The sequence below is a fragment of the Zeugodacus cucurbitae genome, chromosome X (assembly GCF_028554725.1).
Source record: "Zeugodacus cucurbitae isolate PBARC_wt_2022May chromosome X, idZeuCucr1.2, whole genome shotgun sequence".
Taxonomy (NCBI): domain Eukaryota; kingdom Metazoa; phylum Arthropoda; class Insecta; order Diptera; family Tephritidae; genus Zeugodacus; species Zeugodacus cucurbitae.
The window spans coordinates 33041246-33185424 of NC_071672.1; the positions used below are offsets into that span (position 1 = coordinate 33041246).

At 36.3% G+C, this 144179-nt stretch overlaps 1 protein-coding gene and 1 long non-coding RNA gene across 8 annotated transcripts; both read left to right on the forward strand.

Moving 5' to 3' along the window:
• Positions 1-8818: 8818 nt before the first annotated feature.
• On the forward strand, positions 8819-11654 carry LOC114805176 (uncharacterized). Its single transcript, XR_008472171.1, has 5 exons — positions 8819-9027; positions 9153-9209; positions 9260-9325; positions 10743-11260; positions 11335-11654. It is a non-coding gene; the product is annotated as an uncharacterized LOC114805176 (long non-coding RNA).
• A 9831-nt stretch (positions 11655-21485) lies between these two features.
• LOC105219951 (putative uncharacterized protein DDB_G0282133) lies at positions 21486-106729 on the forward strand. 7 transcript variants are annotated; one of them, XM_054235656.1, is made up of 13 exons: positions 21486-21640; positions 30775-30936; positions 58307-59130; positions 60859-61986; positions 62125-62971; positions 75077-75254; positions 75352-75595; positions 83600-83644; positions 83735-83811; positions 84868-84969; positions 97712-98694; positions 103012-103192; positions 106329-106729. In XM_054235656.1, the coding sequence occupies exons 3-12, from the start codon at positions 58332-58334 to the stop codon at positions 103022-103024; spliced, it is 4416 nt and encodes a 1471-aa protein (XP_054091631.1). In that variant the 5' UTR covers positions 21486-21640; positions 30775-30936; positions 58307-58331; the 3' UTR covers positions 103025-103192; positions 106329-106729. The 7 variants fall into 7 exon arrangements, with proteins under 7 accessions (XP_054091631.1, XP_054091628.1, XP_054091629.1 ...); XM_054235653.1 differs by lacking the exon at positions 21486-21640 and adding an exon at positions 21738-22371; XM_054235654.1 differs by lacking the exon at positions 21486-21640 and adding an exon at positions 21738-22254.
• Positions 106730-144179: the final 37450 nt, after the last annotated feature.

A 144179-nucleotide genomic window follows, 5' to 3' on the forward strand; every position in this document is an offset into this window, starting at 1 on the left:
GAACGGAGAAATTCAACATCGTGAGTGGTTAATTTATTCAGAAAGTAAAGGATCAGTATTTTATGCTCTATGTTTACTATTTGGTAGGAGTGGCGAAGTAAACGCTTTTACTGGAGAAGGGTTTAGAGATTGGAAAAACTCAAAAGCGCGCATTGAAGCTCATGAAAATTCTGATTTTCACAAAACTAACTTTAGTCACTTCAAAGCTTGAGCTGTCATTTAAGGCCGTGTTGATCAACGTTTAATGGAGCAACTCGATGAAGAAATTTTATACTGGGAAAAAGATTTGCATTGAGTAATTGTGATAATTAAATATCTCGCAATAAGAGCGCTGTCATTTAGAGGACATTCAGAACGAATTGGAGATCCCCATAATGGAAATTGTTTAGGTTCAGTCGAGCTTCTTGCTAAATTTGATACGTTTTTATCAGAACATTTAAAATTATATGCGCACCCTGACCGTGGAAATACTTCGTATTTATCTAAGACAATCTACGAAGAAATTATATTATTAATTCAAAATAAAGTATTGCAACATATTTCGAAAGAAGTGCAATCTGCTAAGTATTTTGGTGTAATTGTGGATTCCATGCCCGATATTGCTCATGTTGATCAACTCACGATAATTATTAGATATGTACGTATCAATGGTAAAATTGTCGAAAGATTTCTGGAATTCGTTTCAAATACTGGCCATAAGGCTAAAGATATTGAAGATGCTTTGTTAAAATCTCTTGAGGATAATGGTTTAAATATAATGAATTGTCGTGGCCAATCTTACGATACTGCAAGCAATATGTCAGGTTTTTATTCAGGAGTGCAAGCACGAATCAAAACAACTAATCTATTTGCTGAATATGTTCATTGTGCTGGTCACTCTTTAAATTTAGTGGGAACTTGTGCAGCGGAATCTGTTACCGAAGCAGTTGACTTTTTTTCTACTTTGCAAGAATTATATAATTTTTTTACCGTTTCGACACATCGTTGGGAAATTTTAAGACAGCATACATGTTTAAGATTCTCAAGTTTAAGATTCAGGATTCTCAAGCTGATTTATCATCTGTGATAAGAATATATAGTTCTTTGGCATTATTTCTCCAAGATATGAGAGATAAACAATTTTCTGATTATGAAAAAAAGCCAAAGCACTATCTGGAGTTCAAAATTATTACCACTATGACACCCGTCGTAAAAAACCCGAATACTTCAGGCTGACGAGTCACGGGAAAATGAAAGAACAGCTTTATCTGGAGAAGAAAATTATCGAACCAACGTTTACTATCTAATTTTAGATACTTTAAGTGTACAATCGACAGGACGTAAAAGTGCTCATGATTATGTGAAATAGATACCAATGAATTAAAAATTCGCGAAGATAAATTAGTTACTAAGAATCCTGATGATTTGGAAGATACTTTCGCGAATGAATGTATTCATTTGCACTGTCAACTCAAAGATTCTCTAATAAACACAAAAGATATTCGTTCCGCGCAAGGAATATACATTTTTTTGCATTCTCAAAATCTTCAAGATATTTATCCAAATGTAGATTGCTCTACGTATTTTTTTGAGTATTCCGGCTACGAACTGTTCAGGAGAAAGATCTTTTTCCACCTTGCAAAGAGTCAAAACGTATTTACGCGCAGGTATGGGCCAAGAGAGACTCAAATTTAGCACTACTGTCAATTGAAGCCGAACTAGTTCAAGAAAATGATTACAACGACATAATTGATGATTTTGCTTAGACGAAAGCCAGAAAGAAGATACTTAAAAACAAGTAAGGAAGGGCTAAGTTCGGGTATAACCGAACATTTTATACTCTCGCAATTTCTTTATTTAACTTTATTTATATTAATAATACACAATTTGACCCACATATTCGTCATATATAGTGCATAAAGTCCAATGAAAGTTGGAAACCATAATATTAGGTTAGAAGCACCGAGGCCCTCGTGTTCGATATATGGGGGCGATTTTTAGAATGGGGCTGACACACTATAAACATAGTATTTGTGCAAAGCTCTACACCGATATCTTCACTAGTGCTTACTTTTTATATTGTAAAGTAAGCGATTCAGATAGTCTTCAAAGTTCTGGTATATAGGAAGTAGGCGCGGTTGTCAAGCGATTTGGCCTATTTTCACAACATATCATTGGGCTGTAAGGAAACTATTACAAACCAAGTTTCATTGAAATCGGTCGAGTAGTTCCTGAGATATGGTTTTTGGCCCACAAGTGGGCGACGCCACGCCCATTTTCCATTTTGTAAAAAAATCTGAGTGTAGCTTCCATCTGCCATTTCTTATGTGAAATTTAGTGTTTCTGACGTTTTTGGTTAGTGAGTTAACCCACCTTTAGTAATTTTCAACCTAACCTTTGTATGGGAGGGGGGCGTGGTTATTATCCCATTTCTGTCATTTTTGGACTGTATAAGGGAATGGCTAAAAAAAACGACTGCACAAAGTTTGGTTTATATAGCTCTATTGGTTTGCGAAATATATACAAAAAACCGATATGCCCCTTCGTAGTGCGATCCTTCATACCAAATTTTATTTCCATAGCTTTATTTATGGCTTAGTTATGGCACTTTATGTGTTTTCGGTTTTCGCCATTTTGTGGGCGTGGCAGTGCTCCGATTTTGCTCATTTTCGAAAGCAACCTTCCTATGGTGCCAAGTTTCATCAAGATATCTTACTTTTTACTCAAGTTACAGCTTGCACAGACGGACGGACGGACAGACAGACATTCGGATTTGAACTCCACTCTTCACCCTGATCACTTTGGTATATATAACCCTATATCTAACTCGTTTAGTTTTGGGTGTTACAAACAACCGTTATGTGAACAAAACTATAATACTCTCTTAGCAACTTTGTTGCGAGAGTATAAAAATGTATAAGAACATATGGTCGATTTATGCAGCGGTTCGCAATCGTTGATCCAACAACATCAAAAAACATTATTTCAATTAGCTCAAGCTTCGCTGCAATTCTTGTTGTAGTAACACTGGGCCTCATGCATAAAAACGAGTACGAACGAACGAGTAAAAGAGAGTTGAGGCATGTGAGCAATTGCTCGTAAGTCGAGTTCGATCAAACAGCAACAGCTTTTGCTCAATTTCGTATGCATAAAAATGAGTTCAAACCAATTGCAATTACTTGAGCAAAAGGAGATCAAACATCTAATTGTTATTGAAGTTGTTGCGTCAAGCGAAATCTTCCTTCAAAACTTCCTGTTCGCATACTCCTCCTAGACGGCTTACCCGATTTCAATGAAATTTTCAGGGGTGATTGGGGTCTGTGTGGAGGGTGCACATAAGAAATTTAATGCGTGTATCATTGCACGTTTTGCAAAAAAAAAAAAAAAATATTTGCAAGAACATTGCTATATTCCGAAATACCACAATATTTCACTTGGAATCCATCATCGAAAACATTTTAACGACGAAAGCAAGGGTTAGCGTGTTGACGGTTATCCAAATGTCCGTAAAACCGATGCCATAGGACGAATTTAAACCATCCATCCGAACAACGCCGAATGTTTCTATTTGCGTCTGCTATTAGTCAACGTGCGCGAACCAAGATCATTTGATGATTTGAAAACTGTTGACGGTCAGTTGTGGGCGACTTTATGATGCATCCCTCACATCTCATCCAAAACAAATACACGTACCATTCGCCATAATAATATCTACAAGCCTTCCGTCAAATCCGCAAGAACTGTGGAATAAGTACAAAGACTGCATGACCGAGGACTTATTAATTTTGGCGCGTAATCGAGCATTCGACGCAAACTTGCTATATACATTACAAATGTATAATGATGCTTTGATATTGGTTGAAGATCTGTGCCTTACAATTGCGAATAAGGCATTAGCGCAACTTGGCATAACCGCGCCCAATCGTTCAGCGATTGATATGCTTGACCATGAGCTTCAACGTGAACAACAATACGATTGCAATTAATTGCGTGCTTTCATACAAGCTAACATTACCAAATTGAATATTCAGCAGAAAAATGCTGATGATAAGATTATACGAGCGGTTGACAATAACGCCGGTGGATTCTACTTTCTGGATGCGCGCGGTGGTACAGGGAAAACGTTTCTGATCTCTTTGATTCTTGCTATTATACGGTCACAGCAGAAAATTGCGCTGGCAATTGCTTCGTCAGGCATCGCTGCTATTCTACTTGATGGCGGCCGAACAGCACATTCTGCGTTGAAATTACCGTTGAACATCCAAGTCGTTGAAACACCAACGTGCAACATATCGAGGAATTCAGCAATGGCAAAAGTTTTGCGAGGAGCTGGAATAGTTCTATGGGATGAGTGCCCAATGGCTAACAAAAAGTCATTAGAAGCTTTCAATAGAACAATGCAAGATTTACACCAAAAGCAACAACTTTTTGGCGGAGCATTAGTCTTATTATCTGGCGATTCTCGGCAAACTTTGCCAGTCATTCATCGATCAATTCCTGCCGACGAAATAAACGCATGTTTAAAATCGTCAGTTTTGTGGAGACATGTTCAAAGGCTGACTCTTACCATCAACATGCGAGTCCAATTGCAAAACGATCGATCCGCAGCGGCGTTTTCGAAGCAGTTGTTGGACATTGGCGAAGGCAAAATACCAATCGATGATACCGGTTTGAACACATTGCCGAACAACTTTTGTACACTTTTACAATCGAAAGAAGAATTGATTGAAAGTGTATTTCCGAATATTGTTCAACACTATCAATGCCACGATTATTTAAGTGAACGCGCAACCGAAAAATGTACACGTCAACGAAATTAATTTTGCCATTCAAGAAAAACTGCCAGGAGAAGCTACAACATATACATCGATTGATAGCGTTTTAAATCAAGATGAAATAGTCAATTATCCAACTGAATTCTTGAATTATTTGGATCCCCCCGGTCTGGCAGCGCATAGTTTGGTCCTGAAAGTCGGTTCACCCATTATACTTCTACGAAATCTGAAGCCACCGACTTTGTGTAATGGCACAAGACTTTCAGTCAAAAAATTGTGGCCAAATTTGATTGAAGCAACAATACTAAATAGCAAGGCAGCAGGTGAAGTTGTACTCTTACCACGCATTCCCATGATTCCAACGGACATGCCGTTTGACTTTAAGCGCTTGCAGTTCCCAGTACGTCTTGCCTTTGCAATGACCATCAATAAATCGCAAGTGCAAACGTTTCAAGTGTGCGGCGTCAATTTGGAAGAACCGTGCTTCTCCCACGGCCAATTGTTCGTCGCATGCTCGAGAGCGAGAACACCAAGGTGCTTATTCATTTACGCGCCAGGTGGAAAAACCAAAAATGTTGTATACCAATATGTTTTATAAATAAGTAACAGTTTTACAACAATAAATAAAACACAAAGTAAAAACCCTTAAGAGTTTTAATCGATTTAGGTGTAGCGAAGCGCACAGGGTAACAGCTAGTATGTGTATATTTTTAAACCTAAAACTAAATAAATAATAAATAACAAAATGTATTGTATAAGAAATATTAGAAAAGGAATTTATAAACATTGAATTATAAAACTTTACATATATATACTTACTCTAATAATATATTTATATTGCCTTAATACCTTACAAGAAAAATTTGTGGAATTTTAAAATTTATTAATATGTAATTAATTAATATTTAATGCCTAAAAGTGAATTGCATTTATATTATTTTCGTATAAGAAAGTGAATTGTATTTACGTTTATTATTTTTATAAACAAAAAAAAATTAAAAATTTTCTATTTCCTATAAACTAATTTGATAACAAATTTGCGATCATTATCCTTTTGTTTTTTTCCAGCTTCTGAATTTCTGGCTGTTTGTTGTTCGATAACATTTTCTAATTGCCATACATCTTATAATCGTCTTTTAAAAATGTAGCTAAGTTATGCAAAATGAAACAACTGGCTATTACATGGGGTGCTAATTCTGTCTATATACGAATTTTGTATTGAAGTATCGAAAATCTTTGCTTCAATTACCCAATACACCGTTCTATAATGACACGTTCCCTTGTAAACACTTTGTTGAATTTTTTTCTATAGCAGTAGTTGGGTTTCGGAATGGTGTCGTTAGCCAGAGACATATTCCATAGCCCTCATCACCGATTTTTCGTCAAGCTCTTGAATAATTCACTGTATTGTTGCAAGGACAAACCACTAAACAAAAAAAGCAAGATATTATTCTTATTTTTGTTAAAAAAAAAGTACAAAAAACACCCCAAAATGTCAAGAAAATCACATGAAACACGAATAAAAAACCAGTACCCTAGGCAACCCGCGGTAACGCCTTAGGTATATGTAAAAAAATATTTTTTTTTACAAAATTTAAGTCACAATTTTACAATACTTTTCGCTTAATTGCACATCAAAATTGGCACAAATTTTCGTTCAATTACAAGAATCCAAACCGTTTGTACAATTAAAGGAATCACGCTTAATTGGACCACATGGTTAATTAAGGGATTACGTTTTTTAGTCTTATTAAATAGTAAAATATTATCCAAAATTATCAAATCAATCTGAGTAAAATTTCAAGACACTTTGGAAGATCCGCCCATCAGGTCACGTGAGTTTGAGTGTAAAACTTTAAATTCAAAACTCAAATTTTAAAGTCAATGGACACGATTTGTCGAAAAGTTCAAAACCTGTCAAAAAATCAAATTTTAATATTTTCTTTGTCCTTCGTTCATTAACAAGAGTTATCCATGCACTATCGAAATATTTTTGGTTTGTTGATTTGGATGAACCAATAATAAGTTATGCTGTCCACGGCAATAACCTGTTTTTGGACATGCCATGGGAGATGAGGCACCAACAGCTGAGCTTTCAGAATTTGTAATAGCCTAGACAGACGGTAGCGTTAATTTGCATTAGCGGCGTTGATTTGCTTTAACTCGCGCATTTATCCATTTCAAAGCAAATTAGTAATGCACACAAATTCCGTGCATTTAGCTGAATTTACCAAATTTGAGTTCGCAACGCTGCCCAAAATGGCCGATTTTTTCTATTGTGAATGCTAATTGATACAAAGAAGAAGAAAAAACGTAAACAAATGATTTATGTTTTTATTTTGCCAATTAAATTATTGGCAAATTTATTAACAATAACTAATTTTAATGTTTTCAGATGGTAGAAAGCAAACAGCGAGCAGTTTCAAAAACAACAACGACAAACAGCGATGAAAATGTTCTGATACATTTGTTTACTTTGTTTAATGAATAGGCAAATTTCTCAATCAGCTGTCTAAATGCACAAAATTTGTCATCTGTCACCATAAAATTTCAATGCGCATTAGCATTTCTTAAGGCGCATTAATTTTGCTCATCTGTCACTGCTTTAAATATGTATATTTGATATGTTGAATAGTTTAAATGAAATACATGATTGTATATATTGAAAAAAAATTGAAAAATACTCATGTTTTCAACCTCTGAAACTCCCCGAACCTCTTAAAGGTTTTTTCAAATATTTGAATATTGTTTTTCTATCTATTTATGTTCATATGTATTTATTTTTAAAATTTATTATTAAAACAGGTAAGAAAGTGCTAAGTTTTCAGAACTTTTTATACTCTCGCAATTTATTGAAGAAATTTTATCAAGAAAACATACAAATTTACCCATAACTTCGGCATAAAGTTTAATAGAATAACGAAAATCGTCATATATAGTCATATTCCTGGACCGATTTCATCCGTTTTCACCAGCAAGATGCCCTATATCCAAGACTATACGCTCACTATATTCTATCACAACCTATGATTAGGTACATATATGAGAGCTAGGAGATGTTAGACCCGATTTTAAAAATTTTTTGGAACAGAACACTATTAGAAGAAAACAATTTCCTCTGAATTACATTACATTAGGCGCTGAGTTCAACATGTTCGATATCTGGGGCCTTGGGGCTATCTTCATTGGTTCTTTATGTATTTATTATAAAGTGAAGGAATAAGATGGTGTCCAAAATTGAATTATAAGGAAAGTAGTCGTGGTTGTGAACCAATTTCGTCCATTTTTTGTCCGTGTTATCAGGGTGTCAAGAAAATATTATATATCGTATAAGAAACGACTGCAGAAGGTTTGGTTTATATAGCTTTGTTGGTTTGCGAAATATATACAAATAACCGATTTGGGGGAGGGGCCACGCCCACTTACCCAAAAAAACTACATCAAAATATGCCCCTTGCAAGTGCGATCCTTTATTCCAAATTTTACTGTTATAACTTAATTTATGGCTTAGTTATGACACTTTATGTGTTTTTGGTTTTCGCCATTTTGTGGGCGTGGCAATGGTCTGATTTTGCCCGAAAGCCACCCTCTCACGGTCCCAAGGAACATGTGTCACAATGTTACAAAAAAGAACAATTAAGATTACTTTTTTTCAACAATAGTATTTGGTGGAATTTACCCGGGAAAATAAAAGGAAAATTATTTTTGATGACATACGTATATTGAACCAACTAACAGGAAAAATCAATTAACAAGATTCAATTTTTCGTGGAAATTTACTTGTGCTTTCATATGCTATATCTTTTTGCCCGATCACACGGTTATTAAGCGGGGAAACCATTTAACCATAGGGCCAATTAAACGAAAAGTACTGTAATTAATTTTGAAATCAATCGAAAATTATGCATTATATATAAGTACTTACCGACATGCCATATCGAAAAACGTTTCACCTTTGTTTTTGACAGCTTATTTTCAGTTGCAATAATTTCTCGAATTGAACTCAAAATAATTCAAGATTTAAAATTCTGGAAAGTTACTACCCTACAAGACGGAGCTAACTTATACACCACTACACATGCAAAATTTTTCAGCTTTTAGCAATACATACACATTGCTAACATTTTGTAGTTAAATGGCAATCTCGGTAGTTAGAGTAGCAAAATTCATTAAACCTAATTTTTGTATGTGTAAGAGAGAGATACAATGAACCGTTCAAAAATCGCCGCCATGGCCGCTGTTCATTTGAAAATAAAATTTTAAGTGAATGGATGTAAGTGCGTTTTAAATATTTCTTTTATTTTGTTAAGTGTTTATGGATATTTTTAGAATTTATAAATGAATTTATTTGTGTCGCTTTTGTTATTAGTTTTTATAATTAAAATAATTTCATTCCAGTTATACGTGTGTGCACAGGAAAGGAAGAGCAAGGAGGTGACGGTGGAATTGGTAGAGGTATGTTTCATATAATTTTAATACATAATACAAAATAGTAATAATTTCAGGTTTTTGGATTTAACACTGGTGCAATATAGTATAACAACAACGCAGAAACAATGGAAAATAACATGGTAAATATAAATGCGTATATGTGCATGTTGAGTTAGTGCGTATTAAGATGTGCATACATATGTACATATGTATGTATGTACAAGAATGCATCTGTTGCATTGTGTCCAAAATATTTATTTAGAATAATTTTTATTTTGATGTTAAAAAGTTGTTTATTTTTTGTTTAGTTATTACAAGCATTAAGCTCTGTAGATAAATATACATATATATATATATATATATATATATATGTATGTGATTGGCGTTGCAACCGTTTAGCCGGTTATAGCCGAATCGACGATAGTGCGCCACCTCTCTCTCTCCTTCGCAGTTCGGCGCCAGTTGGAGATCCCAAGTGTAACCAGGTCGCTCTCCACCTGGTCCCTCCAACGGAGTGGAGGCCTTCCCCTTCCTCGGCTTCCTCCGGCGGGTACTGCATCGAACACTTTCAGGGCTGGAGTGTTTTCGTCCATTCGGACAACATGATCTAGCCAGCGTAGCCGCTGTCTTTTTATTCGCTGAACTATGTCAATGTCGTCGTATAACTCGTACAGCTCATCGTTCCATCGTCTGCGGTATTCGCCGTTGCCAATGTTCTGTGGATCATAAATCTTACGCAAAATTTTCCTCTCGAAAACTCCTAGTGTCGTCTCATCTGATGTTGACATCCTCTAAGCTTCTGCACCGTAAAGCAGGACGGGAATGATAAGCGACTTGTAGAGCTTGATTTTGGTTCGTCGAGAGAGGACTTTACTGTTCAATTGCCTACTCAGTCCAAAGTAGCACCTGTTGGCAAGAGTTATTCTGCGCTGGATTTTGAGGCTGACATTGTTCGTGTTGTTGATGCTGGTTCCCAGGTATACGAAATTATCTACGACCTCGAAGTTATGACTGTCAACAGTGAGGTGGGAGCCAAGACGCGAATGCGCCGACTGTTTGTTTGATGACAGGAGATATTTCGTCTTGTCCTCATTCACCTCCAGACCCATTCGCTTCGCCTCCTTATCCATGCGGGAAAAAGCAGAACAAACGGCGCGGTTGTTGCTTCCGATGATATCAATATCATCGGCGTACGCCAGCAGCTGTACACTCTTGTAGAAGATTGTACCTTCTCGGTTTAGCTCTGCAGCTCTTATAATTTTTTCCAGCATCAGGTTAAAGAAGTCCCACGATAGTGAGTCACCTTGTCTGAAACCTCGTTTGGTATCGAACGGCTCGAAGAGGTCCTTCCCAATCATGACGGAGCTTTTGGTGTTGCTCAACGTCAATTTACACAGCCGTATTAGTTTTGCGGGGATACCAAATTCAGACATCGCGGCGTAAAGGCAACTCCTTTTCGTGCTGTCGAAAGCAGCTTTAAAATCGACATATCGTATAATCGTATATATATATACGTTTGTTTTTTATCATTACTTATATTTTCATTATCCATTTCAGATATTGAAGACACAAAGGCGTTAGGCGTCAATTGGTAATACCAAGTGAAGACAGGTCCTTCTCCACCTGGTCCTTCCATCGGAGTGGAGGTCTCCCTCTTCCTCGGCTTCCACCGGCGGGTACAGCATCGAAAACTTTCAGAGCTGAGGCACTTTCGTCCATTCGAACAACATGACCAAGCCCGCGTAGCCGCTTTCTTTTTATTAGCTGGACTATGCCTATGTCGTCGAACAACACATACAGCTCATCATTTCATCTTATGCGGTATTCGCCGTTGCCAATGTTTAAGGAACCATAAATCCGCAAAACCTTTCTCTCGAAAACTCCTAGTGCTGTCTCATCGGATGTTGACACCGTCTACGCTTCTGCACCATAAAGTAGGACGAGAATGATGAGGGACTTGTAGAGTTTAGCTTTTGCTCATCGAGAGAGGACTTTACTTTTCAATTGCCTACTCAGACCATAAACACAAATACTTTAAACAAATGGAGGATTACAATAGCTACAACTTTTCTTAGGTTTGTACTACGAATACAAATATATTCATATTTTCTAATCGTTAATAACAATTTCTATTTCTAATATTTTTTAGGCATGATATACAAGACAACAACAAATCCCATCGGAAATTTAGATTAGCAGTTGCACAACCTCTTTCCGACGAGCTGAACCTTTTTATGATGTACATATGGGATAGGAGTATGTGGAATTGACATCAAACCATATTGGTTCATTAGTTTGGTTGGATCCTTACAGGATAGTCATAAGGAAATCGTTCGCGTTTAGTATTAATTTATTCATTTGCTAATTCATAATTTATATGTAAAATATTATTAAATTATACAAATGAATGTTCGAATACTAATAACATTCGTAATAGTAATGGGATTTTATTTGAATTGTATAACAACAACTACAAAAAATAAAAATGTAAAAATTTAATAATTAATACTAACTTTATTTTTAAAATATATAAATTTTGTCAATGTATAAATATAAATGTATAAAAAATCAATGTACTTTGTACTGAAATGCTAATATTTAAAAATTAATCTATAATGATTATTAAAAATTTAAAATATTATACAATACTAATTTATAAATGTGAATACACCATACAATTATAATAAATAAATAAAAATAAAAATAAAACAATTTCAATTTTTCATTTTTAAACGGAAAAGTAGGTCACCTATAGAATGAAGACCAATGGAGACCAATGAACCAAATTTAAGTAACGAAACGGTGACCCAACAAATGAAAAATACCTGTGATTAAAGGGTTACCCTGAAAATGATAAATAGAACAGTCTCCACTGATAGCTGGCTGATTAAAACAAAAACTACTACAGGGGGCTCTGCTAACCACAGAGTGACATATGCCTTTCCAAAACAAAGAAAAATTAGAAGAAAGACATATGCAGCATTGGCACCAAAATCAATGAGAGAGAGCGAGCAAGATAATCACACCGACATGCCGTAAAAGAAGAGAAATGGTAACTTTTTTCCTGCTGCTAGAACAAAAGAGACCAAAATAATAATACGAGCTTTCTTTACCGGTAACCAATATTCCATAAGATAAGTAACTCTACTCGTCTTGCAGGGTAGTTTTCCACATAAGAAACTGGTGTATAGTTTGTATTTTTGTTCTGTAGTTTTTAAGTTATTTATGGAAATAAAGCGTTATATTTTGCGTTACCATTTGATAATCGTGGGTTATTTCGGGTTAACGCATTATTTCACGACGTTAGCAGAGTCTTCTCCACAACTCTTGCCGGCCGGGACATGTCTTTTATGTCAGTTTGTTCCTAACATATTCTAAAAATTTTTTTAATTGAAATAAAACTTATAAAATTTTGAAACAATTTTTCAAGCATGCCAGTTTTAACGGTTTTCTTAGTTTAAGTGCAAAAAGTGAGTCGCGTCCGATTTGGGTTTCGGGCAAAACGTGGCACTGTAAAACAAGAAAACAGTGCTACGAACGAATTTAAAAAATTATTCAAGCACAGCTATTAATATTTCTAGTTATTTTACTAACCCGTAACAAATGCCTTCAAAGTATCAAGAGTAAGAAGAGCACTTAAATTTTGTCGCAAATGTCAGCTTAAGTCGTTTAAAATGTAATGATCAAAGTGCAAAGACGTTAGAATTTCACTAAGACTAAAAATATGTCTGCAATTAATATTAGAAATACCTTAGTATCCTAATGGAATTTACCTGGATAGAAAGCTCCCGTGAGGAAAACATATATAACGATAAGAGCATCACATAAAAACTGACATCTAAGTAAAAATTGAAGAACTCAGCTTTGCCTTACTGCAATTCAGTAGTCATATCTTTTAAAAAGAATATCAGCATAACCTTCAGCTTGGCTAGATTTTAAATAGAATTAAGATTTATATATATATATTATATATTATATTTTTATATTGTGGGACTTTAAACAAACAGATTCTATAAATAAAATACAATTTTAAGTCCTCATGCCTCACCTCAAACAATCACGACTTCCGGTATGTACCCTTATTTCCGGAATCTCCATCCTACTAATTCGACATTTGAACACAATGCTGTTGCATTGACCAGAAGTCGTGAGCTGCTTGAGTCATATGCAAAAGAATCGTGCCTGGCCACTTCCAAGTGAATGGAAGTCAGGAACTTTCCTCACTTACGTGAACTTCTACACTTGACCCTATCCCCTACGTAAAGCCAGGTCAGGATCGGGAAGGTCCTCTTCGAGCTGTTCAATACCAAAAGATATTTCAGATGGGCTGACTCACTATAGTGTGACTTCTTCAACCTGATGCTGAAAAAAATAATACGAGAGAGAAGGTACTATCTTCTATAAAAGTGTACAGTTGCGGGCGTACGCTGATGATATCGATATCAGCATTAACATCACTAACAATGATTTACGCTTGCCAATAGGTGCTACCTTGAACTGGGCAGACAATTGAAAAATAAAGTCCTCTCTCGACGAACAAATACCAAACTCTACAAGTCTCTAACCATCCCCTTCCTGTATTATGGTGCAGAAGCATTGACGATGACAGTATCAGACGACACTACGAGTTTTCGAGAGGAAATTTTGCGGAAGATTTATGGTCCCCATAAAATTGGCAACGGCGAATACCGCAGACGATTGAACGATGACTTCGCCGTACGAGTTATACGACGACAGGCATGCAGGAAGAGGAAGACCTCCACTCTGTTGGGAAGACCAGGTGGAGAAGGACCTGGTGCACTTGGTATCATCAATTGGCACTAAACAGCCTAGGGGAAAAATAATGGCGCGCTGTTGTTAACTGGGCTATAACCGCATAAAATAAAGTATAAAGTATAGAAATATACCAACATATCTTTTAATTTCAGGCACATGATATTTTAGTTCCGTTCCATTTGTGTGTACTGCATATACATACATTTATTTTATCACAAAGAACTGGGTGAAATATTCGATTGGTTGCTTCATCTCATTGCTGTGCACTTCATATTGCCTGTAGGCAATAGTATTCCCCTGTAGAATTTCCGAAAAAATACGATTTTGATGTCGACATCAAATTTGCTAAATTCTAAATAAATGTGCATTCCACAAGTAGCCTTGTTTACTTCAAACTAAAACATGATTGTTTCATTTCTCTCATTCATCGTGCAATACGAAGGCAGAGTTAGGGCAATGAAATTTCTTTGTCTGAATATATCGTTCACACTGAAATTCAATGCAGCAGATCGTTTCGCTTTGTATTTTTCACTCTGCCTCAACTCACTCAAGCTTCGTATCGCTTCTCGTTTCCACTCTGAAATCAACCTTATACTTTATTGGCTGTATTGTATGGAGAAGATTAACTTTAGCATCTTTTAGGTGGTTGTGATTAATGTCCGACAGATGCCGACTAATCGGCCAGTTGGCAAAGAACCGGCCGCTCCCGATGCTGTCAGCTGTAAAGCGTTTCTTCTTTAAGTGCAAATAAGAGCCGTGCAATTTACCGCCTTTAGACTATTTCCAGTGGGGCTACGTCAAGACTATGGTCAGCGACGTTTGATGAACTTCGTACGCATATCGAAAGTGAAATTGCAGCAGTATCGGCCGATTTATGCTTGAAAAGGGTCGAAAATTGGGTTCAACGAATGGATTTCTGCAAGCGTGCCCGTGGTGGCCATGCAAAAGAAATCGAGTTCCATACATAATGTCATCGAATTATTCACATGAATAAAGAATTCATTGATATCCCAAACCGTTTTTGTCGCATTCTTATTGAAAAACCATGTAAGATAAGGAGAACAAAAGAATTAAAATTTTTAAACAAAACATTTCTTTAACCATCTCATGCCCGAATTAAAATGGGCGGAGCTAAAATTTTTTTTAGGACAGACATATATTAGTCTTAACTCAAATATGAATTGATAAAAATTTCAAAGTCCTATGTATATGGGTTCATTAGTTACAGGATGTTGCTTATAGGCACAAATTAAATTAAATAAACTAAACACTTTTCTCATGAAATTTTTTTTTAATAACGCTTTTATCTTTACTTATTTATATAGTTCACTTTGTTTTAAAATAAAACAATTGTTTTTATGTTTCTGAACACTTTTTGTGTGGTTATAACTTTTTTTGCGAAACCTATTTTGACAATTCCACTCAGCGGAGAACGACTAACACAGCTTATAACAAGAAATGTTACTGTAAGCTTGCACTACACATATGTAAGTCTACATAATTAAAAAACAACATATAGGCGACATTGGGCATGAATGGGTTAAGCGACAATCTAAAGAAGTACAAAGAATCGGTCATAACGTATTAATCAATATTAATGTAGATGCGTATGCGTTGGAGAAATCGAAAAATCAATCAAACTATGTCCACTGACAGAAGCATAATAGTTTTGAGTTAATTTCCTTTGTTTCTTTTGTTAATCCCTCATTAGAGCGGTGTTCTTGCCTTAAGTTTTCTTTTATCTTTGTGTTGTGTTTCTATTTGAATTACATTTAATTTAAAGTTTGAAATATTTAAAATTAATTTTTGTATTGCACTTTTTTGACAATAATTTGTACTTAGAGTTATTTTTACCATTGTGAATGGTAGCACTCACGCAAGCGGCGATAGAATTTTCAATGAGATAACTGCATTCTCTTTTGTACGAATTCAACTGGACAATTTTGTTGCTGCTTTCACAAGTCAAATTTTTCGACAAGCTAACAGCGTCCCAAGATAGGGAGCAGAGAAGTGACCAATCACATACAGCTACAATATACACGTACATATGTACATATATTGCTTTGTTATTGATGTTGGTGTTGTTGTTGCTTTTAAAACTTCGACGCCAGCAAAGAGAGTGGGAGAGTTACTTTTGTTTATATTCGAAAGCGAATGCCTGTGTGCACGCTGAAATAATACCAGAAGGGAAATGAATTTACACAAAAATATTAAAAAGTAAAATTACACTGGTCGCCACAAGAAATGATTCAAAGATCAGACAATGATATTCTTATAGGACTTTCATCGCTGAACACGAATATGACCTCCAAAAGTGCCCATCACGTCGAGATTTTGAGCAAAATGGACTCAAAGTCTCAAAAAACCCTGTTTTTGGCCTTTTTTGATCACGTGTAGGGAATTATTTTTGCCTGATTCAGAACTTTTTCGATTTGATTCTTATAGTTGACAGTTTAAGCTTTAATTTAAGCCTAATTAGAGACTTCCACGTCAGCATAATTCTCTACACGTGATCAAAAAAGGCCAAAAACAGGGTTTTTTGAGACTTTGAGTCCATTTTGCTCGACCTGATGTGCACTTTTGGAGGTCATATTCGTGTTCTGCGATGAAAATCCTATAAGAATATCATTGTCTGATCATTGAATCAGAGAAAAAGTTACTTTTTGTCAACCAGTGTTATTAGTTCGCGTACATTAAAAAAAATGTTCAACTAGTTTTGTTTTTTTTTCAGTAGTTTAGAATGTCGACGAAATGTAAATATTAAATAAACAAGTAAGGAAATGCTAAGTTCGGGTGTGCCCGAACAATATCTACACTGACAATTCATTTATTTCATTTTATTAAGATAAAACAACTAATTTGAACTCTATAATCGGTTCCGATATGTACGGTATAAGGCTCACTGAATGTTCGAAAACTAATAATAAGTACATATAATGAAGATAGGGTAATGATTTATTTATTTTTGGCACAGACGCTTATTATGAAATGAAAAAGATTCCCTTTTAATTTCTTTTGTATATCTGCGAGATTTACCAATATTAAAAATTGGCCACAAGCCAGTGTATCTGGGCCCTTGGAAACGTATAGTATTTACGCTAAGTTTTGTTCCGATACCTTCACTGGTGCTTAACTATTATTATAAAGTTATAGTATAGTATAGTACGATTTCGAAAATGTTTAAATCCAATTCAGTATAAAGTTCAAAGTTTACTTGTGCTCGATTTATCTACTATATTGCTAAATAAACGATTCAGATTGAATGCAAATTTGAGTTATGTGGAAAGTTGGCGTGGTTATGTACTGATTTCGCCTATTTTCAATCGGTAATATCAGCGTGTAATAACAATATTATTTACCAAATTTGGCTAAATTTTGTCGAGTAGTGCTTGAGATATGGTTTTTATATTGTAGTAGGTGTAGCGCTCCCCTATTATCGCTTCTATAAAATTTAGAGTTTCTTACGGTTTTCGTTAGTGAGTCAATGTGGTTTTAGTAGTTTTCCACATAACCTTGGTATGGGGGGTAGGTGTATTTATACTCCGATTTCATCCATTTTCATGATGAATAATGAAGGTTTTCCACATAACCTTGGTATGGGGGGTAGGTGTATTTATACTCCGATTTCATCCATTTTCATGATGAATAATGAAGGACCTAAAGAGAATGACTCCAGACATCTTGGTTGATATAGCTTTAGTCGTTTTTGAGATACATATGTACAATAAACATATTGGGTGACGGGACCACGCCCTCTTTTACAAAACAATTTCGGCTAAATATTCTACTCCTTGTAATGATCTCCTGTACTCCATTTAATTTTAAAATTAATTTTTATAGCTTTATTTATGGCTTAGTTACAGTACTCTCTGTTAACGCGCGCGGCAATTGTGATACTTCGCCCTCTCATCGTGCTAAGGAATATGTGTACCAAGCTTTATCAAGTTATCTTAGTTTTTACTCAAGTTATCTGTTGCACATTTTAACTCGTTTCGACATCCCAATCAATTTGCTATATATAACTCTATATCTTACTAAATTATGGTGATTCGAGTTAGGGAAGTTCAAATGTATATTTTTCCATAGTTCCTAGATGGAACATATGCCTATATCTTTTATATATCTCAACATTAATTTTATTCATCCAAGCGTCGATGCGGTTCCAAATACACACAATATCAAATTGTATTTTCTAATCTCATATTTGGTACGTGCGGCTCACGTGTGGCTGTAGCGATTTTTTTAGATTGTATTACGTTTTTATAAATCAAAATTAACAGACAGTAAGGGGTTATGTGATTTTCAAAATTCAAAATATAAATTTATATTGAAAAGTACCATCGGTTTAAAATATTATCCAAAAATATCAAATCAATCCGAATAAAATTCTAGGAGATATACCCTTTGAAAGTACCGCCCATCAGGCCATGTTAGTTTGAACGCAAACGCGTTTATCGCAAAATTCAATTTTTCAAGTCGATGTATAAATTATGAAGCTATTTTGTTCATATTTGAAATAACATTATCTAGTTAATGAACGACAATTTCTTTTTATTATTAGGAGTGTTTTATTTGACCATCAGAAGCTAATAGCTAAATCATGGAGAAATAAACCGTATTTAGCTTATTTTATATATACGCTTGAACATGAATTTGGTTGGCAATGCGGGCGCGAACTCTCAGCTGATTTTTAATATATTTGAAAAAAAGGTTGAATTTGTAAATCAAATTTCCCCCTTGTTTACCGCTTTTCCATAATATTCTGACCTTTTAAGGAATCTACGATTATTATTATATCCGGGATGGTCAAAATAAATATGGATAAAGTTTTTATTTCCCATTTGGCACATAGAATAGAATTAAAATTTTGGTGTGTTTAGAGTTTTATCTGTCAAAATGAGGTTTCTCGCTATTGCCAACTACTTTTTTTTGGAAAAACCAACTATTGTGAGTGAAAAAAGTGATGAACTGGCAATGCCTCTAGTTCAATATACAAGCTATGATAGCTTATGGCAAGCCAACATAATTATGTTGACTATGTCTTCCATACAAAATAAGTTAATAACTTAATTTGCTGGTCAAATAAAACACGCCTATTATTACAACTACTTTTTTCGACCCAATATAATTACATATGTGTTGTGAGATTTTTTGTTGAAAATCTGTGAAAAATACGGAATTTTTAAAAAATGATTTCACAAAATACAATTTAAATATGTATGTTTGATATGCCGAATTGTTTAAATAAATTCTATGATTGCATATATTTAAAAAAATTTAAACAAGTAAGGAAGGGCTAAGTTCGGGTGTAACCAAACATTTTATACTCTCGCAATTTATTTATTTAACTTTATTTATATTATATAATACACAATTTGACCCACATATTCGTCATATATATGGTATAAAGTCCATTGAAAGTTGGAAACCATAATAATAGGTTAGAAGCACCGAGGTCCTCGTATTTGATATATGGGGCCTTAAAAACCTATGGTCCGATTTCGGCGATTTTTAGAATGGGGCTGCCACACTATTAACATAGTATTTGTGCAAAGTGCTGCACCGATATCTTCACTAGTACTTACTTTATATATTGTAAAGTAAACAATTCATATCGTCTTCAAAGTTCTGGTATGTAGGAAGTATGCGTGGTTGTGAAGCGATTTGGCCTATTTTCACAACATATCAATGGGATGTAAGGAAACTACTACAAACCAAGTTTTATTGAAATCGGTCGAGTAGTTCCTGAGATATGGTTTTTGATCCATAAGTGGGCGATGCCACGCCCATTTTCCATTTTGTAAAAAAATATGAGTGCAGCTTTCATCTGCCATTTCTTATGTGAAATCTAGTGTTTCTGACGTTTTTCGTTAATGAGTTAACCCTCTTTTAGTAATTTTCAACCTAACTTTTGTATGGGAGGTGGGCGTGGTTATGATCCGATTTCTTTCATTTTTGGACTGTATTAGGGAGTGGCTAAAAAAAAACGACTGCAGAAAGTTTGGTTCATATAGCTCTATTGGTTTGCGAGATATGTACAAAAAACTTAGTAGGGGGCGGGGCAACACCCACTTCCCCAAAAATATTACATCCAAATATGCCCCTTCATAGTGCGATCCTTTATATCAAATTTTATTTCCATAGCTTTATTTATTGCTTAGTTATGGCACTTTATGTGTTTTCGGTTTTCGCCATTTTGTGGGCGTGGCAGTGGTCCGATTTTGCTCGAAAGCAACCTTCCTATGGTGCCAAGTTTCATCAAGATATCTTAATTTTTACTCAAGTTACAGCTTACAGACATTCCACTCTTCACCCCGATCACTTTGGTATATATAACCCTATATCTAACTCGTTTAGTTTTGGGTGTTACAAACAACCGTTATGTGAACAAAACTATAATACTCTCTTTAGCAACATTTGTTGCGAGAGTATAAAAATACACTACACAGCTGCTGCCTGTATAACCCATCTAGCCCCTTAACGTGTATTTTTATACTCTCGCAACAAATGTTGCTAAAGAGAGTATTATATGCTCGAAAATGAGCAAAATCTGACCACTGCCACGCCCACAAAATGGCGAAAACCGAAAACACAAATAAAATTTGGTATGAAGGATCGCACTATGAAGGGGCATATTTGGATGTAATATTTTTGGGGAAATGGGTGTGGCTCCGCCTCCAAATCGGTTTTTTGTATATATTTCGCAAACCAATAGAGCTATATAAACCAAACTTTCTGCAGTCGTTTTTTTAGCCGATTCCTAATGCAGTCCAAAAATGAAAGAAATCGGATCATAACCACGCCCACCTCCCATACAAAAGTTAGGTTGAAAATTACTAAAAGTGGGTAAACTCATTAACGAAAAACGTCAGAAACACTAAATTTCACATAAGAAATGGCAGATAAAAGCTGCACTCAGGTTTTTTTTTACAAAATGGAAAATGGGCATGGCGTCGCCCACTTATGGGTCAAAAACCATATCTCAGGAACTACTCGACCGATTTCAATGAAACTTGATTTGTAATAGTTTCCTTACATCCCAATGATATATTGTGAAAATAGGCCAAATCGCTTCACAACCACGCCTACTTCCTATATACCAGAACTTTGAAGTCAATCTGAATCGTTTACTTTACAATATATAAAGTAAGTACTACTGAAGATATCGGTGCAGCACTTTGCACAAATACTATGTTAATAGTGTGGCAGCCCCATTCTAAAAATCGCCGAAATCGGACCATAGGTTTTTAAGGCCCCATATATCAAACACGAGGACCTCGGTGCTTCTAACCTAATATTATGGTTTCCAACTTTCAATGGACTTAATACAATATATATGACGAATATGTGGGTCAAATTGTGTATTATATAATATTAATGAAGTTAAATAAATAAATTGCGAGAGTATAAAATGTTCGGTTACACCCGAACTTAGCCCTTCCTTACTTGTTGCAGTATATTTTAGGCAGTGTCTATCTAATGTAAAAGCTTCTTATGACCGTTTCGCATTTCCATGCAGGGCGTGTGTGTTAAGTTTGCTTGTGTTGCTGCATGCGGGGATAACAGTTTGTTGTACATGTCATTGATGTTATTATTGCTGTTTCTGTTGCTGTTTTGTAGCTGCTGTTTTGCTGCTACTGGTGTTGTTGCTAAGAATTCGGCTGCTTGCCTACAAATACGTATGTATATATATTGTTTTTGCTGGAATATTTGTTTTTGCCTTGGGTATGGCTTGTATTCCCGTCTGCCGCTTATATTTCCTGCTTTTTGCCTTTATACGGTACATTTTGTGCAGAATAACTGTTGTGACTGTTGCTGTGGCTATGGCTGGTATAGCCGTTAATAGGGGTTACGTATACGTAATAGTGGCTGCTCTCTATATTACTTTTATACTTTAGCAGTGTCGCCGCCGTCGCTACTGCTGCTTGCAATATTGTGTTCTGTTGTGTTACTAACTTGTGTAGTAAATGGTTGATCGCTTGATTGCTAACAACAACACTTACCAGTAAAAATTAAATAATGTACGAAGATGGAAGAAAAATTTTGTTACGCTTAAAGGACATCAGTGCAATTTATTTGTTGACAAAAAATAATTTATTATTACAAATAACAAATAATACAAATAACAATAATAAACAAATAAAAGCGTTAAATGCAATTAAAATGAAAACAATGAAAAATCTTCGAATGTCTAGTGTATACCATACAAAAATGCTGTTCGACGTGTAGTGGCGGCACAAGCAAACGCACAGTATTGAAGTATAGTGTTTCCATACTGAAAAAAAACTGCATGGTATTTTAAATCATAATTTGCATATTGGTGTTTAATATCAATGAATACGCTCCCATGTTAAACATTTTATAAATACATATCCGACGACATAAATAATAGTAAATAGTGCAAGTGTGGGTTTGTAAGCAAAAGCATTGTGCAGATATGCCAAACAGCTAATACATTTATTATTTATTTTTAAATATGAAAACTGTGCTTCCAGCTTTATTAGTTGCACTCATATTGATTTAATGTGAAAACCAGATAGGCGCATGCTTGATAAATGGTATCTATTGAAATCTCAAATAATACACACCTATTTCTTGGGGATGCAATACAATATTATTTGTATACACTCACACATACATATATACATGCAGCGGTAGTACGTATACATACAGTTTGAATGCAGCCGCAAGAAATACAAAACCCAAGTAAACAATGAGAATTTGTAATTTCATATAATACATGAAAAGTGGTGCCTGAAAAAGTATATTCCGCACATGTGTATGCATTGCAGATAACTTATTTTTGAATGATATAATTATATTTTTACCCCTAGTTCCTGGCTGAATATAGGGATATAATTACTTACCAAATAAATACTTATTTACCGAGAAAATCTTAACCGGTTTCCATAATTCATTTTCATTTCATTCAAATCAGATAGGCTTAATTTCTAAATTAGTTTACTGAATTTGTTGCTAATGTCTACTATTGAGCGTATTTAGTGTCAAGAAGCTTAGCTAATTTTGTTCAATCAGTTTATTATATAACAGTATCCTAAAGGATGACTACTCCTCATTGACTACGTAACGGCATTCAATTTGGTATCGCAAAGGACCATAACTAGTCTATGTGTGGCTTTCTGACCTACCAAACCAACCTAATCTATTCTAAATAACAGTGTGAACTGCTTTTTCCAAATGCATTCATTTTTAATTAAGGCCTCCTAACTTCATAATTAGTTTATTATCATTGTAGCTCAGTTTTTATTACCTACATGCACATTTCGTTATAAATACATACAGTAGTTTTCCGAAATAACGAACACATTAATTGTCAGGCCTATTCATTACATTGAATTTTTCGTTAATTCGAGTACTCACTTAGAAGTATGTTTTTCAATAAAAATGAGTTAAATATCCGTAAATTGCACTTTATTGAATTAATTAATTAATTATTTGTTAGAAAATGAAAAACCATAACAAAACAATTAAAATCCAATAAATTCTTCCAAAATGGACCAATTCTGACACTTATACTTCAATTTGGTGCTGACCAATAATTTTAAGCTTATTTTTATAAAATTAAACATTTTTTCAATTTCCACATTTCTTTTGAATTTTTTCAAGTTTTATTTTTAATTCTGGTTCGTTGTTATTTGATTTTTTTTCTCTTCCTCCATATGTCTTCTTCATTTTGTTCGTTAAACCGAGTACTTACAAATCACCGATGTTCGTTATTTAAGGTACTCAATTTTCTTGTTCGTTATAAACGGTTTTCGTTAAAACGAATATTCGTTATTTCGGAATACTACTGTATATGTATATAAGTATATATATTCTTGATAGTTAGAAAAGCCAGTATTCTCTGTGCGTCAGATTACAGCAGTGCTTCCCTAACTCCAATCAACACAATCCACCAAAAAAATTCCAGTTAGAGAGACTTCAAGTTTTCATTAAAACATAAAATTGTTCAAAAAGCTATTTAGACTTATACTCAGTTTTATTTCTTTTATTTGCATACAGTTTTTTACTTATGTACATAAGTTAAAACTTGTATTCTGTAATTTTTGGCTGAACATATATTTTATGCTTTTTCAGTTAAATGAGATTCTAATCTGTTTAGTGCTTTGTAGTGATCGTCAGTTGTATTAATATTCGTATTTAAATAGGAATTTACAATTGCCGACAAACATTTTTGGATGACGGTTAAATATTTTTTTCTTCAGAACCCTCAACGTTTTCCATATGTCTGAAATATTCGGTTCTAACGATCGGTTTTTCTCTGTTAATAATAATAATCTTAATCTACTATATCATCATCTCCACATTAATATAATCGATAATAGTAACATTTGAAGGCATATTTGTACTACAATTTCTAAACCACAATTCGAAATCACTTTCCATAATTTTTTGATTATCGTCAATGTTTTGCAAAAAAATTTATGGTATGGTATTTTCGTTCGTTCGATTTATGGAAGGAAATATGTATGAAATTTGACTACTAAACGCTGTTGCCAATTCAAAAGTTCGAGTTATAGAAGATCGAGTTATGGAAGTACATATGTACTACATATCTTATTGAGTTGCACTTTTGTAAAATGCATGTAATATCAACAATCTAATGCGGGGAAACATAAACATAAATACTAGTAATGAGTAGCGCCTGAAATTGTTCACCTTTAATCTATCTCTTATTTCTTATATATATTTGTTGCTGTTACTCCCACAAGGAGCATAGGGCCACAGTGAAACAGTTGCAACCATTTCTGTTACATGCGATACCCTTTATTTCGCCCCAACTTTTTCCTGCTGATCTGAGGTCAACGTCCAACTGCCTTCTCCAGTGTAAGCGGGTCTGTCAACGCGTCTCTTTCCAGGCGGATACATACAGCAAAACAAAAAAATATGTTAGAAACGTATTTTTGTTCTAATGGAAAAATGTTGAGACTGCCATATGCTTTTCAGCATTCCAAATGTTTGTCTTGCATTTCCTAATCGCATAGGAACATACATATGTATATCCTCAGATGAATCTGCAGAAAAGCGGTTATCGCGCGGCCAAGATATATGGATGATTCAACATATTCTACATATTTTCCAAGTATATGCAGTTGATTCTTGTTGTCAGTGTTCAAACACATAATTTTTGGCCTGCTTTTGAGGATGCTTCGGCTATATTGTCCTGTTTAGCTTTGTGATAAAACGTATATGCCCTCCGCATAATCTAAGTCATCAAGCCGGTCAAACAGCCCCCACCTTATTACTCTCTCTTCGCGCGTTGCGTTCCTCATCACAATATCCAGAACTGTGTTAAAAAGTAAAGGTGACAAAGCAATCCCTTGTCGCACACCTCTTTCTACAGGAATACTGCTACCAAGTCCGCTATAGTGTACCACGCGATAACTGATACAACTGATACAAGTGTAATGAGGGTATCCGGGACTCATTCACATTTCAGAGCGTCCCAAATTGCATGGCGACATAACGTGTCGATCGCTTTCTCATAGTCTATGAAAGTGACATATAATGGGGAGCGCCATTCCGCCGATTTTTCTACGATTATTCGAAGCGTGTTCATATGGTCAACACACTACCTTCTGGGACGGAAGCCGTCCTGTTCATCTCTTAAGCCTTCTTCCAGTTGCGATGATTTTTCTTTACTTTTCCTCTTTCGCTATCATGTACGAACTTCGAAAACGAAATATATTTCTGGTATTCAATTTTGGGTATACTTGCCGAACGGTAAAATTTATTGAGTTTTATTTATGAAATTGCGATATGTTTTTTCCTCCATAAATGTGTGCGTTTTATGATATATAATATGATCCCGACTATATTGGCTTAACTTACTTATTTCGGAATATTAATAATTTAAATAAACTTAAAAGATCTTGGCTTATTTTAAGCGAGTCAATACTAATACTAGTAATATTTTTAATCGCAGCATAAGAGTTTATTATAAATATCCCTTTTTATACTCTCTCAACAGAAGTTGCATTGTTCACATAACGGTTCTTTGTAAGTCATAAAACTAAACGAGTTAGATATAGGGTTATACATATCAAAATGATCAGGGTGACGAGACGAGTCAAAATCCAAATGTCTGTCTGTCCGTCCGACCGTGCAACGTATAACTTGAGTAAAAATTCTTAGCCAAATTAAGTGAGAATATAATCTAAGATATAATGTATGTTGGTGGTGAAAATGACCACCAAGGATTTTCGTTAATAAAAATATAGCAATAATTTGCGAGAGTATAAAATGTTCGGTTGCACCCTTACCGGTTGCCTTTCCTTACTTGTTATGAATAATATTATTCAATATATGTACATACATGTATTAATGGAAGTGAAGAATATTTTTACAAAATATATTATGAAAAATTTAATAAGACGATTGACAATTTTTATTTGGATTTCTTTAAAACTTGAGTAACGTCTATTTCAGCCATAGCTATTCACTCTTTCCTTTCAAGTTCAAGAATACTTTGCTAGACTTTATAAAATTTTTTCCTTAAGCTTAAATCTTTTTCTTTCAAATCTAACTCTTGTTCCCCTAAACTCTGTTTTCAATCTTTGGCGGCACAATCTGTATTTAACTTTTGTTTTTGAACTCTAATAACTTTAGTTTGCAGTTTTTATATCTCCCTCAACATCAATAGCTCTGCCGTCATTGTATCTGCTATTATGATACAATCCATGGATTCCTTCCAAATATATAATACTGGCTGCACATTTTTAATAAGGTACCTGGGATTATTAAAAAGTTGTTAAAGTAAATGGACAATTAAAGTCGCCCTAAGACTTACCTTTAATAGTATCGCCAAATTGCGGATTTTCAGATAGAAAATCTAAAAGTGCCTTTTCTTCTGGCACTGTTCACCTCCTTGCTGAACTGCAGTAGTACCTTATTCAACCTTTAATTTGAGTTTTCCGCTCAAGTTGTACAAAGAATGTACAGATACTTACTCGAGTGATAGTTGAGCTTAGTATTACGCAGACATTTAGTCTTATTGACTATTTGTCTATATTTTAATTAATGAGTCTAATCATTGAATCCGCATCGAATAAAATACTTTTCCATGAAGTGATACCGTAAAACTGTTTTATCGATCTTTTTCGACAAATGCTACCAATTTGTTAAATCAAATTGTCTGGTTTTTGCTTCGTTTAACTGACCTCAAGATATGTAACTGTTTCAGATATGCGTTGTACGATTTTATACTCGCGTAACAAAAGTTGCTAAGAGAGTATTATAATTTTGTTCACATAACGGTTGTTTGTAAGTCATAAAACTAAACGATTTAGATATAGGGTTATATATATCAAAATGATCAGGATGACGAGACGAGTTGAAATCCGGATGTCTGTCTGTCCGTCCGTCTGTCCGTGCAACTGATAACTTGAGTAAAAATTGAGATATCTTAGCGAAACTTGGAACACGTATTCCTTGGCATCCTGAGGAGTTGCTTTCGAAGATGGTCAAAATCGGACCATTGCCACGTCCACAAAATGGCGAAAACCTATAAAGAGTCATAACCACGCTGTAAATAAAGTTATAAAATTATAATTTGGAATAAAGGATCGCACTAGGAAGGGGCTTATTTGGATGTATTTTTTTTTGGGGAAGTGGGCGCCCCCAAATCGGTTATTTTAATATATCTCGCAAACCAATGAAGCTGTACCTATAAACCAAACTTTTTGCAGTCGGTTCTATTATGCACCCCACCACACACCATAAAAATAGTTAAAATCGGAACTCACTAACAAAAAACGTCAGAAACACTAAATTTTACAGAAGAAATAGCAGAAGGAAGCTGCGCGCAGATTTTTTTACAAAATGGAAAATGGGTGTGGCATCGCCCACTTATGGGTCAAAAACCATATCTCAGGAACTACTCCACATATGAAATTCGGTACATAATATTTTCTTGACACCCTTATAACATGAATAAAAAATGTGCGAAATCGGTTCAAACCATATACTTTCCTTATAACTTAATTTTTAATTCCATCTTTATAATATATACATAAGGAACCAATGAAGATAGCGGAATAAAACTTTACACTAATAGTGCATATCATCTCTGGCTTCACTTGTCGAAAACAGACTATAACTTTTGAAGGCCCCAGATATCGAACATGTTGAACTCAGCGCCTAAGGGTAAATTTTAGCCGAAAATATGGAAAAATCTCTCAGATAATTCAGAAGAAATTGTTTTCTTCTAATATTGTGTCTCTGTACCAAAAATTATTGAAATAGGGTCATAACATCTCCTAGCTCCCATATACTTAGTTATAGGTTTTCAAAAAAATATCATCTCCTACCTAATTACAGGTTTTTCAAAAATTACCTCAGCCCTCACATCTATATATGACGATTTTCATTATTCTATTAAACTTTATGCCGAATTTATGATTAAATTTGTGTGTTATCTTAATAAAATTTCTACAATAATTTGCGTGAGTATAAAATGTTCGGTTGCACCCGAACTTCCTTACTTGTTGTAATTATTTTGGTTACAAACTTAAAGTCAGTTTCAAACTATAAATAAATTCTTTATCAACCCAAGATGTCTTTACACTTTTTCATTTATCTAGCTTTGTCCTGGATTGGAGAGCCTACACTGTTTAACTCTTGTAAAATTTCTTCCTAAAAAGTATTTAATTCCCCTGAGGGTCTTTGCTAAAATTCTTGCGCTATTTCGGTGGGCAACTTTATATCGTATTTAAACGCCTCAAATTAAGTTTCGTTAAAGTGTTTTTGTCTTTTGTCTATAAGATACCCATATAAATCATAATTTAGTCCGTCTTCAGTAATTATTTACATACATAAAAACTTCCAAATGCTTTATTTCTTTTATAGTTCCGCAACTCATTCACCAACGGATAGATTTCGACCAACATTTTCGATTTTGTGGATTCAATGATTTCGTAATTAGCGACATCTATTAGCTGCGGAATGAATTTTTTCGAGTCGGTAAACGAGGTCCATTTGATCGTAAATTTTATTTTCGATACGGTTTCAATGATTCCGACGTAAAATTTTTCGATCGAATCGAACCATTTATCGATCGAAACGGATTCAATGATTAGGCCCAATAGTAGAACATAGTAGTTTTTGTTAACGCACTACATGATGTAATACGCATATGCTGGAGTTCGTTACATAAAGCTTGGCTTTGTTGCTTACCGCTTTCTACAACCCAATCTAATGTAACGGAATATAGTTTAACTTAAGTAATGGAAATTGCAGTAATAATTACTATACTCTTAATGAGTTCAGATAAATCTTCAATTTGAAAATTAACAAAATGCTGTAGGTTCAATTGAAATATGTATTTGAATACAAAATATATTTTTAATGCTAACCCATAAACGTGCTGTGAACGTAAGATCTGATTGATATTTTAAATAAACATATTTAAATATACTATAATACCCTCTTCCCACAGAAAAAGTTTTATTTTTTTCTCCTTCATTATTTTGAAATACACTGGAACTTCTCTAACTCGAATCACCATAATCCACAAAAAAACTTCGAGTTAGAGAGACTTCGAGTTATAGAATTTTCATTAAAAAATAAAATTTTTCCAAAAGCTGGAAAATATAGATTTATACATAGTTTTATTAATTTACAGCGCATAGATTTATGTACACATACGTTAAAACATGTATTCTGTAATTTTGTTGGTTGCACTTTGCTATTGTTTGGCTCTTAAGGGGTTATATACAGTTAGAATTTTCAAAAAATCGATTTTTTTATTAATGTACATATATTTAAGAATACACACAGAAAATTTCATATCGTTCCGGTGAATATTTTCAAAGTTACAAGCAAATTTGAAAAGGCGTTTCAGAGTGCTTGGAAGTACAAGGTCCAAACTTTAAACGCGTTTTTCTCAAAATGGTGTTTTCAAAGTCGGTGACCAACATTACTCGAAAACGGCTAGACCGATTAGTATCAAATTTTAACACGACCTTCTTAAATATATTTTTTAGTAATTAATCGAAGATTTTTTCTCTCCGATAAATATTTTTTTTTTATAAACAATTTAAGGCCAAATTTCGGTGAAGAATCGATTTTTTTTTTTGAGAAACCGCCATTTTGTCAAACAATTTTATTTTGCTTCGAAGGAATGATTAATTACAAGATTTAACATTATTTTAACGAAATCTGTTTGGTTTTTTAATTTCATATGATCCAGTTCCGAGATATAGTGGTCACCGCAAAACGTCTTTTTTGAGAGGAGCTCCTGGAGATCAGCTGTAGCTCTTTTTCAAATAAATATTTTTACTAGTACTAAGTCTTAAAATACAGTTAAAGATACCATAATATGTGTATACATTTTTGGATCAATAAATTAAAAAGTTTTCTCAGAAAAAATTCTGGAAAATTCACCTTTTTTCGGCCGTCTAACTGTATATAACCCCTTAACGTCTGTATCCCTTGCCTTGTATTACATGATTTATCCAATCCATAAGTGTAATATTATATTTTTTGTTCGCCTCCGTACGATGTTGAGGGACTCTTTTAAAATTCTTCTTCGATAGTACAATTTTAAATTTTGTATTATCCCCTGGTCGAAAAGTTCGATTTATGAGAGGAAATTTGTATGGAATTTTCCTTTCAATACCACTTCAAGAGTTCGAGTTATGGAAGCTCCACTGTATCTGCGTACTTAACGTTCTTTATAATCTTAAAATTCTGTGACTGCATCTGCTAGTCTATTTCTATTGTTTAGATATTAATTAATATTATTTCGTAATACTGACAAATAGCTCCCGAATTTTTGTTCCATATATTGCAGGTGCTGTTATTGGATTTAGTAACAATTTCCACTTCAGCTAATCTACAATTTTGGCAAAAATACATGTTAATAAATTAGATGCACAGATGCGTACACCCATCAAAAACGAATTCATAGAATTTGTGCTAGCCTGAATATCTTATTTCATTTCGTATATTTGAGGTAAGTGAAATTATGTTATGCCATTATATGTACAGTTATACCAAAGGTGAAAGTGGAGTCATCTTCTTCTTGACTGGCGTAGACACCGCTTACGCGGTTATAACCGAGTCCAAAACAGCGCGCAACGTATCCCTCCTTCTGGCAGTTTGGCGCCAATTGGTTATACCAAGCGAAGCCAGGTCCCTCTCCACCTGGTCCTTCCATCGAAGTGGAGGTCTCCCTCGTCCTCCGCTTCCACCAGCGGGTACTGCATCGAAAACTTTCAGAGCTGGGACACTTTCGTCCATTCGAACAACATGACATAGCCAGCGTAGACGCTGTCTTTTTATTCGCTAGACTATGTCTACGTCATCGAACAACACATACAGCTCATCATTCCATCTTCTGCGGTATTCGCCGTTGCCAATGTTTAAGGGACCATAAATCTTCCGCAAAACCTTTCTCTCGAAAACTCCTAGTGCCGTCTCATCGGATGTTGACACCGACCACGCTTCTGCACCATAAAGTAGGACGCGAATGATGAGGGACGTGTAGAGTTTAGTTTTTGTTCGTCGAGAGAGGACTTTACTTTTCAATTGCCTAATCAGTCCATAGTAGCACCTGTTGGCAAGAGTGATTCTGCGTTGGATTTCAAGGCTGACATTATTATCGGTGTTGATGCTGGTTCCTAGGTATACGAAATTGTCCACAACTTCAAAGTTATGACTGTCAACAATGACGTGGAAGCCAAGACGCGAATGCGCTGACTATTTGTTTGATGACAGGAGATATTTCGTCTTATCCTCGTTCACCACCAGACCCATTCGCTTCGCTTCCTTATCCAGGCGGGGAAAAAGCAGAACTAACGGCGCGGGTGTTGTTTCCAATGATATCGATATCATTGGCGTACGCCAATAGCTGTACACTTTTATAAAAAATTGTACCTTCTCTATTTAGCTCTGCGGCTCGAACTATTTTTTCCAGCATCAGGTTAAAGAAGTCACGCGATAGCGAGTCACCTTGTCTAAAACCTCGTTTGGTATCGAACGGCTCGGAGAGGTCCTTCCCGATCCTGACGGAGCTTTTGGTGTTGCTCAACGTCAACTTACACAGCCGTATTAGTTTTGCGGGGATACCAAATTCAGACATCGCGGCATAAAGGAGCTCCTTTTCGTGCTGTCGAAAGCAGCTTTAAAATCGACAAAAAGATGATTTGTGTCGATCGTCTTTTCACTAGCCTTTTCCAAAATTTGGCGCATGGTGAATAATTGGTCAATTGTAGATTTTCCAGGTCGAAAGTCACACTGATAAGGTCCAATCACTTTGTTGACTGTGGGCTTTAGTCTTTTACACAGTACGCTCGATAGAGCCTTGTATCCGATATTTAGGAGGCTTATCCCACGGTAATTGGCACAGTTTGTGGAATCTCCCTTTCTATGGATTGGGCAGATCACACTGAGATTCCAATCGTCGGGCATGGTTTCTTCCGACCATATTCTGCAAAGAAGCTGATGCATGTACCATACCAGTTCTTCGCCGCCTTATTTGAATAGCTCAGCCGGTAATCTATCGGCCCCTGCCGCTTTGTTGTTCTTCAGGCGGGTAATTGCTATTCGAATTTCTTCATGGTCGGGTAATGGAATATCTATTCCATCGTCATCGATTGGGGAATCGGGTTCGCCATCCCCTGGTGTTGTACTTTCACTGCCATTCAGCAGGTCGGAGAAGTGTTCCCTCCATAATCCCAGTATGCCCTGGACATCGGTTACCAGATTACCATCTTGGTCTCTACATGAGGATGCTCCGGTCTTGAAACCTTCGTTAAGTCGCTTCCTTTTTTCGTAAAATTTTCGAGCATAACCTCTGTCTGCCAGCTTCTCAAGCTCTTCGTACTCACGCATTTCGGTCTCTTTCTTTTTTTGTCTGCAGATGCGTCTCGCTTCCCTCTTCAGCTCTCGGTATCTATCCCATCCTGCACGTGTTGTGGTTGTTTGCAACGTTGCGAGGTAGGCAGTCTATTTTCTCTCCGCTGCGAGACGGCATTCCTCATCGTACCAGCTTGTTCTTTGTCGTCGCCGAAATCCAATTGTTTCGGCTGCAGCGGTACGCAGTGAGTTTGAGATGCCGTTCCACAGTTCCCTTATACGGAGATGCTGATGAGTGCTCTCAGAGAGCAGGAGTGCAAGTCGAGTAGAGTATTTCGTGGCTGTCTGTTGCGATTGCAGCTTTTCGACGTCGAACCTTCCTTGTGTTAGTTGACGGGCATTCTTTGCTGCACAGAGGCGGGTGCGTATCTTCGCTGCAACCAGATAATGGTCCGAGTCTATATTTGGTTATCGGAGCGTACGCACGTCTAAAACAGAGGAGACATGTCTTCCGTCTATCACAGCGTGCTCGATTTGGTTACGCGTGTTTCGATCAGGAGACAGTCAAGTAGCTTGATGTATTTTCTTATGCTGGAATCTGGTACTACAGACGACCATATTTCGGGCCCCAGCGAAGTCGATCAGCCTCAGGCCGTTTGGCGATGCTTCGTCATGGAGGCTGAATTTTTCGACTGTTGTGCCAAAGACACCCTCTTTACCCACCCTAGCGTTGAAATCGCCAAACACGATTTTGACATCGTGGCGGGGACAGCGCTCATAGGTACGTTCTAGGCGCTCATAGAAGGTATCTTTGATCACTTCGTCCTTCTCTTCCGTCGGGGCGTGGGCGCAAATCAGCGATATGCTGAAAATCTCGCTTTGATGCGGATTGTGGCTAGACGTTCATCCACCGGAGTGAATGCCAGGACTCGACGACGGAGTCTCTCTCCCACCACGAATCCTACACCGAATTTGCGCTCCTTTATATGGCCGCTGTGGTAGATGTCACAAGGACCCATCTTCTTCCGTCCTTGTCCCGTCCATCGCATTTCTTGGATGGCGGTGATGTCAGCCTTTAGTCGTATGAGGTCATCAACCAGCTGGGCAGAGGCACTTTCCCAATTAAGGGTCTGGTCATTCCAAGTGCATGCCCATAAATCAATATCCTTAAAACGTTTTCAGGGATCGTCATCAAAAACGGGGTGTCTCATCCGAGGCTTTCGTCGATTCTTCATCGGTACTTCACTTTTATGTGGTGAGTCCCAAACCCTACGCACAACCGCATAAGCGGGCTTCGCCTTCTCACTTTAGCTCGCTTCCAGACGGATGTCTGTTAGCTAGCCAGAGGATAGTTGGTCTAAAACCGGAAGTCGTGAGCTGCTTAAGCCACAAACCGTCTACAAACCAACAACTACAGAACAAAAACCAAGCTCTACAAGTCTCTCATCATTCCCGTCCTACTTTACGGTGTAGAAGCGTGGACGATGTCCACATCCGATGAGGCAGCAGTAGGAGTTTTCGAGAGAAAGGTTTTGCGGAAGATTTATGGTCCCTTAAACATTGGCAACGGCGAATACCGCAGACAATGGAACGATGAGCTGTATGTGTTATTCGACGACATAGACATAGTCCAGCGAATAAAAAGACAGCGGCTACGCTGGCTAGGCCATGTTGTTCGAATGGATGAAAGTGCTCCAGCTCTGAAAGTATTCGATGCAGTACCCGCTGGTGGAAGCCGAGAAAGAGGGAGTCCTCCACTCCGATGGAAGGACCAGGTGGAGAGGGACCTGGCTTCGCTTGGTATAACCAATTGGCGCCAAACTGCCGGAAGGAGGGATAAGTCGCGCGCTGTTGTGGACTCGGCTATAACCACGTAAGCGGTGTCTACGCCAGTCAAGTACTTTCATCTGGGCAAGAGCTGGGCAGAGGCACCTTCCCAATTAAGGGTACGGACATTCCAGGTGCATGCCCTTAATTCGTGATCCTTTAAACGTTTGCAGTGGTCGTCATCAAAATTGGGGTCTCTCATCCGAGGCTGTGTTTTTTCTTTTCATTGGGGGGTGTTTTTATGTGGTGGGTCCCAAACCCTACGCTCAACCGCATAAGCGGGTTTCGCCTTCTCACTTTAGCTCGCCTGCAAACGGATGTCTGTTAGCTAGCCAGAGGATACTTGGTCTAAGACCGGAAGTCGTGAGCTGCTTGAGCCACGTGTAAAAGAATCGTTCCTGGCCACTCCCAAGCGAATGACAGTCAGAAACTTTCCTCACTTACGTGAACTTCTACATATGACTTCATCCTCCATACGTATATTTATCACATGTTATTATACTCTCGCAACAAAAGTTGCTAAGAGAGTATTATAGTTTTGTTCACATAACGGTTGTTTGTAAGTCATAAAACTAAACGAGTTAGATATAGGGTTATATATATCAAAATGATCAGGGTGACGAGACGAGTCAAAAACCGAATGTCTGTCTGTCCGTCCGTCCGTCCGTCCGTGCAACGGATAACTTTAGTAAAAATTCAGATATCTTGATGAAACTTGGAACACACGTTCCTTGGGACCGTGAGAGGGTTGCACAATCGGACCACTGCCACGCCCACAAAATGGCGAAAACCGAAAACACAAAAAGTGTCATCACTAAGCCATAAATAAAGATATAAAAGTAAAATTTGAAACAGAGGATCGCACTAGGAAGGGGCATATTTGGATGTAATTTTTTTGGGAAAGTGGGCGAGGCCCCGCCCCAAATCGGTTATTTGTATATATCTCGCAAACCAATAAAGCTATATAAACCAAACTTTCTGCAGTCAGTGCTCTTATGTACCCCACCACACACATGAAATTAGTTGAAAGCGGATAATAACCACGCCCACCTCCCATACAAAGGTTAGGTTGAAAATTACTAAAAGTGAGTTAACTCAGTAACGAAAAACGCCAGAAACATTAAATTTCACATAAGAAATGGCAGATAGAAGCTGCACTCAGATTTTTTTAGAAAATGGAAAATGGGCGTGGCATCGTCCACTTATGGGTCAAAATCCATATCTCAGGAACTACTCCACCGATTTCAATGAAACTTGGCTTGTAATGGTTTCATTACATCCCAATGATATGTTGTGAAAATAGGCCAACTCGCTTCACAACCACGCCTACTTCCTATATACCAGAACTTTGAAGACGATCTGAATCGTTATGTTTACAATATATAAAGTAAGCACTAGTGAAGATATCGATGTAGAACTTTGCACAAATACTACCTTTATAGTGTGGCAGCCCCAATCTAAAAAGCGCCGAAATCGGACCATAGGTTTTCAAGGCAGCATTAATCGAACACGAGGACCTCGGTGCTTCTAACCTAATATTATGGTTTCCAACTTTCAATGAACTTTATACAATATATATGACGAATATGTGGGTCAAATTGTGTATTATATAATATTAATTAAGTTAAATAAATAAATTGCGAGAGTATAAAATGTTCGGTTACACCCGAACTTAGCCCTTCCTTACTTGTTTTTTATAAGTGTCAATTGGTTATACCAAGCGAAGCAAGGTCCCTCTCCACCTGGTCCTTCCATCGGAGTGGAGGTCTCCCTCTTCCTCGGCTTCCACCACCGGGTACTGCAACGAAAACTTTCAGAGCTGGGGCACTTCCGTCCATTCGAACAACACTTTACTTTTCAATTGCCTACTTAGTCCATAGTAGCACCTGTTGGCAACAGTGATTTTGCGTTGAATTTCCAGGCTGACATTGTTATTGCTGTTAATGCTGGTTACCAGGTAGACAAAATTATCTACAACTTCAAAGTTATGACTGTTAACAGTGACGTGGGAGCCAAGACGCGAATGCGCTGATTGTTTGACGACAGCAGATATTTCGTCTTGTCCTCGTTCACCACCACACCCATACGCTTCGCTTCCTTATCCAGTCTGGAAAAAGCAAAACTGGAAAAACCGCGGGTGTTGTATCCAATCATATCGATATCATCGGCGTACGCCAGTAGCTGTACGCTCTTATAGAAGATTGTACCTTCTCTATTTAGCTCTGCAGTTCGTATTATTTTCTCCAGCATCAGGTTCAAAGAAATCACACGAGAGTGAGTCACCTTGTCTGAAACCACGTCTGGTATCGAACGGCTCGGAGAGGTCCTTCCCGATCCTGACGGAGCTTTTAGTGTTGCTCAACGTCAGCTTACACAGCCGTATTAGTTTTGCGGGGATACCAAATTCAGACATCGCGGCATAAAGGCAGCTCCTTTTCGTGCTGTCGAAAGCAGCTTTAAAGTCGACAAAGAGATCATGTGTGTCGATCCTATTTTCACGGGTCTTCTCCAATATTTGGCGCATATTGAATATCTGTCTGTTGTTGATTTTCCAGGTCTAAAGCCACACTGATAAGGTCCAATCTGTTTGTTGACGGTGGGCTTTAGTGTTTCACACAATACGCTCGACAGAACCTTATACGCGATGTTGAGGAGGCTTATCCCACGGTAATTGGCGCAAATTGTAGGGTCTCCCTTTTTGTCAATTGGGCAGAGTACACTAAGATTCCAATCGTCAGGCATGCTTTCTTCCGACCATATTCTGCAAAGAAGCTGATGCATGCATCTTATCAGCTCTTCGCCGCTGTATTTGAATATCTCGGCCGGTAATCCATCGGCCCCCGCCGCCTCATTGTTCTTCAAGCGGGTAATTGCTATTCGAATTTCTTCACGATCGGACAATGGAACATCTGCTCCATCGTCGTCGAACTTAATATGAATTAAGTTAAATAAATAAATTGCGAGAGTATAAGATGTTCGGTTACACCCGAACTTAGCCCTTCCTTACTTGTTTTTTGATAAGTTAGTTAAATTTTATGTGCAAGTGCATAATCCGATTCAACTATTTATTAAATATTGTATTCAAGTAAATACATCCCTGGGTTGGTGACACTGCATTTGGCAGTTTAAAATTTTAAATGATTTAATCCATATTAATATTATAAATGCGAAAGTAAATCTGTCTGTCTGTTACTCTTTCACGCCTAAACGGCTGAATGGATTTTGATGATATTTGGTATGGTGATAGATGATAACCTAGAAATGGTCATAGGCTATAAATAATCACGCCATCGTTCTTAGGGGGTAGGCAGTAGGCAGATAACTAAATTGAGCTAGTGATTTTTAGTCGATTTTTTTTTGGATTTTTGCTCTTTCACATCTAAACGGCTGAACGGATTTTGATGAAATTTAGTAAGGTAATAGATGGTTACCTAAAAACGGATATAAGATCAAAATGATCACGTCATCGTACTTAGGGGGTAGGAAATACGCAGAAAACTGAATGGAGTTAGTGATTTTTTTATGGTTTTTGTGGGAGTTTTGCTCTATCATGCCTAAAGGGCTGAACGGAACAACATTTTGTTTTACTTCTAATTACCGTTACATAAATATAATATAAAAATTAATTGCTGTACGTTAGTCTCGCAAAAAGTCGAGAACGGCCAAACCGATCCGGCTAATTTTAGTCTTGAAAAATTGCGAGGAAGATAATAATAAAAGAATTATATTCGAGTTGACAAGGGAAATATAAAAAGAGAAAACAAAAAAATAATATTTTGAAGGTTGTCATTGTTGCTTTGTTAAACTATTTTTGTTATTGTTCAATTGTATAAGGTTGTGTCAATAGCCCAACACAATTTGTAAAAAAATAAGGAAAGGCTAAGTTCGGGTCCAACCGAATATTTTATACTCTCGCAATTTATTGATGTAATTTTATTAAGATAACACACAATTTTACCTATATATTCGGCATAAAGTCCAATAGAAAATCATCATATATAGTATATGAGGACTGATGTAATTCCAGAACCAATTTCACTCATTTTCGGGAATAGGGGCATCTTGGCATCTGTTAGTAGGCAAACAAACGGCACATTCGGTCTTGAAATTACTCCTAAATTGCATATGAACAAAACACCAGTCGGCAAAATCGCCAAAAATAGTGATATAATGAAGTTTTTCCAAATATTCACGAAATCGTTGGAGGTACTGCACAGGACTTTAAAAGATCTTGGTTGTCGATGAACGTTTTTGGTGGAGCCAGGATTCTGTTAGCAGGTGATTTACGCCAGACTCTTCCAATTATTTCTGGATCAACTGTTACTAACGGGCTAATCGCATGCCTAAAATCATTTAATTTGTGGTGACACATAAAGAATCGCCAATTAACAACTAACATATTTTTTTTTTTTTTTCAATATTTCTTTATTTATTGAATCTGCTTTGTTTAAAGCCTAACAATAAGTATTAAAATCTTAAATCTATTTACAACTAAGTAAGCTCAAGAATGTGTTTGAGCTTTTTGGCAGAACGTTGCTCTTTAGTAGGCAGGTAGATCTCTTCTTTTTAAACGAGTTTGATTGGAATGTACCAAGGCGTTTGCCAATGGGTTTGGATGTTCACGAAGTTTAGAAATATATTTCTTTCTGCTGTCCTCTATTTCCTTCTTTACCATAGGAATATCAAGATCCTTATGGATATTTTCATTACGCATGTACCATGGTGAACCCGTTATTGTTCTAAGCATTTTAGATTGGAATCTCTGAATTATATCAATGTTGGTTGCACAGGTCGTACCCCACAGTTGAATACCATACATCCAAATCGGTTTTATGATTGCATTGTATAACAGGACTTTGTTGTCTAGGCTAAGTTTAGAATTTTTGTTTAGAAGCCAATTTAAATTTGCTGCTCTTAACTTCATGCAAGTTACTTTACTCGCTATATGTTTCCGCCACGTAAGCCTTCGATCCAGGTGAATCCCAAGATAAGTTACTTCATTCGCTTGGGGTACTAATACATTGTTTATTTTAACTGTCCGACATGTTTCTGGCCTTAGAGAAAATGTAACATGCTTGCATTTTTGCTCATTAATTTTTATACGCCAGTTGGCTAGCCATTCTTCGACACAAGTTAAGTGCTCCTCTAATACTCTTGATGCTCTAATGGGGCATTTGTTTCGGCTTACTATGGCTGTGTCATCCGCAAAAGTGGATGTCAATACGTTATTAGCTATTGGAATGTCTGCTGTATATATTATGTACAGAGTGGGGCCTAATACACTGCCCTGAGGTACACCGGCCCTTATTGCTCGTTCTTCTGATATAAAATCTGCTACTTTAACCGTAAATTTCCTATTTCTTAAATATGACTCCAATGTTTTATGCAATTCGTAAGGTAAAACGTTTTTGATTTTCCATAAAAGGCCTTCATGCCAGACCTTATCGAACGCCTGAGCTACATCGAGAAAAACAGCTGAACAGTACTCTCTGTGCTCGAATGCTTTCCTGATTTCGTTTGTAATTCTATTCACTTGCTCTACTGTGCCATGTTTAGCACGAAACCCGAATTGATGGGTTGGTATTATATTATTTTCGTGGAGGAAAGGAGACATTTTTGATAGTAAAACTTTTTCGAATATTTTGGAAAGACATGGTAAGAGGCTTATTGGTCTGTAGGAAGATGGTTGTGTTAAGTCTTTTCCAGGTTTATCTATCATGATGATCTGCGACTTTTTCCACGAAATTGGATAGTACCCGAAACCAAGAATTGCATTAAAGAGCAAAGAGAGCACTGATATAGCAATATTTGGCAACTCAATTAACATTTTTGGAGTAATATTATCGTGTCCTGAAGACTTTTTCGGATTTAGCTCTTTTAGGATCTTGATAATTTCATAAGTAGACGTCCTAATAGACACGCTTGACTCGTTTGCAATATTGGGCAAAATTGGCAACTTAAAGTTGTTTTTTGGTACATTGGGTTGAAATACCTTTTCTAGGTGATTTGCAAAGCAATTTGCCTTTTCCTCATTACTGCGCGCCCAATTACCATTCGACTGTCTTATAGGCATCTTGGAATCTACTGGAGGCTTAAAATACTTTTGGGCTTTCAAAGGGAGTTTTTCTTACTAGAATTTGGACACAGGTGCTTTATATAATTTTCAGTATTGTATTCTTCATCGCTTTTAAGTGCTTTTTTTAACTTACGTGCAGCCGATTTCAGTTGACGCAGAGTTGAAGGGGAACGACTTAACTGCCATTCACGTCTCGCTTGCCTTTTCTCATTTACAATCTTTTCTATTTCATTATTAGTCATGTTTCTAAAAACCTTAACTTTTCTTTTAGGTGTTGCCAAGACAGCTGCATTTGTTATTACATCATTGAATTCCATTACGCTTTTATCAATATCTCTTCCTGTACTTATTTTTAAATCGATATTAATGTGGCTACTGATATATTTTCTATATTTCAACCAGTTAGTTTTAAAAGATGTTAGAGATACTTTTGGCTCAACTATCATGGGCTGTTCGCATAACTTTATTAGTACAGGAGAATGATCTGAAGATAAGTCTGTACATGTATCTGCTGTTATTAGCGATCTATCTATATTTTTGACTACAGCAACTAACATATGAGTGTTTTTGCAACAATATCAAATTGCGATTGTAGAAGCAGTTGCAAATGGTAGGGTCGCAGTTGACACCTCGATGGATTAATAACAGATTTCTTTCACTTCATTGACTCGAAAGAGAAGTTTTCCTGACATGAAACCTCAATATGATAACCATAAAGGACTGATTGAATGATTATATTGGTGGTAAAAAAACAAAGATCTCGATGATCTTAATGCGACAATTTATAACTTCGGTCCAGGAGAGTTGACACAGCTACAAACCAGAATGACATAGTCAATTATTACAAACTATTTAAAATTGCCTTACTATCACCACTCACTTTACAATTAAAAGTAGTGTGAGTTGTCATCATGCTGCGTAACATCGACCTAGAGTAATCAATATCGTCGCCGAAGACAAGATTGGACCAACTTAATTTAATGTATACCTTGCCACAAAAACGTGTGGCCGGGTCTGCTAGTATTACTATAAAACAATTCGAATAATTTTCACTAAATAACCTTGAATGTCTTCAAGCCTTGGCAATGTCTTCCAAAGCTAGTCAGCAATCTATTAGACATTGTTTTGAAATTTAAATAATTGAAAGCAATTTCCTTCAGAGATATTCATTTGCATATTTTTATTGTTATATGTGTAATGAATATTTTAAATGCACAATTGTTTGCTGTCTTTAACACTATGCGAGAAAGGCTTAATCTCTGAAGACGTCTATACTTTTACAAAATAAAAAGTGTACGATTCGTCGAACTTAGTAAAAGTTTTTTTATGAAATTTCATAAAAAAATGAATTAGTATTTACTGACGATTTTGATTCTTGTTGCCTTGAACCATATGGTTTGAAATATCTATTTAATAGGATTATGACATGTTTAGTTTTAAAAATGTTTAATAAGGAGGCAACCACTTCTCGTTTGTTTAATTGTGACCAAAAATAACTTACCACATAGAATTACTTGGGCCAGAGCGGTATTTTATGAAAAAAACTCACAACTTATTAAATCTCTCCTCAACATTTAATCATCTACAGAGGTAGTCAAACTTATTTACAAATCGGACGTTTTTTACAAGTTTCACACAAAAAGCTTTCGCTTGTTGTTGTTGTTATCGCAGGGTAACAAAATGCTATGTTGTTGTAAACCTTGATCTATTCCTGAGAGAATGAAGTCAGTTTGGAAAGGATAGTTAGAAATATGGCGTAGAAATAAGTAAATGAACTGAAGACTCGCAGTAGTCAAAAGTATTTACACACTTTTTTTGCGTCAAAAGTATTTACACACAACTTGAACTCTATTATCCTGTTCTTATTTAACGATAACTTTAAAATTTTAATGTTCAGTATAAGTTCCTATTCTAAGGCGATAAATTCAGAATTGGTTACACCACCTTTGGCATCAATATGTATGTATGTGATTGGCGTTGCAACCGTTTAGCCGGTTATAGCCGAATCGACGATAGTGCGCCACCTGTCTCTCTCCTTTGCAGTTAGGCGCCAGTTGGAGATCCCAAGTGTAACCAGGTCGCTCTCCACCTGGTCCCTCCAACGGAGTGGAGGCCTTCCCCTTCCTCGGCTTCCTCCGGCGGGTACTGCATCGAACACTTTCAGGGCTGGAGTGTTTTCGTCCATTCGGACAACATGACCTAGCCAGCGTAGCCGCTGTCTTTTTATTCGCTGAACTATGTCAATGTCGTCGTATAACTCGTACAGCTCATCGTTCCATCGTCTGCGGTATTCGCCGTTGCCAATGTTCTGTGGATCATAAATCTTACGCAAAATTTTCCTCTCGAAAACTCCTAGTGTCGTCTCATCTGATGTTGACATCGTCCAAGCTTCTGCACCGTAAAGCAGGACGGGAATGATAAGCGACTTGTAGAGCTTGATTTTGGTTCGTCGAGAGAGGACTTTACTGTTCAATTGCCTACTCAGTCCAAAGTAGCACCTGTTGGCAAGAGTTATTCTGCGCTGGATTTCGAGGCTGACATTGTTCGTGTTGTTGATGCTGGTTCCCAGGTATACGAAATTATCTACGACCTCGAAGTTATGACTGTCAACAGTGACGTGGGAGCCAAGACGCGAATGCGCCGACTGTTTGTTTGATGACAGGAGATATTTCGTCTTGTCCTCATTCACCTCCAGACCCATTCGCTTCGCCTCCTTATCCATGCGGGAAAAAGCAGAACAAACGGCGCGGTTGTTGCTTCCGATGATATCAATATCATCGGCGTACGCCAGAAGCTGTACACTCTTGTAGAAGATTGTACCTTCTCGGTTTAGCTCTGCAGCTCTTATAATTTTTTCCAGCATCAGGTTAAAGAAGTTGCACGATAGTGAGTCACCTTGTCTGAAACCTCGTTTGGTATCGAACGGCTCGGAGAGGTCCTTCCCAATCATGACGGAGCTTTTGGTGTTGCTCAACGTCAATTTACACAGCCGTATTAGTTTTGCGGGGATACCAAATTCAGACATCGCGGCGTAAAGGCAACTCCTTTTCGTGCTGTCGAAAGCAGCTTTAAAATCGACAAAAAGGTGGTGTGTGTCGATCCTCTTTTCTCGGGTCTTTTCCAAGATTTGGCGCATGGTGAATATCTGGTCAGTTGTCGATTTTCCAGGTCTAAAGCCACACTGATAAGGTCCAATCAGTTTGTTGACGGTGGGCTTTAGTCTTTCACACAGTACGCTCGATAGAACCTTGTATGCGATATTTAGGAGGCTGATCCCACGGTAATTGGCGCAGATTGTGGGATCTCCCTTTTTATGGATTGGGCAGAGCACACTGAGATTCCAATCGTCAGGCATGCTTTCTTCCGACCATATTCTGCAAAGAAGCTGATGCATGCACCTTATCAGTTCTTCGCCGCCGTATTTGAATAGTTCTGCCGGTAATCTATCGGCCCCCGCTGCTTTGTTGTTCTTCAAGCGGGTAATTGGTATTCGAATTTCTTCATGGTCGGGTAATGGAACATCTGTTCCATCGTCATCGATTGGGGGATCGGGTTCGCCATCTCCTGGTGTTGTACTCTCACTGCCATTCAGCAGGTCGGAGAAGTGTTCCCTCCATAATCCCAGTATGCCCTGGACATCGGTTACCAGATTACCACCTTGGTCTCTACATGAGGATGCTCCGGTCTTGAAACCTTCGTTAAGTCGCTTCATTTTTTCATAAAATTTTCGAGCATTCCCTCTGTCTGCCAGCTTCTCAAGCTCTTCGTACTCACGCATTTCGGCCTCTTTCTTTTTTTGTCTGCAAATGCGTCTCGCTTCCCTCTTCAGCTCTCGGTATCTCTCCCATCCCGCACGTGTTGTGGTCGTTTGCAATGTTGCGAGGTAGGCAGTCTGTTTTCTCTCCGCTGCGAGACGGCACTCCTCATCGTACCAGCTTGTTTTTTGTCGTTGCCGAAAACCAATTGTTTCGGCTGCAGCGGTACGCAGTGAGTTTGAGATGCCGTTCCACAGTTCCCTTATACCGAGATGCTGATGAGTGCTCTCAGAGAGCAGGAGTGCAAGTCGAGTAGAGTATTTCGTGGCTGTCTGTTGCGATTGCAGCTTTTCGACGTCGAACCTTCCTTGTGTTTGTTGACGGGCATTCTTTGCTGCACAGAGGCGGGTGCGTATCTTCGCTGCGACCAGATAATGGTCCGAGTCTATATTTGGTCCTCGGAGCGTACGCACGTCTAAAACACAGGAGACATGTCTTCCGTCTATCACAACGTGATCGATTTGGTTCCGCGTGTTTCGATCAGGAGACAGCCAAGTAGCTTGATGTATTTTCTTATGCTGGAATCTGGTACTACAGACGACCATATTTCGGGCCCCAGCGAAGTCGATCAGCCTCAGGCCGTTTGGCGATGTTTCGTCATGGAGGCTGAATTTTCCGACTGTTGTGCCAAAGACACCTTCTTTACCCACCCTGGCGTTAAAATCACCAAGCACGACTTTTACATCGTGGCGGGGGCAGCGCTCATAGGTGCGTTCTAGGCGCTCATAGAAAGCATCTTTGGTCACATCGTCCTTCTCTTCCGTTGGGGCGTGGGCGCAAATCAGCGATATGTTGAAGAACCTCGCTTTGATGCGGATTGTGGCTAGACGTTCATCCACCGGGGTGAATGCCAGGACTCTGCGACGGAGTCTCTCTCCCACCACAAATCCAACACCAAATTTGCGCTCCTTTATATGGCCGCTGTAGTAGATGTCACAAGGACCCACCTTCTTCCGTCCTTGTCCCGTCCATCGCACTTCTTGGATGGCGGTGATGTCAGCCTTAAGTCGTATGAGGACATCAACCAGCTGGGCAGAGGCACCTTCCCAATTAAGGGTCCGGACATTCCAGGTGCATGCCCTTATATCATTATCCTTAAAACGTTTGCAGGGGTCGTCATCAAAAGGGGGGTGTCTCATCCGAGGCTTTCGTAGATTTTTCATTGGGGGGTGTTTTTATGTGGTGGGTCCCAAACCCTACGCACAACCGCATAAGCGGGCTTCGCCTTCTCACTTTAGCTCGCCTTCAAACGGATGTCTGTTGGCTACCCAGAGGATACTTGGTCTAAAACCGGAAGTCGTGAGCTGCTTGAACCATGTGGAGAAGAATCGTTTCTGGCCACTCCCAAGTGAGTGACAATCAAAAACTTTCCTCACTTGCGTGAACTTCTACACATGATCCCATCCTCCTTTATGGTCCGAATTGATTCAACACAATTGTTAGGTTAACAGTTAATTTAGACCATCTGAAATTTCGGAGTTTTCGGTTATTATATCAATTGTCCTCTGATATTTAACGAAAGACCAAACATTTTGGCTAAAGCTTTGGTCAGGGCTGTGCGGAGGTCAACTTGATTTGCTTCATTTAAAACTTTTGTAGGTAAAGATCGTTTATGAAATGGAGCATTATCCTATTGTAAAATGTATTCAATAGTTGGAAAAGGCCAACGGACCACTAGAACGGCATGGTGATGTGAATTCTGATATATCCGGATGATTTAGGGACCCTAAATTAGTACCAAATCTTCAAAACAGAAGTAAGGAAAATTTCCAAAAAATTTTCAAAAAAAATCATAATGATCATAATAATAATCCCGACTCTAATTGCGTCTAAACTGCATTATTCTTCTTTTCACGTGGTAAATGCATAAAGCGTTTACTAAAGAAGCCCTGGAACCAAAATTTAGCCTTATTTGCCCACGACAGGCTTTAGGATGCAATCAATGGCAAGTGAGAGGCATATCGCTTTTTTGGTTTGAATGCTTTATCATGGTTTCGGAAGTGGTCAACTTTATGCACAACGTAGTTATTTATGTTACTATTTTTAAATGGCCTTAACAGTGTAGCATCATTGACTGTTCATGCAATATGCTGATTCGATGTTGCTGCAATATTAACAGAATTAATTGTGGGATTTTGTATAACAGTTCCAACTAATCTTCTGCATTATCTTTGAATTATCACAGGCTTCCGCCCAGTTATATTTAAATTGCCCTTGTAATATTTCGCGCCCTTCTTTTTAATAACATTATATTCCTTTAAATTCTATAAAGTTTTACTAACTCCGAAGCCGAAACCCGAGTCTTAAACATAGTAACAGTCTCCAATCGAGTTATAATCAATAATTCCTTTGTTTTCGACATTTTATTTACCAATTTTTATATTTTAAGACTGAGTTAGGTGGTTATGAATGCAATAGAATCCAATTACTGCTCTTGCTTAAACCAAATCCAAGAATAAAGGCTAAATCGCGATGTGTAAATTCTTTTGACGCAAAAAAAATGTGTGTAAATACTTTTGACTACTGCTAGTCTTCAGTTCATTTGCGTATTTCTCCGCCATAGTTCTAGCAATTCTAGCCAAACTGACTGCAATCGCTCAGGAATAGATCAAGGTTTCCAACAACATAGCATTTTGTTACCCTGCGACAACAACAAGAGAAAGCTTTTTGTGCGAAACTTGTAAAAAAACGTTCGATGTGTAAATAATTTTGACTACCTCTGTATGTGTACACCGGAAATATAAATTCATTCATGACATGTCGCTGGGGCGTGCTTGCAAGATCATTCCCGCGTTTCAAAGAGGCATTTTTATCTGTTCCCAAGCGAGTACAATGGGATCGAAGTTACAGCACTATTATTAAACGTGTATTTTTATTTTTATCCATATTTTCATTTGAAATTGCTGTTTTATTTTCTGTTGATGCTTGTAAATGTGCGAAAAACATTTTACAATCTTATTGTCCCCGATTAAATTATCTTTTCGTATTGCACCCATAAGTATAGTAAGGTGGAGCGTTAATGTATGGAAAAAATAATTTTGTTTTGTTTTTTTTTAAAGGCATAGCTATGATAAGTTGACTTTTAACAAATAAAATAAACACACAAAATACCAAACAGCTGGCTTAATGTTGTGAGGTGCCGCAGTACAGTAGAAAACACAAAAAATTGCATTTAAAACATTTATTAAGAAAAAAACAGTAATCCCCCGATTAAGTGCTTTCCCGCTTAAGTGCATGTTAAGAGGGGGCACTTACGCGGGGATTACAGTATTCTCTTACATTACTTAAAATACTATTTAACATCAACCTTTTTTTGTTTTGAAATAAGGCATTCGTTGACGCTTTGGCCTAATAAAACCACCTCGTTTACTTTTCCCGCAAACTGCATTCGATGCTTCCACGGCTGCGTGCCATATCCATCAGTTTTGGACAATGTCTTTCAAGGTTTCATCAGACACATTTAAAGTTAGAGGTGGCTCAGTTTAGTTGTTTTTTCTGTGCGACTTAAATATCCATTTCGTTGGAATACTTTGTCAACGATTGCGCTAATATCGGATTTCAAATAACGACTTAGGTTAATGGTTTAGCTCCGCTAATGCACGAGAAATTATATTTTATTGTAAACCACATTGTTTCATAAACTTTCATAACGTACGTAGCTAATACAGCTTTTCTTCTAGGTCAGTTTAAGTGGCATACAATCTTAGAATTCAACTAGCTATTGTAAGCCATCTAGAATATTAGCTAAATCAGAAGAATATACCAGTACTGATAGCCGTCGTATAAATAATTTTGGTCGGTACTAAGGTCTTCCCTAGTTATTTCAGGTAATATTGTAGGTATAATGGTACATATAACTATCGGAATTGTTTGACAAATTTTTAATTGAGATTCGATGTCACCCAAAAAGCACTAAGTCTGTAGTTTTTCTGTCTAAATGTAATAAAAGATGTCGTAGTGGTAACTCATTTGAATGCAATTGACAGATAAACCATTGTGAATGCTTTTTGAATTTCTCTTCCATCAGACGACAAAAACAACCTTTGAAACCTGTATTCACTACGGTTTCATCGCACCCAACAACAGCTAATTCTTTCAGCTGTATACTACGTTCGAACCGACATGAAAACTGTGTTTTCTTTGAAAAATTGGGTTTTCGATCGAAAACTTGTGTTTTCATCCATACTAAATCTGTCAAACGAAATCACAGTTTTCGCTGAAAACTTCTTGAAAACTTACATTCCACTCATTATAATCGATGTCTGCTCTAGTTTAGTCGATATAATTGGAAGACATATTTTGTCAGCTCTAAATTGTCATTTGATATTGTAAACATATTCCACCACTTTGTCAAAAAAATGGACAACCAGAAATAAAAATAAGAAAGGAAGGGCTAAGTTCGCGTGTGACCGAACATTTTATACTCTCGCAATTTATTTGTTTAATGTTATTAAGCGCGTTTTCTTTTCTTTACTGGAATGGTGACTTTAAATATTTCAACATTATACACATGCTGCATTACCTTTTTGAATGTGCTCCATTTTTTACATGATTAAAGAACAAAAAAATGTCACCCTGTTATGCTGGTCATCTCTCACTGACAATTTTATAACTAGAGTACAAGGCAGAATAAATTCAAATTTTTTTTGCGAAAAAACGCTTTAAAATTACATGCAACTCGACTCATGTATTGGGTACAAAGACCACTAGAAAACAAAAATCATTATAAGAAAGATGGTGTAATTCCCGAAGTTTCATTAATATATCAGAAGTTTTACTCAAGTAAACGCTTGTACGGACAAACTGATTTTAACTCGTCTCGTCATCCTGATCATTTTGATATATCCCTATATCGTTTAGTTTTATGAATTACAAACAACATGAGAACAAAACTTTGATACTTTCTTAGCAACACTTTGCGGGAGTATAAAAATGCTCAAATGTAAACAAACAAACAAATTTGTGAATTGTTAATGAAAACACATCGAAAACACAAAATGTCGGTCAGAACGACTTTGGCTCCACAATCCACAAATTGTGTTTTCAAGAGGTTTTCAATGTCGGTCCGAACGTAGTATTGCTCTAACATAGCATCGCTAAGAACATCAAATAGCGTTTATTAAATGTTTGCGAATATATGAGTATTTGAGATAAATTGTCAAACTTCATGTCGATGAGGGACTTCTAAACATAGCACGAGATTACTGATTTTTCGTGTGTTTCATTTTTGCTAAAACAACAGCTTTCTACAGGTATGCCGAAGCAAAAATCAAAAGAAAAAAAAACAAATCGCTCCACCCTAATATACATACATACCTGTAGATACATATTTACATGCATACAGTTGATAACCACTAATACGAATTATATAATATCAGACCTATTAGTAATTAAATTAAAAATTCGTATAATTGCCACGAAATATTTTTCTTTTATATTGAGAATAGAAATCAAAGGAATTTACAGTTTGTCAATCTTTGCAAAATACAAATTGATACAAAAATTCAACTTTGACATTCAATTTCTTTAACAAAGGTTCAGTTTTTTATGATTTTTCTTTTACAGTATTATTATAAGATATATGTTTCTAGTAATAGAATATGTTAAAAAAACAACAAAAACATAAGATATGCCTCAAATAAGCAAAAACAACAAAAACCCAATTGTCAATGAATTCTTTGCACAGTGCAAGCACAATTCGAAGAACGAATTCATGAGATGTGAACGGGCCATTTTTCAAAAAAAAAAAATACCAATACCATTCATGTTTCGAACTGCACAATCAAAATTTTTTTGTATCTATTTGCATTTTGCAAAGAATTAGTTGACAAACTGTATATAACAATTAGTTTTCTTTTATTTTGTTAATATAAGAAAAAAAGTTAAAAACTAAATATACATACAGTGGCTCAAACGCAAAATGGGACACCGCACAGTGCTACAGAAAGGGCCTCCAGTTTGAGTGAAAACGATAATTTTTTTAATAAAAAGTAAGCTACATATTTTGAACTTATATCAACTTCAAATTTCTCTTAAACTTGGTAACCATCGCCCAACTTCATGCCAACTAAGCCAAAAAACATACACACATACGATTTGAATGTCAAATGCACAATGGGACACTTTTATTTTTGTTTATATTTGGATACATTTTTTTTAATTAATATTTAGTAGCATACCCTTTTGCGGTTAAAACGGCTTGGAGACGTCTTGGCATAGATTCCACTAATTTTTTGCAAAAATCTGGTTGGATTTTTAGCCACTCTGCCATTATTGCAGTTTTCAGCTAAATCGGTTTTTGTATACACGTCTAGCCAATTCTTCCCATACATGCTCATTGACATTTAAGTCTGGTGATTGTGGAGGTGGTTGCAATAATTTGGGACAGTTATGGATTAACCACATCTTCGCAATTTCGGAAGTATGCTTGGGATCGTTGTCCTGGTAAAAGGCAAAGCTGCTCTCGATACCCAATTTAGCTACACTTTGCTTAACATTTGCCTTTAGTATATCAAGATAGAGGTTTTCCTATTTCCCTCGACAAATGTTAAGTTTCCCACTCCTGCACTGGACATACATTCCCAAACCATCACAGAACTACCACCGTGCTGTAGTATGCTTCATAAACCATATGTGTATCACCGGTTTTCCGAATTTTTTTTGAAAGCAAATGGTGTTCCGTACTACAATAGAGTTCTAGAAACCATTGAAATTTTGTGGTGTTGTGAAATGTACTACAATGTATTGCAGTGAACACATCGAAAGCTTTAAGCTCTTCTGCCACAATCATATGTTTTCTGACATTTTGACGTACAGAAAATAAATTAAATTCAAAATAAATTGAAATCAAAAAACAAAATTTGAAAAAAAATGATGTGAAAAATATGAAATATGTACATGTGTAATAATATGTAATAACACAAGTTTACAAATTCAGGTAAACTTTTGGATCTGAGCAAATAAGAACGATTCTTAACTATATTTGATATGCTGAATTCGAATATGCATTTAGTTTATTAAGATTGATTATTGTTTCCGAGTTCTCGCATGATAGCACCATTGTGCTGTTACAAGCACAGTAATTAAATACCGATTGAGGAAAATTCTCCCATCTTACAGGCACTGCTTGATAAGTCATTTCAACTGTAGCAGTAAAATAAAATAAGTGATTAGATAAAAATGCAAAGACAGTGTTGCAAAGTTGATTAAAAAAAGTGGCAAAATAATAACAAATGCGCTCAAAGATGCGTATCTGCACCACTTTGGTTTCAGAGTAGCAGACATTCATAAGTCATGGATACCGAAATTTATTTGTAACGCATGCAAAACGAAGCTGTATGAGTGGTCATTGAGAGAACGTGAGTACTTTTCCTTTTCAATGCCAGCGCTTTGGAGAGAACCTAAAAACCATGTAGATGAATGCTACTTTTGTTTGATGAAAATTAAGGGCATAAATGCAAAAAAATTAGCAAAAAATGAATATCCTGATGTATCATCAGTATCCAAGCCAGTTCCACGTACTGCTAATGATTCATTGTCAGTTTGTCCAAGTATAAGTGGAAACGTCCTGGAAACTTTAGCTCCATCACCCCCGAGTAATGATAGCGACTTTGTCATGGAAGAGACACATTTAATTTCGCAAGATGAACTAAGCGATTTGATTCGTGATTTGAATTTGTCCAAACAAAAAGCAGAAAAAGAAGAAGATGAAGGCATGATGAGCGACTACTGTTGGACTCTAATACGTGAAACAGATACTAAACAATACAAAAGGCAAAGTTCCACCAATCTTCATTTCTGATATATTAGACAAAAATCATAAAAATTAAATTCTTGATTATTTCAAAAACTAGAATCAATCTTAAAAAACGAAATGAAGATTCGGATTCAGTGTCATCAATTGTCATAGAAACCACTTTTGGTTGCCCAGATCCAAAACCGTGTATACTTGTGTAATTATAATGGACAATAATTTTTTTTAGATTGCTTGGAGTTGTAACTAAGTCAGGATCAATTTTTCTGCCTGTTATTCATAATTATAATTTGCTTGAATTTATTTGCATCTTTGATGGATGTAAACATAGTACAATACTACATGTGTGTCACTATGATGGTATATGGTTTCTTGAGCTTTTATTGTAGTACATATCGTAGTACAGAAACCATATATAGTCTTAGGCATTAAATGAGATTGGAACTGTCAATATTATTCTCAACAGCCTACTGTATACATTTTCGAAAACAGTTAATTGAACCAACATGATTAATCATTGGAGATTATGCTGGAGCCACCATTATTTCTTCTTGATCTTGGTCATTAAATGCCAGTATATCGTCGACGATATTCTCATTATTACAAGCGGTCAAATCGTTGACATTAAATTCTTCAGTTGAAATCACATTTCTTGGTACACGTAAAGTTTTTGTGGTCACGATGATCTGATTCACTTTGCTTAAGTATAGAGGGTGGATCATTGTCCTCTTCGTCGTATCCGTCTTCATAAAAAATCTGTTTCAGCATTTTTTAATAATTCTTGGGATATTTTTTTCCGTCGTTTAATTCGTTTGTTTGAGGCACGTCTGGAGACGCCGAGGTCACAACCATAGACAAAAACATTACCCTAACTTTTCCGCCCTCGGTTGCTTTTACTAACGCATGGGCAGGTCGGCCATGGCCTTGGAGCGTTATCAAAACGGCCTTCATGGGAATCATTTTGTTTTCTAGAAACAAGTTCTTTGAACAAGGATTCCTTTAGCGGCCTGATTCCGTATCGTTTTTTAAATTTAGTAAGCCAACCAACATTCGCGAAGAAGTATTCAATTTTCTCTGAAATTACCGTGCTTTAAATTTCCCACTGGAATATAACATTTTGGTTGCGTCAAAAACCACCGATGAAATGCATTTACCATTTAAATTCTCCAGTCCTCATTGTGTATCGCAGGAGTGCTGATTAAAATCTGGGCTATTTTCATTTTTATACTCGTTATACTCGTTATACTCGTCAAAGTTGATAAGAGAGTATAATAGTTAAACACAAAACGGTTGTTTGCACCACCTAAAACTGATCGAGTTAGATATGAAGTTGTATATACCAAAGTGATTAGGGTGACGAGTAGATTTGAACTCCCAATGTCTGTCTGTCTGTCTGAGCAAGCTAAATAACTTGAGTGAAAATTGAAATATCTTGATGAAACTTGGTACACATATTCCTTGGCACCATAAGAAGGTTGCTTTCGAAGATGGACGGTAATTTAGTACAAATGATCGAAATAGTAAGGGACATGGACAAGGACAACCAAACTCTCTAGAGTCGTTTCATTTAGGTACTTCTTTAGCCAGTATAAAAATGGATTAAATCGGATTATAACACCGCCCACCTCCCATATAAAGGTTATGTTGAAAACTACTAAAATGCTCTATTTCAGTAAGCAAATACACCGGAAACCTTAAATTTCATGGTAAAGATGGTACAGAGGGGCTGCACTAAAATTGGTATAAAAAATTTTAAAAGGAAACGCCCACTTATGGGTCACAAACCCACTACTTAGTGCTTCTAATAAATTTTTTTAAGAAAATATAGGTTAGACTGTCAGTTATTTTAAAGAAATTCAGAGGGAAGAAGGAACTTTCGTATTACTGGGCGCCGACTGTCGTTTTATCATACTCGTTTTTATGTTTATTTACACATTTAGCTTTAGTTAGTACATACCAGAGAACTGCAAAAATCACTATTTTCTTGATTTACTCATACGCGAACTTTTTCATTCAACTCAACTCACTGAAAAAAAACAGAGTGATGAGTAAAAATCAACTCAATTTGCCGTACACATCATTCTTTGGATTTTGAGTCCTCGGTTCAAAATTTCTCACTCAATTCAACTCACTGAACAAAAGTCAGCGTTCAATAAAATGAGCCTGTGTTGACGAAAGCATCATTCGGTTCAATTTGAGTTGATCGATTATGAGTAAACAATTAGCGACAAGACGACACGATGTGAGCGTTACGACTGCATGACTGCATGTACCGTAACAATTTCTATGCAGTTTGTTGTTGTAGCTTGTCTTGTTCTTCTTCTCACATTTCATCTGTGCAGAAAAAGTGCCGCTTGCTGCGCGCATGAGTAAAATCATACGAGTTGATTTTTGCGAGTTGAGTGTTGTTCTTGTTCAAAACAATGATTGTTGAATCGAATGAGCAAGCGCCCGAAATCATTATATTGAACACGAGCCGAACAAACTCGGAGTGAAACAAAAAATCACACACACACGAGTGAATTTAAAATCAACAACGAAAATGTGAGCTCAGGCAAGTTTGATCGGCTGATCCGAACAGTGTGATTATTCGGCTGTTGAGCGCGTACGAATGTTTTTCATTCAGCAAATGCCGTTCTCTGGTACATACCATTGTATAGAGAAGTAGAGAAACTATCAGCTGATAAAACGTTAACAATCCACAGCTGACAGAGGTTCATGGAGAACTGTCAAGTAGTCCCCGGTGGTGAGTTTCTTTGGGCATCCAAGATGGCTGACTTTTTACCGGAAAATGGTTGCATTGTAGAATTTTTGCGAAATTTATTGAAAAGTTGCACCAAATGTATTGATTATTTGAAAGCATTTAATGCTTTTTCGATAAAAAATGAGTTCCTTTTTTCACAAATTGTTGCAATATCTCGTTCTACTTCCAAATTTAAGAATAATGAAAACATTTATTTGGGCTTCATTTTATCGAATGTGGTGGCATAATTATTCACCACAGAAATATGGTAGCAAGAATTGAGCAACCATGCAAGTTATTTGACAGTTTCTCTAGTTGTTGTTTTTGCTTTTCATAATTAAAGCTTTATTGGAATAGGGTGCCAAAAGAATAAAACGAACAAGTTATAAAAAGGAAGAAACTACGTATTAATTGAGAAAAAGGGCACAATGAACAGAATTTAATTTAATACAGGTAATATATAATGTATTGTACTCATTTGAAAATATAGCGTAAATTTTTTTGATTAATATGATTTAGCGTTAGCTGTTTAAAAGGGACAAATATTTCTATATTTGAATGCAGTAACTAGGAAAATAATTTCTACACAATTTGAAAAAAACTTTAACGTCGTATATAGGTCTGCTGCTATAAAGTGGCCATACATGACATACAATTAATATTTAAAAGAAAAAAATGTGTTCATATAATGTATTGTCTAAATATAGACAAATACATAAAGTAGATAATGTAACAAATTTATATCATTGTTATAAGAAGTGTTATTTTAATAACTGCTTGATCTCTCCCATGTTTATTCATTGATTAAAGCGCATAAAATCGGTTTGTATTTAGAATAAAAATATACACATGCATATTTACTTATGTATAAATTGTATTTTCCATTCCCAATTTTGTCTATAAATACTTCAAAATAATTCAATTAAAATACTATTTAAATTACTGCCAACTTTTCTTACCATATCGCATTACAACGCTATTTCGAGAAACCCACTTATAGTAAAATAAATCTTCTTGTTTCAATTAAATAAAATATATTTAAATAATTATGTTGGGTATTCATCCTTATCAGAATTAATATATTTTAATTTCGTAATACTAAATAACATCATAATACTACCAAAAATTCGAATGGTAATAAACAATAATACACATTTTTTTTATTATATGAAACCCTTTTTGGGGAATATGAATTAGCTCAACATAGGCGGCCATATTGGCTTAAATGTCAAAAGTAGTTTCTGGAGGTGGGTTTTTGGAGTTTCTCTACTTCTCTATACAATGGTACATACATACCTACAGTTTGTCAACTAATTCTTTGCAAAATTCAAATTGATACAAAAAATCCATTTTTGCTATTAAATTTCTTTAACAAAATTTAGTTTTTTATGATTTTTCTTTTACAATATTATTATAAGATATATATATCTAATAATAAAATATGTTAAAAAAACAACAAAAGTAAAAAACAAAAACTTAAATTCGGGGCGATTGCATTAAATTTATAACATGTTTCAGCTTTTCAAGGCCCTAGATACCGAACATAAGGGTTTCATTGCCTATGAATATATTTTTAACGAAAATATCCGAAAATATAGATATTAAGAAGAAATCATTTTCTTATAATAATGTGCTATGCCATTTGCCAAATCCCACATATTCCAATCATATTTCTTGTCAATTTACAATACCCAATGGTACATTTATAATCTACACTAACGCACTATTCAAACTATTGGACAAACATTTTAAAATGAAGAATTGGCAGCAACTTTATTTAAATATCACAGAAGAAATAAACATATTATAAGTCTGTAATTGGCGCAGGAACCGTTAAAATGAAGAATTGGCAGCAACTTTATTTAAATATCACAGAAGAAATAAACATATTATAAGTCTGTAATTGGCGCAGGAACCGTTATTCGATTATAGTTGAATCTATAATATCGCCTCAGAGAATGGAGAGATGAACTCTTTTTCTCCTAATTCGGCGCCAATTGGAAATCCCAATTGAAACCAGGTTGCTCTCCACATGTTCTTCCCAACGGAGTGGAGGTTTTCCTCTTCTTCGGCTTCCACCAGCGGGTACTGCATCAAACACTTTCAAAGTTGGAGTGTTTCCGTTCATTCGGACAACATGACTTCGCCAACGCATCTGCTGTCTTTTTATTCGCTAAATGTTCAAAGGAACATAAATCTTGCGCAAAACTTGTCTCTCGAAAACTCCTAGTGCCGTCTCATCGGATGTTGACGTCCATGGTGCTGCACCATGAAGCAGGAAGGGAATGAGAAGTGACTTGTAGAGTTTGATTATTGTCAGTCGAGATGTCGACGACATTACTTTTCAATTGTCTATCATATGTTGGCAATAGTGATTCTGCGTTTAATTTCAAGGCTGGTATTGCTATTGGTGCTAGAGCTGATATTTCCATAGAAATATCACAACCGACAATCGATGAATTAAACCAAATTTTTGACAAACCCAAATGCTCAAACGAAATCGGACAAAATAAGACGGGTTGAAATAGCCACTACAGTGTGGGAAGCGCAAGGTCGGCGATTTACAACCACGCTACCAGTATTGAACGCCATTAACAGAGGAATATTTACTCAAAAACCCTCCACGTGAATTGCGTACTTAGAGATAAATCATCACCTATTGCAGACACCGAGCTCGCGAAACTAGAGTGAGCCTTGCGCAATTTCGTTCTGGATTTGAATATACAGTAATCCCCGCTTAAGATCACCTTCTTAACATGCAAGACTTTTGTGACACTTAATCGGGAAAGGCACTTAAATGAATCCCGCTTAAGTGCCTCGAGGTACCTACCGAGCTTTTTCTCAAATACCTCGATCTAATAATATTATTTAAGAATGAAAATCATATTTATTTCTTATTAATAACAAAAATACTTATGTATTAATAACAATAAATATGAAAACAAAACACATTACAAAACTATGTATATGTTATCCTTATGACAATACTCAGCGCATTTAATGTCATCGTTTCCTGGGTCTCCCGTTAGAGTCCTGCCAATTTGCTTTAGGCTTGCGGGTTCAGGCAAGTTTGGGTAACCGCTACAACAACAATCACGCTGCACGAAAGAAAATATAGGTTTCGAATTAACTAAACTAACTAGATATACATATGTAATTGTTAGCTCCTGGATGTCATTCAATAAATGAGGAGAGCTCTCTGAGCTCCCCAAAAATATTTTATTTTTTAATTAGAAATAACGAAAGTTGTTAACTAAGTATATACACATCTTCATATATGATATGACTAACCTATTTCTCAATAAATTTCAGGCCCAGCTGCATTCTAATTCGCGTAATGAAAGAATCCAAAACAACAAATAAAAAATTACGTAAGTTTCGGAAAAAAACAGGAAGCACTGCAAATACATCTCTCTCGATAAGCACCTACAAAAATATCTTGAATAAAAATTCAAACTGGCAACGGAAGCAACGTTTAAAGATTAAAAATAAATTAAAGCATTCAGCACAGAAATTTCGCGAGAAACGCAACTATCACAAAAGCGATCAGGCTTTACTAAAGAGTCAAATAAGTGCAGCATCAGCAAGGAAATTTAAACGCAGTATTATAAATAAATCAAATGAAAATATAGTGGCATGTAATGTACCCTTCGTACCAGCCAGAAGAGCCTCAATTGAGGAATTAGAGCTTGAAAATAGAGCTCGCGTTAAACTCGAATACAAATACAAAGAATCATCATTTGATATCGATGCGGATAAGAAAGTAATACCCTTTGACAGTGTATCGACAGGCGAAAATTTACAAAATCGCAATGCAATGCCCAAAACTAAATACAGACCCAATAATTTGAATTTCAGCGCACAATACTGTAGATGCTGTAATAGTGTTGCATGCAATCACACACCCAAGAGCTCAGCTGACTTTGACATAGGCGATAAAAAAAGTTCATTTGACTTGCCAAGCTTAAAGAAGAATACATATCGCCATGACCATCACCAGACCTTTGTAAGCAACAAAAGCCAACTTCTACGGGAAACACTTTCAACTATGCAACTTCAACATCATTTGAGCGTACAACAACAAGAACTGATACAACAGCTCCAATTAGTACAACGACAATATCTGATCCATCAAGGTATGTTAATCATGGCGCAACGTATTGTTTGTAGCGTTTCACATTTGTAAATACGCAAACTCTCTATTTGACATCTTTTGAACATTCATTTTGTATGAATGCATTGTGAATTAAAAAAATATTAGCGATGACTGGTCTTATTCCTTGCGCTCAGCCATTTCATTGTAGACGTTTTCTCGTTATCAATCCGCGCGGAACCATAAATTATTTTTAAAAAATTTCATATTTTTTTACGGTTTCCGGTCGGAATTTCGCCGAGGTTTCTTTTATAATATGTATTGCTTCTAAAACATTTATATTTTTTAGGCGAACCAGTCACTATTCTTCTTCTTCTTAACTGGTTATAGCCGAGTTTACAACAGCGCGCCATTCACTCTTTCTTCTCGCTATTTGGAGACAATTGGAAGTCCCTAGTGCAGCCAGGTCCTTCTCCACCTGGTCTTTCCAATGTAGTGGAAGTCTCTCACTTCGTCGGCATCCATCAGCGAGTACTGCATCGAACATTTTAAATGCTGGAGTGATTTCGTCTATTCGGACAACATGACCTAGTCAGCGTACGCTTATTCGCTGAACTATGTTGTCGAATAATTTTTACAGCTCATCGTCCGACCGTCCGCGATATTCGACGTTGCCAATGTGAAGGACCATAAATCTTTCGAAATCTCCTAGTGCCGTCTCATCGGATGTTGACTTCGTCTTCTGCACCATAAATCAAGACAGGAATGATGAGCGACTTGTAGAGTTTGTTTTTGTTCATCGAGAGAAGACTTTACTTTTCAATTGCCTACTCTGTCTATTCTTACCAAGATATATTTAACCTGAAATTTTCGTTAATGAACTTTAAAATGTTGAATAAATCCTTGATCCAAAGGCTGACAAACTGAAGTCGTGTTACTAGGTAAAATAAATTATCTTCACGCTTTTTAAACTTCTCTGTCGAGAGTCGAGTCTTGTAACAATAATACTTTTTTCTTTTTCCTCTGCAATATTTGCACAAAGACAGTCAGTCTTTCTATCGACAGTTTGACTCCACAACAAACTCGTTTTTAAGAGCCAACGTTTTGTTTGGCAATGCTGTCTCGTCAGCATTATAAATATGTTTAGGACTATACAATGACTGAAAACAACTCACTAAGATAACCAATCTTGTCATATGTTTGAGTTTTTTATAACTTTTATTCGCGTGCACTCAGTGGAGGTTCGATATGCACCAACCCACTCCGCAACGACAGTTATATCGCAAAGGTTCTATAATGGAAATTCACTTCGAGCAACCACCTGTAAGTCTCAAATGATGTTAGTTAACAATCCAGTTAATTGTACAATTACACAACATTTTCGACATGTACATGCACAACCCTTTATGCGATTATAGCTGAATCAATAATATCGCGCCATTCGTCTCATTTTCTCGCAATTTGGCGCCAATTAGTGATACCAGGTCGCTCTCCACCTGATCTTTCCAACGATGTGGAGGGCTTCCTCTGCTTCCACCAGCGGTTATCGCAACCATTGTCTTTTTATACGTTGAACTACGTCTATGTGCCGCATAACTCGTACAGCTCATCGTTCCATTGTCTACGGTTTAACTGCGCAAAACTTTTCTCTCGAATAATATAGTTCTATGTATTCATTCTACTCACTGTAATAGTATTACAGCTCTGTTAATAACGATATTAGTGTCCTGCCACTTTTAATATTCTTTTTTATCAAATGTGTTTATTTCAGGCTTTGTCAAACCATTACAATTGGACTTTCAAACGCAGCTTAATAGTCCATCGTCACCGTGTAGTAATTTGTTAAGTCGTGGCCAACAGCACTTACATTTTCAACATCAGGCTGCGAATGCATTGACGAAAAGCATTGAAACTCATTATGAAACAAATTATTTATTGCAACAAAAGCAGCAACAACAAATGTATATGCAGCACGAAGCTAATCTGGCAAAACCAATTAATGAATATCGCATACAACACAATCAAGGACAACTTTACGAAATGGATGTTGATACCAAAAATGAGGACGATAATTTGAGCATCAGCAATAACAACAACATCAACTCCAACAATGTACGCGATGTTTGCGAGAACAAGCAGTTTATTAAGATTATTAATCCTACAACTGTACAGGAGGAGCAGAAATCCAATGAAGAGCATACATCTATGTTGGAAGCAGCATATAAATCTACAATAAGAAACCCACAATATATGGAGAGTGATGACGGTAGTTTGTGTGGTAACTTAAACCATGGAATTATGCAATCTATGGAGGGAGCCGAACAGTTATTGCAACATACACCAACACATTGTACCGCTGCACATCTCTGCAAAGCTGCTACTAGCTGCAATCACTTTAAGCAATATCAACGCAATTCTAGAAGTAACGACGATGGCAACAACAACAACAATATCAAAATCTTTAATAATCACAGATGTATAACACGGCAGCAACAGCAGCAGCAGCGTGAAAAGGATCAACACGAAAAAATCATGGATGTGACATCCGGAAACGAGGACGGCAATGATAGTTCTCAGCATACTAGCAACATATTTCCTGATGAGTCAATGACACCCGTAGCAGAAACCAATATAGATTTCGAGTCGCGCTTACGTCCCCCCGCGAATGACAAATTGTACAGCAGTAAAAATGCGCAACAAAATGCGATTAACATGCATCAGCATTTTCAGCAAAGCCAGTGCAGCACTCAATGTTTGCTGCCGTCGTCACCGATTTCATCGATTGGCGAACACAACAATGGCAATGACAGCCAAAATTCCGCTGCTAATGAAATGGATGAATTCACAACTTGGGCGAATCCCGACGACCAAGTCGGCAATATAACTGACGATATAAATGGTGATTTTATTCATATCGAACGCTCCATGTGCATAACTATACATATATGTAGAATCATATACAATTCTGTTTGCTAATATTTAATAAGTAAAATTCACATTATCCTATGCTTGTATGCATGTTTCTTTATTTTCATAGCGTATATGCATTACCAACAGAGCGGTACTGGTGGACGGAGCCGAAGTCACAGTCGAAGTAGATGTAGCAGTAATAGCAATCAAAATAGTAGCATTGACAATGGCAGTGAAACCCGCGACAATATCAAACGTCACACCTGCCCCGTTGATAGTGCTGGCACACAAATGGTCGAAGGCGCAACAGTCGCGATTACGCCACCTATGCGGCCTATCAATGCCAAACAGCATAGATTGCAGTCGGGACACAAATTGGAAATTACGCAGGCATCAAGCATATATCATATGGTCGAATCAACAGTTAAAAACGACATGTCACCGTTATTGCGGATAGAACAGCAAACCCAGGAACAGTCACAGCAACAGGATGTAACACAAAAATCATCAACTTTGCTAACACTGCCGCCTCCGCGACCAATATTGTCGCCAATAGCGACTTTGTCTGCTCCAACAAAGGGCATACCATCGAGGATGCACGCAGCAGCAGCTGTAGCAGCCGCTGCAACGCATGCACAAGCGCCACATCACAATGCAGCCGCAGCCGTAGCAGTAGCAGCTGCAGCAGCAGCTGCCGCAGCGGCCGCAAGCAGTGGCTGCATAAGTGGTGCAACGATGACGCCAAATTTTGGTGGCCTGTTGGATGCAATAAGTGGCAGCTGTGGCGGCAGCAATGAAACTCACAGCATCGGTTATAATAGCACGAACACTACAGCGGTGAATCATGCCACAAATGATAGTGGCACCAAGAGCACCTACAGCCCAAAGATGTACTACCACCCGCTATATGCGCACGGAATATGCCGTTGGCCGGGTTGTGAGCTGGCGCTCAATGACTTCGTCGCCTTCGTAAAGTAAGTGAAAGCATAAAAAGAATACTGCAGTTATAAAACACATATTTTTTTAATAGTTAGAAGAATGTACACATTGTATATATAATTTACACTGATATTTGGGTAATGATTGTAAAATAATTTATGGTTACGGTAAGGTCTAATCTTAGTACGTATAGAAATTATAGAAATAATCGACAAGTAATTGTAGCAAAAATTTCCGATAACCGAATACTGCTTTATAGACACTTTATAAAGCGTGATCCATTTTGAGGTTATCTAGTTTTTTAAAGAAAAAACCACAGTAACTTCAAATTTTTATTTACTTCAATTTATTGGAGAATATTTATCATCATTCGAAGAAACATTATTTGGCATTTATTTTTTAAAGATTATCTCTTTCAAATGTCGGTCGTGGCTACGTCTCAGATGGTCCATCCGTCGAGTCCAATTTTCGATTGTTTTTTAGGCATTTCGACTGGTAATTGGCTAATGACATGCGTGATGTTTTGCTCCAAGGGCTGATTGCCCGCAGGAAAAAGTGTAACGGTGTGATATCACACGATCTTAGTGGCCAATCGACCGGCACAAAACGTGAAATTATCTGCTCACCGAAGTGTTCTCTCAATAAATCCATTGATTGATGCGATGTGTGGAAAGTGGCGCCGTCTTGTTGAAACCAAATGTTGCCGAGATCTCGGGCGTCAATTTCAAGCATCAAATAGTCGGTTATCATGGCGGATAACAGTACGGGTTGCTGCGAACGTCGCCGAATAAACTCTCCACGGTCTTCGTGTAACACATTCTTTACATAACATGAATTTTCGTAATAAAGTTGAATAATTTGTAAACGTTGTTCAGGCGCAAATTCTTATATGATGAAATGCCAAACAATAAAGAACAAAAATAACATGACAGTTTGACACGATTCATACTTGTATCACCCGATACAACACTAAGAAGTGTTTTCGAGTTAGTTTCTGTATAATGTTTCGTATTTAGACACACCTGTCAAAAGTGGGTACGTTCTCTCATCCTCATAATTCTGTTGTTCCCCAAGCTTTCAGGCAAAAAGAAAAATCTGTCAAACACTCATGTCATTGAAAGTTAAGAGCGCGAATCATCTAACTGTCTTTGACATTTGAATGAATCGGATAGGTTTGACGATTCTTCTGCGTTATTGGCGTAGACACCGCTTAAACGGTTATAACCGTGTTTACAACAGGGCGCCATATATATTTCCTTTTAGCTGTTTGGCGCCACTTGGTGATACCTCGTCCTTCTCCAACTGATATTTCTAACGTAGTGGAGGTCTCCATATTCCCCGGCTTCAAAGCTGGAGTGTTTTCGTCCATTCGTACAACATGACCTAGCCAGCGTAATCGGTGTCATTTTATTCGCTGAACTATGTCGTCGTATAGCTCATACAGCTCATCATTCCATTGTCTGCGGTATTCGCCGTTGCCACGGTTCAAAAGACCATAAATCTTCCTCAAAACCTTTCTCTCGAAAACTTCTAGTGCCGTCTCATCGGATTTTGACATCGTCGATGCTTTTGCACCACAAAGCAGGACGGTGATTATAAGGTTAAATTTCTAGCAACTGACAAAACTGAAACGAGCTTCCAAAAACATTTTAACATTGAACATATGTGTGTAACCGCCACGTAAGATCACAAAGCAAAAGTAAAACAAAAGCGAAATGTAAGTGTATATGAGAAATTAATTTTTAGCTGCAGCTTAGAGGGATAATTTTTTCATGAAAATTGTAAAAAAAAACAGTGTTTAATAGAAAATTATAAATATTATTAAATTTTATTTATCATTGAAAGCTCAAACAGTTTTGATAGTAGAATTAATTGCTCTTAAATGACTAATAGCCTTGACAGACAGCGTTGACCCCGATTAAGTCCGCACTTAATCAGATACAAATTTGTTTGTGGTAGACCGCAGCAAACCGAGTTTGAAACTATTAAACAGCTGATTGCAGTTAAACAGTTTGGTAGAATAAAATTGAATACAAGACAAAATCACTAATTATTAAAAAAATATACATAAATAAGTTATTATTAGAACTTCCACTCCTGAAAAATTTAGCTATTGCATAGCATGCGTATGTTTTTGCTTACATTTAATTGAAAAAAAAAACAGCTATCAGTATTGCTTGTCTTCACATTAGATTAAAATCGGTAATTTTTAACAATGTTGCCAAAGAAAATGCCACTAACTCCCATTAACTCTCTAAGATTTTGAGGATTAAATCGGAGTTAGTAACGGTGTTAACTGAGATAACTCTCGAATTAATCCTGATTAAAGCATCCGGATTAACCCCGCCGTCTGTCATGGGAATAAGAAATCATTTGATTTTCATTTTATTAATTTATTTGAATTTGTCATTACTTGTATTAACATTAAAAAGCGCAATATATTGAAAGAATTAGCAGGGAAACTAACGCTCGCAAAGGTATGGACGAACACACGTTCGTAAAACTTTCCGGAAGTTTTTTCAACAGAAATTTCTGGTGGCTCTGCCTGTATTGTTAAATATTTACACTATTTATATATTTTGTACATAGTAAAACTAATCAACGGATTTTTAAGTGGGTATATAATGCCTAAGACTATATATGGTTTCTGTACTACGATGTGTACTACAATAAAAGCTCAAGAAATCATATACCAGCATAGTGACACACATGTAGTATTGTACTATGTTTACATCCATCAGCTGATACAAATAAATTCAAGCAAAATATAATTATGAATAACATGCAGGAAAATTGATCCTGACTTAGTTATAACTTCGAGCAATCTTAAAATATTATTGTCCATTATGATTATTACAAATTACATATTATTACATACATATTACATATTTTTCACATCATTTTTTTTCAAATTTTGTTTTTTGATTTCAATTTATTTTGTATTTAATTTATTTTCTGTATGTCAAAATGTCAGAAAACATATGATTGTGACAGAAGAGCTTAAAAGCTTTCGGTGTGTTCAGTGCAATCCATTGTAGTACATTTCACAACACCACAAAATTTCAATGGTTTCTAGAACTCTATTGTAGTACGAAACACCATTTGCTTTCAAACAAAAACCGGTGATACACATGTGGTTTCTGAAGCATACTACAATATGTACTACATGTCTGTCGAAATAGATTTCCGAATTTCGGTCTTCCATCCGACTGCCAAATTAAATTTTATGCCAAGCATTTCAATTTTAAGCTCCCAGTAGGAGGTGCAGTTTGAAAGTTTATATCTCATAAATTACTTGAATTATTTTTGATTTAAGCTTAATACAGTTTATAATATATTTTTCGCACAGAAGTTAGTTGATCAATTAACTGGGCTTTGCTCGATTAAAGCGGTGATATAGACCGATTTACCTTACAAAATAAAACTCTAAATTTTCTACATTAATTTTTAATCGAATACAAATCGAGTTGAAACTGGAAAGCAGCTCTGCAGTGGGTTGTCTACGCTGTGAACTGTGCTTATTGATAAAATAGCAATCAGCTGATGAAACTTACCAACTTCTTATGAACAGTAAAAAACAAAAATGTATACTCGTTATTCGAGTAGCCGGCAGTGCGAAGGGCAAACTCTGGTTTCTCAATTATAATCTTAATGCAATAAATTAATTTCGCTGTGCGAATCAATTATGTTGGGCGTGGTATGTAAAATATAACCAACCAAGTAAAAAATCTGCATAAATCCTGAAAATATCTAACTTTATAATTTGATTCATAATTTTTCTAAAGAGAATGAAAGTATTACACATCTTTTCGACGAGGTTCCACTTGCAGTGAAATTCCATAATTGCTTTTACTACAAATATTTAATTTATGTTTATAAAGCAATATTAACAATCCGGCAGTTGTAACATGTAAGTATTTTGTATTTTTGATTTTGTTGAATAAATATTAGAAGTGTACATATCTATGTTTATGCACTTATATACTTATACTACTATACTTATAAACCTTGTAATATGCTAACTGTTTATTGTAATAAAAACAAAACAAAATAAACGAAGTTGGTATTTGTCGTTTTACTAACAACTTGACATACATACACACATGCATATATAGTACACAAACTATAATAATGGAGTTGTGTAGGCCACTATTACAAGAGATAGTAAAGCAGAGTAAAAATAGTGAGTTCGTGAAAACTTTCAGATTAATTTGCACAAAGTAAACTGTTTTCAACAGCTATTAATTAAGACAATTGCTCTAATATATATGTAAGTTGACTCTTATAAAGCTGATAGACACCACACAATATTTTGAATTGAGCGGAAATCAACCATAAGCTTAAATTTTTAAAAATAACTGTTTAATATAATTTACTATGGAGAAATGAGCCAGAAATATACTGAAATCAATATCGGTCTTAATCCTTACGGCATCGACTTTTTTTCTGTGGTTTGTTTCTCTTGGGACCAGAAAATAATGCCAAAAAGAGCTTATAAACAGAATTCCATGAGGGAGGAACAGAAAGTTGCTTGTGATCATCACTGGGATATGGAGGTATACAAAAATTATTAAAATAATAAGTAAGAAAGGCTAAGTTCGTGTGCAACCGAACAATTTATACTCTCCCAATTTATAGATTAAATTTTATGAAGATAACATATTTTGACCCATATAATCATCATAAATAGTACATGAGGACTGAGGTAATTCCTGAATCGATATCACTCATTTTCACCACCAAGTACGCTATATCTAGGACTGTATGCTCACTTAATTAGGCTAAGATATTTCACATATTAACCTGTTAATAACGTACATATAAAGGCCACCGTATTTTTGAAAAACCTATAATTAGGAATATTAGAGCTAGGAGATGTTATGACCCGATTTTAACCATTTTTGGTACAGAGACACACTATTAGAAGAAAAAGATTCTCTCTGAATTACATTAAAATATCTGACAGATTTACCGATATTTTCGGTGAAAAATTACCCTTAGGCACTGAGTTCTTCATGTTCGATATCAGTGACATTGAAAAGTTATAGTCCGACATCTCGACATTAAGTTTTATCGTTAAGTTCCTTCGTTGGTTCCTAATGAATATATTATAAAGTGAAGATATGGATTGAATTTAAAATTGAGTTATATGGAAAGTAGGTGTGGTTGTGAACCGATTTCGCCCAAATTCCGTTCGTTTCATCAAGTGTTAAGAAAATATTATGTACCGAATTTCATTAAAATCGGCCGAGTAGTCTCTGTTTTGATTTTTTTTTTGTATTCTTGTTATTACTAAGTAGTAAATGTGAGTGTATGTGAAAAAAAGCTTGGTAATTACCTCGAGGCACTAAAGTGGAATTAATTTAAGTGCCTTTCCTGCTTTAGTGTCTCAAAAGTGTTACATCTTTATCAGTGGCTCTGATAAAGAAGGTGAAATCGGAGTGGAGCCGGCTTCTACATTTTGCATATCACTAGGACGTTTCCTGTTCTTTTGAGTAGAACTTTAAAACATCGGCGTTGCGTTTAAGAGGTCAGTTGCAATATCCATGTGAAATTGTATTAACAATTTTGAGATGCAGATTCCGATACAGAAGTCAGGAATTGATAACTGCTGTGCCTAAGCCCCAGTTAAATAGTTTCATGTACCACTTATAGGAGCGATTATTCACTTCATACAGTTCCATAAGCATGTCGGCAAGACCAACTCCTCGCAAGTTTTAATTATATTTTGAAAAATGTTATAGACAGCATATCGAATATTGGATTGGCTTATTTACCATGGAATGTCTTCTCGTTCCTAAGAAACGTATTGAATGCCGATAGATCTTTCTTTATATTTTCAAGTTCTTTCGAGATTTCTTGGTTGGCTATACTTACTAGTGATCGATTTCAAATTCTTCACCCTTTTCTAAAATCCCTTTCAAGCATTTCTCCCGAAGTTCATTGTCGTTTCATCACACTCTTCTACAGAAGATTTGTCCCAGTACATCTCCAAAATCTGCTGTACACTACAAATCTCAAGTCATTCGGTCAAGCAGTTTTTGATACGATGGAGAAAAGTTTGAAAACACAGTTTTGAGAAAAACGCGTTCACAGTTTCTTGCTGCCAACTTAGCGCTTCAAACAGCTTCTTCTTCTAACTGCTGTTTCTTTAAACCGATTTCGAGTTTTTAAAAATCACTTTAGACTTAAATTGTTATTTATATTTTCAACACGATACAGATCTTTACCATTTTGTTATCTTAAATTGAAACCATATTGAAGGTCGCAGAGCATACGCTTGCAACAGCTTCAAAATTAATAGATTTGTAAGCAGAAGGCATTATCGATCCCCCTCTACCTTAATTGTACTTTTCCAAATATGAAGGCTGAGGTAATTCCTGTACCGATTTCGTTTTCACTAACAACGTACACTATATCCAAGACTATACGCTCACTTAATTTGATTATGATATTCATATATTAATCGATTTAGAAGGTATAAAGCACACCGAATTACTGAAAAATCTATAATTATGTATATGGGAGTAAGGAGAAGTTATAACCAGATTTTAACCAATTTTGGTACAGAGACACACTATTAGAAGTAAAAGATTCCCTCAGAATTTTTTTAAAATATCTGAAAGATTTACCGATGAGCATTAAATGAGTTTCTTTTGTATTGAGTTAATTTTTTGTTCGAATAATCAAAACAATTAAATATTGTAATAGTGCTTTATTAGCTACGTATTTTGATGCATGGGTTAGAGTCTTCAGTGAAGATATTTTTATACTCTCGCAACAAAAGTTGGTAAGAGAGTATTATAGTTATGGTACTTGGTACACATGTTCCTTGGGACCGTGAGAGGGTTGTTTTCGAAAATGGGCAAAATCGGACCATTGCCACGCCCACAAAATGGCGAAAACCGAAAACACATAAGGTGTCATAACTAAGCCATAAATAAAGTTATGAAAGTAAAATTTGGTATAAAGGTTCGTCCTAGTAAGGTCATTATTTGGATGTAATGTTTTTCGGGGAAGTGGGCGTGGCTCTGCCCCCAAATAGGTTTTTAGTATATATCTCGTAAGCCAATAAAGCTATATAAACCAAACTTTCTGCAGCCGGCTCCCTTACGTACCCCACCATACACCATGGAAATAGTTAAAATCGGATAATAACCACGCCCACCTCCCATACGGGCGTGGGATCGCCCACTTATAGGTCAAAAACCATAGCTCAGGAACTACTCGACAGATTTCAATGAAATTCGGTATATAACATTTTTTTGACACGTTTAGGTAGTTTAAGTTTCTATGCAAGATTACTACGGAGGAAACTTTTAGTCGTGAATTTTGCGATGGTAAGCCAGACACATCCAAGGAGTTTCAAAATTCAATTGGATAGTTGGTGACTTCATCTTCGTTTATTCCACAGTCAATAGATTTGAATGAATAAAGTGTATCAATGATCTCATTCCGAATTATGTAGTTTAAGTCGTTTACATCTTTATCCTTAGCCGCCAAAATTGCTCGCTCACTCTAGAATTCATTGTTTTTGTGAGTGGGAATACTTTGTTGATGAGCTCGTTTTTCTCGATTCGTCGACAGGTACTCGACCATTACCAATACATAGGCAGTAATGGCTCAGAGAAATATTCAACAAATGTATTGTTCAGCATGCAACTCTCATGTTTGTTGTTAGTTGAAGTTTCTGCACTTATGATCATATTCACGTTCCCGTTTCCATGACATTTTCAACCTGACTAAAAACACATTAGCCGACTAAATTCAAAATTGCAAATCGTCAAATATTCAACCATGGACACAATTATGATTTGCTGTTTTTTGTTTTGCTATTAGTTTTGTTGTCATTTTTATCAAATGAACGGCTACAATATTGTTTTGAATAATTCATCTTTAAATTTTAATTGTAGTACCACAATTTATATCCGTTCTCATCACGGGTATGCAATTAAAAGTATGATATATCGTTCTCCCGGCCCTAAGCTACCTTGAAAATAAATTTAAGCCAAATCGGTTCCGCCGTTTTTGAGTCATAAATAGTGTAACTAATACGACTTTCTTTTATTTCTATAGATAAGTTGTAGCCGTAGATGTAGTCCGATTCCCAAAATCAAATATATGAATATAGGGGTAATGTTATGTACTAAATTTGGTTGAAATTAGTGGAGTAGCTGCTATCTACTAAAAATACAAAAATCATTATGCAGTATGTCAAGAAAGTGTTTTGATCAGAGAAATTTATCGTTTTCGCAATTTTTTTTGCAAATAAATGCCATATTCTTATACGATTTTTTTAAGCTTTTTATGTATAGTTATATGGCATTTTTAAAAGGATCTGCAAAAAGGTAAAATTCAGCAAAAATAGTACATTTTAAACACCAAATTCAAAAACATTCAATATTTAATGTGTCATGAAAGTATTTTGACACAAGTCAAACAAAGCCAGTGCAAATTGTATTTCACTGGAACTATAATTTTACCGCATGGAACGTTCAAAGCGTACAGTTCTACAAATTGTATAAATTTTTTTCTATTTATTTTTATACTCTCGCCACAAAAGCTCCTAAGAGAATATTATAGCTTTGTTCACATAACGGTTGTTTGTAAGTCATAAAACTAAACGAGTTAGATATAGGGTTATATATTAAGTTGGAGTCATCAACGAAGTGTGGGGTCTGGCGTTGTCCTGGTGGAACACGGTTAACCAATTCTTCTTGTCGATCGCCTGCTTCAAGCGGTCCAGTTGTTCGCAGTAGATGGTAGATAGCGTCTGGCCATATGGGAGCAGTTCATAGTGGATGATTCCCTTCCAATCCCACCAAACCCACAGCAAAACCTTCCTGACCGTCCTTGGCCACTGTTTGGGACGATTCACCGGCCTTCGACCACGACCGTTTTCGCTTGATATTGTCGTATGTGATCCATTTTTCGTCGCCAGTCACCATCCGCTTCCAAAATGGGTCGAGTTCGTTCAGTTTCAGCCTTCTGCAGATGGTTTAAAATGGTTTGGTGATTGACTCCCATCTCCAAGGCGATTTCATGAGATGCCACATGCCGGTATAACTCGATGTTTTACATGATTTAATCAGTATTCGTCGTCACAGGTCTTCCGCCGGCTGGCTTATCCATGGTGTCGTTTTCACCCGCATCGTCGAAACCTTTCCTCCACAGTTCGAAGTGATAGAATTTGCCTTTAACGAAGGAAAACTTTAATTTCGAATTTCGGCGTTAGTGAACTCCATGTTTACACGTATATAACTGTTGAACGCAATATCCAAACTAGCCGTGAAATTCAAAAGACAAAAAGGCGGAAGGGAGATATTTGCCAACCTAATATATCAAAATTATCAGTATAACGAGACGATTTAAAATCGGGATGTCTGCCTGTCCGTCCGTCGGTCCGTCCGTGCAACGGATAACTTGAGTAATAATTGAGATATCTAAACGAAACATGGTACACATGTTCATTGGGACCGTGAAAGGGTTGCTTTCGACAATGGGCAAAATCGGTTCCCTTACGTACCCCACCGTACACCATGAAAATAGTTGAAATCGGATAATAGCCACGCCCACCTTCCATACAAAGGTTAGGTTGAAAATTACAGAAATTGCGTTAACTCACTAACGGAAATCGTCAGAAAAACTAAATTTTACAGAAGAAATAACAGAAGGAAGCTGCAATCAGAGTTTTTTACAAAATGGAAAATGGGTGTGGCGTCGCCCACTTATGGGTCAAATCCATATCTCAGGAACTACTTCACCGATTACAATGAAATTCGTTGCATAATACTGACTTGACACCCTGATAACACGGATGGAAAATTGGCGAAATCAGTTACAATCACGTTTACTTTTCATATAACTCAATTTTGAATTCCATCTGATTCCTTCAGAATATAATGTATACATAAGGAACCAATGAAGATATCGGAATAAAACTTTACACAAAAACTGCATATCATCTGTGGCATCACTTGTGAAAAAAAATTGTCGAAATCGAATTCAAGGCCCCGGATATCGGGCCTGTTCCAAAAATTATTTCTCTCTTCTTTAAATTTCTATAAAATATCTGAGAGATTTTCCTACTATATATTTTCGCAGTATTTGTGCAAAGTATGTATGTGTGTATGGAATAAAATGGAAACTCCAGTTATTAGAGTATGATTATGACATATCATATAAAAAAGGATCTGAAAATGTAGTGGCCGATACACTTAGCCGAGTTAATACAGCGGAAGTCAACATTAATAACTTTTTATCAAATAACTGTAACGAAAAGACGAACCCAATTTTAACCTTAAACAAACCAATTAACGAATATAACCTACAGCTTATATTTAAAATTGACAAAAAATCTCAAATAATAAACTCAACCCCTTTCAAAAACAAAATAGGGAAAGTCATCACAGAGTCATCACAGGAAAGTTATTTAACTTTATTTATATTAATAATACACAATTTGACCCACATATTCGTCATATATAGTGCATAAAGTCCAATGAAAGTTGGAAACCCTAATATTAGGTTAGAAGCACCGAGGTCCTCATGAACGATATATAGTGGCCTTAAAAACCTATGGTCCGATTTCGGCGATTTTTAGAATGGGGCTGCCACAGTATTAACATAGTATTTGTGCAAAGTGCTGCACCGATATCTTCACTAGTACTTACTTTATATATTGTAAAGTGAACGAATCATATGGACTTCAAAGTAGTGTTATAAGGAAAGTAGGCGTGGTTTCGTCCATTTTCAAATTATACCATTGGGTTGAATTAATACCCCACCGGTAGTTCCTGAGTTATGGTTTTTAAAGAATAAGTAGGCGGGGTTACCCTCGCCGTGAATTTTCTAAACCAATTGTAGTGCAGATTTACATATACTCCTATCTAGTGTGATCCTGTGTACGAAATTTCATAACTTGTATAACTTTATTTATGGCTTAGTCATAGAACATTATAGTTTTTCAGTTAACATTTTGGTTTTGCTTATCTATGATACCATGTAGATGTAATGTGTAACAAATTTCATCAAGATATCAAAATTTTTACCCAAGTTACGGTGTGGGAAGGATATTTTCCTCGTGAGTGGAAAAGCGCTAGGGTAGTTAGTTTGGCATATCGATGGACCAAACGGTGACAATGCTCTTGAAAGGCGGACTGTCGCCGTTACGTCCATCGATTGACCATATAAATAGGGTCAGCAAGTCATATACCTGTTTGTAATACAGCGTACTGTTGCATTTAGGTTAAGAAGAGGCTTGAGTGAGCCATTGCTGCGAAAGGATTTCCGCTTTGGATGTAGATAGGAGGGATAACTAGGGAGCAACGGCTTCAAGACGGTAGGGTTAGGACTAGGTGGGAATACCGTTGAGACAATACCCTGAACGCTTAGTTTACGTACGAGTATATTTGGGACGATAGGTTTGTAAAATAAAACACAGACTTCAGATTCTGTCTGAGTCTGAGTCTATATTTATTTCTTTATTATATTGCTTAATTCTAATGAGATCAGAAATTTGATTGTTTGATAGTATAGCTGAGAATTTAATTGTAAATCAAATTTTCTTTTGTAATTATCAAGAAGACTTTTTCGGACGTCTCCCTCGATATTCACAAGATTTTTGTGACAACGTTCATAATGTCTTTTTATATCATGTTTGCTACAACGCTTTATTTTTTTATAACAAATTAAGCATTCTGCATGCTTTTCATTGTTCTCAATAAAAAAATAACATATTTCCCAAATATGTTGGAACATTTTTAGTGCGTTCTGTTTTCTAGCGTCAACTGATCGCGTCAACTGAATCGTCCGTGCGCTATTGTGTGCATAGGCCGTGGACAACGCTGATCTACTGTGATCGAACTCAAATTACTGAACTGCAATTGCGATTGTAAATCACTGATATTTACAAAAATTGATCACAGTTGCTATATGTGATTTTTCAATTCAGTGAAAAAATCACCGGTAGTGAAATATCGCTCATCACTAGTCAATGCTAGGTATTCATCATGTTAGAAATAACCAAATTCCGACGAAAACAGTCATTAAAATTATTCCGTTACATGACTTAGTATTAAGATTATTTTTCCTGTAATTTCACTTTGACATTATATTTATTTGAATATACTTAATAACAGACACCTAAACAGCGAACATAATTTGGACGATCGGTCCACAGCGCAAGCACGGGTTCAAATGCAAGTCGTATCACAGCTGGAAATTCACTTGCAGAAGGAACGCGATCGATTACAGGCTATGATGCATCACCTCTATTTAACAAAACAATTCTTAAGTCCTGAAAAACTAGACTCGAAGGTGAGTAAATAAATGTTGAAAGAAAAAATATATACAAAACTTAATGATGAAGAAATCAATACCTTGAGACCTCTACACACTGCCGTTTCTTATTAAGGAACCATTGGAATCACCTTACAGCAATATGTCAGCCAGCCTGAGCCCAACAGCTATGGGATCGGCGGTACCATTGTCGATGCCACAAGTAGCTAACTTACAAGGTGTAACTAATTTGAATATGTCGATGAATTTAAATAGCACTCATACAATACCAGTCACCATTAGCTCACCTATTCTGACCACGGCTAACATATCTGCGATAAGAAAGCGAATTGATAAAAGCCCCATTTCTCTAACTGGCGGTAAGTTTTCATACATTTGTTTTGAATGTTTTAATTGATTTTAATGTAACTGTTGTAACTGCAGCAGTGTTGTTTTTTATATTAATACTAGTGGCCGGGCCACGCAATGCTGTGGATAAGGTATATGTAAGATAAACTATTTGATAAGTTAAATTATTTAGGGAGTAACTAATTATTTAACTACTTCCAAATTTTCCATCAGCTTTAGTGGTTCACGATAAATATACCAAAATTCTCTCTGGTGTTTTTTCTCGCCAATTTATCAAGCAGTTAATCGCATATACCCTACCGTATCTAGATCCTGTGCTCCGAATTTTATAACTTAAATTGTAGCTTTGTTATATCCATTTTTGTTTAACTACTCCGTCCGATATCGGATTATAACAACGCCCACCTCCCATACAAAGGTTTTGTTGAAAATTACTCAAAATGCTTTAAATCTGTAAAGGAAAACACCAGAAACCTTAAATTTCATTATAAGGAAGGTACAGAAGGGCTCCACCCAAATTGGTATAGAAGCTTTTAAGTGGGTGTGGCTCCGCCCACTTATGGGTCAAAAACCATATCTCCGAAACTACCCGACCAATATCAATGAAACTTCGTTTGTAATATTTTGACAACCACGCCTACTTCCTATATACCAGAACTTTGAAGTCGACCTGAATAGTTTACTTTACAATATGTAAAGAAAGGCATCAATAACAGCCTGCTTTATGGTCCGAATTGATTCAACCCAATTGTGCGCTAAGTTAACATTTAATTTAGACCAAATGTCGGCAATTTCGGCGTTTTCGGTTATTATCGGTTATTCTCTGATATTTAATGAAATATTTTCAATAAAGTTTTGGTCAGTGCTGTGCGGAGGTCAAATTGATTTGCTTAATTTAAAACTTTAGTAGGTAAAGATCTTTCATGAAATGGAGCATTGTCCTGTTGTAAAATGTGGTAAATAATAGGAAAAGGCCAACTAATCACTACAATGGCATGTTCGTGTGAATTCTGATATATCCGGATGATTTAAAGTCAACAAAGTAGTACAAAGTCTCCAGAAGTTAAGTAAGGAAAACTTCCCCAAAAAATCATCATGTCACTTTCGACTCTGTTAAGAGCCTAAACTGCATATTTCTTATTTTCACGTGGTAAATGCATAAAACGTTTACTAAACAAGCCTGGAAAGAAAATTTAAGCTTATCTGTCCACACCGGGCTTTAGGATGCTATTTACAGGGAATGAGAGGCATATCGCTTTTTTGGTTTCGGAAATATTGTTCACTTTATGCACAACGCAGGTACTTTTATTAACTTTTTATAATGTCCTGAACAATGTGACATCATTGACTGTTCATGCGGTATGCAAATTCAATGGTGCTGCAAGTAACAGTCTCCAATCGAGTTATAATCGATAATTCCTTTGTTTTCGACATTTTATTTACCAATTTTTATATTATTTATTTTATAAGACTGAGTTAGGTGGTTATGAATGCAATAGAATCCAATTACTACTCTTGCTTAAACCAAATCCAAGGATAAAGGCTAAATCACCGTGTCTAAATACTTTCGATGCAAAAAAAATGTGTGTAAATATTTTTGACTACTGCGAGTCTTCAGTTCTTTTGCTTATTTCTCCGCCATATTTCTAGCTATTCCATCCAAACTGACTTCATTTGCTCAGGATTTACAACAACATAGGATTTTGTTACCCTGCGACAACAACAACAACAAGCAAAACGCTTTTTCTGTGAAACTTGTAAAAAAACGTCCGATGTGTAAATAATTTTGGCTCTCTCTGTATATAGACTAGCAGACCGCTCCGGCTACACACGGGTTTACACAAACATTTCACAATTTATAAGTTTTTACACACTCTCCCATACATATGTATGTACTTTCCCATTTCTTGCGTGGGTTCATATAAAAAAGAAATGAGAAAAATTCGAACATGAAATTATAATTTATTTGTAATGAGCTAAAACTTATTACGACTTCTAGTCTATGAAGTCCTTTGTATTTCCCTCTGATTATGAAGGCGTTGGGAAGGCTCAGAGTTTGACTCCCTAGTGCGAGCATGTATATTTCTAATATTTTGTTCTTCAATTTTGTTCAGCAATCAACTGCGTGCGCTTGTTACTCCACTCTCTGGCACGTGATTGCGATGCGAAGAGAATGACTTACAAGACGATTTTCAGTTTCAGATTATGATTCCCCATCACGGAGTTTTTTTTGATATCCTCACCTGGGAACTATTTACGGAAAGTTGAGATTCTAGCAATAAATATAGCCTATGTTACTCGGGGTGAACGTAGCTTTCCATTGATGAAAGGATTTTTGAAATCCGCACAGTAGTTTTTAATTTAATTCATTACATACATACATACACATCTTTCCTCTTTATTATAGTAGTATAGATAATATAATTAAATTTTTTTTATTTTTATAATATACAATGTTGTATACTCTAATCAATATTCAGAAACAGAAAAAAACATTGCTTTCTCTCAAACAATTCGATGAATCTCAACTAAATTTGTGGCATAGTATATTCTTGCTGTCCTAGTTCCTCACTTCATCTATTATAAGTAAAACGAAATACAGTATTTTTCGCTTAATTGCACATCAAAATTTGCACAAATTTTCATTCAATCATCCGGGGAAACAAATAACAGATACTCGCTTAATTGAACAATTCATTCAATTACAAGAATGCCGTTTAAATTAACAGTTTGTTCAATTACAGGAATAAAGACTTAAGGGGTAGGGTGGGTTTCAAAAATTCAAATTTTAATATTTTCTTTTTTCCTTAAAAGAAAAACTGCTATAAAAGACACAGTTTTTATACTCTCGCAACAAAGTTGCTAAAGAGAGTATTATAGTTTTGTTCACATAACGGTTGTTTGTATTACCCATAAATAAAAAAGTTAGATATGGAGTTATATATATATAAACTAGCAAACCCGGCCACACGTTTTTGTGGCAAGGTATACATTAAATTACGTTGGTCCAATCTTGGCTTCGGCGACGATATTGATTACTCGAGGTTACGCAGCAGAATAACAACTCACACTAATTTTAATTGTAAAGTGAGTGGTGATAGTAAGTCAATTTTAAATAGTTTTGGATAATTGGCCACCGCATCCTGGTTTGTAGCTGTGTCAACACTCCTGGACCGAAGTTCTAAATTGTAGCATTAAGATCATCGATATCTTTGTTTTTTTACCACCAATATAATTTTTCAATCAGTCTTTTATGGTTATCATATTGAGGTTTCATGTCAGGAAAAGTTCTCTTTCGAGTCAATGAAGTGGCAGAAATCTGTTGGAAATGTTATTAATCCATCGAGGTGTCAACAGCGACCCTATCATTTGCAACTACTTCTTCAATCGCAATTTGATATTTTTGCAAAAACACTCATATGTTAGTTGTTAATTGGGGATTCTTTATGAGTCACCACAAATTATATGATTTTAGGCATGCGATTAGCCCGTCAATAACAATTGATCCAGGAATAATTGGAAGAGTCTGGCGTTAATCACCTGCTAACAGAATCCTGGCTCCACCAAAAACGTTTATCGACAATCAAGATATTTTAAAGTCCTGTGCAGTACCTCCAGCGACTTCTTGAATATTTGGAAAATCTTCGTTATAGCGCTATTTTTGGCGATTTTGCCGACTGGTGTTTCGTTCATTTGCAATTTAGGAGTAATTTCAAGGCCGAATGTGCCGTTCGTTTACCTACTAACAGGTGCCAAGATGCCCCTATTCTTGAAAATGAGTGAAATTGGCTCTGGAATTACATCAGCCCTCATATACTATATATGATGATTTTCTATTGGACTAATGCCGCATATATAGGTCAAATTGTGTGTTATCTTAATAAAATTACATCAATAAATTGCGAAAGTATAAAATATTCGGTTGGGCCCGAACTTAGCCTTTCATAGTTTCATAGTTTTGTTCACATAACGGTTGTTTGTGTCACCAAGAAATATAAGAGTTAGATATGGGGTTATATATACATAAATGATCAGAATGACGAGTAGATTTGAAATCCGGATGTCCGTCTGTCCGTCTGTCCGTCTGTCCGTGCAAGCGATAACTTGAGTAAAAATTAAGATATCTTAATGAAACTTGGAACACATGTTCCTTGGCACCCTGAGGAGGTTGCTTTCGAAAATGGGCAAAATCGGTCCACTGCCACGCCCACAAAATGGAGGAAACCGAAAACATATACAGTGTCATAACTAAGCCATAAATAAAGTAATGAAAATGAAATTTGGGACATAGGATCCCATTAGGGAGGGGCACATTTGGATGTAATTTTTTTGGAAAAGTGGGCGTGACTCCGCCCCCAAAGAGGTTTTTTGTATATAACTCGCAAACCAATAAAGCTATATAAGCCAAACTTTCTGCAGTCGTTTCTTTTAGCCATTTCCTTATACAGTCCAAAAATGAAAGAAATCGGATAATAACCACGCCCACCTCCCATACAAAGGTTAGGTTGAAAATTACTAAAAGTGGGTTAACTCCCTAACGAAAAACGTCAGAAACACCAAATTTTACATAAGAAAAGGCAGAAGAAAGCTGCACTGAGATTTTTTTACAAAATGGAAAATGGGCGTGGCGTCGCCCACTTATGGGTCAAAAACCATATCTCAAGAACTATTCGACCGATTTCAATGAAATTCGGTACTTAACACTTTCTAGACACCCTGATGACACGGGTGGAATATAGGCGAAATCGGTTCACAACTACGTCTACTTCCCATATAACCCAATTTTGAGCTGTGACATCACTTGTGGAAAAATTGTCAAAATCGAACCATGACTTTTCAAGGCCCCTGATATCAAACATGAAGAACTCAGTGCCTAAGGTTAATTTTTCACCGAAAATATAGGTAAATCCCTCAGATATTTTAATGTAATTCATTCCCTCTGAATTTTTTCTTATAACAGTTTCTCTCTGTACCTGAAATGGTAAAAATTGGTTCATAACTTCCCCCAGATCCCATATACCTAATTATAACTAATATTAAATTAAGTGAGCGTATAGTCTTCGATACGTTGTATCTTGGTGGTGAAAACGAGTGAAATCGGTTTAGGAATTACCTCAGTCCCCATATACTATTTATGATGATTTTCGTTATTCTATTGAACTTTATGCCGAATATATGGGTCGAATTGTGTTGTCTTTATAAAATTACATCAATAAATTGCGAGAGTATAAAATGTTCGGTTACACCCGAACTTAGCCCTTCCTTACTTGTTATGGTGTATAATGGAGTGTAAGCGAAGTGACGGCAGAAAGTTTGGTTTATATAGCTTTATTGGTTTACAAGTTATATACAAAAAACATATTTGGGGGCGGGGTCACGCCCACTTTTCAAAAACAATTACATCCAAATGTGCCCCTTGCAAGTGCGATCCTTTATTCCAAATTTTACTGTTATAACTTAATTTATGGTCTGATTTTGCCCGAAAGCCACCCTCTCACGGTCCCAAGGAACATGTGTTCCAAATTTCATTAAGATATCTTAATTTTTACTCCAGTTATCGCTTGCACGGACAGACGGACGGACAGACATGGGGATTTCAAATCCACTCGTCATCCTGATCATTTATATATATAACCCCATATCTAGCTCTTTTATTTCTTGGTGACACAAACAACTGTTATGTGAACAAAACTACTATACTCTGTGCAACATGTTGCGAGAGTATAAATAGTAAGCACTAGTGAAGATATCGGAACAGAACTTTGCAAACATACTGCATTTAAAAGGTGTCATCGCCCTTCTAAAAATGTTCAATGGACTTTATACTATAAACATATATGGCGAATATGTGGGTCAAATTGTTTGTTATATTAAAAAAATTAAATAAATAAATTGCGAGTGTAAAAAATGTTCGGTGACACCCGAACTTTGCCCTTCCTCAGGGTGCTAAGGAATATGTGTTAAAAGTTTCATTAAGATATCTAAATTTTTACTCAAGTTATCGCTTGCACGGACAGACATCCGGATTTCAACTCCACTCGTCATCCTGATCATTTATATATATATAACCTTATATCTAATTCGTTTAGCTTTAGGACTTACAAACAACCGTTATGTGAACAAAACTATAATACTCTCTTTAGCAAATCTATCATTATGCCTAAAAATTATAACGATGTCTATGTATAAGGTTATATTCGTCTATATAAAGTGTAATTGCTTCCGTATTCTTTCTACTACATAGTTATTAAAACTGATTCTGGTTTTTGTTCTGCCATTTGCCACTTTGCTGCCGTTATCCAATTTTTTATTCTGAGAGCAACAGTGTTTCATATGTTCTCAATTTGCTGTAGTTTTGTTGCCTCGATTGTCACTGCAATATCGTTCGCATAGCTAATCATTTGTACCTTTTTCGGCATTGAAAGGCGAAGGATACCATCCACAGGAGTGGATCCAACACAGATCCTTGCGGTATTCCACGGGTCACTTTGTATCGCTTGACCTATGGTTAGGAGGTACGTTGGCGTTTTAAGAGACTATAATGCGTGAAGTATATGGGTCCAAAACATAGAATTGAAAGCATTTTAACATCCAATGTAACGATGTAACCCCGATTTGTGGAATGGCGCTCCACATCTCTTGCAAAAAACGCATTGATTGTCTGATTCGAAGATTTTACCAGCAGTATCAATCATTCAGAATGGGAGCTTGATTCTCCTGGCGGTTTCTTTGGTTTTAACAAAAGAACCTGCTACTTGTTTCCATATTTTTAGGAAACAATCATGCCGTTTAATTTATTTAATAATTCACAGGTGCTCTAGGCTAATAGCGGATACGTTCCCTCTGATTGTGCTTATTATGTTGGGAAAAATGTTCACTACTTCTTTTAATAGTGTAGGGCAAGTCGCAAATGCCCTTTATTAACATTTAAAACATTTTTTTTTTTAAATTTCATCTTTCTAGTTCTGCAGACAACCCATCCATTATCCATCTTAATTTTGCTTGCGTCTAATAGGTATAGTGCTCCTCGTTCAGGAAGACTAAAAACTACGGTTTGTGTTGCTGCGTCGAATTTGAACTGTTCGAAGTGCGAAAAAATAGCTTGGACTATATGTTTCTTTGCGGTAACTTCACCAAAATCACGAATTTCTATAACTTTCTCGGGTGTTAGAACTTTAATTCCCGCCTTATTCCCAAGAATTTTGCAAATTTCCTCCTTGTAATCATTGACACTTCCTTTTTGTGCAATCATTAGCTCAAGGCAAGAATGATAGAATACAAGGTAACACCATTCGTTTACAGTTAGCTCTTTTGGGTTTTAATTTCCTGTTAATTGACGCAATAAAGACCCTCAAACACGCGAGCATAACAAACAATGAAAGAAAAACTGAAAAATTGTACGGTATTACAAAACAATAAAGCCAAAACAAAGAGTTTAAGTCATGGTTAGTGTTTAATTAATATTAATGTTTTCGCAATAAAAGAAACTTTTGATGATAATATCGCAAACACACATTTTTTTAATCATTCATTCGTCACGTAAATATTACCTTAGTTAACAAATATTATTTATTTGAATATGTTAAAATATAAATAAATATGTTGTTATGTTAACTATTGTAATCTATTTCATGTTCAATTTGTTTCACTGTTCATAGCATTTCCGTTTTCATTTGGCAATTCTTCATGTTGCCTATTCCCATTCAGGGGTCCTGAGCGCGTCACTATGTCGTAATCTTGTCTTCTATCATTCTTGAGATCAAGGAGAATCTCCCCATTAGCTGTTTTTCTGATTCGCGACACGTTCTCGCCCAATTTTGTGGAGTGTTGTCTTTTTTAACCGCATTCAATATGTGATATGTAAAGGACATGTATGTGATAATAAAGGACATTTCACCTGTTCCAGCTCCTCTCAATACTTGGTGAATCGAATGCAGCTAATAATTAAAACACTTTTTCCACATTTCTAATTAAAACTTGTTGCTTCAGTTTCATTAGTTAATTACTTATTACAGGTTTGCCTTATATGTTGGAAAGAGCCGGTTTGGATGTCCAACAAGGTTTGTAACAATACATGAAATATTCCCAAAAATCAAACGGACGTTATTCGGAATGAAAACTAACTTAGAACATTTAATATATGCTTTCAGAAATCCACCGAAATCGAGAATTTTATAAAAATGCTGATGTAAGACCTCCATTCACATACGCTTCACTGATACGGCAGGTAATTAATAAATGCTTAATTATGTACATATGCATACCGGCAAACAACTAGGAACTAACCAACAAAAAATCTAAATCTATTATTCGCTCTGTCACCGTCACGAAGTGCAATTGTTGTTCTTTTTCATTGACCGAAAATGGTATTATTAGAAATTTAATATTTGGTCATGTTGCTTTGGGTTCAATTACGTAATTCAAAATAAGTTATTATTGGGAAGAATTAAATAACGTTCCATACGGCAGTCCGAGTTGCTACGAACGGCGCCGAATTGACTCTCCACGGTCTTCGTGTACACTCTCAGCTACGGCTGCTATATCTATCGAATATTATCCAATAATGAATGCTGGGTCTCAGATGGGTGATAGTGTTGCGAATAGTACGCTCAGTAGGCCGATTATTGACCACAAGTTGAACGAAGCGAAGAATGGTTAACCTTAAACTAGAACTTCGACGAAATGAGAATTTTTTTATGGAATTTTGGCAGATGGTTTTACGAAAAAAATGGTTACAATTTCACGGCGTTATTTGTTTTAATAGTTACAAATGAAAAAAATCTGTTTACAAGACCTAGGAAATTGTATCTCGAAGAACTGTCTAAATTTTCAACAGACTGTAACTCCAAAAATAATACTCGATATATCAATTATGCCGTGGATAATAACTGCACACTGTCCTTTCTACCCTTCTCAAAACATGCAAGTGAGAGTTGCCCATTGCATGATATTGTTATGTTATGATTTCTTGTTATTTTGTTATGTAAAAAATGGAACATTTTCACAGGTTGTCATTGAGCATTTATTGTTAGTCGCATTGGTAATACATTTATGATTGGCTCGTAGCTTTATGTCCATGAGGTCCTTTCGATGTACCATCAAAAAGACCGGCGTTCTCAGCTGTTCATGTTCGATTCGCCATGACCTATGACACGAAGATCAGCCCAGTAACCTAACCTGTTGTGTTTGGTTATAGCAGTTTAAAATCCGAAATTATTATAGTAGTATTTCACGTACATGCATACACTGACTATTTTATCCTGTTTTTTAAATATATTTCAAGTCTATTATAGAGTCACCGGACAAACAGTTAACTTTAAACGAAATTTATAACTGGTTTCAAAACACATTCTGCTATTTTCGGCGCAATGCTGCAACATGGAAGGTAAGTAATAAAAACAAGAATCATAACTGCGTATGAATTTCAGTGTCCGACCGATTCCCAATTTTTGGCTAATGCCGATTAATCGGACAGTTGGCAAAGAATCGGCCAATGCCGATACCGATTATTTCATGAACAAATTTATTTACATAGTAAACTAGTATAGTAACAAAAGAAAAACAAATAGCATAACAATAATATGATCAATATTAAATAACTTATTATAATAACATACTAGCTGACCCCGCAGTCGTTGCCCTGCGTGAAATTATTTTTTTGAAAAAGAAAAAAAGTTGAATTTATATTGTGTTGAAAAGCATTTATTTGCGATTTTTCTATATTTTTTCAATGTAACGCAGCTTGATAAACAACATTTTTTGTTTTCTGTTCCGGAGCGTAAATGTACAGAGAATATGTTTTTCCAACTTTTTAGGTCGAGTAGACCGTCTGAAACAATTGGCCAATAGGGAAACAGGAAGGTGTATACTATGCATATCGAAAGCATACGGTTCATTTGCAATCTCCTTATAGTCCGGTGATCAGGTGTCTCCGCTACTAAATCACAAAATCGGCACTGATCTGACGGGTAGATTCCTTGTTTATGCAGATGGCACCTTAGTCTGCAGTAGCCTGTGTAAAGTGCCACTAGTTATCTCAGTTTGTTTCTAAGGAGCGCTTTTAGTTGTTTAAATCTTCTCAGGTTATATCCCCCGAGAAACAGATTGGAGTAGCGAAGTCACTTCAATTACAGCCAGCAGCTGTTCCTACTTGCGCATTATTCTTCTAAGAACGTGTCGAACAATTGTAATAAAGACTCTGACCATACCGGCCTGATAGTCGCGGCCGCGGTAGTTCCTGAGCAATATGACCTCTGCACATTATGAGTGATGGTATCCAGGGCTGGAAGCGCTCTTATTCTCATGAAGGGGATCATAGCAAATTCATCTTAAAAGAAAACTTAAAAATCCACTGTCCCAGTTTTTGCCAATACCAGCGGGGGTTTCTATAATAGTGGGATTATCTTTGAAATCTCAACGAGTTGTCGAACATAGCTGTCGAATCTTAAAAGATTTATTTTTACTAAACTAAAGAAGTACCTTTTTACTCGGTCAAAAATGGTCGATACCGATGCCAAGGTCGATTAATCGGTCGGACTCTAATGAATTTTATACATATGGACGGAAGCTGGTGCAGGTCCAACATATATACATATTAGGACATATGTATGTATATGCAGTACATAAATTGCTGATTTACAATGTATGTCTATAATTCAATTAGTTTAAATATACATACAAATGTGCGTACATATATTTAACATTATTTTATGTATAGTTGTGCACAATTAAATGATTATTATAAATATCGTTTATGTATTGAATGTGTATATAGAGTGAGACGATTAGGTACATATTTGTGCTTAGTGTACTTATTACTTCAGACAAATATAAGCAACAATTAAATGTATTTTGTTTTTCATTGAATTCATATTCAACTCCAAATAATCGCTGTATAATAAAACAAGTAAAGTAGGGTTAAGTTCGCAGCAACCAAACATTTTAATCTTTTGCAAGGCTTAAAGGAAGGGAAGTGTTCATATGTCGTCGGCAAAACTTGAACGGATTACAATTTGGTCCAGTCTTAGCTCACTGGTATAAGGAAAGACGTTCTCTGAATTTCATTAAAACATCTAACAGTCTGTCCGTCCGTCCGTCTGTGCAACGGATAACTTGAGTAGAAATTGAGATATCTTGATGAAACTTGGTACACGTTTTTCTTGGCATCATAAGAAGGTTGCTTTCGAAGATGGGCTAAATTGATCAACTGCCACGCCCACAAAATGGCGAAAACCGAAAACACATAAAGTGTCATAACTAAGCCATAAAGAAAGTTATAAAATTAAAAAATGGTACAAATGATCGTCCTAGTAAGGGGCATATTTGGATGTAACTTTTTTTTTGGGAAGTGGGCGTGGCCCGGACCCCAAATAAGTTTTTTTTAAAGCTATATAAACCAAACTTTCTGCAATCGGGTCCCTTACGTACCTCACCACACACCATGAAAATAGTTGAAATCGGATAATAACCACGCCCACATCCCATACAAAGGTTAGGTTAGGTTGAAAATTACTAAAAGTGCGTTAACTCACTAATGAAAAACATCAGAAACACTAAATTTTACAGAAGAAATAACAAAAGTAAGCTGCACTCAAATTTTTGTGCAAAATGGAAAATGGGCGTGGCGTCGCTCATTCTTGGGTCAAAAACCATATCTCAGGAACTACTTCACCGATTATAATGAAATTCGGCATATAATATTTTCTTGACACCCTGATGACACGTGTGGAAAATGGATGAAATCGTTTCACAACCACGACTACTTCCCATATAATTTAATTTGGAATTCCATCTCATTCCTTCACTTTATAATATGTATATAAGGAACCAATGAAGATATCGGAATAAAACTTTAGACAAATACTGTATATGATAACTTTTCAATCCCCCGGATATCGAATATGAAGAAATCAGTGCCTTAGGGTAATTTTCTTCTATTAGTGTTCAAAAATGAACACGTGCGTTGCTGCCAAAGGGCATCACTTTCAGTACGCGTTAATATATTTAGTTTTTTTTTATTATTCTACATATAAAGAATGAAAATACAAAGAACACATACAGTCCACTACTCTAAAACATGTGTGTTCAAATATATTGAATGGACATACATAAATACACAATCAAAGGCATACTCATATACATACATTAAAGTGCAACACACATACATTTATATGAGGTACTCATGCATCTATATGCAACATGCATGCACTCAACTATTAATAATACAAATACAGAGGTAGTCAAAATTATTTACACATCGGACGTTTTTTTACAAGTTTCACATAAAAAGTTTTTGCTTGTTGTGGTTGTTGTCGCAGTGTAACAAAATGCTATGTTGTTGTAAACCTTGATCCATTCCTAAGCGAATAAAGTCGGTTTGGCAAGAATAACTAAAAATATGGCGGAGAAATAAGCAAATGAACTGAAGACTCGCAGTAGTCGAAAGTATTTACACACATTTTTTTTGCGTCAAAAGTATTTACACACAACTTGAACTCTATTATCAAGTTCCTATTTAATCATAACTTTAACATTTTAAAGTTTAGTATAAGTTCCTATTCTAAGGCGATAAATTCATAATTGGTTACATTACCATTGACATCAATAACAGCCTGCTTTATGGTCCGAATTGATTCAACCCAATTGTGCGCTAAGTTAACAGTTAGTTTTGACCAAATGGCGGGAATTTCGGCATTTTCGGTTAATATATCAATTGTCCTCTGATATTTAACGAAACACCAAACATTTTCAATAAAGTTTAGGTCGGAGCACTGCTCAGGTCAACTTGATTCGCTTCGTATAAAAGTTTTGTTAGTAACAATCCTTTATGAAATAGAGCATTGTCCTGTTGTAAAATGTAGTCAATAGGTGAAAAAGGCCAACTAACCACTACAATGGCATGGTCATGTGAATTCTGATATATCCGGATGATTTAGGGTCTTCAAAACATATGTAAGGAAAACTTCCCAAAAAAATCAGCTTGTCACCTCCGACTCTATTTGGTGTCTAAACTGCATTATTCTTCTTCTAACGTGGTAAATGAATAAAGCGTTGACTAAAGAAGTCCTGGAACTAATAATTAATAATAATAATTAATAATTTATTTGCCCACTACATGCTTTAGGATAGAATTTCAGGCAAATGATAGGCAAATCGCTTTTTTGGTTTTGGAATTATTTACCACTTTATGCACAACGGCTTTGTGCTGATTCGATGATACTGCAATATTATCAGGACTAATTGTGGGATTTTGTATGACAGTTCCTACTAATCTTATGCATTCTCTTTGAGTTATCACAGGTTTCTGCCCTGTTCTCTGTAAAGTATCCTTGCAATTGTTCGTCTCCTTCTTTTTAATAACATTATAAACAGTATTTCATCAAATTCTATAAATTTTAACTATCTCCGAAGCCGCAAGCCTAGTCTTAAACTTAGTAACAGTCTCCGATCTATTTATAATCCAAAATTCCTTTGGTTTCGGCATTTTATTTACCAAATTTTTATATTTTAAGGCTGAGTTAGTTTGTTTTAAATGCTCAAACCAAATCCAAGGATAAAGGCTAAATCACCGTGTGTAAATACTTTTGACGCAAAAAAATGTGTATAAATACTTTTGACTACTGCGAGTCATCGGTACATTTGCCCATTTCTCTGTTATATGTCCAGCTATTCTCATCTACATCATTCGCTTAGGAATAGATCAAGGTTTCTAACAACATAGCATTTTGTTACCCTGCGACAACAACAACAAGCAAAAGCTTTTTATGTGAAACTTGTAAAACAAACGTTCGATGTGTAAATAATTTTGACTACCTCTGTATATTTATATGTAGTGTGTCTCTGTACTAAAAATGGTTGAAATCGGGTCATAATTTCCCCAACTCCCATATACCTAATTATAGGGTTTTCAAAAATACGATGGGCTTAATAGGTTATAAATCGGTTAATATGTAAAATATCTTAACCAACTTGAGTGAGCATATAATCTTGGATATAATGTATGATGGTGGTGAAAATGAGTGAAATCTGTTCAGGAATTACCTCAGCCCTCATATACTATAAATTAGGATTTTTGGTTTTCTATTGGCCTTTATACCGAATATATGGGTCAAATTGTGTGATATCTTAATAAAAGTATAGCAATAAATTGCGAGAGCATAACATGTTCGATTGTAACCGAACTTAGCCTTTCCTTACTTGTTTTAAATTACACTTGTCGGTTACAATCGCGTTTTTAATACAAACCGACGGATTACCAGGATTTCACTGTCCGCTACTGTATATTGTTAAGGGGAGCTTAAAATTGTGATATTTCAAGAGTATTTGTATTTGTGGCTTGGTTTTTTAATATAAATATTTCAAGAATGTTGCTCATCCAATTTGTTTCAAATCCGTCAACTAGCCCCCCGAAAATCATTTCAATTAAAAAAAGACGTTTACCACGCCCATTGTACAAGTAACCGTACACATGCTATCTCACTTATTAACCGATATATACCATTCAACGGAAAGTCATAATGTTAGGTATATGGGTGCTGGGAAGGGTTGGGACCCGATGTTGCCTATTTTTAGCACAGAGGCACACCATTATAATCTGAGAGATTTACCGATATTTTCGGTAACAAGTTGTTCATGGCCACTGAGGTATGTATGTTCAATACATAGGACCTTAAGAAGTTATTAAAAGATTTCCACACTTTTAAAATGAGCGATGCCACACCTCGACTGCAGTATTTCAATAAAGTTTTATTTCAATGGTTTTTGATATATATATGTAATATGATTTGATTTCCCGACATATGATTTGACACAAAAGTTAGCGATTCCTATTTTATCTATCAAATCTGTCTTCTTCTATAAAATTTAGTGTTTCTGACAGTTTTCGTTATTGAATTAAATTTGTGCGTGATGAGATATTATAGCGAAAAGTGTCCAGCAAGTTTGGTTTATATAGAATTAGTAGTTTTGAAAAATATATACAAAAACCCAAAACCTATTAGGGGCGGCACCATACCTACTTGTCCAAGAAAATTCCATTCAAATAGGCTCCTTCCTAGTGTAATTATTTTTATGAAATTTCATAGCCATAGTTTTATTTATGACTAAGTTATGGCAGTTTATAGCTTGTCGGTTAACGCCATTGTTAGTGTGGTCCAATTTCGCCACAGTTCACTCATAGTATCGTAGTTTTTGAGATACATATATACATACATGAAATCTAAAAAGATGTATCTCTTCCGTCATAACCTTCGTTATCAATATAGGGTATAGAAATTCTGACATTCTGGTATCATTGGAATACGTGGGTTTCCACGAACCTGTAACCCTCCCATTCAAAATTGTTGCTTCAATAATACATCGGGTGATCAAACAAAATCCCACCACCGAAAAGTTTATGGTTGCCGATAAAAATGTTATGTAATATTGGAATATGTAGTAAATTTCGTCGATTGTAACATAAAAATGTCAAAATAATATTATTCACAATTTTGGTCAAAGAGTGGGCAGTGCCATGTCCATTGTCAATTTTTTGAAAGAATCTCTTCTCCACTATGTTTACTATAAAATTTACTACTTTTCAAGTTTTCGTCAGCTTTGGAGGACTTTACAAAAAGTCTCTTTTGGGCTCGCCAATTTCTCCCCAGTCGAATTTGTTCGTTTCTAAAAGCTTTTCATCGTGCCAAATTTGATTTGTTAACTCGATTTTATAATTATTAATTTTATAAAAAATTAAAAATCCCCTCCCTCTCTTCTCCTTTCAGTGCATTACTATAATAAGACATTTAACACAAATATGTACATACTTCTTCCTTACATCAAGTGTTCGGTACAGCAGAGCTAGCATAGTGCAACACTTATATTACATACATACATTAAGCATAAATCCAATCGGTGTGAAAGTGTAATGCTGATGATATGATTTTTTGGACCAATTGTCGAATGTTTCAATAATTCATTTGTATTGTGTGCAATTATATAGAAATCAAACGACCGCATGCTAGACATTATTGCTTACTAAAATATATTGTATATAAATGGCGTGAAGGCATATTTATCCAGCTGTATATTTTGATTTAAATATATATTATGTATATTTGTTATATTGTTCATCTAAAAAATACATATGCATTTATTCGCATCAAATACAAAGATTTTTGATTTGTTAGGTTTATTTGTATACGCAATTACTACGTATTTGCTCTTAATACATACATTTATATGTTAATCGGTTTTAATAATCACACGCGTACAAAACAATTTGATATCCAAATAACCACTACCACCCACAGAATGCCGTGAGGCATAACTTATCGCTGCATAAATGCTTTACGCGAGTTGAGAACGTGAAGGGCGCTGTTTGGACGGTAGACGAGATTGAATTTTACAAACGACGACCGCAGCGTACAACTGCTGCGGCGGCGGTGGCGGCGGCAGCAGCTGCAGCGGTAATGTCAACAGCAGTTGCTGACAAGGCTGCCAACGGCGGTGGTTGTAGCACAAATATTTCCAGTGGCCGTATTAATGGCGCCAGCGGCAGTGTTACCAGTAATGGCAGTAGCAATGACAATAATATCGATTTCAATAGTAGCGCTGGTGTCGGCGTTTCTGCTGCAATGGCCAATAGCGCATTGACATTGGGCTATGGGTACGTGCGAAATTGTCACACCAACCCCCTCCTCCTGTATCCTATCCTATGGTCTGCAATTTTAGCTTTCTAAATATGTCAATAAAAGATTTGGATAAGTTTTCATCACATCTATGCAATCGAACCGATATTTTCGATCACTTCGAATTTTTTTATTATTTAACTACTTATACTTTCAAACAGTCTATTGTTGTAATATTTTTCTAATCTTGAAATGCATAAACGTATTTGCCAACATCTAACTCACACACATATTCATCTACACGCATATCTACTTATTTTGGCCAAACTTAGCTGCCAAAGAAGTTGCTCGTAACTCCCGGCCAAAAGTCAACATAGGGATGACAGTAGCTTTGGTTAATTATAATAATTAATAACATACTACCTAGCCTACTTTAGAGAGTTCACAAACCGTATTATTGGTTTCTTAAAATAGTGTGCTATTGCATCCCTTATTATTACTTTCCGGGTCTATTGCATGTACTATTTCGGCAATTAATCAGCAATTAATCAGTTAGAGAGGCATAGAAAGAAATATATTCAAACAAGAAAAAACGTTAACTTCGGCTCTACCGAAGCTAATATACCCTTCACTGGTGCATTTTTTTAGTAACTATGTGTTTAAGCAAATCTAAAGACGTAAGAAAAAATATGTAAAAACAAAAGTAAAACAAAGTAATTAATTAATATTATTACCTTAAGCAGTAATCCATGTCAAATTTCGTGAAGATACCACGTCAAATGAGAAAATTTTCCATATAAGTCATTGATTCCGATCGTTCGGTTTGTATGGCAGCTATATGCTTTAGTGAACCGATCTGAACAATTTTTTCGGAGATTAAATTATTTCTATGAACAATAACTCTCACACCAAATTTCGTGAAGATATGTAGTAAAATGCGGAAGTTTTCCATACAAGCCCCTGATTCCGATCGTTCAGTTTGTATGGCAGCTATATGATATAGTGGTCCGATATCGGCAGTTTCGACAAATGAGCAGCTTCTTGAAGAGAAAATAACATCTGCAAAATTTCAAAACGATATCTTAAAAACTGAAGGACTAGTTCGTATATATACAGATAGACAGACAGACATGGCTAAATCGACTCAGTTCAACATACTGATCATTTATTTACATATATACTTTATAGGGCCTCCGACGCTTCCTTCTGGGTGTTACAAACTTCGTGACAAACTTAATATACCCTGTTCAGGGTATAAAAATAGAAATGAATTGTAAAGTTTTAGTTTATATAAAACCCTTTCCCTAATATCATTTGAGGAATACTCATCGTCATCTATTACTATTATTTAACGAAAATTCAGCTATGGACACATAAATATCACATCTGGTCTTCAATAAAGAAATCATTTATTTATTCATTAAGTTTTTCAATTTATGTTTTAAAGAGGCATTAGTTTCACATTATGAAAACACAAAAACTATTCTACTCGTAATAAAAATAGAGGTAAACACAGGACACTTAAATAGCAAAATTTTAAAATAGTTTATAGGAATATGGAAAAAGTATACAAATGATTAAATATTTTAAGTTATTATCCTGTATTCTTTCTCCCGTTTTTTGAGATCCCTCATTTGGCATTGTATACCAAGCGTCTTCAACTTCAGCCCATAAATCATCCAAATTTTTTAATGTTTTTTGTGCTATTTGTGTCTCCATATTATTCCATAAATTTTCTATTGAATTGAGGTCCGGTCTTTGCGCAGATCGATCCAATATAATAAATTTTTCCATGCCCAACAACTACTTTCGGATTATTCTACTGCATAAATATCCAGTTTATGGACAAGAACTCAAACAATAATGGCTCCATTTTATTATGTAGTATATCCAAATACTGATACCAATGCATTTTACCATTAATGTGAACAATTTACATAACGCCATATCAAGAAAACGCGACTCAGGCCATCCTACTTCCAACAGCGAATTATACCGTTTCCGACAAATGTTTGCATACATCCCCTGTTTTCGTTGGTTTTAAAAAAGAAAACAGTAGCAAAAGCTTCAATACATTTATACACAGAACAGCATATCACAGATTTTAGAATAATTGAACATATCTGAGCATTTTTTAAGGTAATAATTACAAAAATAAACAGATTTCTATCACTTTTATACTCAAAAACCGCATAATAGATACTTTGAACAGCATTACATCTGATGGGTTGATAAATTTAGTAGTAATGGCGGATTTAAATTGTAATAGGTGTCAACGGTGTCCTAAGTAAATACTCATAATGCAAATAATATCTAGAATTAATACAATTTTTGTACTAAATACATTACTTTGTTACTGTATGTAGACTTTTGTCAAGTGCATTTTTGAGTTTTTCCTTCATAACTTTTTTTAATATATTTAATAAAATGGATTTTCTAAGAAGCTTTTCCTACTTTCATACCTAAGGAAACAGGGGAGATATTTTTCGGCCACTGTACCTAGGGTTAAGGAATTTTTCGCTCACATACGGTTAAGGGCTTTAACTTGTGGATGACGTGCAATAGTTTTTCCATCTAAACTCATGCTATTTCTCTTATTTTTGTCGCTCCAAAGCACCTTCGACCTAAATTATGTTGATTTGTTTCTGTGGGCCTTTTCAAATACCAGTCGAGTTTTGGTGTGGCTTTTTTAGGGCTAGTTTTTTTCTGCTAATTCGTCAGAAGAGCTGAGTTTCGTTGAGAAGTATTCTTACAATCTTTCTAAATATACACACATAAGATTCTTCATTAATATCGATGATAATTTGTCTTGCTGATTTAAAGGATCAGCTTTGATCTTCCTTGCTAAGATTTCGTCAATACTATATCGGTTTTATGAGTTCTGAGTGTTCAGGAATCATTTTTTTAAAGAAGATGGGTCTTTTCTTTTTCATTAAGAGCATTAAATTAAATATTCGCTAGAAAATCAATATGTCAGGAATTTCGACAGGAGGTTTTTCTTTTTTGCTCATGTCGCATGTAAGCGCTCTCTTTTCCGGTGTGCAATGTATTCCCCGCCCCATTTATGGAAAATATCGGAGAAATTATTATTGAATCCTAAAATAAAATTAATAACACGTCAGAACTTAACATAAAAAATTAAACATTTAAAAATGTGTTATTTATGTGCCCACGTCAAATCAATACTATAACAAGTAAAATTGCCACAAACAAAATTTTACTGTAAGTAATAGTATAATTGCGCAGGGATCATCATCATAATGGTAACAAGTACAGTGGAACTTCCATAACTCGAAGATCTCTATAACTCGAACTTTTGAATTGGCAATAGCGTTTAGAAATCAAATTTCTTTTCGACCAGGGCATAATACAAACTTAAAAAATTGTACTATATTATAATTTATACTATATCCCTACATCCTATGGAGGCGGAAAAAAATATGATGTTGCACTTATGGATTGCATAAATCATGTAGCAAAGGAAATTAGATTTAATATTTGGTCCGCCTTTGTGTATTTATGCGTCCATGGCTGTATGTATCGGTTTGAACTTTTAAAATTTCCGAGACATTTTGACTATATATGCCTTAGCGGCATCAATAACAACAATATGACAAATAACACGACTTGTGAACTACTTGCAAGCGGGCGACAAAAGCAATAAAAAATACGTAAGATCTCAAATGACTACAAATGTAAAGGGTGATCCATTTCGAGTTTCCTTACTGTTTTAAAGAAAAAAAACACAGAAAATTAAAATTTAATGGAGAATTTTTATTATCATTCCAAAGAACATTCTTTGGCATTTATTTCTTAAAATTATCTCTTTACATATACTCACAAGAAAAAGTCTAACTGTGTGATATCACACGATCTTAGTGGCCAATCGACCATCCCAAAACGTGAAATTATCTGCTCACCGAACTGTTCTCTCAATAAATCAATGATTAATGCGATGTGTGAGGAAAAAAATGTCGCCGTTATCATGAGCTTAAACCGATTTCCAGCGAACGGCTCCGAATCGACACTCCACGGTCTTTGTGTACATGGCTGCTATATTTTCTTCATTGCGTGCTGGACGTGGTCTATTCAGTTGAATATTATCCAATAATGAATGCTAGGTCTAAAGATGGGTGATGGTATTGCGAATAGTACACTCAGTAGGCCGATTAAGTTGAGCGAAGCGATCGAAAAACATTCTTTACAGAATGTGAATTTTCGTAATAAAGTTGAACAATTTGTAAACGTTGTTTAGGCGTAAGTCTCTCCGTGATGAAATGCCAAACAATACTGAACAAAATTAAGATGACAGCTTGACTCGACTCACGTGTGATCTGTCAAAAAAAGGCTATTGAAAAAAGTAACTCTACTTGTTTCACCCGATACTATTACTCCAAAATCACAAAACAACTAACAATATGTCATGTTGTGCAGACTTTATTAGTGTTGTGCAACAGTGTTAGGACGACTTTGATTTTGCGTCTATTAAAAAAGAGATGTGAGTTTACAAAAGTGGGTTTACAAAAGCTGTAGGTTTATTCGGTACTTTAAATATGCATATGAGTGTACGCGTGTATATGATGCAGTTATTTATACTAAAATTGTTTACATTATTAACATTATACGTATATGCATAAATTTTTCTATTTGATAATAAACATTTTCTTAAACTTTTTAAATACTATTTATTCCAATAATGAGAACCAATATGCTAACTCTTTTTCATATTTACATATATTATACTAACTTTTTAACTACATATTGTCACGATCGTGGACAATAAATAAACCTATATGCATGTACTAAGTAGTTTATGTAACAACACGGTTATTTACTAATATTATACTTGGCAAACACCACTATTATACAATTAAAAAAAATTAATTTTTTTAACAAATTAAAAAAAAATGATTTAAAAATTTTCTTTCACTTTAATCGCATGTTATTAAAAATATGTTTACATACTTTATTAATAAAACTATTAACTGTATCTTCCTTTTAACTTTTTACGAGGCTGAGTTTTATGAATATCTAAGTAAAAATATTTGCTTAAATGCATATTTAAATATGCATATAATATTTATAATTCTTACTATGTAAGCATTTCAAAATAATGTTGACATCTTTTATTTAACATAACTATATTTACTTAATATTTAATGGTATAAGTATGCAATAAATACATACACAGTGTGTATATATTTGAAAATACTATGGTATTGTATAAAGTATAAGTTTATATTAAAACTGATACCACTTAACATTATGGCTAACTCGAAATTTTCTTATTTCTTTTTATTTCTACATCACCAAATCTTATCAAACTTCAAAACAAATTATTTGCAACAAAAAATCAAATACAATGGTCACTAACAAAACGCTAAACGTACGCGGCATCACCAAATTCATTTGCTATACAAAACTTTAACGTTCCGCAATTAATACCAATAAATATAATTAATCTCTATATATGAAAAATAAATGATTTTACCATATTCCAAATATATGAATATATTCCAGAATGCCATACGCACAAATCTGTCGCTGCATAAATGCTTTGTGCGCTATGAAGATGACTTTGGCTCCTTTTGGATGGTAGACGACAGTGAATTCGTGAAACGACGCCATTTATCGCGTGGTCGTCCGCGCAAATATGAACCGTTGTCATCGCCTAAGTCCAATTCGCAGGCGTCCGCTGGTGCCGCTGCTGACAATAACAACACCAGCAAGGAAGCAAGTGGCACCAGCGGTGCGCAGCAATTGTTAAATAGACAACAACAAAAGCAGAAACAGCGTATTAGTCAAAATGTCGGTCGCAACCTTTGCACCAATGTGCATTGTGACCGTGGTGATCGTAGGGTACACGCTTGCCATACTGTTACGGATGCTGTTACGTCTGTAGAACCAATCTCACTTGATGCAAAACAAGGCAATGCTAATTGCAACAATAATAACAGCATTAAAGTGAAGAGTCGAAATAATAATTGTAACATTAACAAAAACAACAACATTCACAGTAATATTGTTATTGATATGAATAGCAATAATGGCGATCATGACGGCATTGATATCTGCGAAGGTAGCCAAAGGCATATGAGCGATATTTGTAGCAATAATAAGACAGCGAAATTAAATACGCAACAAAATTGTACCAGCATGTCCAATGATAATAATCTTCTGTGCATCAACAATACTTTAATTGGCATTAACACGCTTAAAAATTTTAGTATGCTTGCAACGGCTTGCAACAAAGTCGATAGTGCAAGTGGTATCAAGATCGCCAGCGATGGCGTCGCCGCTGTAGATATTGATGCCATAATTGCGGTGAACAACAGTGACGTTGGCATAACTGGAAGCAATCGTAACGGTACCAGTATGTATGGTGATGTCGGCGGCGTTAGCAATGAAACTGTTGATGATGTAAATGATTTAAATGATGTTGCCGTAGGTGTTGGTGATAACGGTACCGACGGACTCACTTTCTCTTGCAACTATCAGCCACAGTAAGAGCATTAATCAAGCAAATCAACAAAAACAAAAAAAATTTGATGTTCTTTAATTCATATCATCTAATATAGTATATAGTTATAATTCTCCATATACATACAGACATACATATGTACATATATATATATGTGTACATACGTATATATGTACATATACAGTTGAACTTCCCTAACTCGAATCACCATAATCCACAAAAACACATCGAGTAAGAGAGCCTTCCGAGTTACGGAAGGTCATTTGTATAAAAGTTGACTTCAATTTCCAATGCAAAAGTTCGAGTTGTGGAAGTTCAACTGTATATATTATATGTACATATACAATTTGTACACTTGCCAGTATGTGTGTATGTATATTAGGGAAGCATTAACGGTAAGTATCATGCATGTACATACCATAAATATCTATAAAAATAGTAGTGTTAGTGCTCCTATTGTACATCACTATATTTTTTTCTCAAATTTTTAGAAAAAGTGTTCGGCATGACCCCGTACAGTGTGGTGCATGATGTACGCCCCACATATGTCGAACAAAAGTCAAAAACTAAAGCGACAATTTTCTATACGGTTCAACGTACAGGAATCCCGCATAGTCCGCAAAATATTATTTACTTTTTTGTTTATTTCAATGTGTAATTCTACAAATATAATACTATGATTTGTAAATAAATGATTTCCTCAATTATTGGTGATAACACTATACGACAAAATCCACTTTTTTCTGGGTATGGACCAAACTATTTTTTTCCGGGAGATTGAGTCCTAAGTAAAACATGTAAGGAAAGGCTAAGTTCGGGTGAAACCACATTTTATATTCTCGCATTTTATTGATATAATTTTATTAAGAAAACACATAATTCGACCCATGTATTCGGCATAAAATCAAATAGAATATCGAAAATCATCATATATAGTATATGATGGCTGAGGAAATCCTGAACCTATTTCACTCATTTTCAAGACTATACGCTCACTTAATATCTCTCATATTAACCAATATATGCGGAATAAAGCCCACCGTATTTTTGAAAAACTACAATTAGGTATTTGAGAGCAAGGGGATGTTATGACCCGATTATAATTATTTTTGCTATAGAGGCACACTATTAGAAAAAAAATATTTCCTCTGAATTACATTAAAATATCTGAGAGATTTTACGATATTTTCGGTGAAAATTTACCCTTAGACACTGAGTCTTTCATGTTCGATATCCCGGGCCATGAAAAGTTATAGTCCGATTTCGACAATTTTACAACTGATGCCACAGGTCATATACAGTACTTTTGTAAAGTTTTATCCCGCATGCCACACCCACTTAAAAAAAATGCATCCAAACATTCCAATTCCTAGTGCGATCATTTATACCAAATTTTACAAAATCGAAATATTTGGATTCGAAGTTCAAAAAAAAGACTTTTAAAAAAATTTTATTGTTTGGTCCAATACCTAGCCGAGTGTTGTACAGTGAAATTGAAATCGTATGATTAGGGTAAAAAGTAAATTAAAGAATTCGATCCACAATGATTATTTCATTAAAATTGTTTGTATTAATAGATATTATTATACAGGTCACAGTATTTATACAGTTCATCTACTCTTTAATATTCTCTTCATCGCTCTCTACACCAATGCTAAAAACTTTCATTGCTTCTGTTATTACCATGTTATTACTATTAATTTCTATCAGTTGAAAGTTATCAAAGAAAATGAAACAATAACAAACACTAGCCCGCGAACAAATGAGAGGAGGAGTATATAGATGGAGGTGGGAATAAAAATGTCGTAACAAGTCTCGTTGCACCGTCAAAACATTTTTAAATTGATAAATAGAGCTGAGACGCATACGTTCGGATAATCGAAAAATCGACATTCTACAGTAGATATAAATCCAGTAATCTTTAGTATCTGAAAGTATCAGCCATTAGTAATGAATTTTACGTGCTTCGACATACACCTGTTGAAAAATACTAAAAACTAATAAAAAACGCTTAAATTCCTAGGATAAACAGTTTTATATCATAAATTTCATTCATAGAATACTAAATTTTTCTTAGAAAAAACGGAAATTTTTTTGATCCAAGCCCAAAAGTTAAAAATAGGGGAAATTCAGTCGGGAAAAATATTTAAGAAGCAAAATAATGGTTAAAACATAACAATTACAAGAGCAAGGATGAGTATTAATATTTTGTCGCAAATACATAACGTTCGACAGGAATGGACACCCATGTTATTGTGAATTTTGAAACAGTTCATCCAAATTTGTAATATTTTGCGTTCTAAATGCATTTTTAAGTAATTTCTTAGATATTATATTGGATTTAAGATTGCTCTCGACGATTCTCAGTCCGCCCCAATGGGGAACATTATTTTGTTGAAGTCTTCAAATTACTCTCAATACGACGAGTTGACTCCACAGCGTACCATGAAAATCACCTCCATATCATTATTGAGCCTTATTGACCTTTACAATTAGTGGTTGGTACGGTGAGACGAACTAAGAATCGAATGCTACAAATTTTCACCTCCAACTTTATATATATTTGTTTCACCCCAGAATTAATCACAATTTGAGAATCTGGAAGAGGTATCGAAAGTGAAGCCACAAAAACTTTTAAAATTCGCGTCAAGCGCAGGCATCCTAAAGGATGATTACTCCTCGTGGACAACGTGACGGCACTCCATCTGGTATCGCAAAGGACCAAAACTGGTCTCTGTGTGGCGTATTGGCCTACCAGTATAACCCAACCTAACCCCTGAATAAAATGTAAATCCACTAATTTTGAGTTCAGGATCTGTGACCATGAGCAAATGCAATACGACCTTTGGTTACGATGGCGCTACCAACAATTTTTTCCGTACTTGTCTACAGTTAAGGCCAGAAGTTTCTAATAGAAGTTAAACTGTTCCTTTTCGATGGCGCTACCAACAATTTTTTCCGTACTTGTCTACAGTTAAGGCCAGAAGTTTCTAATAGAAGTTAAACTGTTCCTTTTGTTATTAGCTTTTCTAGGTGTACAGCTGTTTTGACAACCTCATGATCATCGTATTAACCTGGTTAGAAGATTTTAAATATTTTCCCTTTCTGCGATTTTAAACTCCGAAAATATTTAAAGGCATTAAAAACCATTATTTTGGAAACGTTCCATTGTGCTGTAATAGCAGTCTAGGATAATCCAGTCTAATGCCGTACTCGGATATATGATTGTCAACGCATCGTTCTTAAGGGGCTATACCAGTGTAACCTATGAAAAAATGGATTGGACGATTTTCGTGATTTTTTTTAAAGAAAGTACTTGATCGATTGTGTCGAATTTTTTTTGCACATGATAAGGTATATTTTCAGCAACATTTCATTTTTTTTACAAAAATATTGAAAAATAACGGAGTTATATGCTATCATCGGAGGTGCAAAAAAAAAGTTCACCAACTGCTGACATGATTCCGGCCGAATGAGTTTTCGAAACAAAAAAAATTCAAAAAGGACATTAAATTTACAAAATGGCGTAGTTTTGAAAAAATATTTCGATTTTTAAGGTAAAAAAATGGTCTTTTGTCAAATAGACAATTTTCAACTAATCAAAAAGATCATAGGTCATTGTAAGCATATACATAGTAAACATATGCAAGATTACTCAGTTTAAATTTGAAGTCGATCGGTCAATATATCGTTGTCATGATGTCATTTTGAGAAATGTCGTTTCGAGAAAAAAGCGTTTTAAGTTTCGAATTTAGCTGCTTATACCTGCGGGCGGTCGCTCTTTGGAACGCTACTATTCAAGAAACCGCCTTCACAGCATATTTTTGAAAGTATAAACTATCAAATAAAGAAAAAAAAAAAAAAATCGATTTTCTGAAAATGTCATACTGGCATAGTCCCTTAAATATTATTCAACGGCTGTATCCTGTTTTCCTAAATGCGAAGCTATACTACAAGACATTTTACTAATGTTCCAAATACTTATCATATTACTAATCGAATAAATTAATCGGCTCGCTCCAAACTTAATAAGATTAGAGTATGGATGTATCATATATGTACTTGTACTAACTATAAATAAATAAAGTATTTATTTGCTGCTGTAATAAGGTAAGTAATAATATAAAATGGTATTATATTTCCTTTAGTCTTAGTACCTTATTATCTATTTCAATTTCTTAATACCAAATAATGTCCAGTTGTTTACTTTCGCTTTAATAATAAATATTCAGATAACTTTTTTTGTATACTTTACGGCTTATACTCTTTTTTTCTACTTAGTGCCTTTTTTCTTTTTTCTACATTTTTAACAAAATATTTTTTTTTGTAAATGTTACAGCAACATGCTTTAAAAACTTTTCATTAAATAAAAACACTTTAACGGCATTTTGAAACCTAAATGTCAATTCTTTAAGATAACTGACATTGTTTCAAACAAATATGCACACAGGAACACAATCCACGATTCTCTGCCGACCTCACCATCGTATGGCAAACACGATTATTTGCCTAATTTACAGGTATGTAATTGATTCAAACGTACATATGTCATATGTAAGCGTATCCACCACCATTTCCATTTCAATGTATAGACTCCGCTAAACTTTTTTTACTTATTTTATTTTATTTTTTATTTCTACAATAAAAAAAAACAAAAAAATCCAATACAAAATAACAAAATATTTTTATTTGAAGAAACCAAATGTAAAGCAGCAAATTCTCCAACGAATTTTCGGCCTATATAGCACGTTTTTGTTTTATGTAATATCAAAATTAATTTGTATTCAAATCAGCGCAATGCAATAAAAACAAGTAAGTAATGGCTAAGTTCGGGTGTAACCATTTTCAAAACATATCATTGGGATGCCAGGAAAATATTATGAACTGAATTTCATTGAAATTGGTCGATTAGTTTCGGAGATATGGTTTTTGACCCCTAAGTGGGCGGAGCCACGTCCATTTCAAATTTTGTATACCAATTTGAGTACAACTCTTCTGTACCATCCTTACCATGGAATTTAATATTTCTAGTGTTTTTAGTGAATTAAATCATTTTAAGTAGTTTTCAACATAACCTTTGTATATAAGTAAGTGGCTAAAAAAACGACTTTAAAGAGTTTAGTTGATATAGCTTTAGTAGTTTACGATATATGTACAAAACACTTAATAGCGGGCGGGGCCACGCCCACTTTCCCAAAAAAAGTGTCATCCAAATATGCCCCTTCCTAGTGCGCTACTTTGTACCAAATTTTACTTTTATAAATTTATTTATTTCTTAGTTATGGCACTTTATATGCTTTCGGCTTTCACCATTTTGTGGGCGTGGCAGCGGCCCGATTTCGATACTCTGACTTTTATACTCTCGCAACAAAAGTTGCTAAAGTATTATAGTTTTGTTCACATAACGGTTGGTTGTAAGTCCTAAAACAAAACGAGTTAGATATAGGGTTATATATACCAAAGTGATCAGAGTGACGAGTAAAGTTCAAATCCGAATGTTTGTCTGTTAACATTGAGATATCTTTATGAAACTTGGTAGACGTATTTCTTGGCACCATAAGAAGGTTAAGTTCGAAAATGGGCGTAATCGGATCACTGCCACGCCCACAAAATGGCAATATCCGAAAACATATTAAGAGTTACAACTAAGCCATAAATTAGACTATTGAAATGAAATTTGGTCTGAAGGATCGCACTATGAAAGGGCATATGTGGATGTAATTTTTTGGGGAAATGGGCGTGGCTCCGCCCCTGCTAAGTTTTTCGTACATATCTCGTAAACTATTAAAGCTAGTTCAAGGAAACTTTCAAGAGTCGTTTCATTTAGGTACTACCTTATACAGTCCAAAAATTGAGGAAATCGGATTATAACCACTCCCACCTCCCATACAAAGGTTATGTTGAAAACTATTAAAAATGCTTTAATTCAGTAAGGAAAACCACCAGAAACCTTAAATTTCGTAATAAAGATGGAACAGAAGAGCTGCACTCAAAATGGTACACAAAGCTCTAAATGGGCGGGGTTCCACCCACTTATGGGCCAAAAACCATATCTCCGAAACTACTTGACCAATTTCAATGAAATTCGGTTCATAATATTTTATTGTCATCCCAATGATATGATGTGAAAATAGTACAAATCGGTTCACAACCACGTCTACTTCCTACTTTGATGTCGATCTGAATAGTTTACTTTACAATATATAAAATAAGCACTAGTGAAGATATCGGATTAGAACTTTGCAATAATACTGCATTTATACAGTGTCACCCCTTTCTAAATATCGTCATATATCGAACATGAGGACCTCAGTGCTTCTAATTTTTCTACCGAAAATATAGGTAAGTCTAAGATATTTTGAAGACATTCAGCGGAATATCTTTCTTTTAATAATATGTCTCCATGCCTAAAATACATAAAATCGGGTCATAACTTCACCTAACTCCTATATAACTAATATTAGGGTTTCCAAATTTCAATGGACTTTATGCCATATATATGACGAATATGTGAGTGGTTTGTGGTATTAATAAAATTTAATAAATAAATTGCGTATAAAATGTTCGGTGACACCCGAACTTAGCCCTTCCTTACTTGTTATATATATAGTATATATAACCCCATATCTAACAATTTTATTTCTATTATACTCTCTTTAGCAACTTTGTTGCGAGAGTATAAAAATTTCTGGGAGGTTTAAATACACTACAAGAATTAGAAAGCGCTTACTTTTCGATTTTTCTATGTGGATTATTGTGGATATTATTATTATTTCAGTTTTATATGCATACATACATATTTACGTTTCATTGTATTTTGGCTGATGTTAATAATTGGTTTTAGAAAGCAGCGTCATACTACTTAAATAAGTCAAATTTGTTTACAACGCTATTGCAGATAACTGCCTTATGATTATCTCAACAGTTTACTAAGACATTTTTGGGAGTTTATAATAGTAATAAAGGGTGATCCATATCGAGGTTCCCTACTTTTTCAAAGAAAATACCAAAGAAAATTCAAATTTAAAGGGGAATACATTCTTTGGTATTTTTTTTTTAAGATTATCTTTTTCAAATAGTCCAATTCTCGATGACACGTTCGAGCATTTTGACTGTTCTTATAGACTTTAGACTTTACATATCCACCCAGGCAATAGTCTAACGGTGTGATAGGTCTTGGTGGCCAATCGACCGGCCAATTTTTCCACGATGAAATGCCAAACAATACTGAACAAAAATAACATGACAGCTTGGCACGATACACGACACGCGCGTGTTCTGTCAGAAAAGGGCTATTGAAAAAACTACCTCTACTTGGATCACCCGATATACATAGTATATATGTATATAGTGAAAGCCTTGTTACTAGGTAAGGTTTCCTCAATTATATGCTAGACTTCTATTATAATTTTTTGGATTCTATTTTTTCTTAGACTAAGAATTGACACAAACATAATATTTTTGTTTCCACCTTTTTGATTTCATTTTCATTCCCAATCATTAAGGGTTTAGTAACTTTGATTATTTTACGCAAAATTTAGTTAATTTTTAAATAGCGGGGTATATTACTGTATCAACATTTTTTCACGAACATGCATATACTTATAACAGTTATTTTAACAACAGTTAATTATAACAATCTAAACATTTTTACAGAACATGTGGACATCCATATCTGAAGATTCCACAGCAATTGGTATTGACCCAACAAGGCAAATGCATGAAAGCTATCGACATTTTGCAACAACTGCTGAATTGCATTTAACCCACCTACCGCATAAAATGCAAATGAATTCTCCAAATCATGCTGATATTCGGTGAGATCTACTATAAATCAAGTAGGCAGTATTACTGTCTAGCATACATATGTACATATACCATGCGTGTTGGATCGTTTAATCAAAATATTCTATACAGATTGCACGAACATCAGCAGGCAACATATCATGCCTATCCACATAAAGGTTATATTGCTCAACAGCAACATAGCCAATTGTATCGACGACAACACCGTTATTTACACAATCACCATCATCATTTGTCATATACCGCGCAGCAGATAGATGTTACCAATTGTGATAGCAACAACACTCTACCAATGACAGCTCCCTTTATTTCCAACAGCGAAAAGTACTTACTGAATAACATCGATAAACATTGTCGCAATCCCCTAAATGTTGATCAACTGCGCCATCAAACTTATATTATTCCGCACGAAATTGCAACAGAGGAAGAACAGTTGCTTGACACTAAACATGGCATATTTGAGAATGTATTGAGTAATTTAGCAATAAATAAAGATGAGTACAATAAAAAAAAACCAAAAGAGATATCAAACATCGTTAGAAAAGACATCTCTAATCACACTGGTCTTGAAAAGAAAAGTAAACACCTGGCCGAAAGTGGTACTAAACAAAACGATAAAGAATTGATATAATAACTCACAACAACAACACATAAAACATAAAGTGGACATTGTAGTATATTTCCGAATTTATATATATACATACATACATACATACATATGTATGTAAATCCACACTAATATCGCTGTTATGCCAGTTTCATTTAAAGCAATATGAGAACATACTTATACAACATATATGCAACGCTCGTATAAAATACTTTTGTATCACTAAAGCACATAATTTTAAATTTACATATTATGGTTTAAAAAATAAATAAACGAAATTAACATATCAATAGTAAACTGGTTTCTGCAATATGATTACGCATTGGAATTTTTTATTGGTAAATATTAGCTATCTGCTGTGATTCGACAAAACTTGAAAGGTGACAACTACAACAAATAAATAGTGTCTTAATAGAGATATGAACTTAATACGATTTTAAACGGTATGTTTTTTTTATTTTTTAAGAAAGTCATACACAAATATATCGACAGGAATGTGGCGAATGATAGAATTAAAGTTTACCACACTTTTGCATTGACAACATATAGGTAGGTTAGGTTAGGTTACACTGGTAGGCCAATAAGCCACACATAAACCAATTTGGTCCTTTGCGTCACCGCATGAAGTGACGTCACGTAGTTAATGAGCAGAAGTCTTCCTTTAGAAGGTCTGCGCTTGACGCGAATTTGAAATTTTAAAAGGTTACGTGGTTTTACTAACGATACCTCTGCCAGATTCTCGTACTATGAGGCCCCCAAATGCGGGAGCCTTTGTCTTGGCAGTACAGCACAAGCGCACAGGAGATGCTCTATTGTTTATCTGGTTCTATGCTCTTGACATTTCCTGCAGTCTTCGCGATCTCTCAGCACCATCTTATTGGCGTGCGCCACCACCAGACTGTGATCGGTTACATTTCCTTCTATCGAGCGACAGTAGGAATTTTCTGTATTCTGTATTACACATGGCTTTAGCGGTTTTGCATGCCGGTATATTTTTCCAACGCTTTATGGTCTTCCTTGCCATGCTGGTCCCGACTTGCCCCGTTGACAGCTGTACACCACTCTTTGCAATTCCATCTACAATATCATTGCCCTCAATGCCTAGAGAGTGTAGCAACTTATTTCTTACAACTCCATCTATTGCCACCATGGACTCAAAACCCATTTGTGCGAGATGCGAAACGAGGTTATTGCCTTGATTGCCGCTTGACTGTGTACGTAGATATTAATTTTGGGGTAGCCGCCTGTTGCATTCTGGGCTACTCCACTACTACTAACTCCAAACAGTTTATCACCGCTTACTCCGTCATCCATTTTGGAGCCATCCGTTGTTTAATGAGTTGCGTGTAGATGCCCTACCTTCATCGTAAACTAACAAGCTATGCTTATTTCACAGTTTTCTTTTAATCTCTCCATCTTTGCTCACGATTTACAAATTTCTGTCTGTATGACATTTTTTGATAATTATAGTACTATTACTTTTTTGTCTTGTTTATTGCGTCCATATGAGTGTGTAGCATATTTTTCTGCATTCTCTTTCATATAATTTTCACAACATAATTTTCATTAACTAATTTCATCCTTATTCCACATTTATTGTATTACTTATAAATATAAATTTTATACTCTCACATGATAAAGTGCATGATAAGTCTCTGATTTAGAACTTCTTCCCTTGCACCCTCCTGATAAGCAGTCGACGTTGTGTTTCTCTATTACGTTCTTCCCTTATTATTTCAGAATATGTTCTTGCATGTTGTCTTTGTACTCGACCATGCATGCGTTCTAAATTCCGTACCTCGGAATTTTTTCGCCGAGATCTATGTTCTCGAGTATTTCTAATTTGCTCTTCAGAGCGAATTTGAAGATTTTGCCTCCTTTTTCTACGTTGAACAGTATTTACACTTTGTTCAATAGACCGTAACTCGTGATTTTCGTACTAAGCACTTCCCTCGTTATTTCAGGTAATATTGTGGGTATAACGGTAAATTCGGCTATCAGCATTGTTTGACATATTTTTATTTGTAGTCCAATGGCGCCCGAAAAGCTTTTAGGTCCGTTAGTTTTTCCGTATAAGTGTAATAAAAGATGACGTTAGGTTAGGTTAGGTTACTCTGGCAGGCTACAACGCCACACATAGACCAGTTTTGGTCCTTTGTGAAACCAGATGGAGTGCCGTCACTTGGTTAATGAGGAGTAGTCATCCTTTAGGATGCCAGCGCTTGTTGCGAATTTCAAAAGGCTTTGTGGCTTTACCAACGAAATCTCTTCCAGATTAACGTACTGTGCAGCCCCCAAATGCTGAAGCCGTTGTTTTGATAATGCAGGACATTCACAGAAGAGGTGCTCCATTGTTTCTCTGGTGCCTTGCTCTTGACATTTCCTACAGCCTTCACGATCTATCAGCCCCATCTTGTAGGCGTGCGCCGCCACAGGACAGTGACCAGTGAATATGCCGATCATATTCCTACATTTGCTTCTATCGAGCGCCAATAGAAATTTCGTGTACTTCTTATCTACCGCCTTGCACATAACTTTTGCGGTTTTGCATCCCGGTATGTTCTTCCAGCGCGTTTTGAACTTTTTTACCAAGTTTCTGTCTAGATCATCATATAGACAGTGTATAGGTCTATCAACTTTCATAATATTTTCGGATGACAGTTTTACGCCTCGTTTGGCAATCTCGTCCACTATCTCGTTACCTTCTATGCCCTTGTGGCCTGGCACCCAGTAGAATTGAAGTCGCCTATTTCTGGCGACATCATCCACTGCTGTCCTACCACTTAAGACACTTTTGGCCGATATACTGAAGGATGATATTGCCTTGATTGCCGCCTGACTGTCTACGTATATGTTTACTTTAGAATATCTTGTTGGTGCGCTTAAGGATAGCTCAGCGGCTTTTCCAATTGCAAACACCTCCGCTTGAAATATACTGCAGTGGTCCGGTAGTTTGAATGGTTGCCTTATACCTAACTCCGGGCAGTATATCCCCGCGCCTACTCCGTGTTCCATTTTCGAGCCATCTGTATATATGTTTAAATTGCTGCGTGCAGGTGCTATGCCCTTACGCCAGCCATCTCTTTCTAGGTTTACTTTGAACCTTCTTTCCCATTTGAAAGATGGGGTCAGGTAGTCGGTGTTCGCCAAATTGCCATTACCCACTGAGCTATGCCCAAAGGTTCTATACTTAAATTCTCCTGCTGCCATAAGGCGCCCCGCCGATTTTGCCGCGCTGTTTTCAGCGAAGAAATCTATAGGCGGCAGGTTTAGTATTATTTCAAGAGCCGCCGTTAGGGTGGTTCTTAGTGCTCCCGTTATGCAAATACCCGCAAGCCGCTGAACCCTTTCCATTGGCTTTCGATACGTTGATTTCCGTGCGCCTGTCCACCACACTAGAGCACTGTAGAGCAGAATCGGTCTAACCACTGCTGTGTAGCACCAGTGCATAAGAAAGGGAGAAAGCCCCCAGGTTGTACCCAGCATTTGCCTGCACGCATATAAAGCATTGCTGGCCTTTCTTACTCTCTCCTCTACATTGTACTTCCACAGCAGTTTGCTGTCCAAGACTACCCCCAGGTACTTGGTACGGTCCTTGAGAGGGAGTTCTATCCCATTTAGCGAGGGGTGTCTCCATGAGGGAATTTTGTACTTCCTCGTAAAAACAAGCAAGTCAGTTTTCTCCGCATTCAACCCCAAACCTGCGTGAGTAGCCCAGTTCAGTACAGTACTGAGAGTGGCTGTCATGATGTTGCCCGTTATTAAGGTGGCAATGTCGTCCGCATATGCTACTATCTTAGGGGCTTTGCCGTCCAACTTCCTTAATAGTTTATTCACGCCTAATGTCCATAGGAGCGGAGATAACACCCCACCTTATGGGGTACCTCTGCGGACCTCCTTGGTCATTCTGGCATCATTCCATTCTGCTATTATCCTTCTTGAAGTCAAGAGGCTTTTGACCCACCGTTGTATTGCAGTCTCAACGCCTATTGACTCGATACTGTTCAGAATGGCTTCCGTTGACACGTTGTTAAAAGCTTCGGAGATGTCCAGGAAAGCTCCAAGGGCATATTCCTTATATTCCAAGGCTTTTTCAATGCTGAGTACGAGCGAATGGAGTGCAATCTCTACGGATCTGCCTTTTGCGTAAGCATGCTGCGCTTTAGACAAGCTGCCGGGAGGCGCTGCATCTCTGATATGCGCATCTAGTATTTTCTCTAGCGTTTTCAAGAGGAAGGAAGTTAAGCTTAAGCTGAATTCTTTCGAGTAGGTTGGGTTGTTTTTACCTGCCTTTGGTATAAACACAACCCTAGCCTCTCTCCATGAATGCGGTACATAGCCGAACCTCAAGCACCCCCTAAAAATCGTTTTTAACCACGGCACAACCAACCATTGAGCTTTTTGCAGCATGGCAGGAATAATTCCATCCGTACCGGGAGATTTAAATGCGTCGAAGGACTGGATTGCCCATTCTATCCTCCGTTCTGTTATAATATTTTCGGGTACACTTACAGCCCTGTTCCCTTCGTTAATGGGACTAGCCGTGTTCTTGCAGCCCGGGAAGTGCACATTGAACAGGTCTTCTAATGAATCCTTACAGTTATCCGTCCACTCCCCGTACTCTTTGCGAATTAGACCAAACGGGGCAGGACTTTTGGATAGTAGCTTCTTGAGCCTCGCTACCTCGTTGGTCTTTTCCAAGCTGCTACAAAAGTTTATCCAGGACTGAAGGTTTGGTTCTGCGCACCAACTTTTTGTAGTCCCTTAAAAGATCCTTGTACTCGTTCCAACAGTCCTCACTTTCTGCTAGTTTGGCCCAGTGGAACATATCACGTACCATTCGTCTATGCAATCCGAGCTCCTTGTTCCACCAAGGAGGCTTCGTTTTGCGCTTTACTCGTATAGTCGGACACGCGGAATTAAATGCTTTATTGAGAGCATTTGTGAATAGATTCACGCCTGCCTCTACTTCTTCATGAGAATTGAATACGCAAGGTCTTAGTCTTTTGTGCTCTAGTATTTGAACATAAAGATCCCAGTGTGTATTTCTGGAATTTCTCCTAACGTCTACCTTAATTTTCGGTTCAGATGTTATAGAGAAGTAGATGTACCTGTGGTCAGAGAAGGACGGTGTACTTAGCACTCTCCAATTCTCTACCATTGCACATCTACCGGCATAGAGTGTTATGTCTTAGACGTTTTTTGAGGTGGGTCCTATATATGTAGGCTCCTCTCCTCGGTTAGCTATCACTAGACTACTTTGTAAAATGAAGTTGAGTAGGGACTCACCTCTTTGGTTAATGTCGGTGCTGCCCCAGATCGTGTGATGGGCGGTGGCATCGGCTCCTACTTCTAGCGCCTGCATCCTTCCTCTGGATGCCGCTATCAGCCTATGGACCTCCGCCGTGGGTGCCTCGTCATCATGTGGCAGGTAACAGGATGCAAGGAGTATAGGCTCATCCTTGACATCCTTTACCGTCACAACAGTCAGATCGTCTGTGGTGAGGTTAAGATCAATATGGGAATACAAATTTTTGCTCACTAATATGGCTGTTCTTACCTTGTTAATAACGCTCGGGGTGTATGTGGTGAAGTTTTGTGACTTTAGTCCAGCGACCACGTTACCCGATGCAATCCATGGTTCTTGGACTAAAGCCACATCGTAGCCGCCCTTCTCTAAGTTGAGAAGGAGCTCGGCGGAGGCGATCCTACTTTTGTGGAGGTTCACCTGTATTACCCTCAGCTCTCGGTTCTGCATATCCAGAGTGCTGGGTCGGTGCCTTCTCCACGTCCTGTAGGTTCAGTGAAGTCGCGAGGATCTCTTCTAGACCGAGATACTTCTCCACTTCACCTTTCACGAGCGTGTTTACGTTGCTGTCTGCGGGGTGGCGCTTCTTAAGGCGAAGGAACACGCTCCCAACGCCCCACGTCATCTTCCCGAACCTTGCGTACAAAATATCGTCCGCCGCCTTATTGATCTGGAGGATGTAGCTTTGGCCTCCATCTTCATTTGAAGATTTTGCCACGGTTAACACCCTCCAGTCGCTAGTCGCACGTCCGGATTCTGCCGTTGTAGCAGCCGCAAAGCATATTCCGGGTCCACCACGCGAGGTCGCCTTGGGCACCAATGGAATATCATTGCGGTCCACCACCTCCAGTCTCCCATTCTCCCATAGGCTAGGAAGCGTTCTTACAGCTTCCTTTACCCATTTGAGCGACGGGTCATCCTTACACTTCAGGATTTTAACTCCGCTTGGCCACCCAGCTCCATCAAATGTGGGAATGGACGCGCTTGGCTGAGCATCCATCCTCGCGAAGAGGGCTTCCAATAGCTTCATTTCCACTATTTTCCACCTCTCCTGTGACATCTGCCCCAGCGGGTTACTACGGTCAATGAGTGCCACGATCAAATGTCGTTTCGCAATCTCACTGGCCGCCGCCGCTGCTTTGGATGTCGTTGGTCTGTCATGCGCGTGCCTGACTTGCTGCTTTTCAGCAGCGTCCTTGCACTTCCACTTTTTCGCTGGTGCCTTTGGTTCGCTCTCCGTCGAGCGCTGCCTCTTTTCAGCTATTTGCTCCTCAATCCGATTAGCAATTGCTGGATCCAAGGCATTGCACCAGTTCCGTGTTGCGAAATTAGCACGGCCGGTCTTCACCTCCTCCCTGGCCCAAGCCAACCGTTGCACCTCATCTTCCTTCAGGTTGGACTTGCCTTCGAGTCGGTTACATATTCCGACCGCCGCCTTGTATTTGGCCTTAGCTTTCATCCCCTCCTTGTTAGGCTTCTTCCGGGGCCCTCTCTTGTTACCAGAGTTGGTACCCACGGTCGACAGCTCAGGAGAACGAAGAAGCTCTTCCTCCTTTTCCGCGTTGATGCTTACAGCGCTTTCTTGGTCCGAGTCTTCGAGGACTGTGGCACCAGTGCGCTGTAAAGTTGGTTTGGCAGTAGTACTACAACCACTGCAACCTTGCTCCCGTTGCAGTGGAGGTGTGGCCGCCGGTGGTAGCAGCCTCATCTCCCACCGACGTTTGGGCTGATATCCCAGCCCGCTTCTCATCCTCTATTTTGCTCTCCATTGTGAGTTTTTTGAGTTCGGGGTCCTCTACCCCTAGCGTTTTATACCTACCGCCAGGCACCTCAATCGCAATGGCCGACATCTTCCCCCATCCATCTCCCTCCGGGGAAGCGTTAAAAGCAGTCCATCTCAGGGAAATGAATTGAGAATTATGCCAGCCTTCGCTGGATGACGCCTGCCACCACTGTCATGCCTTAGCCAACCAAGCGGCAGCTTGAGTCCACGACAGTGCAAGCAGCGCCACCCATTGCCCAGTCGACACCCGCGCGGAGGATATAGCTAAGAGTATTTTTGTCGACCAAAAGATGACGTAGTGATAAATCATTTGAATTCAATTGACAGATAAACCATTGTGATGGCCTATTGTATTTTCCTCCATCAGCCGAATAACACCACCATTGAAACCTGTATTCACTAGACTCACATGTGACATTGCCAAAATACTAGTTGCTTCTTTGATCTGATAAAATCACATAATGATTTTCCATCTGTCGTTTTCTGTAAAATTGCCCTTGTTTATCAATTCGAACCAAAGACTTGTCCTTCTTTCCGTCAAAATTCAAATGACTAATTATTTTATTGCAGCCCGCTTCTTGTAAGGATCATCTTAAGATAGTCTTTTAAGACAGAAGAAGAACCGCGGGTCTGTTGGAAACTCCAATGCGATCACACGCAAGGCTAATGGTGTTAAATTTAATCTCTTTTTAATCTCTTTTTTGGTACGAGAAAACTATAACATGAGCTGCTGCTTTGTCATCAGCCAAAGAACATGAACAACAGGGCTTGTCAAAATAGTGTACCTCTGATTTACGCGATAAACTTTTTTCTTTTCTATCTTGTATTTTTTCTCTTATTCTTCACAGTTGCAACTATATTGATACCGCCTATCACAATTTTTCTGGTTGAGTAACAAACTTACTTCCTCCTTGGGAACACGACATCCTCTTAAACAGCTACAATTCCAAATCTTTCAGATATTTCAAGAACTGTCGCCTCCTTTGTTGTTTTATCGGGCTTTAATTCATGTTTTATGAACCGCTACCATTGCATGAAGGTATTTGAAAAACATCTAACTTCACCGGCAAACCGTCCTGTCTTTGGTTTGTCGGTGCTCGTCGTTTGTCATGCTTGCACTTGTGACGTATTAAGACAAGTAATAACTTCTATTTACAGTTATAAACTAAGCTTCAAGCATCATACATACGTGAAAAATACTACTTACAGTACATATCTAGTTTTAAGCAGTAAAATTCGATGTAACAAATAAATGGACGGCGAACAAGAGAAGTGCTGCAAACAGGGTGTAAGGAAAGTAATACCCCTCCCCCGCGTTACGTAACACGCATGTTTTAAGGCCATTTATTTCTATCTAACATAGGCTAAGTTCATCAAATAGCATTTATAAAATGTTTGCGAATATATGAGTATTTGACAAAAATTTTCCAAACTTTGTGTCAATGGGGGCACCTCTAAACATTGCACGAGATTACTGATTTTTCTTGTGTTTAATTTTTACCTAAAACAGCAACTTTCTACAGGTAAAACCGCTTACGCGGTTATAGCCGAGTCCACAACAGCGCGCCACTCATCTCTCCTTTTGGCAGTTTGGCGCCAATTGGTAATACCAAGTGAAGACAGGTCCTTCTCCACCTGGTCCTTCCATCGGAGTGGAGGTCTCCCCCTTCCTCGGCTTCCACCAGCGGGTACTGCATCGAAAACTTTCAGAGCTAGGGCACTTTCGTCCATTCGAACAACATGACCCAGCCAGCGTAGCCTCTGACTTTTTATTCGCTGGACTATGTCTATGTCGTCGAACAACACATACAGCCCATCTTCTGCGGTATTCGCAATGTTTAAGGGACCATAAATCTTCCGCAAAACCTTTCTCTCGAAAACTCCTAGTGCCGTCTCGTCGGATGTTGACACCCTCCACGCTTCTGCACCATAAAGTAGGACGGGAATGATGAGGGACTTGTAGAGTTTAGTTTTTGTTCGTCGAGAGAGGATTACATTTTGGGAAAAAAATTGAAAACAGTTACGGAGCTAACCAGTGTAACCGATTAAAAATTAAGCGATTTTCGTGATTTTTTTAAGAAAGTACTCGATTGAATGCTTTAATATTTTAAAACTCGTTTTCACCACCAAGATACAATATATCGAAGACTATACGCTCACTTTTATATTACCTATAATTAGGTACAGTTGATCTCCTTTTTGCACGGTTAACTGGGACAGTAAATTACTCGTGTAAAAAAAAACCGTGCAAAAAAATCAAATTTTTATATAAAACTCACTATTGGGACCAATTTAAGAAAAAAATCGTGCAAAAAATAGAAAACGTGTAAAAAAGATCTAATTTTACATGAAATTCTATCTATTCGTACAGTGAGAATTTTCACTGTTGTTGTTGTTATAGACTTTTCTGGTATTATATGTACATATGTACATATTACTGTTAGAAGGAACAAACAACAACTATTCTGGGAATGGTAAAAAAATAATAATTTTCAAAATTCCGTCATTAATCGCTGTGTCTTCTTTTTTCTTACTTCTTCATACAGCTTCATTTATTTGTTTACGTATTGAAATTGTTGCAACCTTTTGACTTTCTTTCGAATCTAAGATTTGTATTTTTTAGTTTAAACCTAATTTAGAATTTATTAAATTCTTTTAACAGCAATGGATTTGTGACGTATTGGCGGATGGAATTTTGATTTTATTGTAAAAAAGTATACAATTAAAATAAAAAATCCGTGTAAAAAAAATAAAACCGTGTAAAAATGGTAACTGATAAGTGTTCAAAAACACCGTGTAAAAAAAAACCGTGTAAAAAGGAGATCAACTGTATATGGGATATGGGGGAAGTTATTACCCGATTTTAACCACTTTTGGTACATAGACAAACTGTTATAAGAAAAAAATTCAGAGGAAATGAATTAAACTAAAATATCTGAGAGATTTCCCTAAATTTTTGGAGAAAAAATATTCTTAGCCACTGAGTTCTTCATGTTCGATATCAGTGGTCTTGAAAAGTCATGGTCCGATTTTGACAATTTTTCCACAAGTGATGTCACATCTCTAATACAGTATTTGTGTAAAGTTTCATTCCGCTATATTCATTGGTTCCTAATGTATACATATATTATAAAGTGAACGAATCAGAAGAATTAAAATTTAAGTTATATGGGAAGTAGGCGTGGTTGTGAACCGATTTCGCCCATATTCCATATTTTAGTAATTTTCAACCAAGCCTTTGTATTGGAGGTGGGCGTGGTTATTATCCGATTTCGACTATTTTTATAGTGTATAATGGAGTGTAAGCGAAGTGACTGCAGAAAATTTGGTTTATTTAGCTTTATTTCTTTGCGAGATATATACAAAAAAACCTATTAGTTTTGTGGCCGTGTCAATGGTCCGATTTTGCACATTTTCGAAAGCAACGCTGTCACGGTCCCAAGGAACACGTGTTCCAATTTTCATTAAGATATCTCAAGTTATCGCTTCACGGACAGACGGACGGACAGACATCCAGATTCCAACTCCACTCGTCATCCTTATCATTTATATATAAATAACCCCATATCTAACTTCGTTGAAATCGAACTTTTCAGTTGTATACATATATCCAGACATATTATTATTCCCGTAAAACTTAAATGCAAGCGGAGTTATGCAATACATATGTATACAGCAGAATTTTGCAATACGCGCAGCTTTATATGTCGCATAATGTAGTCCTCGTTCACTACAAAGACAACGAAGTTCTGATTTTAATATAAATTTTCAACGATGATGACAATGTTATGATGTTATGCCCACGACAAATTAAATATAATAAGAAATCGTTTTTTTTTATTCTACTAGCGTTACTTGTTGAAGGGATCTCATCCGCAATATTTCCTTTTGAAGTTAGTGGTGAGCATCAAAAACTTTGAATGCCGTTTAAGCCATTCACTAATGCATTAAGTGACAGTCTAACACTCACCTCATCTTCAAGTAGACTTAAAGATTTTTTACCAGAAATGCATTTTTATACTCTCGTAACATGATGCACAGAGTATTATAGTTTTGCACACATAACGGTTGTTTGTATCACTCAGAAATAGAAGAGTTAGATATGGGATTATATTTATATACAGTTTGTCAACTAATTATTTGCAAAATGAAAATTGATACAAAAAATCAACTTTTACACTAAATTTCTATAACAAAGGTTTAGTTTTTTATGATTTTCCTTTACAGTATTATTATAAGATATATCTAGAATATGTTAAAAAAAAACAACAAAAGTAAAGACAACAAGTAAGGATAATATGGGGCCTTGAAAACCGATGGTCCGATTTCGGCGATTTTTCACAAGTGATGCCACGGATCATATACAGTATTTATGTAAACTTTTCTTATAAATTGAGTTATATGGGAAGCTGTCGTAGTTGTGAACCGATTTCATCCATTTTCCATACCTGTTATCAGGGTGTTTAGAAAATATTATATACCGAATTTCATTGAAATCTGTCGAGTAGTTCCTGACATATGGGTTCTGACCCATAAGTGGGAGATGCCACGCCCATTTTCCATGTTGTAAAAAAAATCTGAGTGAAGCTTCTTTGTGGTATTTATTCTGTAAAGTTTAGTGTTCCTGGCGTGTTTCGTTAGAGAGTTAACGCACTTTTAGTTATTTTCAACCAAGCCTTTGTATGGGAGGTGGGCGTGGTTATTATCCGATTTCTTTCAATTTTGCACTGTATTAAGAAGTGGCTTAAAAAAACGACTGCAAAAAGTTTGGTTCATATAGCTTTATTGGTTTGCGAGATATGTACCAAAAACCTATTTGGGGGCGAGGCCACGCCCACTTCCTCAAAATAAATTGCATCCTCCAAAAATGCCCCTTCATAGTGCGATCATTCGTACCAAATTTTATTTCCATAGCTTTATTTATGGCTTAGTTATGGCCCTTTTTGTGTTTTCGGGTTTCGCCATTCGAAAGCAACCTTCCTATGGTGCCAAGAAATAACTGTGCCAAGTTTCATCAAGATATCTTAATTTTTACTCTAGTTACAGCTTGCACAGACAGACGGACGGACGGACAGACAGCCATTCGGATTTGAACTTCACTCTTCACCCTGATCACTTTGGTATATATAACCCTATATCTAACTCGTTTAGTTTTGGGTGTTAGAAACAACCGTTATGTGAACAAAACTATAATACTCTCTAGCAACTTTGTTGCGAGAGTATAAAAAGTAGTAATAGAATTAGATGATGAAGCCTTAAAAGCAGTGGCGAGATTAAAAAAAGAATTCATGCAACAGGTTGAACTCACTCAACCCGATTTTAATAAAAAGTTTATACTAACTACTGATGCATCAAACAATGCAATAGTAGCCGTCCTGTCACAGAACCAAAAGCCCATAACCTTTATATCAAAAACATTAAACTCAATGGAAAAAAACTACGCTACAAATGAGAAAGAATTATATGCCATTGTTTTGGCATTGAAAAGCTTACGAAATTACTTATATGGAGTTGCTGATTTAGAAATACACACAGGTCATCAACCCCTTACATTCGCTGTTTCCCCGAGAAATCCGAATGCTAAGATGAAGCGCTGGCATGCAAAAATAATTTATAAATCTGGAAACACTAATTATGTAGCAGATGAATTATCCAGACAGTTTTTGAACAATAATATTTTAGAAGAAAATATTAATTAAAATATCGAAGAAAACAAAGAAGATAGTCCTACAGAAACAATGCTTTCAACACCAAGTTTAGGTATCTTTCACATGTATGTATGTGATTGGCGTTGCAACCGTTTAGCCGGTTATAGCCGAATCGACGATAGTGCGCCACCTGTCTCTCTCCTTTGCAGTTCGGCGCCAGTTGGAGATCCCAAGTGTAACCAGGTCGCTCTCCACCTGGTCCCTCCAACGGAGCCTTCCCCTTCCTCGGCTTTCTCCGGCGGGTACTGCATCGAACACTTTCAGGGCTGGAGTGTTTTCGTCCATTCGGACAACATGACCTAGCCAGCGTAGCCGCTGTCTTTTTATTCGCTGAACTATGTCAATGTCGTCGTATAACTCGAACAGCTCATCGTTCCATCGTCTGCGGTATTCGCCGTTGCCAATGTTCTGAGGACCATAAATCTTGCGCAAAATTTTCCTCTCGAAAACTCCTAGTGTCGTCTCATCTGATGTTGACATCGTCCAAGCTTCTGCACCGTAAAGCAGGACGGGAATGATAAGTGACTTGTAGAGCTTGATTTTGGTTCGTCGAGAGAGGACTTTACTGTTCAATTGCCTACTCAGTCCAAAGTAGCACCTGTTGGCAAGAGTTATTCTGCGCTGGATTTCGAGGCTGACATTGTTCGTGTTGTTGATGCTGGTTCCCAGGTATACGAAATTATCTACGACCTCGAAGTTATGACTGTCAACAATGACGTGGGAGCCAAGACGCGAATGCGCCGACTGTTTGTTTGATGACAGGAGATATTTCGTCTTGTCCTCATTCACCTCCAGACCCATTCGCTTCGCCTCCTTATCCATGCGGGAAAAGCAGAACAAACGGCGCGGTTGTTGCTTCCGATGATATCAATATCATCGGCGTACGCCAGGAGCTGTACACTCTTGTAGAAGATTGTACCTTCTCGGTTTAGCTCTGCAGCTCTTATAATTTTTTCCAGCATCAGGTTAAAGAAGTCGCACGATAGTGAGTCACCTTGTCTGAAACCTCGTTTGGTATCGAACGGCTCGGAGAGGTCCTTCCCAATCATGACGGAGCTTTTGGTGTTGCTCAACGTCAATTTACACAGCCGTATTAGTTTTGCGGGGATATTTTTCATTGGGGGGTGTTTTTATGTGGTGGGTCCCAAACCCTACGCACAACCGCATAAGCGGGCTTCGCCTTCTCACTTTAGCTCGCCTTCAAACGGATGTCTGTTGGCTACCCAGAGGATACTTGGTCTAAAACCGGAAGTCGTGAGCTGCTTGAACGATGTGGAGAAGAATCGTTTCTGGCCTCTCCCAAGTGAGTGACAATCAAAAACTTTCCTCACTTGCGTGAACTTCTTTCACATAAAAACCTTAAATAAAACCCTAAACTCATTCCCACAACAAATTGTACTCAGCAAATCAAGTGTTAACGAACAATTTAGAACTAAAATTTTTCATATCTACAGGCACCACATAAGATATAAAGATGTTGAATTCTTAAAACAAATCATTTCAGAAAGAGTAGATAAGATCCTTTTAACTGGAGTAAATTGCACTTTAGAAGAATTACATGAGGTTAAGCGAATTTTGTGAAACAGAATTGAAAAGAAAGTTTTTTACACAGATATAATAGCTATTGATATAATTAACGGAAAGGATCAAGAAAAAATAATTGGACAGACACGTACAAGAGGGCACAGGTGCTATAAAGAAAATTTAAAACAAATTTCTGAGGATTACTACTGGCCACTAATGAAGAAACAAATTAAACAATTTGTAAGGAATTGTGAAATCTGTAGTAAAAATAAATATGATATATATAATTGGAGAGGCTCCAATTCCGGAAAAAGAGGATATATTCTTTGCATCAAATTTAAAATTCCTTACTTTAATGGATGCATATTAAAAATTTTTAGTAGTAAAACATATCGAAGACAAAACGAACTTATCGGAACAAGTATTAGAAGCCCTTCAAAGTTTCCCAGAAGTAAAAATGATTACATGCGATAATGAACCAGGATTTTGAAATCTTATACAATAAAATAAAGCACAAAGATTTAACAGAAAAATTAAAATTAAGTCAAAGTCAGATGCTTAATTATAGAAATAAAAACCGTAAAATAAGATCATTCAGTGAAAATCAAGCGATTTCAAGGGAAAATAAAATCTAGATATAAAAAATCAAATAGTTAAGAAAGATTTAGGATATAAGGTTATGATTTAAGAACAAATAGAATTATTCATAAGGATAATATAAAATCTTAAATCTTATAAGAAAGACATAATGATGCCGATTATCGTACTCTTGTTGGCAATACCTCTAATCGCAGCCCAGATAGAAATAGTAGATTGGAACCATGGTAACGGCTATTCGCTACTAAAATTAAATGAAGTCAAACTAATCGAAAGGTATGACAGAATAACATACTTAGTAAACACAACAATGTACAAAGGTCAAGTAAATAATTTGGAAAAATTAATTTTAAAAGAAGAAAAACCTAACCCTTTACTTATTGTTAAACTCAAGCACATTAGAATTCAAATAGATACTTTAACCCCACATCACCAAAGGCAAAAGAGAGGATTATTTAACTTTTTGGGAACAGAATTAAAATCAAGAGCCATAAATTACAGTTTAATAACTTTAATACTGTCAGTATTAACTATTTTAATAATTTGTAAATTTGGAAAAACAGGAAAAATAAGCTGGAAGTAAAAATCAACCTATTGACATTGCGTATTTTAATGAAAGAATTAATTATTACTCCTCTTTGAATCGGGACGATTCATTTAACAAAGGGGGGAGTTAAGAATTGTATGTATAAACATTCCCACCGAAGCTGCTGACGGTATGTGCACCTGCATAGACAGACAAGCGGTTCGCGGAATAGCTGTGACAGAGATGCAAGCATTCAACATAGAATTAAGATATGTTATATGTTATTTTATATTTAAGATTATCAATAAAGATTAGTATTATTTTGATATTCAAACAAGCAACATTGCATTCATTATTTAATTCTGCGAGTCTTCAGTTCATTTGCTTATTTTTCCGCCATATTTCTAGCTATTCTAGGCAAACTGACTTCATTCGCTCAGGAATAGATTAAGGTTTACAACAACATAGCATTTTGTTACCCTGCGACAACAACAAGCAAACGCTTTTTCTGTGAAACGTGTAAAAAAACGTCCGATGTGTAAATAATTTTGACTACCTCTGTATATCTTTCTCTTACTTCCTCATGGTTACTGTTGTTACTGCTGTAATGTAATGGAGGCATTTGTATATATCTATATATTTATTTTATTATAAAAATTGTTATTGAATGCTGTGATATTGTTTTTATCAATTTTATTTTTTATTTATGAATTAATTGTTATTCTTTTGTTTTTTCGTTGATTTTTTTATGTAAATAAAATATTTTTATGGGTGATATAGGCCTACTGAGGAACCGAAGCTAATTTTCAATAGTAATAGATGCTAATTATATACATATATCTTTCTCTTACTTCCTTATGGTTACAGTAATATTTTTTATATCTTTCCCCAACTCTTTCAGGCAAATTTTTAGGGTTTTATCTACTTATTGTAATATTTAAGAGATATCCCAAAGTGAAAGCTCTGAATCAATAATTTTGAAAATCAGTATTTCAACTTAAATCTGTTCCTATGTTTTCATACGCTCGAAACAAAGTTGCTAACACTCTCTTAGCTTTACTCTTATAGTTTAATACTCTAAGAGTAAAGCTAATACTCTTATAGTTTTGTTCACATAACGGTTGTTTCTAACACCCAAAACTAAACGAGTTAGATATAGGGTTATATATACCAAAGTGATCAGGGTGACCCGCCTTGCAAGCTGTAACTTGAGTAAAAATTAAGATATATTGATGAAACTTGGCACACTTATTTCTTGGCACCATAGGAAGGTTGCTTTCGAATGGGCAAAATCTGACCACTGCCACGCCCACAAAATGGCGAAAACCGAAAACACATTACGTGCCCTAACTAAGCCATAAATAAAGCTATGGAAATAAAATTTGGTATGAATGATCGCACTATGAAGGGGCATATTTGGATGCATCTTTTTTGGGGAAGTGGGCGTGGCCTCGCCCCCAAATAGGTTTTTGGTACATATCTCGCAAACCAATAAAGCTATATGAACCAAACTTTTTGCAGTCTTTTTTTTAGCCACTTCTTAATACAGTCCAAAAATGAAAGAAATCGGATAATAACCACACCCACCTCCCATACAAAGGTTTGGTTGAAAATTACTAAAAGTGCGTTAACTCTCTAACGAAACAAGTCAGAAACACTAAATTTCACATAAGAAATGGCAGATGGAAGTTGCAATCAGATTTTTTTACAAAATGGAAAATGGGCGTGGCGTCGCCCACTTTTGGGTCAAAAACCATATCTCAGGAACTACACGACCGATTTCAATGAAACTTGGTTTGTAATAGTTTCCTTACATCCCAATGATATGTTGTGAAAATAGGCCAAATCAACCAAACAACCACGCCTACTTCCTATATTCCAGAACATTGAAGACGATCTGAATCGTTTACATTACAATATATTAAGTAAGCACTAGTGAAGATATCGATGCGGAACTTTGCACAAATAGTATGTTTATAGTTTGGCAGCCCCATTCTAAAAATCTCCGAAATCGGACCATAGGTTTTTAAGGCCCCATATATCGAACACGAGGACCTCGTTGCTTCTAACCTAATATTATGGTTTACAACTTTCAATGAACTTTATACAATATATATGACGAATATGTGGTCAAATTGTGTATTATTTAATATTAATAAAGTTAAATAAATAAATTGCGAGAGTATAAAATGTTCAGTTACACCCGAACATAGCCCTTCCTTACTTGTTTTGATTGTTTGTTTTGTTTGTGAAATTCTACCATTTTCTCCTTGCAAATATTTAGTTAATGGTTTAGTAATGTGACCGTAATTTCGCACAAATTTTCTATAATATCCGGCATTCCCAAAAAACTTCTTAAACTTTTTCTTTTAAAACCACCCCCCCCCCCCCAAAGTAAATGAATTTTTAAATAATAGAATTTAATTCTACATAGTCATTTGAAAAATTGTAATTTGTTGGTTTCAAAGCAATCTTTCTGCCGACGATGTATGAATATGTAAAATAAATGAATACATTAGTCACTAACAGCGTTGCCGTTTTGATACAATTGTGTCTTTTTTGATATTTTTTTTCTAAATTTTGTGATTTGATACTTTTTTGTTCACAAACGGCCTATTTTGATACTTTTCTGCTGATAGAATTTAATTTTTTGAAACTATGAAAATGTTAAACTATCTTGTTATCTTGTGCATACATATAAATATGTTTATTTATTAGTAGTTGAGTGCATGCGTGTTGCATATAGATGCATGCGTGCCTCATATAAATATATGTGTGTTGCATGTATGCGTGCAACATATAATGTATGTTTGTTGCATATTAATGCATATATGTTTATGTGTTTATTTATGTATACAAATTTATGTTTTATATGTAGCTCCTCGGATTTGCTAAGGCATAAAAGAATGCATGTTCAATGATATTTGAACATATTGCCGAGGAAAGAAATTATTATATAAAATTAGTGGACTGTATAAATTTTATAAATATTGAATAATATTAATTTTAGTTCGTTGTTGCTGATCTTCTCAAGGCCTTCTCGCAGCTTTCTCTGCTCCAGTTTACTTATTTGAAGAGTAGTTAGTTGGTCTTCTGCAATTTCCTTTATGGTTTTCACGATGGGGTCCAGCTTCGGATTGATGTCGCTTTGCATTTTATATATTTGTATGTTGATTGAAGTGATGTCTTCGAATGTTGTAGTACAGTAGTTGGTGTCCCCTCATTTTAATAACGTTGAAAGTTTGCATGTTTGATCGGTAACGCCAGCTTTCCACATTTCTCCAAAATGTGGGTCTGCCGGAGGAGAAAAATGCCAAGTTATTTGCTCATTGGCGAGAATATTGCTCTCAACTTCTTGATCTCCAGTTTCATTTTTAATTTTATGAATGTCTCCATCTGAGGTTCCAACCACTTCAGTTGATTTTTCCTCAGAAGTAGGGTGTTCAGGAGTCTCTTCCTTTTCAATTTTATTTGCTTCTTCTTGTACTTTAGTTTTTTTAACCAATTCATTTGCAGAAGATAGAGAGAATTTTGGAAGTATTATAAAATCTTCTTCTTCTACTTTCTTATCTTCAACTAATTTAGTTGGTCTCTTCTTAGTTTTAGAAAATAGATTTAGATCGGGAACAATTATAAACTCTTCTTCTTCTGAATCACTTGTTTTAACAAATTTAGTTCGTTCAACTTCAGAAGATAGGTTTGGAGATAGGTTTAATTTATTTTTTAAATTTGGAATATTTATCAATTCCTCTTTTTCTTTTTGTATTGGTTGTGTTTTAACCAGCTTTGTTGTGGTAGATGAAGAGAATTTTGGAATTATTATAAATTCTTTATCCAAATTACTTCGAAAAGTATTTTTTGGCTCTTCTTGTTGTGATTGTCGATTAAAATAACAAAGCTCTTGAAAAAATTCATCACCTATTTTTCATATATGATTTCAATTTCTTCATTGAAATCTAATTTGTTTTTCATCTTCTGAATATCATTGTATAATGATTGCAAATAGCTTAGTTGATAATTCTTTATCGTTAATTCTAAACTTAGATTTTCCATTTTATTTTTGAAGGTTTCAATTTTCCTCATGATCATGGACGTTTTTCGATCCAGATATTGGTATTTATTTTCAGTCTTCCACATTTTGTAGAACCTTATTGTTATATTCTCGCAACAAAAATTGTTGTTTTTATATTGTTAATATGCGGGAATATGCACCCGTCTTACAATTATTATTTTATTTGCCTGAATTATAAACAGGGCTTTAATGTTGCCTGTGTAAATAACAGGTCTTTTTATTTTGCCTGTGTAAATAACAGGGCTTTTTATTTTGCCTGTCTAACTAACAGGGCTTATATTTTGCCTGTATTAAATTTAGGGCTTTTGTTTTGGCTGAGCTCTTTCATAGGCTCGATAGGACCAATGTAAAAAACATCCGGCCTACCAATTTTTATAAAACAATGTAGTTTCTAACAAACCTTACCGCTGGTGGGGGGCAATGATAGACTTGCATTGAGTGAGAATTTAATTCATTCTCAAATGTTAAAACTAGCTATATCAAATATTTCTTACCGCTGGTGGGGGAAAATAAGTGATAGTCTAGCCTTATTGAGAAATTATTTCATTCTAGTTTTATTTTAGTTTTTTACTTACTTATATACAAATTTTAGAATTATCTTAAGAACTAATTATATGTGTATGTGTGTATGTCTATATCTATATTTTATATGTTGCACGATAAGGGGTTATTTCAAATGCACACAAGCAATTGCTCCAATGTATTTTTATAACCAATAGGTTATCTTGTGCATACATATAAATATGTTTATTTATTAGTAGTTGAGTGCATGCGTGTTGCATATAGATGCATGCGTGCCTCATATAAATGTATGTGTGTTGCATGTATGCGTGCAACATATAATGTATGTTTGTTGCATATTAATGCATATATGTAAACAAATTTATGTTTTATATGTAGCTCCTCGGATTTGCTAAGGCATAAAAGAATGCATGTTCAATGATATTTGAACAATCATAATACAGGAAAAATAAAAACTCATTTATTATGACTTTCAGTTTTCGTTCCATGAGCAAACTGTTGTGAAATAAATTTAAATTAAAAAAATTATGCTAATTGCAAAAAAATACTTGAGTGCCTTAACTAAAATGTCTACATTTTTAATAAAAACAACCAGAAAAAACTGGTCTGAATTAGATACACAACTTTACTTATTATTTGTTTTTCAAATGAAAATTTTTAAAACAACGGTTTTGGTTTTGATACTTTTTGATACTTTTTTTGCTTGGCAACATATACTTAATTTTTTTAGCTCGCGGCAACACTTGTCAATAATTATTAGAGCGTGAATGAGAATAGAACAAATGAATTATGTGCGTACGTGTGTTTTGTTCTTGTGCCGTTTTTGCATTTTTCTTATATTTTTGTATTCGAAGGCGAACCGGAAGAATATTACCGCAGATCAATTTAAATACCGTTTTTAGATTATTTTTCGGACCAAATCAATGAACGATTTTTAAAACATCGAGAGCTGCTTTCCAAAATTGAAAACATTTTGCCAAATAAATGCGTAAATCTTGACGTTATTGAGATGCAGAAAAGCAATGGTCCGCTGATGTAGAAGATCCCGATGATTTCGTTGCTGAATTTAGAATATGGACAATGTTAAAAATCTTTTCTTCAGATTATATTTTCTAACTAAAATTTTGAATATATTTTCAGGACCTGGTTAAATCAAACAAAGAGATCCGAAACTTTTTTAGACGCGTTGAATTGTTGCGATGCAAAAATTTTCAAAACAGTGCATCGTTTTTTAAAGATTGGAGCAACAATCCCTATATCTGTCGCTTCAAGTGAACGCTCGTTTTCCTCACTTCGCAGGCTTAAAACATATTTAAGAAATAAAACTGGAGAAGCACGCCTGAACGGAATGGCTCTCTTCCAGCTTTCCCCAAGTTTGCCAATATGACATTGCAGTCTGGAATAGGATGTCTATCAGTTATCGTGTTTCCGTTCAGTTTTTTATAGTCGATCACCATTCTCATTTTGGGTGATCCATCTTCGTTAATTCCCTTTTTGGGCACTACCCAAATGGGTGAATTATAAGGGCTTTTACTTTCCCTAATTATGTTATCTTTTAAATATTTCTTAACTTCCTTAATCTCAAATGCATTCGCAGAAAGAGGGTATGGGTATTGTTTGCTATATATTGTTTCATTCGTGACCGTTCTTATCTCGGCCTTAACATCCGTTCTAAACGGTAAATTTGTATTTATGTTACCGTGAATTTTTTAAATTTTTTGTTTTGGTGTTCTTATTTTTTCTGCATTTTCGTTTTCATCTTTTATATTATTTACTTGTCCTAATTCAATTTCGCTTGAGTGCATAAAATTTCTCTTCATTATTACAATTATTTCTTAGAAATGTGTTATCTTTAAAATTTTGTTGTATTCTTGCTTTACTGAGTAAATTCATCCCTATTAGCATATCGCTTTGCAAATTGTTAATTTCATAAAATCGTGTCAAGTGGTCAAACATGTGCGCATTGTAATGAGTAATCAACGTATAGCCATTTATTGTTTTTACACGTTTTGCAATTTCCAATCTTTGTCTATTAGGTAAAATATTCGGTTTACAATAGCAATTAGTTGCCCCTATATCTATGAAAACTTTTAATTTTCTATTTGTTCCTCGTAATTGTCTGAAAATATAGGGATGGGTGTTGCTTTGTCTAAAAAAGCACTTTCTTGGATGTTATTTATCCTTTGATGTTTTTGCGGGAGCTGATGACTATTGATAGATTCACGACTTCTTTTGGGAATTCTATTATAATTATTATTATTATTGTGAACAAATTGTTGTCTATTCGGATTTAAATTAGTTGATTGTCTAAATTGAACGGAAGTATCTATTTCCATGGGTGTTGGTTGCGATTGGTTTCGCAACCCGAAGGATCTGTTATTATAGTTATTATTAAACAGTTGTGGCGTTTGATTAAATCTCAAATTATTAGGATATTGGTTGTTATTAGTAATATTAGTATTTTGTCTCTGTAGACTGTAAGTATTAGTAAATTGTATACGAATTTGATTGGATTCCATTTCCTGTGGTTTCGCTAAAGCATTCGGATTTAGTGACATTATTATATTATTTAAAGGAGCGTTAAGTCCTGTAATGAATACTCTTAATGCATCTGCGCGATGTGTTTTGTTTTGTTCTTTGGTAATATCCGAATTATTACCATATGTCATTACAGTTTTGTTAATCATTAATGTTAATTGAGATTTTACTGTATTATAATAGTCAATCAAGTTCATGTTCATTTGCCTTATTAAGTTAAATTTGTGTTCAAGAATATGCAGGGGTCTCTTGTCTGCATAAGCGAAATCTAATCGGCTAATTATTGCCACGAAATTGAGGACTGTGTCGTGATTTGTTAAGGTGTCGTTCGCTTCACCAATTATTTTATTTCTTAAAAGGTTCTTACGTAACCTTTCCCATTAAATTCAGAAAGTGAACTTATTATATCTAAAGATTCGTTGCAACTTATTGTTATATCTATGGATTGTGGCTCGAATTCGACCACATTATGAACATCTGTTAAATTTCTTACTTGCAATTTTAGATTATCTCTCTTTTCAAACTTATTGTATGCACCGAAATTAGTCGAGCTAATGCTTCATCTGAGCTTGTAGCCATTTTCACTTTCTAATTTCATCTTTCAAAAATTTTAAAATATTTTTCCAATTATATTTATTTTTTATACTCTCGCAACAAAAGTTGCTAAAGAGAGAGAGAAAGCACCTAAAACTAAAAGAGTTAGATATAGAGTCATATATACCAAAGTGCTCAGGGTGACGAGTAGATTTGAAATCCGAATGTCTGTCCGTCCGTCTGTGCAAGCTGTAACTTGAGTAAAAATTAAGATATCTTGACGAAACTTGGCACAAATATACCTTGGCACCATAAGAAGGTTAAATTCGAAAATGGGCGGAATCGGCCCATTGCCACGCCCACAAATTGGCGAAAACCAAAAACACATAAAGTGTCATAATCAGAGGAAATTGTTTTCTTCTAATAGGGTGTCTCTTTTCCAAAAATTATTAAAATCCGAGTCATAACATCTCCATATACCTCATTATATGTTTTTCAAAACTATCTTCTCCTAGCTCCCATATACCTAATTATAGGTTTTTCAAAAATACCTATATATATAAAAATCTTTGCAAAATTAAACTTTATGCCGAATTTATGGATTAATTTTTATGTTATCTTAATAAAATTTCTTCAATAAATTGCGAGACTATAAAATGTTCGGTTGCACCCGAACTTAGCCTTTCCTTACTTGTTATATTTCGGTTTGTTCACCTTACTTCACAAACTTATTAAAACTTAAACCAAAATGTTCACCAGTAAGTTGATATTTAGCACTATCGCTTATTTCTCCTTTCAAGGATACTTTTTAATGCGTCTTTTTATAACTTATTTAATTCAACTACTGGTCCCTTTACTCGGGCGCTAAATAAATAATGAATGCAATGTTGCTTGTTTGAATATGAAAATGATACTAATCTTTATTGATAATCTTAAATATAACATAACATGTAACATATCTTAATTCTATGTTGAATACTTGAATCTCTGTCACAGCTATTCCGCGAACCGCTTGTCTGTTTATGCATGTGCACATACCGTCAGCAGTTTCGGTGGGAATATTTATACATACAATTTCTAACTCGCAGTAGTCAAAAGTATTTACACACATTTTTTTGCGTCAAAAGTAATTACACACAACATGAAATGGATTATCCTGTTAGTTTGTAATGATACTTTTTTTTAATTTTAATGTTTAGTCCAAGTTACTATTCTAAGGCGATAAATTCATAATTGGTTACATCACCATTGGCATCAATAACAGCCTGCTTTATGGTCCGAATTGATTCAAGACAATTGTGCGCTAAGTTAACTGTTAATTTAGACCAAATGTTGGTAATTTCGGCGTTTTCGGTTATTATATCAATTGTCCTCTGATATTTAACGAAAGACCAAACATTTTGACTAAAGTTTTGGTCAGGGAAAAGATCCTTTTTGAAATGGAACATTGTCCTGTTGTAAAATGTAGTAAATAGTTGGAAAAAGCCGACTTACCACTACAATGGCATGGTCATGTGAATTTGGAAATATCCGGGTGATTTAGGTTCCCTAAATTAGTAGCAAATCTCCAAAACTTAAGTAAGGAAAACTTCCCCAAAAATCATAATGGCACCTCCGACTCTATTTATCGTCTAAACTGCATTATTCTTCTTCTCACGTGGTAAATGCATAAAACGTTTACTAAAGAAGCCCTGAAACTAAAATTCAGCATTATCTGCCCACGACAGCCTTTAGGAAGCATTTTAAGGCATATCGCTTTTTTGGTTTCGGAAATAAAGCTTTTTTGGTTTCGGAAGTGGTCAACTTTATGCACAACGTAGGTATTTATGTGACTATTTTTAAATGTTCTTAACAGTGTAGCATCATTGTCTGTTCTGCAATATGCTCATTCGATGATGCTGCAATATTAAGAGGACTAATTGTGGGAATTTGTATGACAGTTCCTACTAATCTTATATATTATCTTTGAGTTATCACAGGTTTCTGACCAGTTCTCTTTAAATTATCCTCGTGTCCTTCTTTTTAATAACATTATAAACAGTAGTCCTTTAAGTTCTACAAATTTTTATTAACTCCGAAACCGAAATACCAGTCTTAAACTTAATAACAGTCTCCGATCTAGTTATAATCCTTAATTACATTGCTTTCGGCATTTTATTTAGGAAATTTTATATTTTAAATCTTTGTTAGTTAGTTATGAATGCAATAGAAGCCAATCACTACTCTTGCTCAAATCAAATCCAAAGATAAATGCTAAATCGCGGTGTGTAAATACTTTTGACCCAAAAAAAATGTGTGTAAATACTTTTGACTAGTGAGTAGTGATGAGCGATATTTCACTACCGGTGATTTTGTCGCTGTGACTGAAAAATCACTGATAGCGAAAGTGACTGCTATGCCCTAATATCAGTGATTGGTAATTTTTACAAGCCAATATTTTACTGTGAATAAAATTTATCACTGGTACCAACTATTTAACAGAAATTGTGTGCGGTGATTTTTAGGTATTCGAGCTAAATATGGAATTTGTAATATTAGGTTGTTCATTGTGACTTTATTCATTTGAATTGTATCAACGGTTAATTTGAAAAAATTTCTTCAAATACGAAGTTTGATTCGGTGAAAAAGAGTGATAAATTTATATACATATACGAGTATATAATATAAATATTATAAAAAAAATCTGAAAATGGTATCTAATAAAAAAGAAGTGAATTGTGGCAATTTTTCGACCAAATAAGCGAAATTCATGCAAAATGTAAAATTTGCACAAAAAAATATTTCGTATAAAACCACGAATTCAAATTTAAAAAAGGATAAGCAAAATCGGCATCCAACTGTAGAGCTTTCAGGAACAGTGACAATGCAGAGAGTAACAGTGAACCAGACAATACAATCAGATGCTCAACTTGATGATCAAAATGTACGACCCGGTAAGAATTCAAAAATTGAACCTCGAATTTTGGGTAAGAAATTTAAACTATTTTCAGAACCTGTTCTGCACCATACTAAAATAATATCCGGAATGAGCAATATGAAGATTTCTGCTAAGGTCAAGAAAGAGATTGATGACGCGTTGCCAATTCTCTTTATTAAAGATTTACAGCCGTTTAGCATTGTTGAGGACAGCGGATTTTTCCAATTTGTAAAAGCACTAAATCCTGAATATGAAATGCCTAGTCGGCATGTGGTGTCAAAAACAATAATTCCAGCACTATATGAAGCGTGTCTTGAAAAAATGAGAATAAAAGTGGCGGAAGGAGACAAATTTTGTATAACAACCGATTGCTGGACATCTCGGAATACAGTGAGTTACATAGCTACGTATTGCACTTCAGTTTATTTGCGACAATTTTGAGTTTCACAATATATTATTGGACTGTTGTCCAATGAGAAAGACACATACTGCAAAAAATTTAGCAGAGCAAATACAAAAAGTAACGACGGAATTGGGTGTGTTTGATAAAATAATATTAGCGGTGTCTGATAACGCGAACAATATCAAGAGTGCCATACAAAATGTGCTGAAACTACGCCACTTGGGTTGTTAAAGCAAGTTTAACTAGTCATGAGGTCAATACTGTTTTACAAAAAATAAAACAAATTGTTGCTCATTTTAAAAAGAGTACGTCTGCAATGAGTGTGTTTTGCATTAAAGTCACCACCCATGATGTACCTTCCGTCATATTTTTTTAAGGGGGGGGTATGGGATAACGGGCCAAAAAAAAGCGTTTTTGAAGATTTTTTTTTGAGAAAACTACTGAATATTTTTTAATAGTTTTATTATCATATTATTCAGTGACATTTCAAATATGTTTTACAAAAAATCAGTTTTACAAAATGTCGAAAATCAACGAAGTTCCAGCCACTTGAAGTAGGCACTCAACGGAATTCCGCACATTGCGGTGTCCCGGATATAAGATCGTAGAATCATCTGAAACACATGGGATAAAAAAAATTAGTTCTTTAGAAGTATATCTCCCAGCCAACGGTGCCCTTTTAAAAGAAAAATGTTTTTTTCATTTTTTCAACGGTCGGTGAAGGTAAAAAGTACGTTTTTAGCCCTAAAAATGCGCCATTTTGTGGCTGTAAAATCGAATAGAAGCAAAAAATAAATAAAATGGGACCGTTGGCTGGGAGTCAATTCTATGTTGCACAAGTGTGCAAAATTTCAATACGATCGGTGCATAACTTTTTGAGTTATCGTGGACACCGACTTCAGAAAAGGCGTTTCGAGAAAAACGCGTTCAAAGTTTTGGGATTCGTCAAATCTTTTCACATATTCGTGAGCACTTGGGCCGGTGGTGACTTCCATCTTTCTCCGAATGAGCTGAAATTTTGAGACAACATTCTTCAATAGTTGTACATTCGATTCAACAAATAAAAAAAAAATGATTTTTTAAAAAAAATTTTGTCCCATACCAAATTTTGCTTAATACTCATAATGCATGTGTCTACCTTTTTTGTTCAATTCCTTTATCATTGGGGCCTGTGAAACTTAAGTCTATATGACTTTATTTATTAGTAACGTAAGTTTTAGATTAATCTTTTTATAGTAATCGATTAAAATCAATGAACCCAACACACAACATACTAAGCTTTTGTTTAATTATGTGGCTTATCGGAATAAGCGAAGTCCAAACGTGAAAGTATTGCTTCAAAATTCAACCCGTGCTTAAGAGTACTGCATTTGCGTCTTGAACAATTTTATTATAAATAAATTAAATTGCGAATATTTAAACTATGAGTTTCCGGTAACTATAACCTGAAATTCTGGGATCGTATACTTAAGTTTCCCCGAAAATGTGGCTCTGTTCAGAATGTGAATCTGTTCAATATATTTCACCAGAGATTCGAGATTTCTTTAGAGTACAAGTGTTTTGAATCGTTCAGTCTCAGTCTCAGTCTTCAGTCTCTTTCTAACGTTTTTAGAAGGGATGAGGAAAGACAAAATGGTATTATCTTTTGGTCTGATTTGAGAACTTTTGCCAACTTTCGGCATATAAATTACATTAACTTTGCTCCGTAACGATGGAATGTAGTTTAATTGCAGCGGTACTCTGAAAATGGAAGGTCCAGTCCGCTGTGTAGTTCAAGGATTGCTTTAATTGCGTCGGGAATATACCGTCACGACACGGAGATTTAGTGGTTTGAAATCATCAATTGCCCACCCTACAGTGTTTTCTAATACTATATCGACAATATTGGGATCTATATCTAATTCTGTGGTCAATACGTACTCAGTCGCATGGTTTTCTGAGCTACCCGCAAAGGTGGTATCCTTTACTACTCTTACGGATTCTTCACTGGAATTCGTCTAGACATCATCTGTCTTTTTAAGGTATCCAATGTTCTGTACAGACTTTGCTAGTATTCTTCTTAGACGATACGCCCCTGCCTAAGTATCGATGTTATTGCAAAAAATTTTCCAACAAGTAAGGAAGGGCAAAGTAACCGATCATTTTATACTCTCGCAATTTATTTATTTAATTTTATTAATATAACACGCAATTTGACCCAATATTCGGCATATATATGGTTCAAAGTCCATTAAAAGTTTTCGGTAAAAAATGTATTCGAAGCTCTGAGGTCTTCATGCTCGATATAGGAGGCCTTGAATACTTATGGTCTGCTTTCGGAGATTTTTAGAAGGGCGTTGCCACACTCTAAATGCAGTATTTGTGCAAAGTTCTGTTCCGATATCTTCACTAGTGTTTACTTTGTAAAGTAAACGATTCAGATTCAAAGTTATTGTATATGGGAAGTAGGCATGGTTGTGAACCGATTTGCCGTATTTTCATAACATGTCAGGAAATCATACATATATTATGAACCCAATTTCATTGAAATTGATCGAGTAGTTTCGGAGATATGGTTTTTGAATTTATTGTTATAATGAAATTTATGGTTCTGGTGACTTTTCTTACGGAATTAAAGATTTTTAGTAGTTTTTAACAGAACATTTGTATGGAAGGTGGGCGTGGTTATTATGCGACTTTTTTAGACACACTTGGAATGGGAATTACATTGTTGTCATGACATTGTCGGTGGAATGCTTCGTTTGACTCAAAATTTATTCTAGAAGATTGAAGATGAACGAAATGGGTAATTAAACTTAATATCAGACAAGAGAAATGAACTACAAATTAACCTAATTTTAACCAAATTTTTTAGCGTATCTAAAAGATTTAAGACACCTACTTCATAAATTATTTGTTCATTAACACATCCTGATACGGAAAATTTTTGGAGAGTTTGAACAGTAATTGGACTTAAATAAATGTGCATTAACTTTTAGAAATATTGTAATTATCACATGACATAATTGATTTATATTTCAAGGCGCATAAACAATTTGTATGTATGTGATTGGTGTTGCAACCGTTTAGCCGGTTATAGCCGAATCGACGATAGTGCGCCACCTCTCTCTCTCCTTCGCAGATCGGCGCCAGTTGGAGATCCCAAGCTTAACCAGGTCGCTCTCCACCTGGTCCCTCCAACGGAGTGGAGGCCTTCCCCTTCCTCGGCTTCCTCCGGCGGGTACTGCATCGAACACTTTCAGTGCTGGAGTGTTTTCGTCCATTCGGACAAGCCAGCGTAGCCGCTGTCTTTTTATTCGCTGAACTATGTCAATGTCGTCGTATAACTCGTACAGCTCATCGTTCCATTGTCTGCGGTATTCGCCGTTGCCAATGTTCTGAGGACCATAAATCTTACGCAAAATTTTCCTCTCGAAAACTCCTAGTGTCGTCTCATCTCATGTTGACATCGTCCAAGCTTCTGCACCGTAGAGCAGGACGGGAATGATAAGCGACTTGTAGAGCTTGATTTTGGTTCGTCGAGAGAGGACTTTACTGTTCAATTGCCTACTCAGTCCAAAGTAGCACCTGTTGGCAAGAGTTATTCTGCGCTGGATTTCGAGGCTGACATTGTTCGTGTTGTTGATGCTGGTTCCCAGGTATACGAAATTATCTACGACCTCGAAGTTATGACTGTCAACAGTGACGTGGGAGCCAAGACGCGAATGCGCCGACTGTTTGCTTGATGACAGGAGATATTTCGTCTTGTCCTCATTCACCTCCAGACCCATTCGCTTCGCCTCCTTATCCATGCGGGAAAAAGCAGAACAAACGGCGCGGTTGTTGCTTCCGATGATATCAATATCATCGGCGTACGCCAGGAGCTGTACACTCTTGTAGAAGATTGTACCTTCTCGGTTTAGTTCTGCAGCTCTTATAATTTTTTCCAGCATCAGGTTAAAGAAGTCACACGATAGTGAGTCACCTTGTCTGAAACCTCGTTTGGTATCGAACGGCTCGGAGAGGTCCTTCCCAATCATGACGGAGCTTTTGGTGTTGCTCAGCGTCAATTTACACAGCCGTATTAGTTTTGCGGGGATACCAAATTCAGACCTCGCGGCGTAAAGGCAGCTCCTTTTCGTGTTGTCGAAAGCAGCTTTAAAATCGACAAAAAGGTGGTGTGTGTCGATCCTCTTTTCACGGGTCTTCTCCAAAATTTGGCGCATGGTGAATATCTGGTCAGTTGTCGATTTTCCAGGTCTAAAGCCACACTGATAAGGTCCAATCAGTTTGTTGACGGTGGGCTTTAGTCTTTCACACAGTACGCTCGATAGAACCTTGTATGCGATATTTAGGAGGCTGATCCCACGGTAATTGGCGCAGATTGTGGGATCTCCCTTTTTATGGATTGGGCAGAGCACACTAAGATTCCAATCGTCAGCATTACCTCTGTCTGCCAGCTTCTCAAGCTCTTCGTACTCACGCATTTCGGCCTCTTTCTTTTTTGTCTGCAGATGCGTCTCGCTTCCCTCTTCAGCTCTCGGTATCTATCCCATCCCGCACGTGTTGTGGTCGTTTGCAACGTTGCGAGGTAGGCAGTCTGTTTTCTCTCCGCTGCGAGACGGCACTCCTCATCGTACCAGTTTGTTTTTTGTCGTTGCCGAAAACCAATTGTTTCGGCTGCAGCGGTACGCAGTGAGTTTGAGATGCCGTTCCACAGTTCCCTTATACCGAGATGCTGATGAGTGCTCTCAGAGAGCAGGAGTGCAAGTCGAGTAGAGTATTTCGTGGCTGTCTGTTGCGATTGCAGCTTTTCGACGTCGAACCTTCCTTGTGGTTGTTGACGGGCATTCTTTGCTGCACAGAGGCGGGTGCGAATCTTCGCTGCGACCAGATAATGGTCCGAGTCTATATTTGGTCCTCGGAGCGTACGCACGTCTAAAACACAGGAGACATGTCTTCCGTCTATCACAACGTGATCCATTTGGTTCCGCGTGTTTCGATCAGGAGACAGCCAAGTAGCTTGATGTATTTTCTTATGCTGGAATCTGGTACTACAGACGACCATATTTCGGGCCCCAGCGAAGTCGATCAGCCTCAGGCCGTTTGGCGATGTTTCGTCATGGAGGCTGAAATTTCCGACTGTTGTGCCAAAGACACCTTCTTTACCCACCCTGGCGTTAAAATCGCCAAGCACGACTTTTACATCGTGGCGGGGGCAGCGCTCATAGGTACGTTCTAGGCGCTCATAGAAAGCATCTTTGGTCACATCGTCCTTCTCTTCCGTTGGGGCGTGGGCGCAAATCAGCGATATGTTGAAGAACCTCGCTTTGATGCGGATTGTGGCTAGACGTTCATCCACCGGGGTGAATGCCAGGACTCTGCGACGGAGTCTCTCTCCCACCACAAATCCAACACCAAATTTGCGCTCCTTTATATGGCCGCTGTAGTAGATGTCACAAGGACCCACCTTCTTCCGTCCTTGTCCCGTCCATCGCACTTCTTGGATGGCGGTGATGTCAGCCTTGAGTCGTATGAGGACATCAACCAGCTGGGCAGAGGCACCTTCCCAATTAAGGGTCCGGACATTCCAGGTGCATGCCCTTATATCATTGTCCTTAGAACGTTTGCAGGGGTCGTCATCAAAAGGGGGGTGTCTCATCCGAGGCTTTCGTAGATTTTTCATTGGGGGGTGTTTTTATGTGGTGGGTCCCAAGCCCTACGCACAACCGCATAAGCGGGCTTCGCCTTCTCACTTTAGCTCGCCTTCAAACGGATGTCTGTTGGCTACCCAGAGGATACTTGGTCTAAAACCGGAAGTCGTGAGCTGCTTGAACCATGTGGAGAAGAATCGTTTCTGGCCACTCCCAAGTGAATGACAATCAAAAACTTTCCTCACTTGCGTGAACTTCTACACATGATTCCATCCTCCAAATGAACAATTTAGGATTACGAATACAGTGATCCCCGCTAAAGTGGCCCCGTTTCAGTGCATTTCCTGCATAAGTGACAACCAGCGTTTGAAAAACTACGATACTCTCGTAGCATTTCATTTTACTCTTGCTACCGCTCTCACTTTGTCGAGAGCCACAGCATAGCCTTAGCATAACAATGTAAAAGTATGTGCTCTACTCTACTCCGAGTTTTGTTAGGTAAAAAACTATAGCTGGAGCGGGAGCAAAAAATTGTGAGCGGTAGCACAGCAGAGCTAATGAAAATTTTCATGTGCTACAGCTCTCGCATGTGTTTGTTGTTTTTTTTTTCTTTTTCTTCAGAAATCTTTTCGAAGTATTGCACAGAGTTGTGCAATATACATTGAAGTACAGTAGTTTTCCGAAATAACGAACACATTAATTGTCAGCCCAATTCGTTACATCGAATTTTTCGTTATTTCGAGTAGAAATTTTCAATAATTTTAAGCTTTTTTATAAAACTCAACATATACATTTATGCTTCATTTCTACTCGGTTATATTTTACACGGGTAAGTTCAACCCACATGCATAAACATTTTTTCACCACGAGTTAAATGATCTACTCGGATAGAATATACACATTTTTTTTACGTATGTAGACGAGTTAACTCGGATGCATAAACGGATTTAAAGTTAAGTTGAACGTCAAATCAACTGATTTTTGTGCCGGTGTATATTGTTTTGACAAATTGCATATACAGGGTTCCCGTATTGCCAATTTTTCGCTAAACAACACTTACTACCACACTTACTACCGAGTTTTTGCGGCAAACGCCTGGTACTGTGTAGTACTACAGTAACCGGTTATTGGTTACTTTTTGGCACCGATTTTTTTGTGGCCCACCCGTGGCACTGTGGGTAGTCGGATGGTGTAGCGAAAACCGGTTTTTTGCAAAAACTTCGACGAGTGGGTAGTCGGTTTTTGTAGAAAAACCGTTTTTTTTGGGTCGGTCAGTGGTCGGTTTTGCTCGTGCATTTCTGCCCGAACATTTCTCAACCGATTTATGCCGCACACCCCTTATATCTGGAAAATACGGACATATTTATAATACGTGGTTTCGATGTTATTTAATTTTTTTCTCTTTCTTCATATATGTCATATATGAACATATATGTCTTCTTAATTTTGTTCGTTAAACCGAGTACTTACATATCTCCGATGTTCGTTATTTAAGGTACTCAATGTAACAAATTTGATTTTTAGTTATAAGCTGTTTTCGTTAAAACGAATATTCGTTATTTCGGGAAACTACTGTACTTCAGTGTATAAGTTAACACATAATGCCCAATTTCCAGTTGGGTACGAATGTGGTGAGGCCAATACAACATCTTGCCTCATCAGCAGATTGTGTGTGGGCAACGACCGCCACTAAAGCAAATATCAGATTACATAAACAGCATAAACAGTGTCAATAGCCGATTGCATAAACAATTGACCAGCGATCGTTGCTTGCACTATCATCAATTTTATGAAGCAGAGCAGCACGACGCAGACGTCAAAGCCGGCAGCGTCGACTACTGGACATGCGTTATTAGGGTTTAGTGGTTAAGTTAGGTTTTGGGCTAGCTCAGATTTAAGTTGATCCTAAGCCGAGACACAAGTCCCGGGCTAATAAAGTATATTTGCAGAACATAACTTGTGTAATTATTTGCCGCGTCGGTCGACCGGCTCACACAGTCTCCCCTGTTAAACATTACTGGCGCCCAACGTGGGGCACGAAGAGGAAAATTAGCGATCAACAAACCAGCCACAGAGCAACGGAATTATTTATTGAAAAATCATGTAAGTGAATGGCACAGCCAATCGTCATCATTTGTTAAATTAATAAAAGCAGCATTATATAAAGAGTGAAGTGATCTTTTTTTATTGTTGTTTTTGGTGGCCGTTAACGATTGCGCCGCGTTTGAGTGAAAAAATACTTGTGTGTGTTAGTTTGTTCAGGGTCTAATGAGCCACCCCCCTTACGATAAAGAGCTTTACGATAACTCAGTGCAGGAATTGATAAACCATACTAGCAGGTTACGTGTGGCAAACGTTGTGGAAACAGAGCCCGGTATGGAGGCAAGACAGGTACAAGCGGTGTTAGAAGCCGCATTGGCGGCACAGGCCGCTCAATGGAAACAGGTTATTGATGAAAAAATTAGTGAAGTTAGGAACGAGATGAGTGCATTGAAGATCACGACCCCTGAAGTAGAAAGCTACCAGAAAATTGCGATAGTGCAGGGAAAATCGTGTAGTCAGACGTTAGACCTCGTCAAGTCATTGCCAGAGTTTGATGGTAAACAAGAGGAATATATCTCGTGGAGGCAAGCAGCGATGGCCGCCTACGAATTATTCGAACCTTATGAAGGCAGCGTAAAGCATTACGAGGCAGTGGGTATTATTCGGAATAAGATTAGGGGTTCAGCGAATAATTTACTGGCCTCATTTAACACAGTTTTAAATTTTAAGGCCATTGTGGCACGATTGGATTTCACCTACGCTGACAAAACTCCAGTGCGCATTCTCCAACAAGAGTTAGATACCTTGCGTCAGGGCGATTTGAGCTTGTCACAATACTATGATGAGATAGAAAAGAAACTGACCCTCATAATAAATAAAACGCTTATGACATATGATACAGCTGCTGCAGCTGTCCTTAATGAAAAATTTAGATGTCATGCCCTAAACACGTTCGTATCGGGTTTAAAAAGACCTCTATACCAGGCTGTATTCCCAGCTAGACCAAAGGATTTACCAAGTGCCTTGGCACTAGCTCGCGAGGCCGAGTCGAGTCACGATAGATACACGTTCGCGGCAACTTACGCTAAAAATGCCGAAGAGAGAGCTCAAAAGTCAGGGAGTCAAAAACCCCAAACTCGGCGACAAAATAATTATGCACAGAATAGTGGCAGCGATGCCAATCACGCGAAAAATCCACATTACTTCAAGAGTCAGGGCAGAAATAATGCAGGAAAGGCTTCATCATTTAGGCAACGCGAAAATGATAGGGATTTTCGTGGTAGAGGCCCCGAACCTATGGACGTCGATCCTACTTCGTTTAAATTTAGGCACCCAACGGAATACCAACAGGCACAAGTTGCCGGTATTCACAATGCTCCCGTTCAGGGAAATAAGAGACAGAATAATTCAGAGCGTATGACAGATTTTAGGCGTCAAAGGATCAACAATTTGAATCATTCGGATGTTGATCAGGATTTTCAAGCGTATGAGGTTGCTGCCGCAGCTGCAGTAGCAGAGGTAGACAATGAAAATGAAGTTGACTACGAAAGTGACTCTATTAATTTTTTAGAGGCCACTCCCGGCTACCGTTCCTTGAGCGGACGTTGGCTGGGAAAACACTAAGGTTCTTAATTGACACGGGGGCGGCAAAAAATTATGTCAGGCCCGTAAAGGAGCTTAAAGGCGTAAAGCCGGTAGACTCCCCGTTTAATGTGAACTCTATCCATGGGTCCAATAAAATCAAAGAGAAATGCCTGATAAATATTTTAGGGGTAACATCCCCATTCTTTGTGTTGGATAATCTAACACTGTTCGACGGAATCATAGGCATTGACCTGCTAACGCAGGTGGGCGCGACTATTGACCTAGACGGAGGCAAAATAAATTATGGTACCATGTCAGAAGATCTGCAATATCATAAGTGCAGCAACGTTAACTTTACAAATGTCAACGACATACAGGTACCAAGTTCAGTGAAGGCAGAATTTAAAAAAATGATCCTGAAAAGGATTAAGGCATTCGCAGACTCTAACGAGCTGTTGCCATTTAACACTTCGATTGTGGCCACGATCCGAACCAAAGATAACGAGCCTGTTTATTCGAAGTTGTATCCTCACCCAATGGGAGTGGCAGATTTTGTCGAAAAGGAAATAAAAGAATTGCTACGCAATAAAATCATTAGACCGTCAAGGTCCCCTTACAACAACCCAACCTGGGTCGTGGATAAAAAAGGTTACGACGAGTTAGGCAACAAAAACAAACGTCTGGTTATTGATTTTAGGAAGCTCAACGAGCGCACTATTGCCGATAAGTACCCAATGCCGAATATTTCAATGATTCTGGCAAATTTAGGGAAAGCTAAGTACTTTACGACTTTAGATTTAAAATCAGGTTACCATCAGATTATCCTCGCCGAGCAGGATCGCGAGAAAACGTCTTTTTCCGTTAACGGTGGGAAATATGAGTTTTGTCGATTGCCATTCGGTTTGAAGAATGCTGGAAGCATCTTCCAGCGGGCGATCGACGACGTCTTACGCGAACAAATTGGCAAATCATGCTATGTTTACGTCGATGACGTCATAATTTTTTCCGAAAATGAATCGGAGCATGTCAAACATATAAATTGGGTTTTGGAAAAACTATGTGAGGCCAACATGAAAGTGTCACGAGAAAAAACACATTTTTTTAAAACAAGTGTGGAATATCTCGGTTTCATAGTAACAAGAGGTGGGGCAAAAACTGACCCCGCAAAGGTCAAGGCCGTTCAGGAATATCCTGAACCTAAGGATTTGTTCAGCCTTAGATCCTTTCTAGGGCTAGCAAGCTATTACAGGTGTTTCATAAAAGATTTCGCCTCCATAGCAAGACCTTTAACTGAGATCCTAAAAGGTGAAAATGGCTTAGTAAGTAAACACAAGTCTGGAAGGGTACCCATTGATTTTAGTGAGGCGCAACGCAATGCCTTCGAAAGATTAAGAAACATCCT

What these genes read in the sequence shown, in the direction of transcription:
- LOC105219951 (XM_054235656.1), top strand. Translation starts at nt 58,332, where the DNA reads ATGAAAGAATCCAAAACAACAAATAAAAAATTACGTAAGTTTCGGAAA. An exon ending in CGGTTTGGATGTCCAACAAG is followed by an intron (nt 83,645 to 83,734) that starts GTTTGTAACAAT and finishes ATATGCTTTCAG; the next exon opens with AAATCCACCGAAATCGAGAA. An exon ending in ACGCTTCACTGATACGGCAG is followed by an intron (nt 83,812 to 84,867) that starts GTAATTAATAAA and finishes ATATATTTCAAG; the next exon opens with TCTATTATAGAGTCACCGGA.